The sequence below is a fragment of the Crocodylus siamensis genome, chromosome 5 (assembly GCF_052110815.1).
Source record: "Crocodylus siamensis isolate JL-2025a chromosome 5, ASM5211081v1, whole genome shotgun sequence".
NCBI classification, from domain to species: domain Eukaryota; kingdom Metazoa; phylum Chordata; order Crocodylia; family Crocodylidae; genus Crocodylus; species Crocodylus siamensis.
This window is the reverse complement of record NC_143399.1, coordinates 30512637-30656815: the sequence shown is the minus strand read 5'-3', so window position 1 is coordinate 30656815 and position 144179 is coordinate 30512637. Positions and strand designations below refer to the sequence as shown.

Here is a 144179-nt window from a genome sequence, read left to right as displayed (position 1 = left end):
AAAGAACTAGATAGAAAAAAGAAAAGCAGAGGGAGGAACAGAAATAAGATGAGACAAAACCAAACAACTGAATTGTAAACAGAGACACAAGCATGACTAATGGTCAGTATGTTTACAATGAAGTCACGGTGACTGTAGCTAAGATATATATATATATATATAAAAGGTGCACCAGTGCATTGGTCCATATCGTATCAGCACTGATAAAAGGAAAATTGATGTTATTGGCAATTGGCTTTTTTTGGCTGATGTGACTGATGATGTTGCTCATAAATGCTGTGTGCATACATGTAGCCATAGCATGCATGCAGCCAGCCCAGCAGCTTGGAGAGCAGCATCCAGCTGGTAAGTCTGTTGGGGGGAAAAGGCCGGGGGAAGGGAAGCAGCATGGCGGGTGCAGAGGCCGCTGTGGTGAGGTAGGGAGTGGGGCTAGGGCTGGGGTTGGGGCAGACACTGCCCAGCCTGGGTAGGATGTGGGAAGGAGCCGCAAGCAGCTTTTCAGGAGGGCGTGGGGAGGGGAGTGTAGAGCCTGCTGCTATGTGCATCCCTGGAGGAGCCATGGGGGGGTCATGTGCCCCCTGGATCTGTGCGTGGGGTGAGGGTGGGCTGCCACTATGGACTGGGGCTAGGGGTGGTGCCAGGCTCTTTCCAGCAGAGAGTTGGGCTGGGGTTGTGCTCGGAGTGGCGGCATTGTGAAGGGGGGATACGGTGAATTTTGGGATGGCTGTAGCCCCCTGTAGTTTCCCCCCACCCCAGTGCCATTGCCACCCACCCCGAGTGCAGCCCAGTACAGCATTGGGAAGAACTTGGCACCATCCCTGGGCCCAGCCTGCAATGGCAGCCCATTCTTGACCCTCACTCAGTTCTAGGAGGCACACGCACCCCCAAGACACCCCCAGGGGTGTCTGTAGCAGTGGGATCTTCCCTCTCTCCCTGTGCCTCCCTGGATGAGCCTCTTGCAACTCTGCCCCATGCCCTGCCTTGCCCCAGCTGGGCAGTGCTTGCTCCAGCTCTTGCCCTAGCCCCACTTCCTCCCTCACTGTAGGGGCCTCAATCTGCCCCTCCACCCCCGCATGCCCCTTCCTTTCCCCCACCCCTTCCACCCCGAACAGACCTACCAGCTGGATGCTACTTTCCAAGCTGCCGGGCTGTACATCAGCAATCAGATCAGTATTGGCCAATATGGCTCATTAATAACTGGCCATCGGTATTGGCCCAAAAATTTTTTATCAGTGCAACCTTAATACACACACACGCACACACGCTCATGTGTGTGTGTGATATGTATGTATATATATCTAGCTTTAAGTCAGTGATTCTCAACTAGTGTGCCACAACATCCTTCCAAAGGTGCCACAGGATGCTATTTGGTATTAGCACTGTTAGATGTGCAAATATTTTCACAAGATAAATCCAGCCCACAGCTGGCACCAGGAAAATTGGTGCTGCTGCAGCAGCCTCCTGTCATCCAGCAGACAGATTGGGGGCCTGCACCTCCAGGAGGAGTCTGGTGCCGCCCCACAGCCCTCTGGTGGTGCAAGCCTCTGGAGCTGCCTGCTGGATGAAACATGGAAACAGCATCAACAAAATTAAATGGAACAGTGCTTTCAAAATGAAACGAAACAAAAACTCAACATGAAACACTGGTCCATTGAAACGTCAAAATGGAAATCGCAGCAGAATCATACTGTTTCGCACAGACCTATTTCTTATCGAGCTGTGGGTTACTGCAACTACATTGTTATTAAGGAGTAAATGAATCAGAGATGTATTTACTTTCTGAAAGCATCTGATGAAGAAAACTCTTGACAGGGTGCACCTCTGTCCTAACTTCTGCCTAACTTAGATTAACATGGATAACTACTTTTCTCTACATTGTTATCAGTAGCCAAACTAAACAGTTTAGAGTGCCTGAAGAGTAGACATATCTGGTGAAATCACATCACCAGTAATGTCTAGTGCAATGGAAGAAAAGATCTGCTAAGGAAGGAGAACTTGCTGTTTACCCTTAGGGCAGGGAGAGATCTATATTAAGCTCTGCCTACCATCAAGTATTTAAGAGACAGGACCTGGAGATAACCCAAAAAAGAGCTTTGTGTTTGTAGTGATGTACATCATACAAAAGTACCAGCTGTCACCTGGTTCCATGTCATAATCTGGTAGATTTGGTCCACTTTGGGGCATGCAGATTCAGGAACACCAAACAGAATATTTCTTTAAAATATCTGTGACCACACACACACATGCATGCACACTTGATTAAGTTGGGTTCAAAAACTCTTCTGATATTTATAATGTTAACTATCAGAGTTGCCAAACAGACACAAATGTATGAACAGTACAGTGCATAAGAAACAAGGCTAAAAATGCCTGTCCATAAAGACCATAAAAATATTGAGCTGTCCATAGAAAATTAAGCAACTGGGAGCTTGATTGAAGATCCCTCTTCAGAAAAGCTGAAAGCAAGTACTGAAGGACAGTCAGAGTAGAACAGTGCCACCTGACATCTGAATGGGAGCACAGTACCCTGCACAGAGCACTCTCTCAGGGCTCTCTAGTCCCTTTTCCCCTCCCACCCATGTGCTGCTGCTGCTACTGTGTTCTGTCACCCACCTGTAACATTGTTGAGTCACAGGTAGGCAGACAGCAGTCCTTCTTTGGGGTTCTGTGCTGGGACAGGGGGGTAGGGCTGGTAGGGGGAAGGCTGGAAGGTGGGCTGGGGGACACCATGTGTGGGGTGCAGTTGGGGGTTTCAGGGTTTTAGGGAGAGTAGGGAACCTCTGGGATGGAAGAAGCATGGTATAAAACCATTGCTGCCATCAAGCAGGATTACCAACCCAAGAAAATGTTTTTTACTAATAATCTGCAAACTTTTTACAGACAACCAAGTTATTTTTTAATATGATAGATGTTCTTTAAATTTGAACCCAGCCCACATCCAGGGCCTGACAGAGAGTTACATTTACATTAAGTAAAACACGTTTTTATGGACATGTGTCAGTAGAAAAGTTTGGTTGTCAGTAAAAAAACTTGGGAGATTGTGAGTAGAAATTTGTTTTGGATTGGCAACCTTGGTAACTATCATAATGTATGTTTATAGTACATTTTACCTGAAGGTCTCAAAGTGCTTTATATCATGTTATCCTTATCTTTACAGTCTTCTTTAGAGGTAGATGTTTATCCCTCCTTCACATACCTGGAGGGTCGGAGCAATTAAGTGAGTTACCCTAGATGGGGCAACAACTGAGTTGCAGATCCAAGTACAAAGTTCAGAATTCCCATTTGCAGGCCTGTGATGTAGCCACTGGAAAAAGTAACAGCCATTATCAATCATTGTGGGCTAGATTCTACATTTACAGTAAGGAGCAGAGTGTAGCTGCACTGCATGCATGGGTCAGAGAATGAATTGTGAGAGTCATGAACTCACCCATGCTTTCTCCTGGGTCTGGGGGAGGAATGCATTACTTCACTTTCCATGGACCTCTGTGTGCCTTGCCACATACTCTGTCAAATGAGTTGGAAGGGTAGAGTCCAAATTCCTCCCACCCCTCAGTCACAGTGGGGAGTAAAATTAATGAATCCATCTTCTCTTTACCACAGAAAGAGACATAATCTGGGCATGTTCCCTTCACTTTTTCTTCCTTTACGCATCCAAGTAAGTGCTGTAACAATTTAGCCCGGCAAAATTTCAAGCATTCCAGCTTCTGTTATGTTGTTCCATGTGGTTCTTTGTGTTAGATACTGTACTTTTTCTTATGAAATGCTGCTTCGTGTACAACCGTCTGTGGCTTTCACCCTTGCCTGTGTCATCTTTGCTGCTTGCTCATTGACATTGTGAAATGGACCCGCACCCCTAGATCTCACCTCTCTTCCACAACCATAAAAGGAAACACAAAATGTTTCAATTTAAATAATTTGAAGTTTGGTAGAATAAACAAACTTCTCTATGTGGATTGCAATAGGGAAAAATTCACAGAGTACTATATAAGGCATAATGAATCTGGAATCTATTTTATTTTCCTATGCATCCATGGTAAATAATACTTTAAAGACCTGAAAACAAAGCACCCAGGGACATCATGTTATTAGAAAATATGGAATAAGACTAGCTATCTTGGAAGACAACTTAAGCATCTAATGCACAGATAAAGACAGAATCAAAAGCCAGCAAAACAGCTATAAAGCATGGCATTAAAACAGATTCAATTTAAAGTCTTCCATAAACTGTACCAAATTCCAATCTTACATGATGAAACTTGGTTTAAGAGACCATAACAAAATGTTGGAATTGTTTTCTTGGTCTGTAGCTACTATAAACACATGCTCATGAAGTGTTACAAAGGTTAATATGTTCTAGAGAAAAAACAGCATGAAATATGGGGAAAAAAGTTTGGGCCTTTAGCATCATTTGTTTGCATTGTCTAAATTCCTTCAGGAACTGTAGCTAAGTCATCATTAACTTTGATCCCTAACAGCTGAATGCTAAGATTAAAGTAGGCAATGTGTAAGAATAACATGCTCATAAATATGCTCTTACAGGCAAAATTTTTCTAAACAAGTAATATATGCAACTAAGGCCCAGATGGATGGAGCTTAAAACAATTTCAGCTACTTTTTAAACTTTGTTGGAAAATGGATATAGAGAAATTGAGACCAAGTTAGGGCTTCACTACACTGAACTTAAGGAAAATCATTTGCACACGGGTTATTAATGAAAGGATGGTGAAACGATTCTTGGTTTGGGCCCAGACCAAAATCCAGACCAAGACAGATCTTTATAAAGGGCTGATTCAAAAACTCTGAATCAATACCTGAATTTCTGAAACCTCAAAACCTAAATGTTAATTTTTTGGGTACGTCCACACCGCATCCTCAGTGTGTCCTGGGAGGGAGGCTGTAAAACATGCCCTGTCACTGGGCAGGGCATGCTTGGGATATCTTGTGTCTTGGATCTTCTTCTCAAGTTGGGCATCCTGACATGCTTGTCAGCCAGGGTAGTGGGGCAATGCCCTGCTCTGGGCTTATACTGAAAAGTGCCCCTCAGGTGATGCAGCTATAAATGGAGACTCTGAACAGTCAAACATAGCTGGGTACACTATTCCTTAATATGTTGGCCTGGCTTAAACCTGCTATTCCAGTGGATAATTCAGCTTAGGAAGACTTTAGATTCCATGTTTATGTACTGAACACCTACCTCATACCCCATGCATTTGAAACTGGTACTCATGTCCCAAACTTTGTTTGTCAAGACTCCCATTTCCACCTCTCTTGTGTCCTGACTTGTTTCTGGAGGACTCACACTGACTCCAGTGCTGCAGAATCAGACCTTCATGTCTAGCAGCTTCAACTAATAGTTATTCCTTCTCTCACTACCTGCTACTGAAATTATGTTTAATCCATGGCTCAAGACAGACAAGATTTATTCCTGAGTATGAAGAATTTCCTTGAGTATATCCCTCCTAATAGCCATGTAATAAATTCAATTGCCATAAGATGAATCTATAGTAGACCTCTACAGCTTTCTGCCCAGCAAGCCTTGGCAACCTGTATACTGAAAAGATTTTACAGAAACTTTCCCATTTTTGGCAGTGGGCTAGAACTAGTGCTATTGCACAGCCTTGCTTTGACAAGCTGCTCTTAGCCTCAACATTTCTATTACAATGTTAAACAAACCTGATTTTTCCCACACAAATCAACAGACATTTGGAAAACTAGGACCAAAGTATGACCGGGCTTGCAGTCTGCATATTGTTACAGTCCTCTCTTTTTCTGAATTCCTGATTTGTTAGGCAAAATTTTCCTCAGACCGCCTCTTTAAAGCTGATCTTCATGGGTCTCCTTGCCTGAACTGGACAAGACTATGAAAATCTTCCTAGTCTGTATGAGATCCTGCTAAATCTAGAGACAATTCAGGTGTTTGGTAAAGAAAAGAAAGCCCCGAAGCATCCCAATGATAGGAAGAATGGACATTGGGGTGACAGGAGCAAAGTATGGTAGTAGTCGGGGCTGTGAAAATTCTTGAGTTTCACTCTGTGAATAATTGATTCCAATATCTTTCATAGAATCCATGAGTGGGAAGGGACCGGGACAGATCATCAAGTCCGACCCCCCGCCATGGGCAGGAAGGAGCACTGGGGGTGGGAGGGGTCATAAGACCCCAGCCAGGTGCCTATCCAGTCTCCTCTTGAAGATTTCCAGGGAAGGTGAGAGCACCACCTCTCTGGGGAGCCTGTTCCAGGCTCTGGCCACCCTTACAGTGAAGTAGTTCTTCCTAACATTTAACCTAAACCTACCCTCCCTCAGCTTGTGGCCATTGTTCCTGGGGACTCCAAGGGGGGCCCTGGTGAACAGACTTTCCCAAGTCCCTCCTGGTGGCCCCTGATAAGGTTGTAGGCAGCCACAAGATCCCCCCTCAGTCTCCTCTTGTGGCGACTGAAGAGATTCAGGTCCCTCAGCCTCTCCTCACAGGGCTGGCCACAAAGGCCCTCAGCCATACGAGTGGCCTCCTCTGGACCCTCTCCAGGGTCTCCATGTCCTTCTTGAAGTGCGGCGCCCAGAACCGGACACAGTACTCCAGCTGCGGCCTGACCAGCGCCACATTGAGGGGGAGCAAGACCTCTCTGGACCTGTTAGTGATGCCCCTGTGGATGTATGATAGGGTGCGGTTGGCTCTGCCTATTGCTTCGTCACATTGGTGACTCATATTCATCCTGTAGTCAATCCTGACTCCATGATCCCTCTCTGCCTCTGTGCTGCTGAGAGGGTCAGCCCCTAACCTATAACCATAATTCTGGTTCCCTCTCCCCAGGTGCAGCACCCTGCACTTGTCCTTGTTGAACCGCATCCTGTTCAGATCTGCCCACAAGTCTGCCTGGATGCAGTCCCTGCCTGCCCGTGTATTCACTTTACCCCTCTCCACACCCTCGTCCAGGTCGCTAATGAAGATGTTGAACAGCACTGGCCCAAGGACCGAGCCCTGGGGGACTCCGCTGCCCGCACCCTCCCAGGTCGACATCGACCTGTCCACCACCACCCTCTGGGTGCGCCCCTGGAGCCAGTTTGCCACCCATGTGACCGTGCATTCGTCAATGCCGCAGCCCCTCAGCTTGCCCACCAGAATTGGGTGGGACACTGTGTCGAAGGCTTTCTGGAAGTCCAAGAAGACAACATCAACTTCCTCCTTCCCATCTAAGCTTTGTTACCTGGTCATAGAAAGAGACCAGGTTAGTTAAGCAGGATCGGCCTGGCATGAACCCATGCTGGTTACCCCTCAACATCACTTCCCCTGCAGGGCTCTCACAAATGTGGCCCTTGATAATTTTTTCAATGACCTTCCCCAGGATAGAAGTGAGGCTGACTGGCCTGTAGTTGCCAGGCTCTTCCTTCCTCCCCTTCTTGAAAATAGGGACCACATTGGCCCTTTTCCAGTCCTCAGGGACTTGGCCCGAGCACCAGGAGTCCTCGAACAGCCGTGCCAATGGCTCCACAATGACACCAGCCAATTCCCTCAGCACCCATGGAAGAAGGTCATCTTGTTTTTAGTCAGCCACATAGTAAGTGCCCACATACTACTGTATCACCCAAACACCTCCATAGATTAGACAGTCAAGAGAAACAAAAGTATAACAGAAATCTAAGTAAATGTGTATCTCTTTTTCCTTAAAAAAAAGAAAAGAAAAATCTTCCTCAGAGTAGTGGACTTAGATTTTAAGGAGCATTTTGCATTTGTTTTCTTTAAATGTGACTAAAAAGGAAACGAAAATCAGTCCTGTGTCCAGTTGCTTACCTCATTGTCATAGCAACACATCTGCTTCCTCGATTTCCCTTGCTTCCCAGCCAGATCAGAACTCCAACCCTTCCAGGGCTGAGTCCGAGAGAAATCAAAATCCTGAGAAAAGCAATCTGACCCAGTCTCCCCATTCCTGGGCCACAAACTTCTCTTCAGGGTCTGTGCAAACCTTTCTGCCATCTAAGAAGTGCCCATTTTTCTCACAGCACAAATCAGAAAACACCAGTAGCTCCTTACAGTGGTAAAATGAAGCACTTATTCTCTCTAACATCATCCTACCACACCTTCACCTTCTTCTGGAGCTGCTTCTTATATCCTGCCCCTCCTTAGGGTACTCTTGGGACTCTGCCTCCACCCATTCTCAGCCTGTTAGTGTTCCTGCTAGGTACTTTTTACAGACTTATTATAGCTTTTTCCATCTGGGAAATTCAAGTTAGCCTGAGTTTGGGATTGTGTTTGTGCCCATATGCATTGATCATTTCCAATAAAAACCCTATATTCTGTTCCTGTGCCAATTCCAGCAGTGCTACCAAAAGGAAAAGGGCATGAATCAGAGATCTGGTAACGCTCCAGCTTCAGTCTTTCCTACACTAGCTCAATTAGGTACTTGGCAATGCTCCAAGGAGCAAACCTATCATTTCCCATGACCCCATTCTCCTTACAGGAAATCTACTCTACAGGGAGGAAAAGAGAGAGGAGGCTGTCACAGAGATGTGACTTCTCCCTACAGCAGTGGTGTCAAACATATGGCTCACAGGCTGGATCTGGTCCCTGGAGCCATATGATCCTGTCTGTGGGTCCTGGACTGAACCTACATGTGGCATACGAAGCCAGCCTGACATGCAGGCTGGACCCAGCACTACACACAGCAGATGGAGTTGATATGGAGTGTGCACTCTGTGCTGCACCCTGCCTGACTCGCCCTACATGCTGGCTCCAGCATAGCCCAACCTGGCCTGCAGACTGGCCCAGAGACCCTCATGTGGTCCACAGGGCCGGATGAGTTAGACTCCCTTCACCTACAGTGAATCTGGAGCAGAACTGTAAAATGTGCAAGCCGAGCATAAAGATCTCATGACACTGTCCTAGCAATGCTACCATCACAGGTTCACAGGGCTCTCAGGAGTCATTACAACAGCTTATCAATATTCTCCCAAATCTTTCCTCACTCCTGGGAAATTATGCTTGGAAAATTTGTCATGAATCAGGAATTTCAGTCAGTCAGTTCCACCTCTGTAACAGTTCTCAGAATTATAAAAATCACTTTCCTGTACTTTCAGGGAACACCTATACTGGCCTAAAATCTCAGCTCTTTTCATTCAAGACCTCTAATTAATTTAGATCCTTGAGGTGAGGCCCAGCTGAAACAAAGGCATGGAGCCCTGACTGGTAAAAGAGGATCTTTATTAGCATCCCTAGCCACCATTACTCAAAGCAACACCCCTGATGTACCACTGATGGACAAATTGCTAACCACCAGAATTTAGTAAATATTAAATGAGCAACACCTTAGTACAGGTATGATCTAATATTGTCTTACTAATTTTTCACCCATTACCTCTGGGCAGCTGATCTCAGCAACGAGAAGGGATACCACAGGTGACAAACATGAATAACTGTGGCCTTATAATGAAGAAATAAAGTGGGAGAGCTCAGGTCTTACATTTGAAAAAAGAAAGAAAACTGAATGGACTTCCCTATTGCAGACATGTGGAGATGCAAGGGAACAGTCAAACTGCCCAGGAGCTTATCCACAGGGACATTACAGCTCAAGACCAGGATGATACTGTCACCAAAATGCTGCAGAACCCAGATTTCCTGGCACTGGAAGAGCAGGAGAAGAGAAACTCAAGAGGTTCTTGGAAAGACAAACCAGTGGAAGAAGGACAGGGAACTCTTGAAATAGTTATAGACCATGGCAGTGAACAGCTTAAAGTGCCTGCAAGCCCCTTGCAAGCCACAGTGTCTGCAGGCTTCTCAGCTGGTACTAACAATGGTCTCTATGCAAATGCAGCCTCTTGTGAAGCTTCAGTGGATATGCTTTTTGCCATCAGGTACTAGGAAGTCCTGCTCCTCTAGCTTCTCCTGCGCATTACCATAAACTGGCATATTTACTGCTGGCCACAACTGTGGACTACAAATTCCAGAAGCACTTGAAATTAGAAAGAGGAAGTGATAAGCAACCCTGCAGAGTCCTACTGCTGTGACTGTGGACTGCTAATCCCAGAGATCTTGAGGGCAGCAGGAAGAGGAAGCAAACACACAGCCCATGCCAGAGAGTCATGCTCTAGTGCCTCCGGCTTCTGGCTTGAGCCACTGCAGACCTGTGACTGCATTTCCTGAATCAAAAGTGAATGTCTGTTCACTTGCTTATTGGTTCAATCTTTGCAGCTTAGAATAACCTGCAAGGACTGAATCAATTCAGCCTTGGGTTTTTTGATTGTCTGTACTTAGTTCAAGAGAAAAAGGTTAAACAGATTCCACCTGAACTGTTTACACTGCATACTCAACATCAATGGCAAGATAAAATTACCAACACAGAGGTTCTTCAAAGGGCAAATTTACCAAGTGTGACAGCACTACTCAGACAGAGACGACTGTGCTGGCTGAGTAGATCGGAGGATGAATGTATACCCAAGGAAATGCTACATGGGGAATTATCGGAGGGAACAAGAACAACAGGATGCCCCAAGCTTCACTATAAAGACACATGTGAGCAAGATATGAAGGCATTTGGAATTGATTCTGCCCAATGGGAAACCTTAGCAAGGATCAGAACAAGTGATTGGAACAAGTAGCATCATCATCTCCACCAGGGCATTAAAGCCCATGACAGGAATTAGCCCCAGCAGCTTGAAGACAAAAGAGTCTGTAGGAAGCAAGCAACTCCCAAACCACCCAACCACGACACATACATTTGCAACCAGTGCTACAGGTCATGCAAATCTCAGCTTGGACTATTCAGTCACATCAGACATTGAAAACCATCTGTATTATAGGCTGCCATTTCTCCTCTCTCTGGCAGATGAACAGATGCTATAAAAAAAGTCTGCAACTTGGCTTAAAATGTTAAAAAATGTTTTATTTGTTGTAAATGGGTTACTTTCTCTGATTGCACTCTCTTAGCAGTTTTCCTTATAAAGAGTTGCACCTTTAATACAGTTTTTTTGTATAACCACTTATCACTGTCCACCCCACTTGTAAGCAAATGGGAACCCACAGCCATGCCAAAAGATTCTTTTGCACATATACATAACATAGTAAGCAATCTACACAAGCCATTAAAATAGCACCTAGTGCCTCCAAGCTAGCAGGAAGTGTGCACTACTTTTAAATAGATACTTAAAAAGAAAAACCCAATTCCCATGAGGCACCACATTCTATCAACATTCATCTGAGATAAAATATCCCACGCAGATTAGCTGTCTCCTCACTGCACATAAAAATAAGCACAACAAGCTATTCCAAGGCCCATAAAAATTATTACAACATGTCTCAGTATCTTATAATCCTCAGAACAGCACATGCACTAGCAAACGGATCAGTCACCAACACCAACATGTGCAACATGGATGTGAGTACATTTATTGTCCTTCATTTCTTACCTCTTTTGACTCAGAGCAATAATTTTGGAAGCACTTGCAGATGTATGAATCAGGTAAGGTGTCCATCAGATCCATGTGGAAATACCAAACAATTTTGGAGGTAGCACCATCTTGCCTTTCACATGTGCACTCCATCACCATTCTGCAATTTCTAAGAGAACAGAACTAAATGCTGTGTGTATCCCCACATTGTGGGGGCCCCAAAATAACAATAGAAACTTGGACCCAGTTGAAAGCAGCAACATTGGAAGTACTGGATTGTTCAAGCATATAAATGCTTCATTCCTTCAATATCTCTGACACCACCAATGTGGACAGAGGAAGGGCAGTTTGCACAACTTGAGCTCACAGGTCAAGTCACAAGTCATACCTATACCAACCCAAACAGGCATACTTTCAGATAACAGCCTTCCCCTTCAGTAAAGAAATCTACATCTTATATTTGCCCATGTACTCTACTGTACCAGGACTTGACTTAGAAAAGTGCTCTCATTTTTGACCTGTTCTCTATCACAGTGAAAAAAGTGACCTGCCTTCCTTTATTTTTTTCTTCCCAGCAAGCCAACCTACAATTCCCATTTTCCCTCATGGAAAAGAGGAATCCACCAGGATTCCTCTTTTCTGAACAATGATCAGGGACAGGGAAGAGCTGAATATCCTACTTTGGCCCTTCAGTTCAGGGGTCAGCAACCTATGGCATTTAGTACCATATTGTCTTGCTAATTTTTCACCTGCTATCTCTGGGCACCTGATCTCAACAATGAGAAGGGATACCAAAAGTGACAAACATTAATAATTGTGGTCTTATAATGAAGAAATAAAGTGGGAGAGCTCAGGTCTTACATTTGAAAAAAGAAAGAAAATGGAATGGACTTTCCTATCACATACATGTAGAGATGCAAAAGGAAAGTCCATAGGACCTTTGGCATGTGAGATTTTTGATTGGCACCATAGGTGCTGGGGGTACCAGAGCCAGGGCTGGGGGGCAGCTGGGGCTGGGGCCGTGCCCACCAGGGCTGGGGCCAGGGCAGGGAGGCAGCTGGTGCCAGTGCTGGCACTGCACCCACTGGGGGGGCCGGGAGGCAGCCAGTGCCAGCATTGCACCCGCTGGTGCCAGGGCTGTGCCTGCTAGGGGGCTGGGGCCAGGAGGCAGCTGGTTCCAGCGCTGCACCCACCGGGGCTGGGACAGAGGCGGTCAGTGCTGGCATTGTGCCTGCCAGGGCTGGGGCCAGGAGACAGCCAGTGCTAGTGCTGCACCTGGGAGGCCAGGAGGCAGCCGGTGCCGGCACTGTGCCCGCTGAGATCGGGGCCAAGGGTCATGCCTGCTGGGCCTTTGGCTGATGCGGTGCAGTGCTGAGCAAGGCTGCTACCCCCCATGGCCCTTTCCCCTCCCCCCGTCCCTTCCCACCACAGACTTTCCTGCCTGAGGGGTGCCTCCAGACCCTGCCCCGAGCGCCCAGTCCCCGCACTTGGCACCCTGGTGCTGCCCCTGCCCAGGTGGGATGAGGCGTCTGTCTGCCCAGGCCCCAGCTAGGCCCGCCCTCTCAGCTCTTGCCCCGGGTCTCCCCACTCCGGGACCATCAGGGAGGCCTGAGTGCCCTCGCCCTGGCAACTGCTGCTGCGGTGTCACTGCCTCCCTTCACCAGACACCGCCCGGGCCAGCGGGCCCGAGCCACAGCCGGTAGTGGTGAGAGACACTGGTGGTGAGGGTCACGCCCTTTTTCTTTTTCCTTGTCTCTCCTCGTCTTCTTTCTTTCTCTCTCTTCTTTTTCTTCTCTTCTCTTCTCTCTTTTTTTCTCTCTCCCCTTTTTGTTTCCTTTCGCATGTCTTTCTCTCTTTTTCTCACTCTCAGGGAAATATGCTTAACAAAACAAATACACAGGAGCAAAGGTAGTATAAGAAGTTTTATTTATTGTCCAGGTTTAGAATATTTAGAAAATCTGCTATTTACTGTAAAAAAAAAAAAAAGGGGGGGCAACATTTATGTCCTGCCATGTACCCCCTACCCTCATTTTGTTTTTTCTGGCACTCCAGCACCTTCCAGGGTAGACATTGTGGTTTTACTGCACTCTGGCCAATAAACGTTGCCTACCCCTGCTTCAGTTATTTCTAAAGTTAAAAAAATTCCGGAAGGAAAACAACACCTGCCTATATATTTACCTAAATCTTTCAGGTCTTTTTCATGCATCACAAAAAGCAAAAAGCTCATAAACCCCTTAGGCCACCTTTAAGGCAGAGAAAAGCCCAATCAAGAATTACTGGAGTTTTTAATTAGTTATTTAGTTTGAATTTGAGGTTATGTGCAAATTGGTTAGACTTTTTTTAACCTAACAAGTGATGACTCATTTACTTTGTTCAGACACACTGTTTGCATTCCCCAGAATGGTACGATATTGGGGTTTCTCTTTCCCCCTGTATCTTGGCGTGACTGAGAGCACTGAAGTGTCTGATGTAACTGTACTTCCCAAAAAATGAGTCCTCTGAGAAACAAAGCAAAGGAGAGTTTGTCAGATTCCAGCTAACTTTTGTTGCAAATGGTATGATTATGAAATAGGATGCCATCTCTTTAAGCGACTAGTATCCAACCTTCACTGACCCACAGGCAGTAATGTTGCACAAGTCATACACAAAGGCCAGCATCGCTCTCTCCTATCAACCTCGGTGTAATTCTTTAATTTCCTCTGGCTGCAAGCAGTATGGATGGTCTCACATGTAGCATGCTGCCTACAAACATGGGTTTCAAATGCAACTCACAGTATAAGCAGTGCAGTCCCATTGCCCTGGGTCACCCGTGAACACTTCACCTGTGCTTCTGTTCGCAGCCCCATGTTCAGCACGGTGTTCAAATAGCATTGACTCCAGGATCACTGTTGTGCACCGCTGGTGAAAAATGAGAGCGACCCCTGAGCTTTGGATAGTGCAGAGGCTGCTGCAAAGGGAAAGAAGCTGCTCAGACCTTTCCCCTCACATACCATGAAAGAGGAAAGGCCTAATCTGATTCCAAGTCAATCACTACAGCAGCTCCCCAAACTCTGGTACTGACTGCCTCACCATGGAGACAGAGGGGGGCTAAAGGCAGGATATGACATTTGCAGCTCTCCCAAATACCCATTGTTATCACCCATTTACACTCCTGAAACATGCCCAAGCAAGGAGAAGCTACAGATTCTTACCTAGTAGTTAAGAGATGTTATAGAAGGAAGCACAGAGATTTTCATCTGCTCAACTTCCAGGAATTAAGGGTTTATTCACCTCTTCCATTGAGAAAACTATGAAAGGGAAAGAAAGGCAGGGAAAGCACTGAGATTTTTCCACCACTAAGTTCCCTACAAATTTTCCATTTATGAGAGAGGATCCTGGAGGGCCAGGAAACAAAGAGAGAAATTTTCTCAAACCCATGCATCTTTCTGGGGAAGTGCACCCCAAACTCACTGCAGCAAGGGTTGTCTGCAAGCTCAGTCCTGCCCCCTTCCTATACAAGTCCTCCTCTTCCTCCAGTAGTGGCATGTTCCTTGCAGCACAGCCATCCTCCTGCCCAAGGCTTGTGCTCTCCCAGGACACAGATCCCCAATTCTCTTAGGGATCACCATGAAAGATGAATATACCTTGTTTCTTTGGGGAGAGTGGGAGTTCAACACCTGGAGAACACATGTTGGATGATGTCGTTCAAAGCACTGAAACTGACATCAACTTTAACCAATGGAACCCAAGGAAACAAACAAGCTGAAATTGCCTAGAACAGCAACTTTGCATGTATGTATCTTTGTTGCAGTACTAGGCACTTTCAGCTTGTCCATTTTCTTGTGTGTGTGTATATTATATATACATATACAAATATATACATATTGGGCATGTCTACATGCGACATGTTAATATACATTAGCCTAATTTAATGCAGCCCTTAATGCACATTAAAAATGGTGAAATTAGGCTAATCGCACCTAAATTTGATACCTACAAATTAAGCTAATTGTGCCTAAATTTGATACCTGCAAATGCATGTGCATTAAGGGCAAACGGAGGTATCAAATTTAGGCACGATTACTTAAAGTGCATTAATGTACATGTAGATGTGGCCCGGCACCAGCTTTAGTGCTGGGTCTGCCCAGCCACTAGGGGCACATGGTGGGGCTGCAGGGACTTGAAACTAACTGTAGTACCAAGTCCCTGAACGTGTAGACACCTGCCAAATATCACTTAATGCACATTTAGTCATGCTTATATGCCCATATAGACATGCCTATATACAGTCATGGAATCATAGCAAATTAGGGTCGGATGGGACCTCAGAAGGTCATCTAGTCCAACCCTCTGATCAAAGCAGGACCACCCCCAACTAGATCATCCCAGCCAGGGCTTTGTTGAGCTGGGCCTTAAAAACCTCCAAGGATGGAGATTCCACCACGTCTTTAGGTAACCTGTTCCAGTGCTTCACCACCCTCCTGGTGAGAAAGTTTTTCCTAATATCCAATCTAAACCTCCCTTGCTGCAACTTCAGACCATTTCTTCCTGTTCTGTCATCTATCACCACTGAGAACAGTTTAGCTCCAAACTCTTTGGAACCACCCTTCAGGTAGTTAAAGGCTGCTATCAAATCCCCTCTGTATTCTCTTCTGCACACTAAATAAACTCAGTTCCCTCAGCCTATCCTCATAAGTCATGTGCACCAGCCCCTGAACCATTTTCGTTGCTCTCTGCTGGACTTTCTCCAAGTTGTCCACATCACTGGTGACATGTAGAGGGTGTACACGGAGGCATGTGCACCCTGAGATTGGCAGTGCATCCCCTGAAAGAAGTGCTGCTGATGCTGCTGGCGGCACCTGCAGGTAGTCACCACTCGCCACGCCCCTCCCCCCCACCTCGCTGCCAACACCACCAGCGGCATCTGTGGGCTGTCGCCAATTGCCGCTGGCAACACAGCCAGCGGCATCTGCGGGTGGTCACCAACATCTGGTTGGCACATGCCACCCTCCCCACGCCCCCTGCTGGCACCACTGGTGGTGTCTTCAGCTGTTCACTGCTGGCCACTGCCAGTGCAGCCAGCAGCATCTGGGGGGTGGTCGCCAACCGCTGGTTGGTGCTCACCACCCTCCCTGCTGCACCCCACACCGCTGCGGCTGCCTGCAAGAGCTCCCTGTTTGCCACCACCACACCTTTGCCACCGCTGCAGCCTGTGGGCAGTCACTGTGCCCCCCAGCCTCCAGAGGCACACGTTGCTCATGGTCTGCATCCTTTCTATAGTGGGGGGAGGGGCAAAACTGGGCAAAGTATTCCAGATGTGCCCTCACCGGTGGAGAATAGAAAGGAATAATTACTTCTCTCGATCTGCTGGCAATGCTTCTATTAATGCAGGCCAGTATGCTGTTAGCCTTCTTGGCAACAAAGACACAGTGCTGACTCATATCCATCTTATTGTCCACTGCAACATACAGATCCTTTTTTGCACAGTGCTGCTTAGCCAGTCAGTCCCCAGGCTGTAGCAGTGTATGGGATTCTTCCATCCTAGGTGCAAGAATTTGCACTTGTCTTTACTGAACCTCATGAGGTTCCTTTTGGCCCAGTCCTCCAATTTGTCCAGGTCACTGTGAATCCTGATTCAATCCTGATTTCATCTCATATAAGAAAACGTACCAGAAATGTACAAGAAAATGTATACATTGGAAGTATGTTTTATCTACCTACACACACACACACACACACACACACACACACACACACTGAATCAGATATGAGAGCCAATATCCTTATTGAAATTAAGCTACAAAGGGTTGGAACGTTGCAACCCCAAAACAACCCACAGAAGCCTTTTATGAACAAACTCACAACACATGATGAATATGTAAACTGACTTAAACAGGGGCGGGGGATAAGAAAGGCAACTGTGTGCTGCCTAGAATTCAGTCAGAACACAAGACAACAGGATATGGAAATATGACTAATGAAAAAGGCCACTATATATACCCTGATACAAATTGCTGGGCTGGCTGCAGGAATTACTGGAAAAATTTCTATTGTCTGTTAGAGAGGTCAGACTGGGAATCCTTACAGTTTTGTTGACATATTTCAAAGCTTACTTGTTCCACTGTCCCCAAAATGCTTAAATCAAAGCAACGTTTATGATTAAAAACAAAAATATGTTTCCCAAACAAATGATCACTTTGTAGTCTTTCAGGGTTTCAATTTACAAAAGAATTTATTTTTTTCCTGTGTGTTCTGTACTGCAATAACACCAGGCAAGTATATTACCATATTAAATTTCTTGCTATTGGATTAATATGCTTGTCCATTTGACTTAATTTCAAAGCTTTTTTTTTTTTTTTTTTTACAGTCTTTCAGGTCTTGTCATCACATCGCCATGTGCATTAATGGAAATGCCAGAAATGTGTCATACGAGACAAAATACATACTCTCCCATATGAATGTGCATGAGTTAGCCAGACTGGCTAGATAAAACAGTTCAATACAAATATTAATATTTGTTGCCACAAAGGGGGACACAAACATATTAAGATTCTGATCATATAGCATACCTGTTTTTCCAGAGCAGTACAATTTTCAAGGCAGTTTTCTTATATTTGACCCACAATCAGTCATCTGTTTCCATTACAAAGAATGATTTTCTTTTTGTTTGTTTAATGATGTAAAAATGTTTTGCTTATATGCTGGGATTTTATTAGTTGTTAGGCACCTGTTTAATATAAATAATTACATATGCCCATGCCTATAATATTATCAAAAAAGTCAATTTGTTCTATTATACTTCACAGAAAGTTTTTCTAGTGTAGTTGCAGGTAAATATACATATAAGGAGTAAATGAATCACTGAGTAAATATGGCACTTTTACATATGCAATCTTTCCTGGATTTTGAATAGTACTAGGAAATAATCTGTTCTTAGATAGAGCATTACTAGAATACTGTAATACAGTTTTAAAAACACACTCCACAGACTAGATATTAAGTATAGAAAAAGTCAACAGTGCATTTACCTGAGTTTGTTTCATAACAATAATTTGATATTTTATCATTCACTGTGACCCTAAGGACTTATCTTACACAAAAATTGTGCCAGTTAACAATACCAGTATAGTTAAAACAGTACAACTCTTAGTGTGGATACAGTTATATCTGTATAAATTGCCCAATGCCAAAATACCTTATTCCTGTGCTGGAACAGGAACAAGCTACACCAGTATTAGGTGCATCTATACCCATACAACTGGGTCCATACAAGGTTTGCACTAACTATAATCGGTTAAAAAAATCATGCCCCTAATTGACATGTTAAATCAGCAAAAGAACAGTGCAGACCTCACCTTAGATTTAACTGAGAGGGTACACAATTTCAGTTCAGAAGACATCACAAATTCAAGCGAAACAACATAAGACACATAATAAGTTATGTTTTTGAAACACCGTGTCTAGAATCATAGACATTTTAAAGATTTTTTCCCCAAAGCCCTAAATATAATCCCCAATTTCAGATCTAAGTAAGATTTTACTATACAGATTTCACTGATTACTTGGACATTTTATACAGTTTACATTCATCAGGAACTACAGCACTTGGTTTACATAATTAAGTTAAAATGAGCAATGAAACATTTCTCTCCCCCACATTACATCAAACTGAAGCACATTTAGCGTACATATACTGCCAAGCAGTTCCTATAAGTGCATTCCATATATGAGTAAGAGCTTTTGCAATAGCCATATCAGTATTAGAATACTGAACAAAAAATAAACCCCTTTAAAGAAGCTTGTTTTGATTCCTTCATGCCTGACCCATCTCCAATGAATCATATGGATCATGGATCTTCTCCAGAATATTCCCAAGAAGCAGAAGTAAGTCTGACTTTAGCACTACAGTGAGTCTACTAACTGGATACACTCTGGATAAACATAGTACACTCTGGATTCATGAGAAAAATCATATTTTCCCCATCTCACCATCTCATTTTGTCAGACCCATAAAGCAACAACATGCTTTTGCACCAAGACCCCAAACTTAGATTAACGGCAGTTCAAGACAGAAAACCAGTGCTGGCAGTAATGAAAAATCTAAAAGCAATCACCCTGACAATCACCTAGCTACTGTTTCATGTACCTTTTAACAACTAGCAACCAAGACCCTGCAATTTTATAAATAGCACCACCACCTGCAGAAGGAAGGGCTTATTTCTAGCTATCCACCCTGGGCAATTAACTGGTGCCTGCATTATGATTTAAATACACTGTACAGTGGGTGAGGAGACCTCCAGAAAATAGTTTATTATAAAAATGATTATTTTTATTAATTAAGCATAAATTAGCTTTTGAGTAGCACACAGCATTAAAATGGGTAATACCTGCCAAGTTGCCTTAGGAAAAAGGAAATGACAGGAGTAGTCAATAAAATAATTTAACATAGATTAGCTGACAGAATTTCTAACCTGATGCACAGTCATGTAAATGTATTATGGTTAATTACATTATTTTAAACAAACAGACTTCCAATCGTATAATCTCCAATCTAATTATTAGGTAGAAGATTAAAACAAACTCACTGTCATCACTATGCCCTGCTATACTGAGACTTCTGAAATGGTAATATTTGATTACTTTTTTTAATTTGGTTTCTGGAGATATGTAAATGTTCCTCTACCAGGCCTGGTAACATGCAACCAAGCTCAAGTACTGTACATGTTAGCTGCCAAAATACAATTTTGTTCTCTTATCCAAAGTTTCATAGACTTGCAGTTCCCTAGAATCCCAGTCCTACAAAACTGAAAGTACCCTTCGGGAAAATGAACTTAGAAGGATTTGGGAGCACTTATCTTGTAGAACTGGACCTTGGTTGGGGAATGGATGCATGGGGTTTTATGACCATGGTAGAACAGCATGTATATATATATTCATCTTTGCAGAATATACACATCTGGATGGAGATTTCTAAAACAGACTTATTGAGCTTCCACTAAGGGTTGAGGGTGAACACCATATGCAATCAGCCCTCTAAAGAGAACCTCTTCAGAGATTGACAGTGATTAAGGAGACATTATGTTCATCTATTAAAACTTACACAACCCAAGGCATGCAGCTTGCAGTGCCCTCCCCACCCGCAATCAATTCTAGCCAAAATTAAAAAACAGCTGATAAAACCATTTGCTTTAGCCGATACAAAAAAAATTACGATATTGCCCTTGTCATCAGGGCAAAACAAACTTAAAAATATTTTAAAACAGTGAAAAAATACAAGAACATTTTATTAAAAAATATACATACTTCTTACTCCACATTTGTTTGTACAGATAGTTTTGTGTCAAAAGGACAAAAGGAAAAAATAAAATAAACACAAAAGTAAATCCATGATCAAACTAGGCCATCATTTAGTTAATGTATTTGGTAGAAGCACGTTTCTGTAACTTTGAGGAAAAGCAAGTAAATTATTCAGCTTTCATTTGCTCCCTGACATCAGAAGGCAAAGTTTCAAACAAGGTATCCTCTACAATCAAGCCAATTCGCTTCAAAGCCCTACATTCTCCGAGTTCAGGTGGGAGAATTTCAAAGTGATTGCCTTTAATATCCAAGTAGGAGAGGAATACTAAATTACCAATTTTAGGTGAAAGGACTGACAAGTTATTTTTCCCAATCTTCAGAGTCTTGAGTTTTTTGCAAAAGTACAGCTCATCTGGCACACTCTCCACTTTGTTACAAGTGATAGAAAAATACTGTAAACTTTGCAGCACTCCTATTTCAGGTGGAATAAATCGAATGTCATTGTAAGACAAATCTAAGTATCTAATTTTGTTGCATAGGAATAGGTGGGATGGAAGAACCTCTATTTTGTTATGACTAAAGGAAAGACGTTCCAGGCTAGTGAGTTTCTTTATATGCTCTGGGATATAGGTTATACTGTTATACCACAGCTTTAAGATTGTAAGTTTTCTCAGATGTTGAAAACTAACTATTTCTTCAATTGATTTGAGGTTGTTTTCCTTTAAATCTAACTCCTGCAAACTGAGAAGGCTAAAAACAGCATGAGGTATGCGCTCCAAATCACAATGAACCAACTCTAACTCAGTCAAGTTAACCATTTTCTTCAGGTTATTGAACATCACTAACTTGGTGCCATCATTATAGATGCACAGTTTTTGAAGGTGACTTGAAACATCAACTGCAGATTGTGGGATTTTGGACACATTGCTTTTAATGTAAAGAATTTTAAGGCTTTTAAGATCCCGAAAAGACTCAAGAGTAATGTTTTTGGAAATATCATGACTTAGAGAGCCAATTAAGTAGAGCTCTTCCAAATTTCGGAGTCCATACATCCAAGGCGGAAGCTCTCTGATGTCATCAAACTTGACGCTCAAGATCTTGAGATTCTCCTTCAGAAATGCCAGTGCAGCACTGTGGATCTTCACAGAACACTGGTGTAAGGACAGCTCTTGGAGATTGTCCAGCTGCGCAATAGTTGCTGGTATCATAACATTATTAATGATTTCAAGCTTTAGAGACTGAAGCTCTGTAATTTCAAAAACTGTGTCTGGAAGTCCTGAGAGCATAAAAAGCTGCAGTTCCAGATGGTTATGGGCATTTGTTTGTAGCCTCTGCCTCAATTTATCTGCTGTCCATTCGTTGTTTAAGTTCAGTTGTTTCAGTTTGTTTTCACTGACTTCAGACAGGAACACAGCAAATCTCTTTGAATAAAGAGGGTCATACTGATCTATCATGTGAAGCATAAAAGCAAAGTCATTCTTAACATCTGGGATATCATCAATCCCAGTCTCCTGGCGAACATATTCAAAGGAATATTCCTTCAATGACCGATAGAAGAGCCAATATAAAGTGTAAAGGCACGTTAATCCATAGATGCTTACGAAGCACAGGTAGCAGAAGGAAAGTTTGGAGAAAAGATGTGCCATAGTATGATTACAGGAAAAATTCTTATAGCCTGTCATGTCCTGTATGTCAACATTACAGTCTACTGTAAACTGAACTTCTGAAACCAATGCACTGTTGTAAGCAATAATGATAAGAAATTTAATAACTTTAAGTACAGTCTGGCGAACATACATAGCATACAGCAGATCACCTTCCTCAACATGCAGTCGAAATTTCTTCACCTTTTCAAACAATGCTTTTGCCTGTTCTCCTTCTTTTTTATCCAGAGCCCCTACTGTCCCCTTATCCACAACTAACTTTTCAGGTATTGATTTTAAGGACTGAGTTTTGACCAAAGTGCCTTCCGTGCTAGGTTGGATAGTATTTGACCTGCTTATATTGTTCTTCCGGTTATCTTTTTCTTCAGAGTCTTCTCCAGACACTTCAGATAAGGCCCTTGTTGTCCAGGGAGAGTCAAAACATTTCCCCAGGATTGAAATGAAGTGTTCAATTTTTGAGCTTGACCCAGGGAATTTGAACCAGAAGTTACTACACAGCATGAACACCAGAGTATGTATAAGGACAAGGTAAGGGAAATACTTTGCATACCAATGCAGGGCACGTTCATAGCACATTTGGTTTATAAAGCTATATTGCTGAAGGTCTAAGTCTGTCTTAAGTCCCTTCATTTCAACAGTAGCAGGAGGAGTGGATGGTTTAGGTGGAGGAAATAGGGTTGTATTGGGGACTGTAGTGGATACATTAGGACTGTAAGAGTTATTCTGCCAAGGCTGTACTCTCTTTGGAAGGCATATTATCTTGTCTTGCATGACCTGAAACAGACAAAAATTATTTTTTCAAACTATTTACTAATGATGTCTAGTGTGATCACTGTTACATCAGCAGCACCGTCAGATAATTGATGTATCGTTGGAAGAGCGTACACCTAGTTCTATTTCAGGGATTAGGTTCAAAGTCTATATGAGCATTATTTGTTATGCGCCAATGACATTCTCAATAATAGGCCAAGAACTAGATAGATTATTCCAAATACTTCTTTACATATATATAAATACACGTGCAACAAGCCTCCGAAAGAGTAGCCCTGTCTTTGGCTGTGTCTACACTGCAAAAAGGAAGTGTGCTCTTAATTTGGATTGCCCAATCCAAGTTAGTTAACTAACAGGGTAAACTACAAGATGGGGTAAAAGGGAATAGCTGCTGTGAAGGTAAAAGAGCTTCACTGCTTACACCAGTTGATAATCTGGCCCATGATCAAAACAATATTTTTACACATTTGCTAGAAATAGAAATAGAAACATTTGCCTGTTCTGTGTTGTTGGCACACTGCACTTCCCTATGCTTAATTAAGTCAAACAGTTAACAGGCAAGTGACAGAAATTATGCTTCCGGAGCTTCACCAAATACTTGGCTGCTGGCCCAAAAAGTGTCCTTGTGAAGAGAGATTTGTAACATGCACCTCAGTTTTTGACTCATACCCAAAAGACTTTTGGACTATAGCATACACGCAAGACTACCACATGCACAGTGCCCAATCTGAGATATTATCATTTAAATGTTTGGGAAAATATTCTATTGTGTAAATAAGTAGGATTCCACTGAAATCAAGGGAGCTCTGCCAATCTGAGCCAGCAAAGAACAACGTTCCTTTAACTCCACTTCTGAATAATCCTAGAGAATGCCAGATCCATATTAGAAACATTACTGGATCCAATACTATCAGTAAGAGTGAACCAGAGGTCATAACCTATCACCAAACATGGCCTGTCACAGACTGTGAAGGTGAGGGGTTGGGAGAGTTGTCTTCCTCTGTAGTGTGCAGCATGGTCTACTAACAGATTACTTCTGTTCTCCGTGGTGGCAAATGGCAGAACAAGGAGCAATGGTCTCAAGGTGCAGCAAGAAAAGTTTAGTTTGAATATTAGGAAAAACCACTAAGAGGGTGATGAAGCGCTGAAATGGGTTACCTAGAGAGGTGATGGAATCACTATCCTTGGAAGTTAGTACTGGCTGAAATGATCTAGTTGGGGATGGTCCTGCTTTGAGCAGGGGGTTGGACTAGATGACCTCCCTCAGGTGCCTGACAACCCTAATTTGCTATGATTCTAGGACACTTCCATGCCATTGCAGTGGCTGGGTATTGGCAGTGTCCTTATTGTCCCCTGTTTTTACATATGTCACGTTATAGGTGATCCTGGTGTTTCAAATATCATTCCTTCTAGTTATGGGTGAGGGTTTGGGAATTACCTGGGTTAGCAATTGCTGCAAATGCGTGGATTGGACTTGCTGGCCAACAAGAACCCCTCCAGAGTTACGTACCTATAAGCTCTGCTAAGAAACAGAACCATGTAGAAAAGGGTAGGAGTGAAACAGGAAAATATAGGACATGTTTCACATGCTCCATATTTCAGATTTCTGACTGTTCTATAGGCTTGGGAAAGAAGTTACCCCGCCACCAGCCTTTATTTCCCTTATTGCACAGTTGGGTGCAGAGTAGATCGGTGATGAATGGATGGGTGAATGAAACGCTGGGAACACATACTGCACCAAGCAGATGTTCTGAAATCAAGTACATCCAACCTGGACATTGTTTTCTGTTCCTCCTTAGGTTTTGGCTCTACAGCAACATTTAATTAACCCAGAATAACAGTAACATCAGTTGTTTATGTACAAGCATCCTCCATGATGTTATGGACTGGAGGAGGCCTAGCTATTAGTTGTGGGTGGTCCTGAGTAAAATAAGAATGCTCCTGCCAAATCTATTCAAAACATGGTGAGAAAAAAAATATCAAGGTCTGCTAAATGCGAACAAGACAAAAGGGAAGTTTTAAGAGTGGTTTAAATGATAACAACAAAGTGAACAAACAAGATTTGAAATCTAGTCAGCTTTGCTATGCAAAACTGTCTTGAAAACTGCCCAGAAGGCAAAAAGACCAGATCCCCAGTTGACCAACTCTGGTGATATCATAGAATCATAGAAATTAAGGGCTAGAAGGGACCTTAAAAGATCATCAAGTCCAACCCACGCTGTCAATGGAACAACACCTATTTCAGTGGTTCTCAACATTTTTAGACTCAAGGTGCTCCTAGTTTTCATTCATTTTTGACTGCAGAAAAATAACAGAGGGAGTCTTCTGTTGTAAAGAATTCAGAAAGACCACAGCAGGTCAGCATGTTTTTAATACTATATATTCCTATTTGAAATCTCTGGGTTTATCTTGTGAATCATGTTCATACACCTTACAGTGCTAACACTGCATGGCACTCTGCAGCACCCTTGAAAGGATTTTAAGGCATCCCAGGATGCCACATTGCCCTGGTTGGGAATCACTGACCTATTTAAAATAGTTAAGGTCTGCTCCATGGTGTTTTACTGATCTATTCAAACCACTGAGGCCTGCTGAAACCTGCAATGATTACAGGATAAAGCAAATATGGTACTGTAATATCCTTCTAATAAAGTCTGTAACTGATTCTGTCATCTGAACACCCCTAATAACAGCATTTTAGATGACACTACCTTTAACTTACCTGTAATGTACATCCAAACACACCAATCATCAGCATGGCTACTGAGAGATAGTCTGTAAACACATCCCACCATGGCTTCAGGACCCTGAATGCTGGCTGCTGCTCAGAAAACTGACGAAATTCAGTTACAGGAATCATTTTTTCTGAAAGAGAGTCAAGCATATCCTTTGTTTAGTCTTTTCATACCATTTTCTTCCATTGACAAATCTCAATAGCCACAAAAGGGTATTTTATACTATCGTCTTCCATTTTGTGCAACTCACTGGAAAAAATATCAGAGACATTTTGATTCTCTGTATAAGAGAGAAGCAGGGACTAGATTAGCTTTTATATAACTTGACATGAATCTCTGCATTGGCTGCCATTGCTTGCAATGGGTAAATGCCTCTCCTTTCAGTACTTCTGATAAATAAGCCACTGCTTTAGGTGTCTAATTTCATGTATGCAGCTTTGAAGATTTTGCCCTTACTATCAAAGATCTGATTAAAGCCCTTACCATTTATGCAGAGCTGACAGCTGTGTTTAGAGGCAGTGTTACATTCATGTGCAATGAACTAATAATTGTTTCAAGGATGATTTGGAATCTTTGTATTTACATCTAAAAGCACCTTGAAATCTATTATGATTTGAACATAAGCAGCTGAAGCAGTTCAGTTAAACAGAACTACAGGCACTATGGACAGATTGAGGGCTTTATCCCAACCTTAGACGTCTGCATTTGCATCCTCACATACAGCGTAAAATCAGATGACACATGCACAGATAGAGTAGTTGATTTTAAAGAGTAGTGTACAAATACAGCCAAGTGATCAAAATAGCCTACTTGATCATAGGGATGTCCTATGTCAGAAAAGTGATTAAAGTGGAAATCTTAACAGAAGCAGACCCAAAGTCTATTTTAAAAATGTTCTTTCAACTGAAAATGTAAAAGTTCTTCAGAACTGACACACTGACAACGGAACCATTATGATGGAAGCATTGCTTTACAAAGCCACATTACAAATCCAGGGTTATTATGCAATGTCCACACAAGCAGGCCAGCTCTACTGCAGTAGCAGTGACGGCATGCAGCTCTTTATCAAATTATGCTAAGTCAGGAGTGGCCTTCTGATACTTGTATGCTTATCTTGCAAAAATGCGGCAGAGACAGCAGGGAAAATCTGCCTCTCTGAAGAGGGAGAGCTGTAGTGCGCTACTGCACATGCAAATGAATAATGGGACAAGCCTCTGCTCTGACTTTGCTTTGGGGAAACATGGGGGGGGGAAATAAATCAATCCTATAAATTAACGCTGCCCCTTCCAGTTTTAAATTCCATGACCAGCACTTACTTACTCAGCAGAGCTCTGTCCACTTCATATCCCCTAAGTGGCAGCATTATGGTGCCTGTTATATTGCACAGAGCTGGGCTGTCCAACTTCTAAGCAGCTGAGGGACAAATGCCCTGCAAGCCACACCAGCAGCAGCTGCTCCCATAGGCTGCATCAGGTAAGCCACAGGGCTCCCAGGCCACAAGTTTGCGAGCACTGCACAGGAACCTCCCTGCTTCCAGCTCCACTATATACCCATGCCCGCCCCCCGCTCCCCCACACTATTTACGCTAGGTGCCACAAACACCCTTCCCCCCACTGCTGTGCCACATGCCCAATCCATCTCCTCCTCCTGCTGTACAGCATGCCCATATGCCCCAGACTCACCCTCAGCTCCCCAGACTGCAGTGAACTGCACTACCCCACTCCCTGGGGCTGAGGCAGGCAGCAAAAGCTGGAGGAGGGAGGGGGAGCCCAGTGATGCCAGCTGCTCTTGCAGCTGGACTGATGGGGGAGAGCAGTGGCTAGGCAAGAGCCTGGAGTTTGAAAGTTAACCTCTTGCAGGCTGCATACAGCCCATGTGTTGCCAGTTGGGCAGCCCTGAGAGGAAATATTGAGCAAGAATCAACAAATAATACAAACTCTCCCTGCCACCCCCCCAGTATTACACTATTTTGTCACCATTCATTCCCAGGAAGATACTTTCCTTTTTCTTTATTTCCAAATCTAAATGACTTTGGTTTACTATTCCTTTATCAAATGTTCTATAAAGATATATATTCCTTAAAAGTATATGAATACAATACAATAGTAATATATCAGTTATCACTTGGCAATAACTCTTGAATCTTTTCAGATTTTGTGACTGTTGGAAGCATCGTTGTTAAGAATAGTCCAAGCATTCAAAAATCTATTCAAGCTCTGAACCCCAAATGCCAAAATTAGCTTATAGATCATGAGGCATGTATATGTATATGTTTTTAATTGCAGCTTTGGGGTTCTTTTTATTTGTTATCTTTTAGGGTTTTCATTCTCAGGCTTGTCTCTGCAACAATAGAGAAATTGGAACTTATTTTTTTAATAAAAGTGAAGACTCAAAAATAATCCCATGACTCCTAAAGATGAAAAGCACTAGGAACCAGACCCACAAAGGTGTTTCACCGTTACATTTATGGGAGTGAGGCACCTAAATATCTTTGCAGATCTGGGCCCAAAGATTGTTAGATTCAAAAACCCTGTAACAGGCAAGAAGTGCACTGAGACTGGGAGTTGGTAGACAGGAGTTCATCCTGCAAATCAGTATGTGCAAGTAGATTTGAGTGCTAGTGTTGGTATGTAATCAGTCTGCATTTTAAGTAGCTTTCTTTTATCATAACTTTGCTTGATTACTTTGGAGGCAGATGATGGAGAAGGAATTTGATTAAGCTGAGTTTCTGCCACTACAAATAACTGTTCCTACTATTTCCTTCTTTTCCTTGATAACATTTTGGATAACTTGCTTCCACAGAATGACAATGCATTAGCTGGAACCTCAGAACTTCCTGAGAGGACATGAACCTATTACCTTCTACTCAGTGGCCACTAAAAAGTGTTTGATATTTTCTTCCCCTGGTCTGCCTGGGAGGGAGAGATGACCTGTAATTCTCTGACAGATAAAAATGAAGCCTGATCAAATTCTTATGGGATGACATAACCAAGTGCTCAGTTTTGTTGTAGCAACTAGAGGTGTGCTGATATATAGGTCATATAGCTGATCAACACCATTAACCAGAAAATTAACATGATCAGCAATCAGCCTTTTTTGGCTGATATCACTGATAAATGCCTGGCAGCTTGGAGAGCGGCATCCTGCTGGTACATCTGTGGGGGGAAGGAGCAAGGGGGAGGGAATGGGGTATGGGGCAGATCAAAGCCCCCACAGTGACGGAGGGAGTGGGGCAGGGGCAGGCACTGCCCGGCCAGGGCATGGGACAGAGCCACAGGCAGCTCATCCAGGAGCTGGAGAGGGAGGGGAATGGCTCCCTGCCACTGCGTGGCCCCCTGGGGGAGGTATGGGGGGCATGTGCCCCCCCCCGATTTGTGCACAGGGTGAGGGTGAGCTGCCTGCTGCAGGCTCAGGGCCAGGGGTTGTGCCAGCCTCTTCCTGGCAGGGGGGCTGGGCCGGGGCTGTGCTCAGAGCAGTTGGCAGCAGAGGCACTGGGAGGGGCAGCTATGGGGAATTTTGAGATAGCCATAGCCCCCAAAAGCTCCCCCTAGCACCACCCCCACTTAGGGCACTGTGCTCTGCTGCAGCTGAGCCCACCCCACCCCCACCTACCCTAAGTGCAACCCCGGCCCAGTCCCCCTGCTGGGAAGAGGCTGGCACAGCTCCTGGCCTTGAGTCCACAGTGGGCAGCCCATCCTCACCCCGTGCGCAAATCCAGAGGGGCACATGCCCTCCATGCCTCCCCTGGGGGGGCGACATGGCAGCAGGGAGCTGTCCCCCTTCCCTCCCCCATGCCGCCCAGACAAGCCACCTGCAGCTCCATCCCGCGCCTCACCCCACCCCACCCCACCCTAAGGTTGCATTCACCACCCCAGCTGGGCAGTGCTTGCCCCTGCCGCACTCCCTCTCTCATCGTGGGGCTTCAATCTGCACCCCGCCCCCTGCCAGTGCCCCTTCCCCCCACAGACTTACCGGCAGGAGGCTGCTCTCCATGCTGCCTGGCTGTATTCCTGTAAGTTGGCTATTGAATAGGTATCAGCCAATATGGCTGGTTAATAATGAGCCACTGGTATCAGCCAAGAGAATCTTTATCGGTGAACCCCTAATAGCAACTGTTACAGAACGAACTGTAAGGCCCAGTTCAACATTCCATACTTAAGACGTAGCCCCAGAAATTTCAAGTCTATCATCCAAAGATGTTTTCCATTTAATTTATTATTTATGTATTAATAAAATTGATTGATTGACTGACTGATTGCATAGCTGATGTGAATTAGCTAATATCTAACTATGCTCAGATGGATTGTAAATGGGAAAGGGATTGATTTGCATATCTTCTATGCACAGAGTGTGACTTTTCTGTTTGATCCTCATGTTACAACATTTTTAAGTTAATAAAACATGGGGCATTCACAAGAAGATTCAGGTGGACGCAGAGGGATGGGACCGTTTACCATTTGACGGCATTTCGTTAAGAAACCCCACTGTTTCTACTGTACAACAAGGCCTGTCTTTGTTACATGAACTGCCATGGCAGATGCTGCAAAGAAATGCAAAAAAGGGTACCTTCTGTATTTTACAATACTGTGGCATACAGTGCAGATGCATATAAAATGACATGATAATGTTCTCCCCCTGCTCTCCATCACTTCTATTACAACAGTAGCTTGCCCTGATAGCATGCACACTCCCTAGGACTCCTGAAAAACAGTCTGCATGTTTATCTGTTTCAAAGAGCTGTTAAAATAATTCCACTGCTCTGTGCAAGGAACCTGGCCCTTAAGAACTGTTAGATCTGGCAGAATCTTACTGGCAGATTCATTCCTAATGAGACACTACAAGTTCTGTGCCTGGTGAAATGATCCATGTTCAATATATAGCCTACTCTTATTTTAAACAAGTCAAAACAAAAGATATTTAAAAACCGATGCCACATATCAGCACGATGATCAACAGCGAAGGCATTACACCAACTATGGAAGTTTCTTACATGTTGTTAGTAGAAGGAATTGAGGAATTAAAGATGGAAGTAAAACCTGAGAGTCAGAATTTTAGCTGATATAAACTGATGTAGTGCCACTAGCTTTAATACAGCTGCATTTACTGATGCTATTTAAAGGCATAGAATCCAGTAATTTAACCCAGAAATCTGACCTACATTAAATACTGTTATAGTTGGACTGAAAGGCATCTTTAAGAAAAATATCTGATTCAACCAAAAATCATGATGCTCATTCTCTTTATCTCCTCCCCATTCCCTAGAAACTTAAAAAACACAGCAAAGCATAAGATAGATTATATGGTGTTCTGCTACTCAAAAGATTCTGGAGAGGGAGTCCAGGATAAACTCTATACTGAGACCCATCACCACTAATGCTGGAATGCAAGCCCAGAAGAATAAAAAATGAAATAAAACAAAATGGACTGTCTTGTAAACCATTCGAAAATTAATTTAGGATTTCCTCCATTAGAGAAGTGGGGACATGTCAAGACTGTGGGGAAATGTCAAAACCTACAAGTGTTGAAAAACATCTCGGGCACCCTGTAATTTTGCTGCATCATGCATAGGAAGCAAGGGACAAATGTGAAGGAATGCACCAAGATCCGACAATAATAAACAAACTGACGGGCTGGAAATAGAGATGTGGAGAAGAACCAAACAAAACATTCAGGGCACAATTCTCAGCTGATATAAACTGGCAGAGCTATCTTGACATCAATAAAATTTTGGATGTTTACCCCAGCAAAGAAATTGGCTCCAAGTATCAGTTAATATTCTGGGGGAAAGATCAGAGCAGCAAAAATCACAGGCAGTTAAAATGATGTAAAGGAGTTAAGGAAAATAAATAGACTGGGGTGGGAAAGAAGAAACTGGAGACAATATGGGCTTATTAATAAATGGGAGAGTAAATCAAATAGTGATGCTAAAATGGCTGCACTATTCACATGTCTTTTTTTCACACTTGGCCCTCATCAAAAGAAATAAAGGAAAGTGGTACAGACAGTTAGGAAGTAATGAAGGTTCCTGCCACTGCAGCTGAAGGGAGGATTACTGCACGTATGGTATGGATTAGAACAACCAGACAATGCAAGTTCCACTATATAAAGTAAATTAATTACTTCACTTCCAGAAACACTGATTACTCACAGAGATTCCTGTGGGGTGCCACAGAGGGGAGGTCTGAGGCTGCTGATGGCAAAGGTGCGGTTTTCTGTTATGAACTATCATCACCATGCAGGGCTAATAGCCTCAGGCCCATGCTGGGAGCTCGGGTGTTTGCTATTATAGCTATGCCAACACAGCTATGTCAGGAAGCCCTACCTGCATTACCAAGAGAGCGTATACTGAGGGGCACAGCATATACCAAGCCAGTTTTTTCTGAAAGCAAATCTATAGCATCTCCCCAAAAACAACATAAGCCAGGCTGAAAACATAACACTCTTCAGTGGGGACAGCTGTGCCTACTTCTGGGTTGAAGCGGCATAGTTATGCCAGCTAGGAGAGGAGGGTTTTTAAACACAATGCTGACATAGTTATGCAGCAAAACTTTGTACCATAGCACTGCTCTTCACTGACTGCTTTACAATATGAGATCTTGACCTTACACACAGACACACCAGTCTGATGCCTTTGCATTAATGAATTTGTAATGTAATATCATCAGAGACCCAGCTTTTCCGCTTGCCACAAAAAAATGCAGTAAAACCTGGATTTTCTTTTTACAGAGAAAAACCTAGATTTTCTCCTTTAACAGATAAAATCATGGAAAACTGGTGGGGAGGTAGGGCTTGCAGGCTGGCAGTGTTCCAGCCTGTAAGTGGCTTGAGGGAGTGAGAAGGGCAATCAGCAGGGGGCGCTATGTGCATCTGAGCGTGTACACATGCACGTGGCCGCCAGGCAGCCTGGAGAGCAGCTCCCGCAAGTAAACCTGGCAGCACTGGGAGGAAGGAAGGGGGACTGAGGTGCACATAGTGAGGGAGTTGGGCAGGGCAGGGGCTGCTGCCCAGCTTGAGTAGTATGTGGGGCTTGGGGCCTGGGACTGAAATGTGTGGAAACAGGGCCTGGGCAAGGATTGGGATGGGGATGCTGGCTCCCCACTACTGCATGCACTCCCAAGGATGTATGGGGGGCATATGCCCCCCAGATCTGTGCATGCGGCAGGGGCTCCCCGCCCTGCTGCCCTCCTTTGGGGCCAACGCAGCCCAGCCAGCAGGATCCAGCACAAGAGGGTAGAAGTAAGGCAGGGAAGTTTGGTGCCACTGCCAAGAGCCCCACACACCCATGATGAAGCACCCCCTGCCCACCTGGCAGCAGCAGGGGCAGCAGCACAGAGTTGTGCCCCTTGCTACTTCTCGGCAGGCAGGGGGCACCTCGCCCTGGCAGCATAGAGCTCCCAGAGGCAGCAAAGAGCTTTCCAACCCAGCCCCGCTCTGCCCTGCTGCACTGGGTTGCGGGGACCCTGGGGAGAGGACAGCAGGTGGTGAGCCTGAGCCCACAGCGGGCAGCCTGCATCTGCCCTCTCTTGCCCCATGATGGGCTCCACATTGCCCATGCCACATATGGGAGAGGGGGAGCCAGGCTCTGCGCTCCGCTCCATCACAGCAGCTGCTGCTTCCCTTGGGCAGTGGCCAGGGTTTGGGCACTGCTGTGGGGGCAGGGGGATGCAGACCAGGGTCTCTTTCTCCATAGCCCTGGCAGCTGGGGGCCCCCCTCTGGCAGGGCTAGGGAGGGCGGGGACTGAGGGGCACCAGCAGGGCCAGGAGGCTGTGGGTGTGGAGTGAGGAGCACCAGCAGGGATGGGGGGGTGGGGCTGTGAGTCAGGAGTGAGAGGCAATGGCATGGGCAGGGCACCAGCATATCAGGGCTGCTCAGCACCACAAAGCAGTGGGGGTGACAGCTGCAGCTGGACCCATGTCCTGGTGAGAGAAAGGGGCAAGGGCAGCTCTGATTTTCCATGATAAAAGACCCCAAATCAAACACCAAAATGTATAGGTATTTAGAATTTATTTTAACACCAGCCAATAATTGCCCTTCAAGAATGTTGGGGGGCGGGGGGGGACGGAGCCGGGATGTTGTGCCACCACCCATCGTCCCATGCTGCCGTTGTTCTGCTTCTTGCAGGGAGCGGGGCAGGGGGGCCAAGGCCACCGATGGCCTCCACCCACCCACCCTCGGTCTGGTCCTCGGTGCGGCTTCAGAATCACGGCAGCGCTCCCCCATACTTGAAGCACTCTGATTGGCTGTTATGCTAATTAGTTTTAGCATATAATGGATGGTTCTAGTGTAGGATTTGGGAACTATTAGCAGCCAGCTGTTATTATGCATAGAAGGGAATTCTTTTGAGCAACATGTTTCATTTTAGGGAGTATAACTGCTAATGGATACACACTGCATTTATCTGCATAAGAGGATACTGTGCTTAGTCAAATTAAAAAGGTAGGCATGTTTTTTGCCTTCCCTGTTCCTTCCTTCTATGTGGAATTTAAATATTTATTATAACTGGAAAAACAATCAGTAAATTATAAAGATACAACTGAACAATGCCCCTTTATTTGATCTATTGGAAGCTCTGTGTGGCAGGGACTGTCTCTGTAGATGGGAATATAATCCAAACAGAAAGCCCAAACTACAGAAGAGAATAGCAGTCTCAAGCATCTGAAGTGAAACCACTGTGAGGCAAGTTTTCTCATCTTTGAGCACTCAAAAACAGTAAGATGGCAATAAGCTGCTATAAGAATGCCTGTTTATACTGGGCGCATCTCCATGAGATGCTACGGTGCTGTAATGATGAGCTAGTGACACAGCACGTCGCTATGGCAATGGAGCATCGGCAGACACTAACCATGACACTGCCACTATGCTGTTGTAGTAATGAGCTATGTTGCTGTAGTTCATCACTACAGCCATATAGAGTCAGAAATGACCTGTGAGCCTCTGAGACTGCACAGTATCAACAGGTACTACGCAGTCAGGGGCATGTGTAGACGCACCATGTTGCATTGTCCCAGTAACCTGAAGTGACAAACATTCATTCCTGTGAGTGCAAATGCTGTGCATGATGATGGAATTTCCTTTCCCTGAACCAGGTTGTGGATCAGCCATTTTGAGACAGTAGCTGCAGTCTCCAAGGTGTAAAGGAGGCTGCTTACTGGCTATATCCCCTCAATAGGACTTTAACTAGTTATGCCCTGCATCCCAACATGTCTATGCCCTATCTACCTTCCCTACAACACTACTGAGCAGTGCCCCACACATTTTCACTATAGCCCGCACCCTACATACAAAATGTAATCACTGGCTCCTTTGAGTTGTGTGTCTTTTGTCACTAATTTGTCTGCCAAACTGCAGTTTTTCACTCAACACCAAGCCCTCACCTACTTTTCTTCTTCCTGCAACACAAAATAATAAATCATGTGGCAGCACAGTAAGGCAATTATCATTTTCATTGTGTGTGTTATAGTAGTGCCCTGAGTCCCACATCAGGATCAAAACTTCAAAGTGTTGGGTCCTGTACAAATATTTTATAAAACAGTCCTTGCCCCAGAAGGTTTCTGTCTAAATGGCGACAAGACGTAACGGGGAGCAAAGAACACATCAAAGAGGATGAACAAGGGCAAATGACAGCAGAAGGCTAGACATAGCTCCATCTACAATTTTCAAGCATCAGAGTTTTTTCTTTAATTCGTTAGACAGGAGGTGTTCATTATTCTTTAAATGACAGTGCCATTCCCTATCATGATCCTGCATCAAAGGAAGATAAAGGATCAGCCTCACTACCTCCTCCAGGCACATCCCAGTGTCTAAAACTCAGAATGCTTCAAGATGTTGTCCTGACACATTGAAGTCAACGGAAATGTTTCCTCTTCTTGAATGGGCCTAGGGTCAGGCTCTGGCTAAGAACAAACAGGTATAAGGGACAGGGATAAGAGTACATATCAAGAGTATTCCACAATTTCGGACCAGATAGTAACCAATTGAGGACTTCCAGTACTGCAAGCCTGGAAATATAGATAAAGCAAAAAGTGCTGGGCTAGACAAAAGCAACTCTCCTCGCTGGCTTAAGTATACTGTAATGTTAGGGTAAATTATGAAGTGCCTTTTGGGAGAACTGCTCTAAGCAGGTCTCTGGGCTGGTTCCCATATGCAATTTAGAGATCATTCATCTTCATTAAAGAAACAGAGCAATACATATTTAAAATACAGACCATAGCAACTACAAGCAGCAGTGAGCCTATGGACCTGCTAACTGGGGACTTCAGGAGACATTACACATTTAATTTCTGTGTGCCATGCACCATGCTTTCACGCAAACGTTCTGAGATAAAACAGTGCATTGCACACGCTAAACATTGCAGGACTTTGAAACAGTTTGTAAACATTTGCTACTCTGAGTAAATATTTTAGCGTAACTTTTCAGGGGATACTCTAATGTCTGGCCTCATTTGCTTAAGGCCAGGAACCAAGTTAAGGAAACAAGTTATGCTGTTTTCTGACATACAGCTCCAGGCTGCCTTAATGAGAAGACTTTTTTTTTCCCTGCAGGGGACTACAGCCAGCTTGCTTTGGCCATCGAGGGCAGACAAGGATAAACAATGGCTATGGCCTAAGAGTGCTAGGTCAGGCAAAACCACTGCACTTGCGTGCAGCCACAAAAATCAAGATCAAATACTCTCCTAGTGTTGGATGTAGGTAATGCTGGCAGCATCACCTATTACTTGTGTTGCCTGGTACTTCCTATTACAGAATTTTGTTTACATTTGCTTAGAATTGTGCCACACACATTTTGGGGGAGAAAAAGTGTCTGCCACATGTTGAAATTATTGATTTTTTAAGAACATTTCAGCCAAAATGGTTTGGCCATTTCTAAGAACATGGCTAGGGGCAAATACAATGTTTTGATCATGTTAAAAATTCTTGAAACCTTTTTATAAAATGCTCTAATACCTCTATGCTTTAGAGAAGGGCTTGAAGGCCTGTGTGTCAGGGATGTGCTTTTTGTTACCCCATGAATATCTGTTCATATTTGGCTACCTTATAAGCTTTTAAAACTGACTGTTTGCACATGCTTAATAGAGATTGCTTAGATTTTAGCAATTACAGTTATGAAGATTGTATCTTCAGTGAGTATCCCTGAACCCCTCCCAGATCCAAGAGTTGATACTGCTAAGACCAACACAGCTGGAACAGGAAGCTGTCTGATCTAAATGCAGAGGAGACAAAAATGGACTGGGATGAAGGAAGATACTAGATTGTAACATGGAAAATGGTAAGACTGGACCTGTAGTGGTGAGAAAAACTATGCCTGGAGGCAGAAGGGGGAAACTGGACCTGGCTGGATAAGGAAGAGTGTAATTTATAGACTGTCTCATAAAGCTCACACGCAAAGGTGCTGAATTCAAGTTGTAGGAGCAACCTTAATTCTTCCATTTCTTAACTTCTAAGTGCTTCACTTAACAATTCCAATAATGCTCGTTTAAAGAGGGGGTGCATGCACGCATGCATATGTGGGGGGGGGTGCATACACTTAATATAAAACATTTTAACTAACTTGTATTCATCAAACACTTACTATGTATTTATGTAGCAAGTAACAGAACCTGTACTGAAGATTGCTTGAACCTCTGGTAAAACATAAATACTACTAATAAATAAAGCTTTGTAGTGATTACTGTTTTCTCTGGACCAAGAAACTAGGATGGACACGAATTGCTGCAAAGCATTTACATTTTTGCCAGGTTTCAAATTCATTAAGTTACTTTTCATTCTGTTGATCATAACTAGGAATTTTCACAGTGAAAAAACATCAACATTTCAGGGCAAGGAATACAAACAAATGATGGTACTGTTCAATTATAAACACAGTTTAAAGAACTGGAAAGTTTACAAAAACACTTATTAACAGTAAAGTCTAAGGCTATGTGTTTACTGTATTCTAGATACATTTCAAAGCAAACTATTGTAAATTAAATTTTTTGGGGGGCCAAGTCTGCTTAGGGAGAGTAGCCTAATGGGACAGTGGCCTGTGCAACAGGAACACATGTCCCAGCTCTGTCACTACCATGGTAGCTATATACAGACAGTCAGGTTCTTTCTACTGGGAGAATTGCCATTCTTCTGGTACAAAAAAAGTGTGCAGATGTTCAAACTTTTTCTCTCAGAGCAAGATGGCCACTCCAGGGAAAAAATAACTCAGCAATAACCAGGGCTAAATTGCTCCCAGAAGAGTTTCTCCCAGGAGACTGAACGTCTACACACTTCCTCCATCTTAACTCCTCCCACGGATCAGAAGGAGTGGAGATGGGGGAAGGGCTCCCTGCTTTCCCAAAACCAGGGTGACTGGAGAAGGCATGGGGAATGGCTGGGCCCAACTGTCCCATAGACTGGGAGGTAAGGGAAGGAGCAGCTGCCAGCTGCTCTCCACCTGCTTCCCACCTCCAAGTTTCCAGTATGAGAAGCAAGAAGAAGCTTTGCTGCACCACTCCCTCTGCTTAGGTGCTGGGCACAGGGAGCCAAAGGCAGGAAGCACTGGCCCCCGCCTACTTCTCCTTCAGTGGGGGTTGCAATTGAAACACTGATGTGGCCGGCAGTTGGGATTGCAAGCCTGGCTCTCAGCCACACCAGCTTCTCTTTGCCTCCTCCCACCACTCAGCTGAGAGGCAAGGGTGGCAGTTTAAAAGCTGGAGGGCCCAGGAGTCCAGCTTGAGGGAAGCCTCCGCACACCCTGCTCTCAGCCACACCAGCTTTTCAGTTGCCATCCCCCCTGCTCAGCTGACCCAGTGCAGTGTGGGGCAATGCAGGCTGTCAAGCTGCTGCAGCAAGACTTTTAAAGCCTTGTTGCAGCAGCTGAGTTCTCCGCCCCTCTCTTGGGACTCTTCCAGATCAGCCCAGAAGAGTGCAAGGAATGGGGCTATCCTCTTCTAGGGAAGAACCAGGAGGGTTCCCACCAAGGGAGAATACCTCCACTCCCACCAGTCAGCTGATTGGCAGGACAGTGGCATTCTGTCAGGACAGGAACCCTCCCCAGCTGTCTGTGGCAACTACTGCTTTTCAGCAGCTGCCAAATGCCACCTAACAGCCTGCCCCTTCCCAGGTGGGGGAAGGGAGTCCAGCTCCCAGGTACTCTCAGAGGAATGTCTATACAGTTCAGCTCTAGCTTAGGACAACCACTGCAGTAATAACCCTTACCCAGTCACTGCTGCTCCACACATAATGACCCCAGCAACTATACAGAATGAACAATTATAATAGTCCTAAAACCACACCCCATCACCACTCCCAGATTTTCTGTGTCTGGAGAGTCTGAAAATGCTGCTGGGGCAGATACTCAGGACCCCACTATACCATCTACTCTGCCTAACTGCCAAAGTTAAGCACACAGAATGAAAGCAAATGGGTGGTGCTAATTACCTCACCAGTGGGTGCATCTACACATGCAAAAGCTACTGGATGGGTTTAAGCCAGAGTAATTTACTCTGGAGTAAAACCACTCTGGGCAGGCATCTACATGTGCACATTTGGAAGCAGATTTGTTCCCACCCTGCTCTGACCTCCTGCAACATCCAGGTGGAGCTCTAGGCTCCCCCTGGGTGCTAGCCCAGGGGCTGGCAGGGAGCCTGGGGCCAGGAGACAGCCGTCTCTTGGCAGGGGCTGGGAGATTGCTCCCTAGTGGTGGAGCCTGGGCAGGGAAAACAGCAGGGAGCTCCCAGCCCTGGCTCCCTAATCGGGGGGCAGAGAACACAGGAAGAGCTGCAGGGGAGGGGCAGGTCCCAGTCCCCTGCTTCAATCCACCAGCGGGGCAGCTACCAGTGATCCAGGCTGTACATACAGACTTCCCCCACCACAGTCCAGGGCTGGCCAGGAATTGTCCCCGTCTGAGGCAGATCCCAGCCAGCTCCAGGCTAGGCAGGGAACTGCCATGGCAGGGGGTCAGACTTGATGATCTGCTCAGGTCCCTTCCGACCCTAGAAACTATGAAACTATGAAACTCTGCCCAAGCAGGGAGCTCCTGGCCCCGGTTCCACGATTGCAGAGCAGGGGCTGAGAGATTGCTCCTTCCCTGCAGGAGCTACCAGCTGCTGGGGCAGGCTCCACCACCAAAGCCCAAGTGGGGACAATGTCCCCTTACCCCAGGATCAAGGAGCTCCTGGCCCCAGCTCCACTCTGCGGGTTAGGAGCAAATTGAGCCCAATAGGAACAGCCTAGTTTAGGGCTGCTCCTGCCCTGCTCTGCCCCCCTGTAGCAGCCAAGGGGACCTCCAGGGTCTGGTCAGGGCTGGCAGGAGGCATGGGGGCAGCCCCAGGCTGGCAGGGGGCACATGGAGTCAGCCTTGGGCTGGCAGGAGGCTCCAGGGGGTCAGGCCTGGGCTCTGAAGCAGGGCAGGGGGGCAAGCTGGCCTTGACTAGAGCCAGCTTTAAGTGACTAGAGCCAGCTTGGAGCTAGCCCCAGGCTCTGAGAGGCCAGCTGGCCCTGGCTCCAGGAGCAGCTCCATGTCTCTTGGAGCTGCCCCTAAAGCTGGGGACATCTCCTGCCCTGCCCCTAAGCGGAGCAGCAGTTGTAGTCCCCTGCCACCTGAGCTGATAGGGAGCAATTTGCTCCCAAGTCAGCATCTACATGTGCATTCATGAGCATTAATGTAAAGCACCACTGGCTGGTAGCTGTATTGGTCAGCAGTAGCAAATGACACTTTACATTACTCTACTGTGCAGTAATTGATCCACACGTGTAGAAAGTAACACTTTACTGTGCATTAGTTTAGTTTAATGCGCAGTAAAACGCACAAGTAGATACGCCGAGGCCCAATCCTACAGTCCTTGTGGAATTTAATAGGAGATTTGCCCAGAGAAGGGCCAGGGTGAGCCCAAAATCTGTTCCCTGTGCTATACCTGTCCAATGCAAAAACAAGGATTTTGTTTCCAAGGTTATAATCCAGCATATTTACACAAATATAGTATTCAAAGAGTTTCTCCATTACTCTGTGGTAAAACCTGAATTCTAAGTACTGTTTATGCAGCTTCTACTTTCTCAGGGCATGAAGTATGGCCTAGATTTTTATAAGTGACTATTGATTCTGGGTGTCCACCAGGAGGGACTTCAAAAGAGGGTGTCTTTTTTCTGAAAACAGAAAAAAAATCTGCCTTCTGAAAACTAGGTCCCTTTCAGGTGTGACGTCCTGGTCCTGATGAAGTCAGTGAAAGTTTGGCCGTTAATGTTTTTGGAGCTGGAATTTCCCCTCATCCATCTGTATCACTGATCATTTTTGAGAATCTTACCATTTTTGAGAATATATATTTGAGAATATCTGTACTGTGGGGGGCGGGGGGAGGGGAAGCTCACTGACCTGTAGTTAAAGCACCTCTGCCACCATTTTTCAGCACAGGGACACTTATGCACATGACGTTGCAGTAATTACAGCACTCCAACAGACTGGATTAATTGAGTCTGCTTAGAAGCATGGTCGTTACAGTGCACTGGAGCAGCTCAATGTATGTCTATAGGTGCCATAGGCTTGCACTTTTGAATACAGACAAAATTCACTCTATACAAATCCTGGATAACACAGTGACCATCACCAACACAAAGAAAGAAATGAAAAAAAATCCTTGTTCTTTTTAAATAATTGTGACATCAGTTTCTGCAGAAGAAACTCACATTACTGAAAACAAGAGTTGGCAGATAAATCAAAGAGGAACTAGATTTAATAAGCTGCATTTCTAAATATGTGCAGCATTTTCAGCTCTCACAAAGAATACCTGCTGTGTCTGAATTATGGTCCGAAACAATATTTTCGACTTTTTTTAATATGCAAAAGCTACAGTACTTTTTCAGATGAACAGCAGTTTCACTGTTAGCAGCTCTTTCAACTTCAGTTTTGTTGGTTTAAGAAATACAATTTTCTTGTATTCTGTAACCCACATTCTCACTGCAGTCAGTAGGAGCTCTGCATGCCCAAAGTAGGCAGGACTAAGGGCAAAACAAACTTCTTTTTTTTTTTTTGTCTATTTGTACATTTTTAAAGAAACAGTTAATTTTTCTGCCCCTTAAAAGACTACTTCAAAAGCCATAGGAAGTGTTCTACTACAGGTCAAGGAAGGGGTTTTCAACCTTTTTTAACAAAGGTACCCCTTCTGTCTCAAAGTTTCAGCTCATATACCCCTTTATATTTTTCTCTTGCTTTTAACGTTACCAATTATGTGATATAAGGCAGTCTACACCAATTAATATATGCAATGTCTAGCTGGTAAGTCTGTTGCATGGGAACAGGCAAGGGGGGAGGGAAGGGGCATGGAGGGGGCAGATTGAGGCCCCCTCAGTGAGGGAGGGAGCGGAGCTAGGGCAGGGGCTGCGCAGCCAGGGCGGACTGTGGGATGGAGCCATGAGCAGCTTGTCCAGGGGCGCGGGGGTGGGGAAGGGGGAAGGTGGCTCCCACTACTGCATGCACCCAGGAGGGCATGGGCGGCATGTGGCAAGGGCAGCTGCTGCTGTGGGCTGCAGCCAGGGGCAGTGCCAGGCTCTTCCTGGCAGGGAGCAGAGGGGATAGGCCGGGCTGTGCTTGAGGCAGGCAGTGGCAGTGCTGGGATGGGAGCAGTCACCCCAAAATTCACCATAGCTGCCTCAACCCCACCCTCTCAGCACTGTTGCTGCCCACCCTAAGCAGAGCCCGGCCCAACCTCTGCCAGGAAGAACCTGGCACAGCCCCAACCCACAGCAGCAGTCTGCCCTAGCCCTCTGTACAGATCTGGGGGCACACGCCCCGCCCCATGCCCTCCCAGGGTGCATGCAGCAGTGGGAACATCCCTCCCCTCCCCCCGACAAGCCGTGGCTCCATCCCATGCTCCGTCCGGCTGTACAACGCCTGCCCCTGCCCCAGCCCCACTCCCTCCCTTACCTCAATCTGCCTGCCACACACCCCTTCCCTTACAACAACCTTACCAGCCAGACCTGGCTGCTTTCCTCATTTCCAGGCTGCATGCCTGGTCACCTGTGTGCTGTGCTGTGGCTGAGCGCATGGCACGCACAGGGCATTTATCAGCCACACTATTGGCCACATCAGTCAAAAAAGCCAATTGCCGATACTGTCACTTTTCCTTATGCTGGTGCCAATCCAATGGGACCAATGTATTGGTGTATCTCTAATAATTTTTTCTCATTCATTCTGTGTACCCCCCTATGACCTTTTTAAGAACCCCTTAGGGTATGTGTACCCTCAGTTGACAACCACTGGCTTAAGAGACAATGCTACTCATTTATCAGGGTTAATATAGCTTTTGAACTAAGACCACCTCTCATAGTTTCATAGCTGGTAGGGTCAGAAGGGACCTGAGCAGATCATCAAGTCTGACCCCCTGCCATGGCAGGAAAGAGTACTGGAGTCAAACGACCCCAGCAAGGTGTTCATCCAGCCTCCTTTTAAAGACCCCCAGGGTAGGAGCCAGCGCCACTTCTCTCGGAAGTTGGTTCCAGATCCTAGCTGCCCTGACAGTGAAGTAGCATCTCCTGATATCTAGCCTGAATCTACCCTCTGCCAGCTTGTGACCATTATTTCTAGTCACTCCTGGAAGTGCTCAGGGGAACAGGGACTTCCCCAGTGCCTTCTGGTCCCCGCTGACTAGTTTGTAAACAGCCACTAGCTCCCCACTCAGCCTTCTCTTGTAGAGACTGTACAGGTTCAGGTCCCATCGCCTCCCCTTGTAGGGCCTGTCCTGCAGCCCCCTGATCGTATGAGTGGCCCTCCTCTGGACCCTCTCCATGCTGTCCACATCCCTCGTGAAGTGCAGCGCCCAGAACTGGACGCAGTACTCCAGCTGCGGCCTGACCAGTGTCACATAGAGGGGGAGGATCACCCCCTTGGACCTGCTTGAGATGCATCTGTGGATGCATGACAAGGTGTGGTTGGCCTTCCTGACTGCATCCCCACACTGTTAGCCCATGTTCATTTTGGCATCAATAATGACTCCAAGATCCTTTTCTGCCTCTGCACGGGTGAGAATGGAGTTTCCCCAGCCTGTAGGTTTGCAGTATAATAAGACGGCAAAACGTTCTTTATGAAGTAAAAACTTTTCAAATTGATCTAGAATATTAATTCAAAAAATTATTAAAAAGTGGTATTTTAAGAAGTCCCAAAACGTGATGGATTGAAAGAAGCAAAAATTTACCAAGATACTTTCTGAAATTCTTAATTAAAATAGTCAATTTTAAAAGATACTTAAAAATAGTTCTGTGTTTCAAAGAACACAGAACTTAATTTTTTTGAAGGCACTTCATTAATTAATATACAAGGGCTTTAATTTAATTCAGTGTTTAATAGGACACAAGTTAAACAGATATAGTTTTAATTCTATCAGTCATAACTGGAATGGGAAACAAAATATCTGAAGAGAGCTGTTCTGGCTCACACCTAACCTAGTTCCCTGCTCTGAAAAATTACTTAAAAACTAAGCTATGGTGTAGCCACAAAAAAAAAAAAAGTTAAAGAAGTGGTTGTTTCATGATTTGTAACTTCTTCGTATAAAGGATCTTTTCTGCTCTTGCTTCCCAGTTGCACAAGGGTTTTTTTTTAAGTTTGCAATAATCTTATAAAACAGTAATCCCATTACACCAGGAAAAATGTATGGATATTTTCAACTAGAAAGTAATACCAGACACTTTCCTCCTTACAGGCCACAGTTTGTAGAATAAAGAAATAATAAAAGTATAACCCAAAGTGCCATCATTGCTAACATTTTTAAGACTGATATAATCTATATACACATAAAAAATCAGCTCTTCTTATTTGTAGAGGCTAGATACAAAGGACGGTACTTGATTTATACTTTGCTTCATGTAACAGATATGTTCAGTACTTATGTAAGTGGTTGATCCAGACAAGACGCTAATATCTTTGTTTTAAATGGTGAGCACAGTGGGAGTTGTGATGTTTGGAACTTTTGAAAGAACCAAACGGTGGATTTTTTTAATAAAATTCCAGTAAATATGAAATTACTCCCTTCTAGTGCCACCCACCTGAAAGGCAAGTTACCATATCCATTATTTGTAGTGGATCATTACATGATACTGAGGGGGAACACACTTCATTGCAGCTCTAGAGATGCAAGATCAAACCTTGCTCCAGACTTCTGCCAAATGCCACCCTAAGCAACCCAGCTATGAATGAATAGCTGATCATTTGGGCAGAGGTATCAAAGGCAACTGGAGGTAATATATTAATCCTTTGCATGCCATTGGCTACAAAAACTTGTCTGCTTTAACCATGCTAGCTCAATGGACTGCTAAATTTGGGCAAATCTTTGCCTGTTTTGATCATCTGACCCCAACTGCTGCTCCTACTAAAGTCAGTAGCAAAATTCCAAATGACTAATAAAAGAAGAAAGAGGTCCTTAATGTCTTTATCACAGGTAGATCTAGGATTTTGACATGGGGGGTTCACATGGTGGAGTACATCATAACATACAAAGCAACACATTTTTCCTCAGGTAAAAAAGAACCTAGAAGTGTTTCTAGAAGAAACCTGGGGCTATAAGTTTAAGATTGATGCAAGAACAAATAACTTTATTGGAACGTGTTCAAAACAGTCTGTAAGGCTGTGAAATAAGAGCTACATTAGCAGGAGCAGCTAACAGACAGCAGAATTGCATGAGAAAGGCTAGCGTGATAAATGAAATATCAAGACCATTTAAAAAAAAAAAAAGAGAGAGAGTCATTAACACCTGTGGAATGATGAATTTAGAAGGAATCCGGTAGATTTTAATGACCCTCAAAGTCAACTGACTCTCTCACTGCTACCTGAATACAAATGCTGCTGTCACTGCCAGCCAGTTGATTTTAAACTTTTGTGTGGAGCAGGAATCAAAGCGGAGGGGGTGGTGAGGTCCAACTGTACCAGCGAATGCCCTGAATCTGCCCCTGGTCTTTATACATGAGCAAACTTTTTCCTATAATTTCAATAATAATCAGTACAACTGTGTAAGTCATTGTGACATTAATATTAGCAATTGTCTAAGCAGCATGGTGTTTTTTAGACACTCATGGAGATTTCTTTTTCTTTAGAAATAATTACACAATGAAATAAATTAAACTTCAACAAATTATGTTAATGCAACATTAAATACCTGACTAAGTTATCTTAGCAAAGCCAGAAGAGAAGACAAAAATTGGATTACTTAAAGCAGAATCTTCTCAAATCATTTCTCAAGCAGTTGGGGCTTGAAATCTGTAAGTTATTTCAGATGGGACTAAACCACTTCGTTTATTTTCAAACTTGACAAAAGGTTTCTTGATTCAAAGTTAGTCTCTTACCCAGGATCTTGAAGCAGGCTTGACAAGTTCTCCCTTAGATTATATTAAATTATTTTAATTCATAATTAAAGTTATATTAATGGAAGTTTATATCTTTCTCCTGATGATATTGTTTTAAGACATTCTCTAGCTGGTTACATCTTTCTATCAGGCACCTGACTACATGCAGTGAAGATAGTGAGGAAAATCTGATTTAGAACATCTGCCTGGAGCCTGCAGAGCCCTGGACAGTTTAAAGATGCTTCTTTTGGTAGGTAACAACAATGATACCAATGTTCCTACCAAATATTCAATGCTAGTTAAAAATTTTCAGTCAAATCACTTTAAATAGAAAGTTGCTTTTCAACTAAGAGATTTTCTTGGGTTTGCTGAAAACAACATTTTTTGTTTTTTAGCAGCTGTAATTGGTTTTCAGATTTGGGGTTAAGGAAAGTCCAAAAGTAATAAAACACTAAAATAAAAAATATTTTTATCAAAATGTTTTTGTAATGAAATAAGTTTTCCAAAAAGCACTAGAATCAAATACACAGCCCTGGGTTGGCTTGATGTATGTCATCAGCTCCCAGCCCCCCCCCCCACAATTATCCCTTTTATTCCCCCTTGCATTCAAAAGTCTTAGTTTGCACAGCACTCTTTTCCTCCAATTAAGAGGGACTACCTTTGACTGAGTCTGGAAGCAACCCGTGGTGTTACTAGGTCACTGGCACTGCTCAAAGATAGACATGACGTTCAGCTTCTCCAGCAGTCCCCACACCTTCTACTCCAGGGGTAGCTCCAGCTTAGGGCACACACATGGGCAGCCTCTGTGTGTCACATGGGAGATAGAGGCTGGGGGTTAAGGAAGGGACAGGCAACACAGCAGCAAATAGCGCAGGGAGCAGACAGCAAAGCAGCAAATTAGGCAGGGAACATAAGCCAGGGGGGCAGAAAGAACAGCAGCAGATCAGGTAGGGGTGCAGGGCAGGAAACAGAAAACGAATTGGGCAGAAAACCATGGGAGTGACACTCAGGGAAGGTGTGGGGCTAATTTGTGCCAAAAGGTTGGGCCCCGCATTGTTCCACTCCATCTCCTCACATGCCTGCATCGACCACCATAACATGGCTTAACTTTCTCACACCTACTGACTTGCTCCCTCACTACAGGCACTCATTCATATGAGACAACATTTTCAGCACTGACTAGTGATTTCAGATGCCTAGATTTTGGGGAATCCATCCCAAGCTAATAAAAGGCTCAGTTTCCAGAAAGTCCTGGGCAAGTAAATAAGCAGCATTATGAGAAAATTCAAAAGTATTTTGAATTCCCTCATTAGTGAAAAGCAGACTGGCCTGGTCTGCGGCACCATATTTATACAAGATGTTAAGTGTTAGGATTAAAACATTTCTATTTAAAACTGCTTAAGAGGACAAAGCAAATACCACTGTGAAATCTAAACCTGCACACGAGGTGTCCAATGGCTGCCTTTAAATGCTAAGACTTGCAGGAAGACCAAGGCAAGAGCTGCTGTACAATTTAGAAAGAACAGGGTAGGACCTAGAAAGGAAGTGATTCAGCAAACACAGGTGTTAAGAATCTGCCTCTATGCATCAATGGCAACATTTAGTCATGTTGACAAATAAACAAGATGTCACTAATGCACAGGCCAGGTCAATGTAGGGCCCAATCCTGTGAACTGTTCAACCCCCTCCACTCTTAATTGAGGGTCTGATCCTCACCACAGAAGTGAATGGGAGTTTTCAGTATGCAGAGGAGTGGTTTCTAAAGTGGAAGTGTAAGGTTCTGCCTTTTTTTGAAAAATTAAAACTCAGCTCTAAAAAAAAATCAGGAAAAGTTCTATTTCATTACATTTAAAGAGCTTATTTTTTGTTAGCCTCATTTACAAAATCATTTCTCTCTCTCTCTCTTTTCTTTACACTAAATATTATAAAAGGCATTTCTCTCATAGAATTCTCTACAGCTGCCATGGCCAACCTGTGGCATGGGTGCCACAAGTGGCACAGGCAGTCTGGGCAGTACATGGCACGGTGGGGAGGGGACAGGCAGCACGGTGGTAGTTAGGACAGACAGCAGAAAGCAGACCATCCAATCAGGCAGAGGAGGGGAATTGGAGTGACACTCAGGGAGGGTACAAGGCTGATTTGTGGCTTGTGCAAAAAGGTTGGCCCTCACTACTCTATATCATCATCAAAACCAAGGGCTCCCTACAAGTGAAAGTGTGAATGCTGCTCTTCCTAATGTTTATGGCATGCAATAACAAGAGTGCCCCCCAAAAACAAACTAGAACTCAAGAAAAATCTTCAGTTTTGAAAATGTTCTTCCTAATGGAATTATAACTATGTACATTTGGCAGACTTTCATACGCTCCTCATTTTGCTTGGTCAACTCTGTTCAGCTAACTGGATAAATTACATTTAAATTATAATGAACAAAACTGTCCATCAAATTGTGGCACAGCAAAGGTATTTTTAAACTGACCTGAAAATCAGGGTTGGTTTTATTTTTTGTCAAAAACCAGAACTTTTTGAGCTGTTAAATACCTTTCAGCCTTTTCATCACGTTGGCACCTGATGGCTAAATACCAAACCACATCTGTAACAGAACACACCCTTCACAAACAGATACACGCTTGGAAATATCCAAATGTATAGGGGTCTTCTTTTTGACCATCCTCTTCAGTTTAGGAAAGAGATGCTTGGGAGGGGACATGATAATGGTTTACAAAATACTAAATGGCAAAGAGAAAGTAAATAGTCCCTTTCACAATACAAGAACAAGAGGTCACAAAATAAAACTAGTAGGCAGTAAGTTTAAAACTAAAAAAAGGAAATTCTTTTTCATGCAGCCTGTAATTGCAGTGGGGAACTCATTGCCACCAGGTGTTGTGACAGCTGACAGTTTAGCTAGATCCAAAAAGGGACTGGACATGTTCTCAGAGGAAACCATCAGCAGATTTTGAGCATGGGAGTTAGGGAGACAGCTTCCAACTAGGATTCCCTGGACCTTAAATGCTGGAAGATGCAAGTGAGAGAGGAACAGTAGGGAAAAAACCCAGGTCATACCCGGTTCCCTCCCCCTTTCAGCATCCACTCACCACCCCTGTGGGACACAGGGCAAGATGGCCCTAGATGGCAATGCTTATGCTGTTATGACTGTTGACCAACCCCATTGCTAGAGTCCCTTTTCCATCACTTTTGGACCACCTTACCATATGTAAAAAAAGGAGGACAAGCTTGGCTTAAGCAGCTTCAGCTCAAGTCTCTGCCGCATTGGAAGCAATGTTGAACTTCGCCCGGCTTCTACATTCAAGGGTTCCCCTTTTGTTTATATTTGTCAGGAAACAAAATGAAGGAACTGGATAAATCTCCCCGGCAGTGAGGACGCCTGGTCTGCCTGTTGCCAACACTTGCACACGGCGATAGATGGGATCCTACAGGGGCCAGAAGAAGGGAGTAAGAAAATGGGCCACCAAAGCCTAGGAGCTGCCGCCCTTCTTTGCTTTCCCGTCTCCCCGGGGGCTTCTCCTGCCATGGTAACTCCAGCCCTTTGTTGTTAAACAAAAAGCCAGGGGCCCGGGAGCTGTGTCCGGGTGGCGGGCCGGGAGGGTCATCCCTCCATTGTGGTGTGGACGTGAGGAGAGGAAATCCGCAGCGACGCCAGATAAACTTCTGGCGTCCCCGGCGCGGGGGAGCTGCACAAAGGGGACGCGGCGGGGAGGCGCGCAGGGACGTGCCCGAGGGTCCAGGCTTAAAGGAGCCAGGCAGCGGTGGCCTGAAGCTGGAGGGACAGGGGCCACCCACCCCCCACGGCCACGGCGCCAGCGGAGCCAGGCGGGGGCGGCTGGGAGGCGCGCAAGCCCCCGGCCCCCCCATCATCCTCTCCCGTCCCCGGCCTCCGGGCGGAGGAGCAGCCGCCCCAGGGGCAGGACGTGGCCCTGGGGCCGGGCCGGGCCGGCCGGGCAGAGCCGAGCCGGGCCGGCGAAGCGGGGTGCCGGGCCCCGTCGGGGCAGGCGGCCGGGCCGCGGGATGCGGTGCGTGCGCGCCTCCCCCCGCGATGCTGCCGGCCGGCGCTGCCACGCGGGGCCCGGCTGCGGGCGATGCCCGCCCTCCGCATCGCGCCCCGCAGCAGCGAGCGGCTCCTACCTGGCGCCGGCGGCCGCGGCGGGGGGTCCCGGGCGGCGGCGGAGGCGGCGGCGCTCGCGGCTCCCGGCCGGGCGGCGGCTCGCGGCTCGGCGCTGGGACACTGCCCCCGCTCCTCCTCCGCCGCTGCCCTCCCGGCCGCCGCCGCTGCGCGGCCGAGCGCTGCTGAGCGCCGCCGCCCCCCCGCGGCGGGTGCCCCGGCCCGGCCCGGCCCGGCCCGCCCGGCGCCCGCGCGGCTCGCTGCCAGCGGGCTCCTGCTGCCGAGCAGGTGCAGACCCGCCGCGGGTGGCGCTGAGGGCCCGGGCAGCTGGAGCCTCTTATCAGTTCACCCCCCTTTCTGCCTCCTCCACAGCCTCGGGCCCCCTTCTCTCCTAGGCACTTCCCACCAAGGCCCCGGACCGCCTGGTCAACCCCTCCTGGCTCTACCAGATGAGGAAGGAGACTCTGGCGGGGGGGACCTGGGCTGGTGCGGGGCTGTCTCCTCCCCTGCTGGCTCTGGGCAGTTTCCCCTCCGCAGGCTCCCTCTGCTCGTTGTGGGGGCAGGGGACACTGGGCAGCATGCTCTGCTCACTGTGCCCATCCAGCTCTCTTGTTATTAACCCGTGACCTCACTTCCGTTCCTGTTTCTGCCCCCTGTATTTAGTCGGTGCCCCCCTCAGTGGCTTCCCTTGTTAAGAAGGACTTACACTTTTCCTCGATAGGCCTAAACCCACAATCCATTCAGCACATCAAATAGACCTGTGGGGTTGCCCTCCTGGGCCCTGAACGGTTAAATGCGGAACGAAAATAACTCTGGGGTGGAGATCCTTGCTGGAGTCCTGTCCCTCCTAAGCCCTGTTGAGAAAAACTACATTGACCTCAGAGGGGTTCATGTGACAGATTCATAACATAAATGAGATATTCGGAGATAATAAAAATGCTGCTTGTGACCCCACTAACAGACTGGTGGTGTCTACACGAGATGTTTACTGCGGAGTAGACTAATTAGCTCTGCAGTAAAAGCCTTCACATCTACACATGTAGGGCTATTCAGCTGCAGTAAACTAATAAACTCTGCAGCAGGATGGTACTTGTATTTACAGGTACTAACCTGCTACAGTTTTTTAAATCTATAGCAGCACGTGTAGACGCTGACCCAGCTGGCTGAGGCACAAGGGTGCTTCAGCGCAGCGGATGCCTGCCGGCTAGCCCCAACTGGAGCACCCTCGTGCCCCAGCCAGCCTCTCCACAGCACACTGAGCTGGGTGGGAGCAGGCTCAGGCTGACCCCCTGCCAGCCAAGGCTGCTCCAACTCAGCTCAACATGCTGCGGCCACAGGGGCCCACATAAACATGGCACCTGGGAGCAATGAACTAGTTTATTGTGTTGTATTAATATGCACGTGTAGATTTGCCCAGTGTCCTCTGCCATTTGGCAGGCACCCAGCAGAATGGAGTCCTAACCTGTTCCTACGGTAATGGGCCTGGATTTACATGTTCCTGTAATATTCTTGTTTAGTTAATAAAGTAAGTAATAATGATATGAAAACATAGTTTTGAAAGAGCCGGTGTTTTAATGAACGTAATGCTTATGTTATGAGAATTATTCTTGGCAGGTTTACATTTAAAGCAAAAGGGGACAACAAATATCCTTATATTTGGCAAAATGTTATGGAGAGTGTTCGACCCTAAAGGACAAGGCCACAGAAAAGGCCATTAAGGGATCTGGGACTTTGGGGATTCCATTAGTTAGAGCAGTGACTCTCACAGTGGGTGGTCTGCATGTGTGCTTTAATGCAAAGTAGCCTATTCTACTATGTATTAAAGCGTCAGGGCAAAATCGGTGCTAATACACTAATATACAGTAGAATTAGTGTCACTAAAACTGTATTTGCTTTTGCTACTGCACATTAGGGCAGCCTAATGCACCTTTATGTTGTACCTCATATTAGAGGGCACATCTACACATGCATTTTAATATGCATTAGCCTATTTTAATGCGTATTAAATCACCACTGAAAAAACATGCTATTTAGTTTATGCACATTAAAATAGGCTAATGTGCATTAAGCGTCACTTAAAAACTGCACTCTTTAGTTAATGCGCATTAAAAATGCTAAAGTGCATTTTGTTAGTATAGGCAACCCCCACTTAACACTCTAACTGGTTCTGGGAAAACTGAGTGTTAAGCAGAACTGTGTTAAACAAAACTCATTTCCCCATAGGCATTAATGTAAATAGAAATATTTGGTAACTGCTGCTTCTTACCGTAGTTTCTCACCATTGCCGTGACCTCTCCCCACCCAGCCTGCCTGCTGGCCGCTCCATGTGTCAGCCCATGCTCCTGCTGGCTCTGGCACCATAGGGCCCTGCACTCACTGCTTCTCCATGCCACCACTTCTCTGGTCCCATGTGCCAGCCACAGCCCACGCTCCTGCTGGCTCCGGCACAGTGGCAGAGACCCATGCCTGCCCCACCACTTGCTGCTTCTTACCACTGCCACTTCTCCCGTGCCCCACCCCCTCACCCTCTGTTCCTGCTGCCCCACCCTGGGCCCCTGCTGGAGCCCACCCACTCATTGCCACTCACTGTTTCTTGCCATCGCTGCTGCTTCACTGAGTGCTATAGCGAAACTGGCTCAGCGCTAAGTGAAATTAGGTATTCAATATAGCAAAATAGCGCTAAGTGAAATTGTGTTAAGCAGGGGTTGCCTGTTCCTCACAATGGAGGTACCAGATTTAATGCACATTAACTAAAGCACGTTAATGCACATGTAGACGTGCCCAGTGGTACTCAACTTAATGCACGTTAGCAACAATGTGTGACGGGCTGGCTGGCAGTGACCTGGCCATGAGGTTTTGAAAGGGCAAAAGATGATTGGAGGACTTGGGATTCTCTTTCCGCACCAAACAGGCCCCAGATACTCACCCCCCATGTCCCGATTGGCCCCTGGGGTCACCTGGAGGGGGATAAAAGGGGCAGTGTGGTCTGACTCAGGAGAGACCTGTGAGGGACAACAAGGAAGGAGCTTCACAGAGCTGAGCCAGTGGGGCAGGAGCAGTGCCCCGGAAGAGCCTGAAAGAGCAGGACCTGCGGGCAGCAGTGGGACCCTCAGCAGCACGGCGTGCGGCCAGCAGGAGAGGCTTCCCCCTGGGCTCCAGGATCCCCTACGAGAGGCTGCAGCCAGCAGGAGAGGCTCCCCAGCTCCAGGAAGGATCTGAGCAGCAACCTGAGAGGTTCCCTTTGTATATTTCACCAACCCATATTGTTTGTTCTGCTGTTCAAGTTTTATATTTTGTTAACCCTGTTTTTTATCAGTGATTGTAAGTGTCTAACCTTTGTTGAATCCTGCCCCCCTTGGGCGTTGTAGTGTCCACTATACCCTCTGATTTATGCCTGTTAGGTTCTCAGTATTAAAAGGTATATGGTTAAGTCCCCATTGGTCAACAGGGGGAGGAGAGTCTCTACACCTCCCACAGCACTTGTGCACCTGCTTTGATCCCTTCAGTTGGAGAGGGGGTACCTCTTGGAGTACCGCCCAGGTTACAAGTGCATTAATGAACATGTAGATGTGCCCACCAGTGTGACACAAATACCTAACCTAGCAGTTCAGGGGGTGTAGTTTGAAAAGATCTACTAAAAACAAGTGTTTGGGTTGATCATAAGGGAAATGTGTTCATCAGTAAGATACATCAGAAATGGAGACAAAATTCTCTGTTGGAAACAACTGCTGTCAAGTGCTTAAAGAGAGGAATAAAAATATATGACCGTACTATGGCAGATCTTGAAAATGTATAGGATCATCAAAGTTAACAGATTGGGTGGGAAAACGATCAACTGCAACAGGGTGTGGAACAAAAGTACGTTCCAAATTTGGTATTAATGACTCTGAACTTTTACAGACTTTCTGCACCATCTATTCCAGAAACAGCCACGTACTTTTCAGATAAAAATGGGGAGCCTGAGGAGCTAGACCTGTGATTTTGATTTGACTCATTTTATGAAAAGAAATGTACAGACTGCTGAGGATCAGGACAGAGGACAGTTACATGCAGGTACCATTTTATCTGATCTAGACCGGTTTTATTGGAGAGACACCCTCTTTCTTCTGCATTTAAATATTTGCCAAAATCTAAATCTTGCCAGATTTTTTTTTCTACTATTTAGAAGCCAAGGATTCATGTTTAGTGCTCTGTAACAGGGAACCCTAGCCCTGTTACCAGAAGACAGGTTGCCCCTTTAAGGCCAGAACTTTCTGGGCGCTGGTAAGGTGGGGGTTAAAAGCTGAGCCTGGTCAGCTAGTCAGGTGACCAGAAGTGGGCAGGCCAGGACTATAAAAACCCTGGGCTGGGCAGCAGCAGGGGCTAGTAGCCAAAGGGGGGAGGGAAGAGAGTGTGTGTATCCCAGAGTGCCACAAAGAGGCTTGGTGAGTGGTCTAAAGGCTGGAGGAGGGGAATTATGGAGGGCCCCAGAGAAGCGGCAGCAACCCCAGAAGAAGGACTGTAGCTGATGGTGGGGAACAGAAGCATGAACCTGTGTGTAAATGTAAGCTGGTGTGCTGCCTCCTTTCATCACATTTCTCTTGGTGGTGGTTATTGCCCATGGAGAGGATTGCTCATATTTTTTTTGTTATGGAATAATGCTGGTGGTTTGGGTGAGGCTACTGGGGAAGGAGGAGGCCTCATTGGATCCCCACTGTAGTGTGGGAACTCCAGTGCCTGTGTAGGTGCAGTGTTCAGGGTGCACAGGCCCAGTGACAGGGTGCAGTATTTGAGGTGGTGCCAGAGAGGGCAAGACAAAAAAGGCCAGGGTGGCCTAGTGCAACTGTGTTGTATATGTGTTTGTTTGTTTTTTTTCTCTTTTACTGGGATGTTGGAGGTTCAGGGCCACTGCTTGGCTTCAAACTTGCAACCCCCCTGGCTGTGGGGGGCCGGTGGATGGGCCTCTGGGCCAGGGAGGCTGTGCTCCAGATCGGAGCAAAAAGGAGGGCCATGAGCCCCAAGACTAAAGAACTAGAGCCTTGGAGTCAAACCCTATCTGGTGGGTTTAGACATGGAGGCCTAACTAGAGAGACCGGGGTCAAGGCCAGTGGTGGCAGAAGACCCCAACATACAAAAACAATAGGCAGTCTCCTGCTTGCAAAAACAGTATAAAATTTCCATCAAGATGTGGCAGGCGAGTGGAGAGTGGGACACAAGAAACCTTTAAAGGGGACTCCCAGGGCACCCCACTTAGGGCCAGATAACAGGGAAAATGGAACTGGGGAGGGCATCCTGTTACATGCTCCAACAAAGGCAAGGAGTTCCCCAAATACAAAAGGCTATGGTAACAGATTTACCTCCCAACTTAGGAAAGCACGTAGGCATATGCTTAACTCCAAATGTATTGACCTTAACAGGAATTAAGCACAACTTAGAATAATGGGATTTAAGCATATGCGTACAGTTAAGTATATGATTAGATGGTATAAGGAGGCTTTCTAGAACTGGAGCCCCTGGGGGGGTGGAAAAACAGCTTAAGGCTGAAATTTTCAAAGCAGCCCACAGAAAAAGGACCTGAATGCGTAGGAGTCTAAGGGAGTTGTATATCTGATTCTCTCAAGTTCCTTGGGAAATTCCAGCTTACGTGCCTTGGTTAAAATGTACATTCATAACAGTTATCATACAGGTTTTCAGGGTCTGTGGCTTCTCACACTCTGCATAATGCTGGGGCTAGAATGTAGAACAGCCCATTTGTACAATATGTTAGATATCTTTTTTTCTTTTAGAGCCATAGAAACTGGAGACAAAATAAAGCTATTTATATATTTTTTTTAACTTGCATTTTCTTCTTCTGGATTTTAATTCCATTACTCTTACTTTTGGCAGCACCTACCAGAATCCCCCTCTACCCTTCATGCTCACCATGCTTGTAGACTGTTATCATGGGGGGTCCTGGTTTTGTCGGATTTAAAAAATCCAAAACTGTCTTTTTTTAACCTCCAAATCTGCATTTTTTTTTTTATGCTTAAAATAAAATGCCACTATATATAAATTGAATGCAATGTTTTATTGATATTTACAGTTTTAAAGCAATTTGGCAGCCTACTGGTGCCTCAGTCATTATAATAAAATAAAGTTTAAATACCTATATATTTTGGCATATGATTTTCATTTATTGTGGCGTATCAGAGTTCCCCCTGTCTTCTTCACTTACCAGGATGCGGGTCCAGCTGCAGTTGTCCACCCTCTGCTGATTTGTGACATGGACCAGCCCTGACATGCCAGTCTCTGCCCCTGCCTGTGCCATTGCTCCTCACTCCCAAGCCACAGCCTGCCCAGCCCTGCAAATGCCCCTTATTCCTGACCTGTAGCTCCTGCCTGCCCCCTCCCCCACTCCCTCCCAGCAGCAGCTACCCCCCCCACACCTACCTGATGTAGGGGCAGAGAGTGAGTTTGTGAAGAATTGGGCATGTGCCTCCCCCACCAAGATCTCTGTGCTGAGAGCAAGGCAAGGGGCATGGAGCTGCAGGCCAGCTGGCAGGACCCAGTGTAGGAGAGTGGAGCCAGTCAGGGAGACTTGGTGCTGCCGCTGCTGCCAGAAACCCTGCACCAGCTGTGTCAAAGTGAGGTGCCTGCTGCCACACTAGGGCAGAACTATATACCATCACCCCTACTGCTGCCAGAAAGGCAGGGGAACCTCATCATGGTGGCCATGGCAGTATGGCTGGCATGGGGCTCCAGGTGGCAGTGGAAGCAGCAGCACTAAGTCTCCCTGCTCGGCTCCACCCTCCTATGCCAAATCCCTCCTGCTGGGTCATGGAGGTGGCCCCAGCCGGTTACTAGTCCAGGCTTCAGCCCTGTGCCCTGCTGTTGGCACATAAATTGGTGGGGAGGGGGATATGACCACCTCCATACCCCTCCCAAGACTTGGCTAATGGCCTCATGCCTGGATGGTTCCCAAGCCCTGGCCCTCCAACCTCTCCCTCATATCCCATAGACTTGCCTATATGCAGCTGCTGGGGCTGCTCCCAGCACCCTGCCTGGCTATACTGGAGGCCAGGTATGTGTATATGTGCACATGCATGTGGCACCCCTGCCTCTGCTCACCCTCCCCCCAGCCCCAAGCAGCTATTTGCAGGCTGGAACTCTGGCAGCCTGCAATTTGAAACCCACAGTTTCCCACTTCAAATAGGAAAGCCAGGTTTTGCTCTTTTAAAGGGGAAAATCCATGATTTTCCATAGGAAATGGAAAACCTGGATCCCTAGTTATCATGATCCCCATTTAGTAATCCATTAGCAGCTCACTTAGTCTTTTCTCATAGGGAGACTGGAGAGACTGACTTATTGCTATCTTTCTTTAAATTCTCTTGCAATTGCTCATTTATTTTACGTGATATGGTGGCCAGTAATCCTGCCATTGTTAGTGTTTCCTGTTGTGGCTTTGGGAGTTATTTTTGTTCGGTTTACTGCAGTGCTTTGAATCATGAGCTAATCTTTCTTAGTAAGTTGATCTGGCTAACTTCAAGTGTTGAAGCTGATGAAGTACAAGCCACTGGCAGATGCCCTGAGGAGCAGGGGATGCAAAGTGATAATGATGGTGCAGGTGCTGACTTGAAGCATGGGACCCCAGCAACAAAAGCAACCTGTGGTGCTTGCTGAGTATTCCAACACTACACCAAATGGATGAGATGCTTCATGATGCCCAGCACCATTGGATGGTCCAGGAACATCTATGTGGAGCACATCACAGGCGAGTACTAGTATGTGAACACCAGCAGACCAGTGGCCAGAAGCAACTCGGGGGGGAGGATGGCCTGAATGCCTGCTGCAGTGGATACCTGGACTCTCCCTCGCCCATGCAGTTGTGCTCCATATGCTGTCACTTGTTCCTGGGTGTACCCCTTAAAACCTGCAACAACGCGGCTTCCTTGCATGTGGCTCTTGTATCTTCTTCTCTCCAGTAAGCATCACACTTCCAGCTCTCCTATTCTCCACTCTAACCCACACCCAGGCTAAGTAGGCTACATTCTATGCCCAACTTAGTTGGCTCCTCCCTCCACCCACCATGTGCTATGTAGCCAGCCTTGCACAGGTTTTCCATATTCCCCCCCCCTTCAACTTTAACTTCCTTTTAACATATACTAATAAACTAAATCTGTTCTTATTGGTTTAATGTCAGATGTAAGAAGAAAAAAAAGAGGCTCTAGAAGTATAGCCTATGTCCCCAAGGCACATGGGGTTAGTGCCAGCTGGTATGTGAATTCCTAAGGGAACATTTAGTTCTTTTGAGAGATGGGACTGTTTCTCAACTGTTTATGGACTCCTTTCAAGATGTAGGTAATACCATGATTCTGAGGAAGAGGTAAATAAAAAACAGTTAGTCAAATTCCATAGGACTATTACCATACATTCAGTTGAGTTCTTATGAGACACTAATATTTTGATAATTCTTTTCAACTGTATACACAGCTGTGTGGGTGTAAGACAGAGAGGTATACAATTAATAACAAGATCATATCAACAGAAAAACAGCACTTAGAAGGCAGTGACACTTCACTATAAGCTTGAAGTGGAGGGTCAGGGACAGGACTGCTTTGTCAATCATTTAATCTATACAAGGAAAATGAGCCACTGTTGAAAATCTTTTCCATGAGCAATCTCTACTACTAAGACGCATCAACTCTTAACTGCTTTAAAATCTTACCTCTAAGACCTACCTGGCCTCATACCCTCTTCTGTTGGCCAGATCTACATGCTTTATTTCTTTTTTTTTCAAATTAAATATTTTGAAATATGATTTTAAATAAACAAGATATGCTACTGAGAATTTCCTGATTCTGAAAGTGATCTTTATGAATATTGGTATTAATTTTGAAGAAGAAATCTGGAAAGGAGAAGCAAAGCTCTTGGATGAGGCTGGAGTGTGAGCAACTATTACTATTTCTGAAGCATGGAACATTTTAGACACTGAAACTGCTTTAAATCAGAAGTTAAAAGTCAAAGGATGTTTAGTTTCCTGGTTTCTTCTGTTCCCAAAAATAATGAGCCACATTCATCCCTGGTGTCACTCTAGTTAAAGCCTTTAATTTCAAGATATAAGGCCAAAAGACTTATCTGTAGAGTGGCTGTTCACGCTGCTCTCCATGTACCTTGTATTGTTAAATAAATGAAGAACTTTGCACATGCTAGGAAAAAAAAAAGGGTTGACTCCGATTTTCTGAACTTTGACTGAACTGGGCTTCTGGGTTGGAATGATACTTTACTGCTTGCCAGGCTATTACTCATTTGGCTACTCAGTTTTCTGATTTGAACCTCCTACCTAATGGAAGAGCTGAACATATAGTTAATTGTTAGTGCCGTTGTGTAGTGCAGTGTTACTAGCTAAAGATAAAACTAGAGGATCTTGTAGTCTGATATTAAGTGTGATACAATGAGCAGTAACATGCAAGAGTGGGAAAGAAAAGGGTTCCAGAAGTAAAAGCAGATGGCTACTTGGAATAAGCAGAAGGACTTAGGATGGTACAACAGCATTATAATTATATTTATTGCTCCTGATGCACTTCTGTGGGCATCATGGAAGAAATGTGGGCTAATGACAGTGTTAATGAAGAGAAGCTGAACACAGGCTACAATTAGGAGGGGATTCCATGCTTCATGGAAATACTGACAGAAGTAAGAATTACTCGTATGAGCAAGGATTTGTAGGATGCATTCCTTATTTGCTTACCTGTTTAAATTTAATAATAAAAATGCCCATACAAAATACCTAGTGCCCTAGCAGCTAATTAAACTTAAACCAACAACAAATGAGGGCCATCTAGTCTTAAAGACTCAAATACTGATAAATCATTAAGTCAGCCAGATTTCAGAATTAAGTTGTTACACAGAGGTAATAAATGATCTCACCATGTCAGCAGCTTGATGTCATGATAAATCATCATAAGTCTCTGTCGTGGCTGTGGGATTAGCTGAACCTCTGTCCCCTTCCCAGGTTCCTGAGCACATCAACCCAGGTGTCGGGCCTTGTACTGCATCCTCCCTGGAGTGGATTCTACAATTGTCCTGTGTTAGACTAAGAGGGAGCAGATCCAGGGGAAGGGTGGGGGTGCACTGGTGCACTTCCTGCTCTACCCAAAGTTTAAAACCAATTGCCTGGCAGTGGCAGCAACACTTCTGCTCAGGCAGCAGTGAGAATGCCAGCTAAATTCATGGCCCATTAAGACTCTATTGAATACCTTCTGAACTCTTTATTCCATAGGTGTTAATGACCCCATCTCCTCTTTAATAGTCTTAATGTTCCACTAATCAAGCTAGCCTTTTTTTTTCTACAGTTCAGCTGTCTGTTAGCTGCTCCTGGTAGCTCCAATTTAACAATGCTGCAGACTGCTTTTAATATATTCCAATAGTTATATTTGTTTTTGCTTCAATCTTAAACTGAATAGTATAGCCCTAGGCTCCTTAACATATTAGTACATTTTCTAATTTCTTTTTTTTCCTGGAGAAAACTGCTGGTATGCTGTCTTATATAGCATGATGCCTCACACTGTCTGCATCCCCCTTTTCAAAATCCTAGATCTACCCATGAGACTAGGACTATGCCTACGAGAGCATATGTAACTAGTATGATTACACAGCGATTCCAAATGAATCTGTGTTCCTTTCATTTGACCCAGAACCTGTATTCCTTTCTTTTGACCTGCAGTAAATAGTTAGCAGAAGGCCTTCTTAAAACTAGAATATTTTAAAAGTAGGAACAAAGCTGTTGGAGTGAACAACAGTCTGCATGCGTGTCTATCTTGCCTAACATTTTACCAACAGGTGATAACAACCTATGCGGTTATACTCAAAGTGGTTCAGTTTCTCAGTCTGATCCCCTTGAATAATTTTTCTCTTCCTTGAAAGTCCGTTCTCAAACTAAGTTTGATCTCTGACATGCACAGACCTTTTCCTGTAGTAAGGCTGTCTCTTAACATTTCTCAAGTGTTTGCTTAAGTGGCTTATTGCAAACCACTGTTGTTCCTTTACACTTAGTTTTCCTTTTAGCACACCACCTTACACTATACCACTTTATTCACACAGTAAACTTCTCAATAACCAGGTCAACATACAGTATTCATAGATTCTGTCAGAGCAGCTCTATCACAGCTTCTACTTATCATAGCAATAGTGAATTCTGTTGATTTATTTTGCTGTAAGACGTATCAGAGTGTGGTCTATGGTTCAGAGATCCACTAGTGTTTTCAAAAGAGCCAAAGATAGGTACTCACCACCTTTTTTTTAATGCCATTAAATCTTAGCTTTGTATTCCCTCGTTTCTTTTCAACATTCTTTAAAACACCGTCTTCAGGGCATTTGCTGCCAGTAGATCTATGTCAATAAACTATAAATTAAAATAGATAAACAACATGTTCCTAAATTCCTATTGCACCTCCAACAACGATAAAGTAAATGTTTGAAAGAAAGATCTCTAACTTTTCATGGCATTTTAAAACAGTTGCATTTTTACATAAACAAGAAGGGATGCTTGTTAATCATCCAGAGTTTTTAATTTCATATTTTGCATGGGAACCTGGGTAGTCAGCGATATGGTATAATCATTATCTGGGGAATTAACACTGAAAAGAGCAAATATGGAGTAAAGGCTGGATCCAAATAAGGTCATGATAACCTTAAAAAGGACTGGAGAGAATTTTAAGTGCCCATGTTCAAAAAACTCCTGCACTGTAGCAGGAAGTACCTAAAATCACTGCATAACCTCCATATTTGACTTTCAGGCTTCATAAGTATTTCCAGTTCTGATGCTGGTCATACCCTGAACTGCTCAGTCTGAGCAGCTTTGTGCTTATGTTTTGCCTAAGCCCCACTGTAATACAGAAATTAGCCAGAGGAACACTTAAGTCACCTGATTGGGTTCAGTCTGGTAAACGTGCTTGGCAGGGATGTAACAAGCAGATTTGCCCCCTGGGACAAAACCTGCAGAAGTGCAGAGGGGTGGGAGGGCACACATAGGTGCTGAGTGCTGGGGGGGCACGCTTCTGGGGGGGAGAGGCAGCAGTCTTACTCATGCTGGGAACTTCTTGAACAGTGCCTGGCTGAGCAGCTGCTGCATACTGTGCCCACCCTGGCTACTACTCTTCAGCAGCAGACAGGAACTGTTTTGAAGTTCCTGGCATGGGAATGCTGCCAGAATACAAACTGTGAGGATGGGGGGACGATTCCTGTGTCCCACCTCCCTTTCCCACCCCTAGTTATGCTACTGATGCTTGGAGCATACCTAATACCCAGACTGAGTACCTTGCAAAAAGCAGTTGCAATCACTTCCATCCTACTTTTCAAGTGTCTTCTCTAATGCATCTCTTTTGGTGGAAGCCTTGGATTTCTGAGAGCTGTGGGTTTACCCTTCATTCATGCTTCTCTAACCACCTATGAGAAATACAGCTGAGCACACTAGGACAATTTCTCTTTTGCAATGGACATTGTTACTTGGGTCAGCAGCAGCAATCCCTTGCAGTTGAGGATGATTGTCTTCCATGACTGTTTTATGTGTTACCCTTGTCAGCCCTCTTCGGACTAATCGGGGATCAACAGGTTCTACTGCAACTCACGCACATATTTCTGTGAAGAGTGGATGGCTCTGGATTCCTGATTCAGTCTGTGACACGCTGTTTCTGTCACTCCCACTTTTCCATCTCTTGTTGTCATCATGAAGTTTCAGAGTACTGAGATCCACGTATCAACATGCCTGGGTATCAGCTTACATTATACACATCTGGTAGGGTGTTTCTTTTTTCTTGTCTTTAAACCAGGTTGATTTTGACCATTGGGCTTTACTTTTACTGAAAGCCTTTGGTGCTGTTTTGTGCCACTTTTCAGGAGAAAATAAACCAACTACATGAGGCAGTACATGAATCCCCACATGGTCCATAAAGCAGATGTCCCTGGAGGAACGGGGGCGCAGTTTGAACAGAACTGTTTGAGCAGAAGCTTGGCACTGGGAGCAGGCAAACGGCCTTCCAGCTAAACCTGTTTCCTGTTGGCCTCATGAAACAGGAGCTGCAGAGGTGGCATAAACCCATCTGAGTCCCTTTTCCTCTCCCCTGACCCAGGGACACAGCTCAGCCCTTGCCCTTCACTCTGTGCTGGGCACAGCGCAGCTAGGCCTCCAGATCTGGGACTCAGAGTCTCTGTTTTCATTTTGGAAAGTGCTCTTTTTACTCTGGTTCCTGGCCACTGGCCATTCCAGTCCCACCCAAGAGAAAGATAAACCCACCATTGTAGTCTAGCAGAACTGTGCTTTGCTTCTTTGAGCTGTTCTGTGTTTCTGGTTGTAGGCAGATTTGTGGAGCTGCTTGAAGAACCTAAACTGCATTGGTGGAGATTTATATGCATATGAACAACTGTGCTGAGTCACACCAAACAGCACAGATTTAATGGTGTTATTTGTTAATTCAAATAAAAGTCTGAATCATTTCTTGGGTTAGGTGCAATTATTTTTTTTTTTTGGTTAAGATGTTAATTCTAGTTCTCAGCAGCCAGAGACTGCAGCTAACTCGTACATATTTAATACTGACCAGCATGTGACTTTTGGTAAGATGCAATTGTTTAGTACATTGTTTAGACAAAGACAAAGGGGAAGAAATGTTTAAGAATTTGGATTTAGGCTGTCTGTAGGCTGTACTGGACATGGTCATGTGCATCAAAGAACAGCTCTTTTGTTCAACAGGGGCAAGGATTATACATGTATATACATATACAAAAGGCATTCTCATTTCAAACTTAGTTCTAGAAAGTTATTTGAATAGCTGGTCAGGTATACCGGATGCAGCATTTCACCTGATTTGTTGCATCTTCAGATGGTTGTATATGACAAAACCCTCTGGAAATCTAAAAATCCCCACAAGTTCAGCAAGTCTTTTTAAGTTAGAAAAATATCATGGCACCTGAATCAAACACTTGCATAAAATATGATGAATTCCAATTGGAAGCTCTGTTTCCTGGATATTATTGTATTAAAAAAACCCAGAAACAGCAAAACAGAAAATTTGTCTGTGATATAAAAACAGATTTTGTTGCACTTTGTGAAGCAAAGAATGAAGGAAGAGGATACATGAAAAGGTCTTTATTAAGCTAATAGGAATCGGATACCTCAAAGAGCAGGTCCCGATTCAAAACAACACAAACTTACCTTGACGTATCCAATGACATTATTTAACCTGGAAACCAAAGCCAGCGTTCTTTTAACCTGGCATGGTGTTGCTGGAGTTTCTAAGAGGTCTACGTCCATTTTTCCACTGAGGAATAATAAATGGATGATTGGGAAGGATTTCCCTGTAGGAACAGAGAGACAATAAAATTCTCTGCAGGAATGTGAATCTGCTTTTAGTTAAAAACTGACTCAGTTAACTTTGTTCACAAGCCCCAGAAACAAATCAACTCTTGCAGCTCCAGGTAGATTTTGTCACTGTGACTCATGCTGACTGGAACTGACTTTACACTTGCTCTGGGGTGATGGGGAGGGCACTTCAATTAGAGTGGCTCTCAGGAGCCACTTTAATTGAAGTGCCCACAGCGTGCAACACCCTGTGTTTCAAAATGGTGGCAGGGGCACTTTAACTAAAGCTCATTTAACAAGTTTTAGTTAAAGTGCTCCTGCTGCCTTTCTGAAGAGCAGGGATGTTGAATACACATGATGCCAAGGCTGCTGGACCATGCTAATTAGCACACTTCAGCAGACTCAATCAAGTCTGTTCTGAGACGTGCTAATTAGCACACATCAAGAGCAAGCATTGGGCATGTGTATAGATGCCCTAAGTCCAGAACAGGAGTACTCTCTGAGCAAGAGACCCCTTGTTCAGCATGAAGTAGAAGTGGAACAACCTGGATGCAGAGTTCAACTCATTCAAACTTCTAAGTGGAAGGAATCTTCTGTCTTAATACCCCGCCCTCCAAGGCACCTGTTCCTCCAACATTTCAAGTCAAGCCCTCTTTTTAGTTTTGATAGAGGGGTAAAGGGTCTGGAATGCCACTGTCCTGGGAGAGGACAGTTTCCTAACTGCATATTAAAGTCAGCTGAGTGCATTTCACTGGCATTTGGCAAGTACCGTGTGAGGCTCCTGGTGAGGACTGCACTTCTAGGGTTCTAAACATTGGAGGCGGGCAAAATGCTTACTTCAACAAAGACATTGAGATGGAGCTTTTAACTTCAAGACTCAAATTGACGGTTACTTCTGTACGTCTTTATGGTTTGATGTGAATATTTTTCCCACCTTTAATTCCATTGTGTTTTTTGAGTTTTACATAGAAGCATTTGTGTGAAGCTGGAAAGCAGGTTTGTACATACACACCTATCCATAGCACAAGGTTAATATCAGCAAAACTGCCTCCTCATCCTCCATAAAACTCTTCTTTGATGGGCTGCCAACAAAAATCTTGACAATGGTGAGGCAGCTGATATGCTGAGGCTAGAAACAAATGAAGTCTGTCAGTCTGTCATCTCCTATCTTGTATTTAGATTGTAAGCACTTTGGGGTTTATTGTTTATTTCTCTAGCCCACAAGGCTACCTATGAAATACTAGTCTGCTTTTTGTGCACATGCTAAAATAATGTTCTCTGAGGATTTTACACACAAGGCCAAACAGATGTACGTTACACAGCAGTCAACTTTTGCAAGCTTCAACTTCAGAGCTCTCTGACCTCATTGAAACACTGGTAATGACTAACTCACAGCAGATGGAGAGACATTAATTGTTCAGTGGAGAACAGATTCAGTTAGATAGCAAGACATCATTTGCTCCTTCTCTAAACCAAAAAGCAGATCCATTCCAATGCAACATTTTTTTAGATAAAGTTAGTTTTTATTTCAATTTAACACTGACTCAAGTGTTATAAATAAAGGTGCACCAATACAGAGGTCTGATATCAGATTGGCACCAATATAAAGAAAATTGTGTCAGAAATCTTTTTTTTTGCCCGATGTGGCTGATAATTTGGCAGATAAATGCCCTGCATGCTTGCAGCCACAGCACAGCTCATAGGAAGAGCAGAGCCCAGCAGCTTGGAGAGCTGCGTCCAGCTGGTAAGTCTGTTGTGGTGGGAGGGGAGAGGGGCGGGAAGGGGTAGGAGGGCAGATCAAGGCCCCTGTAATGAGGCGGGGGAGTGGGGATGAGGCAGGTGCTGCCCAGCCTGGGCATGCTGTGGCACAGGACAGAACATCCAGGGGGCACTGGGGGGGGAGGGGGGCAGTTCCTGCCGTTGCATGCACATCAGGAGGGCATGGCAGGTGTGTCCCCCCAGATTTGCATGGAGCAGGTTGGGGTGGGCTGCCACTGCGGGCTGGGGCTAGGGCTGCGCTGGACTCTTCCTGGCAGGGGCTGGGCTGGGCTGCACTCAGGACAGGTGGTGGCACTGGGAGTGGGGGTGGGTGGGGGAACTATGGCAAATTTTGGGGTGGCTGCAGCCTTCCTAACCCTCACTCTCAATGTTGCCAATACCTGCCCTGAGCGCAGCCCAGCCCAGCCCAGCCCAAACGCCCTGCCGGGAAGAGCCCAGCACAGCTCTGGCCCCAGCCCACAGCAGCAGCCCACCCCATCGTGCACAGATCCAGGGACATGCCCCCTATGCTCTCCCAGGGTGCACACAGCAGCAGGAGCCAGCTCCCCCTACCCACACCCTTCAGATGAGCTATGGCTCTATCCCATGCCCTGCCCTGCCCTGGCTGCACAGCCCCTGCCCCAGCCCCACTCACCACGGGGACCTCCATTTGCCCCTCCCCTTCCACCACAACAGACTTACCAGCCAGACACTTCTCTTCAAGCTGTTGAGCTATGTATCAGAAATTGGATTGGTATCAGCTCATATGTCTCCTTAAAAATTGGCTATCTGTATGAGCCCCCAAAGCCTCTATCGGTGCACCCCTAGCTATGAACTTTACAAGAGAGCTGTGATTTTAAAGATACAAAATTATAATTTAACAGGCACACACACAATACTGACATTCACAGTTAAGGGTTAAGGGCACGTAAAGAGAAGTTGATTTTTTTCTAAGATTTTGAAGAAATGTATTTGTTTAAGAGAAGGCTTTAATCTTTTACAGATGGATTTTAAATTGCGAGCCACGCTTGGGCTAAATTAAAATTTGCCTCCTTTCCTTCTTTTTCCATTAATTCAATTTAAAATGTAGGGTTGGTGATTCTAGGCCAGAAGCCTTTATTCTTAAATTCATCTTTCTTAACTATGTTGTTTTCATATACCATTTTAAAAATCTAGAGATTATCTGAGTCTGAAATTCTTCTAATGCCTCCTTTTGTGCTCTTTTAGTACAGCTCAGTTACAGAACAGCTTGTCAATATGAAGTTTTTCAAAAAAGTTTGGCAAAATGTTGTTCACAGGACCAAACATGAGACCATGAAAAGCACGTTTAAAAGTTATTTAAAACCAAATCAGAAATGTAAAGCTGGCACAGGGAGCTTATATGGGGGGCCAAGGGCTCTGATTATCATCCAAATCATCAGTCAGAATCCTTAGAACCTGCATGAAGTTTACCACCTGAACCCCTGGAGTCAATGGCTCTTAAAAGCATAATATATTTGCTTTTAAAACCATGACCAAGCCACATGACAGAAGCCAGAAAATAAAGTTTCAGTTTCAGCTATAGTTATAGTGTTGGCTCACTATAATCCCTGGAAAAAGAAGGTGTTTTTAGGAAGCTTGCAATGTCAGAGCTTCCCACTAGGGCTGCGTGAAGCTTTGGTCCCTGATTCAATTCTGTGGAGATTCGGCCCAATTCTGTGGCTGAATCTCCGAATCCAAAGCAAATCAGAGGACCCTTTAATTTCTCCAACTTGAATTGGCACCCTCCAAATCGATTCGGAAAGATTTGGTGATTCAGACATAGACACAGCTTTAAATGTTTTTTCTACATGCCTCTAGGTAGCAGGCGGCTCATGAACGCTGAGATACTAGGGAGGTTGGAGCCTCCCACAGGAGTGTGGGGGAATCCCTAGCACGCTCGGCAGCAGACCTGGAAGTGGACCAGAAGCACGTCCAGTCCACTTCCTGGTCCACCAGGAAGCACATGGGAGGGCCCACGCCCCCTCTGGCTCGGCAACTGGTGCCTCCTGCATCTGGCGGGGCACCCAGGGTCCTCCTGCAGCTGATCGCCAAGCCACAGGGAGTGTGGGAGGGGGCTTCTCTGTGCACTCCCCAGTGGACCCAGAAGTGGACTGGACGTACTTGTGGTCCACTTCTGGGTTCGCTGCCAAGCACGTGGAGGCCCCCCCACATTCCTGTGGGACACTCCATCTGCCCCAGCATCGCAGCATTCACAAGCCATGCTGGTACCTTGAGGTATGTAGAAAAAACATTTTAAGCTGTGTCTATGTACAAATCTCTGATTCTCTGAATTAGTATCAAATCTTCAGATTCGGCCAATCAAATCAGGGACAGTGATTCAAATCAATTAATTGAATCACTGGCCCCAATTTGAGCTGAATCTGAATTGAATAGGGCCCGCTTTGCACACATCTACTTCCCACCATGGCAGGCTTGGAAAGTCCATGCTATAACAATAAAATAAATACTGGTGCAGCCCATGTCCTCCCCCTAAGCTTTCACAGTGGTCTAAATACTGCTATCCTGTCACTAAGATTTAGAGCTCTTGGAAAAATCAGCTGCTAAAACAATTACTTGTTAGATTGTCAGTCTTAGTGCTAGTGCCACACAGTAATAGAGGAGCATGGTACCATGTAGCAAGCAGCTTGATAACCACCACAAGTGTGGATGTAATAAAGAGATGGTTGTATTATTCTGAAGAGCTGGAAGACTGATTTTATTGCCGCTGCATGCTGAACTCTGAAAATAAAGTCAGAGGAGAGCTTTTTAGGAAAAGTGATGGTTGGCAAGAGTTTTAGAACTGTAAGCAAAGAAGCTGTGTCATGCTGTTTGATTCCTGCTCTGTTCAGGAGAAACAGGACTTTGTATCCATTCTTTGTAAATGGACAGGACTGCATTGAAAAAATACCTGGCTCCATCATCTCTTTCTCCTCTCTGTGGGAACAACCTGCTATGCCCTGAACCTTGGTGAACCACTTGGTTCAGAGAACAGTATTTTCCATTATAAATCCTGACTGTCAGCAAGTTATGAATTCATAGATTCTAGGGTTGGAAGGGACCTCAGTGGGCCATCTAGTCTGACCCCTGCAGGCAAGAAAAGGTTCACCATACCTGGGATCATGTGAACCCAGCCAGGTGCCTGTGCAGTCTCCTCTTGAAGACCCCCAAGGATGGGGCAAGCACCACCTCCCGTGGAAGCCCATTCCGGATCCTGGCAACCCTGACCATTAAGAACTTTCTTCTAATGCCCAGTCTAAACCAGTAACTTATGGCCATTGTTCCTTGTTGTTCCAGAGGGTCCCCTGGTAAACAGATCGTAGCCTACTTCATGTTGCTCTCCCCTTATGAATTTGTACACTGCCACATGGTCCCCTCTCAGCCTTGTCTTAGAGAGGCTGAAGAGGTTAAGGTCCCTTAGCCTTTCCTCATATGGCCTTCCCTGGAGGCCTCTAATCAGATGAGTAGCTCTTCTTTGGACCCTCTCCAGGTTGTCCGCATCCCGCTTGAACTATGGCGTCCAGAACTGGACACAGTACTGCAGCTGCAGCCTGACCAGTGCCACATAGAGGGGGAGAATCACCTCCCTGGACCTGTTTGTAAAGCACCTACAGATGCACGACAAGGTGTGATTGGCTCTGCTGACTACTCCATCACATTGACGACTCATGTTCCTCCTGGAGTCAACAGACACGCCAAGATTTCTTTCTGCCTCAGTGATGCTAAGAAGGTCGCCCCCTGGCCTGTAGGTATGATAGCAGATCTTTCTCCCTAGATGCAGCACCTTGCACTTGTCCTTATTGAATTGCATCCTGTTGCTCTCTGCCCACTTCCCCAACCTGTCTCAGTCAGCCTAGATCTGGTTCCGCCTCTCCAGGGTGTTAGCTTCACCCCATATTTTTGTGTCATTGGTGAATTTGGACAGGGTGCTTCCCACCCCCTCATCCAAATCGCTGATGAAAATATTGAACAGTATTGGCCCCAGAACTGAGCCTTGGGGGACTCCACTGCACACATCTTTCCAGGTTGACACTGACCCATCCACCACCACTCTCTGAGTGCAACCCTTGAGCCAGTTTGCTACCCAGTCTACTGTATACGCATCCAAGGCAAATCTCCTCAGTTTATTTATATGGATGGTATGGGATACTGTGTCAAAGGCCTTCTTGAAGTCCAGATAGGTAACATCCATCTCAACTCCTGCATCTAAACATTTGGTGGCCTTGTCATAAAAAGAAACTAGGCTAGTCAGGCAGGACCTGCCTGCTATAAACCCATGTTGGTTACCCCTCTGCATCACATTAGCCAGTGGGCTCTCACAGATGTGCTCCTTGATCATTTTTTCTAGGATTTTCCCAGGGATAGAGGTAAGGCTGACTGGTCTATAATTCCCTGGATCCTCCTCCCTCCCCTTCTTAAACATTGGAGTGGCATCGGCCCTCTTCCAATCCTCTGGGACCTGACCCAAGCACCATCATTGCTCATATATCCTTGCCAGAGGTTCAGCTATGACACTTGCTAATTCCTTCATTACCTATGGGTGGAGTCCCTCTGGTCCCAGTGATTTGAACACGTCCAGTCCCTCCAAGTGTCTTTTTACCATATCAGGACTGACCGTTGGTCAGCTGATGTTCCCCTTTTTGGTGTCCGTGATGCATATAGAGGGTTCATCTAGATTCTCATTTAAGACAGAGGCAAAAAAACTCATTGAAAAGCTCTGCCTTGTCCCTGCTACCTGACACTAAGCCCCATTCTGTAGGGGTCCTATGCTACCCTGTACCCTTTTTTTTGCTCCCAATGTACCTAAAGAAGGACTTTTATTGTCCTTAATCCCTGCTGCTAGCCTGAGTTCTAGAGCTGCCTTGGCCTTTCTGACTGACTCCCTGCAGGTGAGGGCCAAAGAAGTATACTTCTCCTTGCTAGCTGCCCCCTGCTTCCACTCCCTGTATGCTTCTTTTTTTTGCTCTTAAGGTATCCTGGATGAACCTGGTAAGCCAAAGGAGCTTCCTGGCCCCTTTGCCCTCTTTCCTCTGCCATGAGATTGTCTCACTCTGAATCTAAAAGATGGTTTCCTTGAGGAATGACCACCTATCCTGGACCCCCAAAGCATCTAGGCTCTTGATTCCTAGTACCCTGCTAACCAGTCCCCTGAACCTACTAAAGTGAGCCTTTTTAAAGTTTAGCACCTGTGTCCTGCTGGGTACAATGCCTGCCCTTCTCTGGATAGTGAATTTTATCATTTGGTGATCGCTGTCCCCTAGGTTGCCTTCAATCTGCAGTTCCCCCACCAGATCATCCCCTGTGGCCAGTACCAAGTCAAGCAAGGCATTATCCCTGGTGGGACTCCTTACCTCCTGTGTTAGGTGGAGGTCCTGGATACAGGTTAAGAACCTGTGTGAGTGATTAGATCTAGCTGACTGTTCCTCCTAGAATATGTCCGGGTAGTTAAGGTCCCCCATGACTACCATATCTCTAGACCGCGCTGTCCCTGAAAGCTGCCTGGAAAATTCCCAATCTAGCTTGTCCTCCTGGTGCAGAGGCCTGTAGTAGACACACTGCCTCTTTTAAAATCAAATCTATTCTAGCGATGGACTAGATGAACGTGGGCCAGCAGTGTGGGGATGCAGTCAGGAAGGCCAACCGTACCTTGCCGTGCATCCACAGTTGCATCTCGAGCAGGTCCAAGGAGGTGATCCTCCCCCTCTATGTGGCACTGGTCAGGCATCCAGTTCTGCGCGCCGCACTTCAAGAGGGATGTGGACAACATGGAGAGGGTCCAGAGGAGGGCCACTTGCATGATCAGGGGACAGCAGGGCAGGCCCTATGAGGAGAGGCTATGGGACCTGAACCTATTCAGCCTCCACAAGAGAAGGCTGAGTGGGGATCTAGTGGCCTGTTACAAACTAGTCAGAGGGGACCAGCAGGCACTGGGGAAGTCTCTGTTCCCCTGAGCACTGCCAGGAGTTACCACGAATAACGGTCACAAGCTGGCAGAGGGGGATTTAGGCTAGATATCAGGAGGCGCTACTTCACTGTCAGGGCAGCTAGTATCTGGAACCTGCTTCAAAGAGAAGTGGCGCTGGCTCCTACCCTGGGGGTCTTTAAGAGGAGGTTAGATGAACACCTTGCTGGGGTCGTTTGACCCTAGTATTCTTTCCTGCCATGGCAGGGGGTTGGACTAGATGATCTCCTCAGGTCCCTTCTGACCCTAGAAACTATGAAACTATAAAACTATGGAAATTATCTGCCCAAATTACGTGACCTCCCTCCCAAAATCAAGAGATTGACCAGGAGTTCACCAGGGAATTGGCTGAGGCTGCACACTCCCAGTCCATGGTTGTCATGGGAGACTTCAACTACCTGGACATCTCGTGGGAAGAGCGCTTGGCCAAATCTGAACAGTCGCAAAGCTTTCTCATGTGTGTGGATGAGTTCTATCTGACTCAAGAAGTCTACGGGCCAATGAGAGGCAAAGCGCTGCTCAACCTGGTACTGGCAACCGGGGACAACCTAATTAGTGACCTAACAATTGAAGGGAAGCTGGGTGACAGCAACCATGAGCTGATCACCTTCACCATCCGCCATAAAGCTGTCAAGTCAGTCAGCAGGACGGAGGTCCTCAACTTCAGGAGGGATGACTTTGACAAGCTCAGGAGGCTTGTCAGTGAGGCCCTAAGGGACCATAATCCCAAGGGGAGGGGAGTCCAAGAAGAGTGGGAGCTCCTCCAGGGAGCGATCCTTGATATACAAGCTAAGGCTATTCCATCCCAGAGGAAAGGCAGCAAGAGGGCACAGCAACCCCTTTGGCTCAACAAGGAACTTGCAGACCTCCTGCATCTAAGAAGATGGAGGAGGGGATCCACCTCCAAGGAGGAATACTCTGGACTGGTCCAGACCTCCTGAGGGCGAACCAGGAAAGCCAAGGCTGCAATGGAACTCCAACTGGCTACAAGCATCAAGGACAATAGAAGGTCCTTTTTTAGATATGTGGGGAGCCAGAGGAAAAGCAAGGGCAACATTGGACACCTGCTAAATGAGAAGGGAGAACTGACAACCAATGTCCAAGAAAAGGCCAACTTACTAAATGGGTACTTTGTGTCGATCTTTCACAAGTCCCATGGGATGCCCCTGTCCATTACAGGACAGGGACACCTGAGTGAGGGTGGTTCTTTGCCCTCCATCAATGCTGACCTCATGAAGAAACACCTTGAGAGGCTGGACACCTTCAAGTCAGCCAGCACTGACAATTTACACCTCAGAGTACTCAAGGAGCTGGCAAACATCATAGCCCAGCCCCTGGCACAGATCTTCGACAGCTCCTGGCGCTCTGGTGTAGTGCCCGAAGACTGGAAGAAGGCCAATGTGGTGCCTGTCTTCAAGAAAGGGAGGAAAGTGGATCCACCAAACTACAGGCCCATCAGCCTGACCTCTATCCTGGGGAAGGTCTTAGAAAAGATTAGCAAAGAGGTGATTCTTAATGGACTGGCCAATGGCAACACCCTGAGGGATAGCCAGCACGGGTTTGTTGCAGGTAGGTCCCGCTTGACCAATCTCATTTCCTTTTACTACCAGGTGACCTATCACCTGGACAAAGGGGAAGAGATTGATGTCTTATATCTTGACTTTAAAAAAGCCTTCGATCTGATATCCCATGATCACCTTTTGGCAAAACTGGGCAGGTGCAGCCTCAGGTCCACCATGATCCACTGGCTGGGGAATTGGCTCCATGGCAGGATCCAGAGGGTGGTGGTTCATGGAAGTCAATCGTCGTGGTGCACTGTGACCAGTGGGGTTCCTCAAGGCTCTGTCCTTGGACCTATTTTGTTCAACATCTTCATCAATGATGTGGACATTGGAGTCAGAAGTGGACTGGCCAAGTTTGCCGATGATACCAACTCTGGGGTGAAGCATCTACACCTGAGGACAGGAGGGCAATCCAAGCTGACCTTGACAGACTCAGGAAATGGGCAGACGAGAACCTGATGGTATTTAACACCGAAAAATGCAAGGTCCTCCACCTTTGGAAGAAAATCCTGCAGCATGTCTATAGCCTCAGCAGTGCTACACTGACTAACACTATGGATGAGAGGGACTTGGGGGTCAGGATTCACCACAAGATGAACATGAGCCTTCAAGGTGATGCCACAGCTAGTAAAGCAAGCAAAACGCTGGCTTGCATCCATAGATGCTTCTCAAGCAAATCCCAAGACGTCATTCTCCCCTTGTACTCGGCCTTGGTGAGGCCGCAGCTGGAGTCCTCAGTCCAGTTTTGGGCTCCACAATTCAAAAAGGATGTGGAGAAGCTTGAGAGTGTCCAGAGAAGAGCCACATGCATGATCAGAGGCCAGGAAAACAGACCTTATGATGAGAGGCTGAGAGCCATGGGACTTTTCAGCTGGAAAAGTGCAGGCTCAGGGGCAATCTGGTGGCCACCTATAAGTTTACTGGGGTGCTCACCAGGACCTGGGAGAATGTTTGTTCACCAGAGCACCCCAAGGGATAACAAGGTCAAAGCGCCCCAAGGGATAACAAGGTTAAACCACCACCCTCTGGGTCCGATGAGTATAAACTCCTCCACGACCATTTCAGACTGGTCATAAGGAAAAATTTCTTTACTGGTCTGGAATGGACTGCCGCTGGAGGTGGTTCAAGCACCTACTTTGAACGGCTTCAAGAGAAACCTGGATGTTTTTCTTGCTGGGATCCTATGACCCCAGCTGACTTCCTGCACCTGGGGCAGGGGGCTGGACTCGTTGATCTTCCAAGGTCTCTTCCAGCCCTAGTGTCTATGAAATCTATGAAATACAACTGGAAAAAATATACATAGAAAATTAATTTGGCTAGCAGAAATTCATGGGATAAGAGACAAAAGGGATAAATAAGAGAGATTTGTTTTTTCAAATCTCATTCAATCTTAAAAATTTATGGTGAAACTGTACAGGTAGTACTTTCTGGAAGAAGATGCATGGTATCCACATAAGCTTCTTATTATGTCATGGGAAAACACCTTATTAAGAGAACCATTCAGAGTATAAAAAAGAAAAGAAAAGCTTTTACTGTAAAGTTCAGAGAAAGGAAGTGACTCAGTGGTTGAAGGAGGGGTGTGTACTAGGCAGATGAGGCAGCGCAAATGAAATGGTAAACTGTCCTCCTCCACAGATGAGGAGGAGGGAGAGATGGGCAAGAGGAGAGAAGAAGGAGGAAAAAGATAGGTAAATGAAGCAAGTTGCCAGAGAACAATTTTGATGTGTACTCAGAAACTGGTAGGAATCCAGGAAATAGTGGATGGGAGATTCTAGAGACATGTGCCTCCCAGCAACCCTCTGCCAGGAGGCATGTTTTCTGTGTGTAGCATTGTGCCTTGCAGGATTACTGGATCACTTATAAACTCTTCCAAAGGACACCAGAATGTGAAGAGACATGGATATTGAGCTCCTCTTGTATCCCAAGCACTGATATCTCTACACCAAGTCTGAGGTGCATTAATGAGACAGTTTGGGGAAGCTTGCTACACTATTGCCTTTTTTATGCCTGTTTTGGAGCTGGAAGGCTTCTCTCTTCTAGCTTTTTAAACCAAACCTCTGGCTACCTCTTTGCCCAAATTAAGGGCAGTACTGTAAAAGCTCTAGGCCAGGCTCTGGAACTGCTAACAAAGTTCTCCATGTTGTTCTAAATTCTTTACTGAAGCTTAAAGGTAAAGTTTTCCCCAACAGCTCTCACTTTTTTGTTTAAAAATAATCAGTATCTGCTTTTAGTAGAGTCCAAAATTAGTAGTGATTTTATTGTTTACTTCAGTTTGGCCTCCAGGCTCACGTGCAAGATCAGTACAACTCTGGGAATAGGGCTGGATTAAAAATACACCAGCAGGTATAAAAATAAGTGGAAAAGATTCATATGCTCATCCACATTACTGAAATGATTAAACCCAACTCATTAAATTAAATTTGCTCTGCTACTATTTAGGTGATCCAATTAATTTATTTTGTATATTTCTTCCAGTTTGGATAGTGCAAAAAAGTGTTGTTCTTGTTTGGCATCAAATTTCACATTTTGGTGTTCTTACGTTTCCTGATTCTGTATTTATTGGGTAGCTGGGGAATGCTGATTCATAGATGCTAGGGTCAGAAGGGACCCTTATATTCAAATGGAATATTGTTTTAATTGATGTTCTTGTTTTGGGAAAACAATTTCAAGCTAAACAAAAAACCCTAAAGTTTGTCCTACACCACTGGTTTTCAATCTTTTTCATTTGTGGACCCCTTTAGAAATTTCAAGTGAGGGTGCAGACCCCATTGAATTGTAAGTGTGGGTATTCACATACTTTTGATTGACATAGTCCTCTTTTGTGGACCCCTTAGACATAGTCTGCAGACCCCCAGTGGTCCATGAACCATAGGCTGAAAACCACTGTTCTCAACCATGTTTGGTGCCCTTTAAAATTCTACCATAGTGCCAGCAGAGGGAACTAAGGAGTGCAGTATGCCCTTCATAGAGAGTAATTCTGGATTTTTTAAATACATACTTAGAAACCACAAGTGGGTGAAGTCTCTGTTATTACTCAGTAGATGGTCATTAGGCTTTCTGAAACACAAGAACAAGTTACACATACACAGAAGAAAAATGGTGATTTTAAAATTAACACAAATGGGAAAGGTAGAATAAAATAATAAAGAGCAAAATGACCCTCAGTAAAGCCTTCTGCACAGCATGTAGTTAAGGTGCCATATTTTAAGTTCTTAGATGCTGCTTGCTTTCTCAGGCCTTTTATTTGCATACTGCTAGGTCTTTACCTTAGTTTGGCTCTTTTATGAGCCCCCTACTCACTCTGGTTACTAACTATTCATGTATAAGTACTTGATTTTGGTGGAACTACTGAAACTATTGGAATAAGTGTCCACCAGTGCAAGTAAGGTGCTTATACTCTATTTTGTGGAGATACCAAGAGTTATGTGAGATTTGGGAGATTATAGGCAAAGGAAAACAGATTGGCTGCTAGGTATATAATGTCAGCACTAACTAAATGCGATAGAGCTACATACCCATATTTCACTGACCATCCAGTCTGTTATTGATCTGTACAGAGACAAAAAGAAATTTATTTCTGCCTTACTGAAAAAAACAAGATTCTTTTCTCCTCTCTGTACTATTGACATATAACTCTCAAATAAACCAAAGATTTAAAAAGCCCTATGCAGACTGCAAACGTGTGTCAGCATCCTTGTTAGTGTCCATTTATCTAGAAAGTGCTCATATTGCAAGGTACTGCTATCACAGCAAAACCTTCCCAAAAGTTTCCCTATACCTACAGCCAAACCTTCCCAAAAACAAAAGCAGTTTGCCCCAAAGTGACATCTAATAATAGTGTCTACTGTAGGCTTATTCTATAAAACTAAGTTGTTCTCATAAACTATGCACTAGAACAGGGCCAGGAATTAGTATGCAAGGAAATTCTTGTAGCGTAGCAGCTGGACTCTTAAATAGCCTATGGCAACTAAGGGAGGGGAGTTGGGGGGTTGGAGGATTAGTCTTCCCATGCCGCCTATGTGGAAATTGGAGGAATCCCTAACTAGAGTCCTTGGGAGATGATTTTCATTGCCTCTCCCACTTCAGAAGTCATTCTTAATTCCTGTGTCCCGTGTAATGAAAACTAAAGGGAAGAGTTAAAAACGACCAACAAAGGGCACTGTTTAAAAAGTTCTGAAAATTCAAACATACAAGAAACTGGCTCTGTAAGTGAACAAAGCATTAGTTTTAAGCTCAGGGACTCATGAAATACAGTATATAATTGCAGCTTTCATTTAAAAAAAAATCAAATTCTAAATATTAGCAAGAAAATATGAACAGTCACTCACCATGTCTGCACTATAGGGGCTGCTGCCACTTCGAAGGCAACAGTGTTTTGGCAGCAGGGGGACACAGCTTTACTGTCAGATGTTTTTCTGCCACCAGTTCTCCCGGTTAGCAAAGGCCACAGCAGCAGATGGTTTCTTTTGCTGACTGATCAGCATCCACACTGGAGGTTTTGCTGGCAGAGCTGTTGGCCACAGGGTGTGTTCTCACAGTCACTGTTGGCATTGGTTATGCAGTCAAGGACTCAGTATTGTCTTCCCTAGGCCATAGTGTCCTGGAACAAGACCTCAGAAAGGGATGAAGACTACAGCCTTAACAGATCTAGTCTGAAATCTAAAGACAACAACATGTGTCAATGCTTATCTGCTTTTGATTGTCAGGAACATTCAGTTTATGCTTATTCTACTTCTCCATCTGCCTAAAGTATCTGGCTTCTCTACTGAGAAACTGTATAATGCAATTGTACACTACTAACACAGAAACATTGCTACATTGGAACAGAAAGTGCAGGACAATGCAACAGTCATAGAACTTTTTTTTATCAAAGTAAATAAAACAAGGGCTATTGGGTTGATTGAATCATATTTGCAAATGTAGCTCCTTAAATAAGAATGAATCATAGGTAGGCTTATCAGGATTTGATTTTTAACAGTAAAGACTGATAAATGTTGATTTCACCTCATGCTTACAAACCAACAGAAAACTATTTCCGCTGGTAATAATGGAAGTTTGTAGGAAAGTAATAAAAGAAAAATGATGGCTGGTAGTGTGTGTGACTACATGGGGAGCAGTCCTACAGAACTGTGCTGGAGGTGCTTTGGACTGCAACTCCCAGAAACCCCAGGTGACAACCCCAAGTGGGAACAAAAGAAGAGGTAGTGAGAAAGTAGGTGAGGGAGTTACAGTTAACTGGAGCTGGGACTGATGGCAGCTCTGCCACTCAGGTGGCGGCAGTCCTCGAGTACTTACATTTGTCACTGTGGGTGGTTAAAGTGTCTGCACCCCCCCCCACTGCAAATACCCTTGATTTTGCACAATCCTGAAAATTTAAATTGATAAAAATTGTAATAAATGCTTAAAAATAAACATTGATATGATCCATCAAAAGTATTAAAAAATAAAAATTGAATTCCAGGCCTAATCATAGACTATCTAGGCCACTATAATGGGAATGGTGATGCAATTAAAAGACCTATAGAACATAGAAAGCCTTCCCTGTACTTATAGCAATCTGTATGTATAGAAGGCTACTATAGTTAATATTCTCATTATAATCTGTTTTTTAAATTCAGAAAAGGGCAGTTTTGACTAAAAGAAAGGGTCAAGAATTTAGAAGTTCATGTTAAGAATTTCTTAACAAAGTCTGTTATGAAAATGCTGGAAGGAAAAGTGTATTATGTAATCAGGGCCATCCAATTTGTCTACTCCTAAATTAGCAAGAACCACACACCCTTGGCATTAAAATGGATTTAATTTAAATCAGATTTTTCTGTTCTTGACTTTGACATGGTTGTTTTCTAGCCAATTTTTTTAAATAGAAAAGTTTTGTTCTCATTTCCTCTTCATGCATATGTTGTAATTTATACCCACAGAACAGGAAAACAAACACCATCTTTACAAACTATCTTCATGAAAACATCTTGCAGAAATACAAAGATTTGTTTATTCCCACTGGTTTCAGTGGGATTTCTATAGAAGCAATTATTCAGCATCCTGCAGAGTTGCCATCTCTAGAAATCAGATCACTAAATGAGAACTCCTTACACCAAACAAGGTTTGCCTGGGAGAAAACAGTTGACAATTTCTCCGTGTATGTCTGCAGTGCCCGAGGAGTGCACCAGAGTGCCACAGTGAAAGACCCTACACTCACTCTGTGTACTAACCCTTGAAACAGACATAATGTATCTACCTTAGTGCTGTGCTAGGTTTGATTCAGTAAGCTTGCTCTCTTTGTGGTACTTCCTGGCGCACACCCAACACCCACCTACATCTGTTTCAGGAGATAGCATATAGAGTAGACACAGTGTATTTCACTGCAGCACCCCTTAATGTGGTCCCCAGGCAGTACAGGCATGCCTCAGTGTCAAGTGAGATTAGAGCAAGATGAATAAGGCTCAGTATACCAGCAGATAAAACTAAGGGGTATTATGTTAGGTTGGGAAAAAGCTGATTGACCATCTGGCAGACATGTCAGCCTCCTGAGGTTGTACATCCAGAATGTATTACACTAGCTCACAATTTGGACGTCTGGTTATATTCCCTGGTTATATTCCCAGTGGTGGCAGAAACTGCATTTCCATCTACACCAGACTATGTCCTTGTCATCAGACCAGGCTACTGCAATGCACAGCAGTTAGAAATGAAGGGTGTTAAAAAAAAAAGCAGTCTCTGAAGCATATGACCCCAAGTGTTCTCTGATCTGCATTAGCAGTCAACTTCCAGCTGGGGTTTAGGGTGCCTGTTGGCCTGACCTTTCTTACCTGAGAAACTCCTTAGCCCCTTCTCCACACTCTGCACCCACCCCAGCTCCAAGAGATTCTGTCACAGAGCAGATAGAAAAGCTGGATCTCACTTGGTATGAGAGAGGGAACTGCTGGCAGAGTCCTGTGCATGGAACTCACTGCCCCCATCTTTAGCCACAGCACAAAGTCACCTGAATGGTGCCAAAGTGTGTGTGTGCAAGTTTGTGTGTGGAGGGGGTGGTCATCTTTTCTTTGGGTCAGTAGCATTTCAGTTATTACCACATGCATTTGCCAACTGGCTGTTGTACAGTATTTTAAACAGGACAATAACAGGATGCCTCTACACTAATGCTCGTAGTATGGGGAACAAGCAGGAGGAACTCACCCTCCTGCTAGCTAACACCAACCCAGACATAGTGGGGCTCATAGAAACAAGGTGGGACCCAACGCACAATTGGGCAGTGAATATCAAGGGCTATAGGCTGTACAGGAGGGATAGGACAGGGAGGAGAGGCGTGTGCTCTACATCAAGGAGAAATACACATCCTCAACGAGTGACACTGGGTCAGAGGAGGGGCACACTGAAGTGCTCTGGGTTAGAATACAAGGCAGTCGAGGAGAAAGGGACTTAACGGTGGGGGTCTACTACAGACCACCCGACCACGGGGAAAGGCTAGACCGGGAATTCTTAAGTCAGCTCACAGCACCAGTTAGGTCAAAAGACGTGATCATCATGGGTGACCTGAACTTTCCAGACATCTGCTGGGAAGAGCAGTCAGCCAGGTCTGACCACTCACATAGGTTCCTAGCCGAGATACAGGACCTCCATCTAACCTAGGAGGTGCAGAGCCCCACCAGGGAAGACGCTTTGTTGAACCTGGTCCTGGCCACGGACAACGACCTGGTGAGGGGTCTGCAGGTGCTCGACCAACTGGTGATAGCGATCATCGCCTGCTGGAATTCACCATCCAGCGCACGGTGGCAAAGGCCTACAGCAAGGCAGCAGCCCTAGACTTCAGGAGGGCAGATTTCAATGAGCTAAGGAGAATAGTCAGGGAAGCACTGAGGTCCCAGAGGAGATGGGAGTTGGGTGTCCAAAAAGAGTGGTCGTTCCTTAAGGAGACGATCCTCTAAGCCCAAAGGGAGGTAATCCCAACACGGATCAAAGGGGGCAAGAGGGTGCAAAAGCCCCCATGGCTCACCAGAAACATATGGGAATGTCTCCTAGCTAAAAAGGAGGCATACGCCCAGTGGAAGGGAGGGGCCATCACCAGGGAGGACTATACTGTTGTTGCTCGGGGATGCAGCAGGGCAGTCAGAAAGACCAAGGCAGAGATGGAACTGGGGCTAGCTATCCAGATCAAGGACAACAAGAAGTCCTTTATTAAATACATTAGGGATAAAACAAAGGTAGTGGGTAACGTGGGGCCTCTGCAGGACACACTAGGTAATCTGGTCGTCCCACCAGACAGCAAAGCTAACCTATTTAACTATTTCTTTGCCTCCATTTTTCTGAGCAGTGACTGAGTCACACCCCCCACTGGGACCCCCACAGGTCCCAGGGGAGGCGCACCCAGGCCTAGGGTCAGTGAGGATCTAGTCAGGGAACTTCTGGAGGGACTGGACATATTTAAATTAGCAGGTCCTGACGATCTCTACCCCAGAGGGCTGAGGGAATTGGCAGAGGTCATTGTGGGACCCCTGGCATGGCTTTATGAGCACTCATGGTGCTCTGGTGTTTTGCCAGAGGACTGGAAAAGGGCCAATGTGGTTCCCATTTTCAAAAAAGGGAGGAAGGAGAACCAAGGAAACTGTAGGCCAGTTTGTCTTACCTCAGTCCTGGGGAAGCTTTTTGAGAAAGTTATTCTGGCGCATGTCTGCAAGGACCAGCAGGGGAAATTATGCTTAGGGGCGACCAACATGGGTTCATTAGAGGCAGGTCCTGTCAGACCAACCTGGTGGCTTTCTATGACCAGGTCACAAAATCCTTAGACACAGGGGTAGCAGTGGACGTAGTCTTTCTGTACTTTAGGAAGGCCTTTGACACCGTCTCTCACCCCATTTTCATTAAAAAACTAGGGGATTGTGGTGTTGACACTTACACAATCAAGTGGGTCACTAACTGGCTGGAGGGCTGCACCCAGAGGGTGGTAGTGGATGGGTCATTTTCAACCTGGAGGGATGTGGGCAGTGGGGTTCCACAGGGCTCGGTCCTCAGGCCCGCACTGTTCAACATCATCAGTGACTTGGACGAGGGGGTAAAAAGCACCCTGTTCAAATTTGCAGACAACACTAAGATGTGGGGGGATGGGGGCACGCTAGAAGGGAGGAATAGGCTACAATAGGACCTACACAGGTTACAGGGGTGGGCGGATGAGACTAGGATGGGATTCAACACCAACAAGTGCAAGGTGATGCACATGGTGGGGAAGAACCAGCAGCACACCTGCAGGCTGGGGAACTCCCTTCTTGTCAGTGCAGAGGCAGAAAAGGATCTTGGAGTCATCATTGATGCCAAGATGAACATGGGCCGGCAGTGTGGGGATGCAGTCAGGAAGGCCAACTGTCATGCATCCACAGATGCATCTCAAGCAGGTCCAAAGAGGTGATCCTCCCCTTCTGTGCAACACTGGTCAGGCCGCAGCTGGAGTATTGCGTCCAGTTCTGGACACCGCATTTCAGGAGGGATGTGGACAGCATGGAGAGGGTCCAGAGGAGGGCCACTTGCATGATCAGGGGGCAGCAGGGCAGGCCCTACAAGGAGAGGGTAAGGGACTGGAACCTGTTCAGCCTCCAAAAGAGAAGGCTGAGGGGGGATCTAGTGGCCGTTTACAAACTAGTCAGAGGGGACCAGCAAGCACTGGGGGAGTCCGGGTTCCCCTGAGCACTTCCAGGAGTGACCAGGAATAATGGTCACAAGCTGGCAGAAGGTAGATTTAGGCAGCTAGAATCTGGAACCAACTTCCAAGAGAAGTGGTGCAGGCTCCTACCCTGGGGGTGTTTAAGAGGAGGTTAGATGAACACCTTGCTGGGGTCATTTGACCCCAGTACTCTTTCCTGCCACGGCAGGGGGTCGGACTGGATGATCTGCTCAGGTCACTTCCGACCCCATCAACTATGAAACTATATGATAGGAACAAGCAGGAGGGTTTTCATTTTTAAATTAGCTAACTATAAAATCAATATCCACAGAAAACATTTTAAATGAAAAAGGTCACAGTATGAAGTTCTATATTCTCTCTTATTTGTTTAAAAGAACTGTGAATGTTGAGGTAATACTCTTGTCTGCAAGGAGGAACATATGCTGCTAAATGTTCTCCTTTGCAGCAGTCGGTTACATAGCGTACATTTTAACACTAAGATAAGAATACAAAACCTTCTTGCAACAGTACCATGTAAGTCTGATGCTCTCTCACAATATGAATTCCAGCAGTTGAAAGGCTGAGCTGCTCAGCTGTTGCTGTTTTAGCTTTTTACTTGCATGCTTTTCTTGCCCATGAGCACTCCCATTTCTGTCCAAAAAGGCCTGTATTCTCCTTTGTCTGCCTATAAGGTCAAATGAGTTAGCCAGTGGGTTGCACTCAATCATGTGCATACTTAGATCTCTTCAGTGCTTTCTTGGGTAACTATGCTGTGGTCCAGATCAAGGACAGTGGGGACCAAACTTTTTGGTTGGTGTGCCACCAACAAATTAGCCCTGCACCCTCCCTAAGTGCCCCTTCAATCCCTTTCCCCTGCCTGATCTGCTGCTCAGCGTTCTGTTCCCTGCCTATCTGCCACTTCATTGCCTGGCCCCACTCCAACTTGTCACATGCCACCTAGAGAGGCTGCCCATGTACTTGTGCACCCACACTGCGGGTTGGCTAGGAGCTGGTTGGGCACTTGTCTGTTCAGCTGTACAACTCACATCTGGCTCATCACAGCTGGGTCTCCATTATTACTACCTTGGTGGATATGCAGTCAGCTCACTACAGGTTTTTGTCACTGGTCAGTATACCACCGCAGTCAGGAAAGGGTGGCAAGTTGGCTCTGTTGAGACTTTGCCAGTTGATGAATCACCCCCACCCACCTGTAAGCACAATACCTTTTACACCTTTAATTAATTTGCAAAACTTGATTCTGTATAGTGCTTCTGTAAGGCTTACAAGTGTTACACCAGCTTTTTTGGATGTGAGATTACCAGATCCATCAATGCTGACTGATCATTCATACTGTTCTGCATTTTTGGTTTTTATTTAAAAAAAAAAAAGTGTCTGGGAATTTGTCAGGGACAAACAAACAAACAAGGTTGAAAAGAAAAAACATTTTAAAATTGGGGAAAATGATAATAATAAATGTATACATACATACATACTTTTTAGTATGCTGACAATTCATACATGTGTTTAAAGTTTCTACATTTGTATTACAGCAAGAAATAGTTGTCTTCAGCAGAAGTACCATCATCCTACTGTTGTAACTCCTAATGGTATCCATGAACAAGGATTTAAAAAATAAAAATAAAGTCCTACTTTTCTCCAACAATATTTTTCTTACTTTTTTGTGTAAAAACTCAGGTTTTCATAAACAGATTTTGAATTATTAGAAAAAGAATGAAAATGGTAAGAAAGGTAAGGCTAGGTTAAACTTTTTTTTATGCAAACATAATTTTTGTGTCCCATCAAAACTAGTGATTTTTCCAGAAATCCTGGTTTACATTGGCTCGCATGGCTTTCTTAAGTGTATCCTCACTCATGCTGAGCCTCTTACTCTCTTGGACGTAGTCTATTTTTGAAAATAAGCATTCCGCATCCACTGATCCAGGGGGTACACTCAAAGCTCATTGTGCAACTTTACGAAAATTGGGAAGTGCGTCTTAGTGGATATTCCAAAAAGCCAGCACATCCAGGTCCACATTGTCAGGGATAGGCATGTTCATGTAGGTAGTGTATTCACTTTTAAAATGCAAAATTTCATCTTTCGTGGCAAATGGTTGAAACACTCTGGCATAATGGTTGTAGTGTGCTGCAAAATTCACTTTGAGGAAGTGGTTCAACACCTGGATGATGTTCCAAAAAGAATGTCAAAAGAATTTTCAGTGCCGAACACTTCGGGTTCAAATTACATCTTACAGTCGCCTGCCATTCTTCACAGAGAACAGTGCTGAAGTTTTTTTGGCACTGAAAGCTTTTTTGGTTCTTTCTTGTTCCAAGGTCAGAAGGATTTCAAGAAACAGTTGTGTTTTCTCACGGTATGTTTTTGTTGCAGCTTGCGTGTTCAGTTCAGGTGATACTTTGGTTGTCAGTATGTGGCAAGCATCTGAATTAGAAAATGTTGTGTTGGTGGCAGCAGGGGAGAACTCCAATGCTTTTTGCCTTTCAGACAGCAAATCCAAGTTCTCACCAATGAACATGACCTTGGTGCACAGAATCTGGTGGTCGTGGGGATTATTTGCCTGTTTCTTTAGTGTTTCTGCTTTAGCACTGACAAACTCAGGGTGATCTAAAATATGCATTAGCACAGTCCATGCCTTATTTACATGACATGAAGCCAGGCAGAAACTCATTCACCAATGCGGCACAACAGGAGTTGGTAATCAGCAGTCAAATTTGCAGTCATCTCACACTTCATACAACAAAGCCTTCAGCTTGTTTGTTTGTATGCTTGAAAACAGCCCCAAATCCAACGACAAGATTTCACATCTCTCATTTCTTCAATAGCTGTGGCTGATGATGGTGCAACATGAATTAAATGAGGACAAGTAACTTGTAATAGCTCTAGTTTTGGATTGAGTTTCATCTCCCGGGAAAACTTAGCCACATAGGAGGCAGAATCTGTGTTAGTGGTGGCCACATTTTCCCCAAGTCAGCCGGTACATCTCTAACACTGCATTTACTGCTGCATGGATGCTTGGGGTGTCAGTAAATGGGATGAATGTCACACTTGCACAAAACAATACTGGCTTTTTGGCTTTGAAATCAAAAAACAAAAACAAAAAGGCCAAGAATTGAACAGTCCAATACCTCAGGGGACTCACCAAAAACCAAACTAGATACCACATTTCCATTAATTCTTTCAATCACTTTAAATACTAGAGCTTTGTCATTTTCCCTCAGGTACTTACAAGTGAGGTTGTCTGTATTAGGAAGAGTTTTTGCTGCTGGACAGTATGGTTGCACAAAGTCACTGATCGGTTCCACGGTGAGACACAGTGGTTGCCCAGCAAAACAAACAGCATGCACAAATTTGTTAACAGTCATGTCGAGTTCATTCATTAATGCCCTGTTAAAGGCTCCACGTTTATTCCTAATCTCATATTCTTCTTTAATTTTAATGTGTTGCTTGCTTTCTACATGTTCTTTTATCCTGTCCACGAGAACTGACTTCAATGACACAGTACTTGCAGTGCAATGCAACCTCTTCACCTTCGTTTACTCTTTCTGAAAACTTCTAAACACTGATCTTCACAGATATATTCACATAGAGATCTGCACTTTCTACCCATCTTTTTTTTTTTCTGTGTATGCTTTTATTCAGCCTCACGTATAAACAGGCACTTAGTGCTTCTGTTTAATCACACGAGCCAATCATGGAGTGATATTGTCATGGTTTAATCTGACTGGCCCATTGTGTGTCTGGCATGACTTTTACATTTAAGAATTGCTTCAGCTTTAGTGCTGCAATACAAAATCATTTATCAGGATGGCATTTCATAAAAATAAACACCCGGTATAACATTATTGAGCAAACTGAAAAACGGGTTTAAATTAGTGAAAACCAAATAACTTCAATTAAAAACAAATCAGGTATTTTATCACCAAAATTCAGTAAAAATGAAAATGCGGAACACTAATCATTCAATATCTTTCAAGATAAGCCAACTCACGAATCATCAGAATCTCAGCTGTGCTGACGAACGTGGAAGTAGCACTATGCTCTCTTACAAAGGCTGAGTGACAATCTCAAACTGATGGTTAGTTCAAAGCTGGTTGAACAGAGCAAAACAAGCTACCAATGTCTGAAGATCTTTGCTGGAACAGGCAGCTAGAATACATTCCATCACCGATGTAACAGCTCCTTCAGAGCTTCTGTATAGTCTGTTTGGGAACTCTAGACCTAGCAGTCGGCTGAGGCTAAACTGCAGTTCAGAAGCAAATTTCAATGCCTGCATTCAGAGACAACCCAAGCAGGGTGGTGAGGGGGCGATGCTGAGCAGCCAGACTTGAAGCTGACAGCAGCGCAGAGTCACCGTGGCCGCTCTGTTCAGCTCTGTTGCCCCCCCCCCCCCCGAAGTGCAGGGCCCAGGGTGGTCACCCTGATTCACCCCTCCTAAGGATGGCCCTGCCTGAATTAAGGTTACAGACATCTTGTATAGCACCACTCTGTATAAAAGCACAAACAGGTTTTGCCCTATGACACATCCTTGTTTGACTCTGCTCGTCAGAGAGGGGTCAGATAGAGTGACATTGACTTCTGCTCTGCCGCACATGCCATCGTGAAGCTATTTCAGGACTGACCGACCTATTTGAATAGTCAAAGGCTTCCCACAGCTTCTGAAGTCCAAATTGGTTCATTGTGTCGGTTTTTCTCAAATAGATAAAATCTATGTAAAGATCAAGATTTTGCTGTTAGCTCTTCTGGATTTGCTGAGCAACAGAAATCAGGTCTACTGTTCTGTTGTTTGCCTGAAACATACCATGCAATTCTGGAAGCTTCCTTTCTACAAGGTGCAGCAGCAGCCAAATTGAAGAGAATTTGAGAAATTATTTTCCAGAAGGATAGCATCACTGCTGAAATATATAAAAATCAGTCACATGCTCCTAAGTAAGCATCTATACAAAATTTAATTTTGGTTCTGGAGTACAGGGATTATTCTGCAGGATTTAAAAAGATGTAATGATCAGCAAAGACTACAAGAACAATGGCCCTAGTGCCATTCTAGACGAACACCTCACAAAAATTATTTCATATATACTGTCAAAGATCAAAGTCTTTGATTTCAGATGCCAATGGCAAAAGGTCAGATGGCAAAAGGTTAGAAGCTAACACAACAAACTCTGTAATTGTAATTTATCACTCTGTATTAACAGTGCTGCATATACACACCCCTGTCTGTGCCTCATTTCAAATCACTTGAGTTCCCACACGAGAGAAAGACCTAACCTTGAACAAATTGCAGCTTGGTACCGTGACATCAAAAAAAAGATATCGGTACCCATGATGACCAGATAAAAATGAAACTACTTTAGTGAAGTTGTAAAATTAAATAATATACTATGCGCACCATCCTGTGACCAAACAGGACCAGTACCACCCAAGTAAAAATAACCCCCCTTTTTCTGAAACCTGAGCAAACAAAGAAAGCACAAGTGCCAACTCATTAATTGTTCATGCCTGGCGTAACTGGTCACCTTTGGCAAATATAACTTTGAAAGAACTTCCGCCCAAAGCAGAGAACTGTGTATACACTCAAGAAGAACAGATCGTGCACAAATATTATCTCTCCGCCTATGTATCTTTCTGGTGCATCTCTGTCTTGCCGGCCCGTCTATCTCTCCATCTCTGTTGTAATCTTTCTTATCAAGAGCTCTCGGTAATCTGCAGACTGCAACTGTTTATGTGAATCGCTCGGAATCTGTAACAAGCAACTCTCTTACCCACCCTGTAAATGCTAGGTAACATGATATCTGCATGCTGTAACTGAATAAACCAACTCCTCTGCCTACGCTGCAGCACATCAGTAGCGTAAGTAAAATAAACCTTTTGTGTAACCATATGCTGTGTTTAAATCCTCTGACTCCTGCTCACTGTTATCACCCACCTGTCCGGTTATAAATCCCCCTCCTCGCGCCAAGCCGGTCATGCCAACCCAGGCTCGCAGGTCAAGGGTGCACCGGCATTAGGGGCGCGACATATATTACCTGTATCTACTACCGAGAGGTGGACAATAGAAATTTCTTCAGAAAGTACAACAGCATTCTTGATTTGCCAACACCAACTGATTAGTCACTGACATGTTACAGGCTAGGATAACAAGTTTTCAGACAGAAACAGAGTTCCTGACCTACCGTTATCTGCACAGTCCAGCAATGAAGGGTTGAACATGCTGCTCTTGCATCGACATGAAGGAAGTACCCTTACGTGAAAGCTCTGGTGTCACTGCTGTTTATCCAAAACCCCATGACCACTACACACAGTCAGTGGTCCTGCACTATTTCTAGCTATACTCTGTTGCAACAATGGTGCAAGAACAGTTTGTAGTTTTCTAGAACAAAAGTCTTGGCACTGGTTACAAAGGACAGGAAAAGGGGCCGTGCACAGCCAGAAGTGCTTCAAGTCCCTTGTGCTGGTGGGAGAAGAGCATTTCCAGCCGGAGACAAGTTTTCTCCACAATATGCTACAAAGTAAATTCCTAGAGCACCTTAAGTTAGTGTAGTACTAAGGACTAAGGGGAATCATTAGAAATCCTAGAAGCTAAGGCAAGGTCTTCAGTGCTATAGACACAGCTACTGGGGCAGGACAGAAGTCTGGCTCAGTGGTATGAGTATCACAAGCAAGATTAGCTATCCAGAATTATACATACCAAATTCACTTCTGCAATGAATATAGGCTAGTCCTTAGAGAGTCCAAGTAACTTCCATCAACACGAGAGGTGATTTTTTTATTTTTGTAATACAGCCAAATGCCTGAGAAGTGCTTAAACCCCACACATGTAAAGCTCCCAGCACTGGTATGGTGCTTTCTTTCACAGATTCCCTGAAAAGTTAATATTTCAAGACCATTTGCCTGGCAGACTATTGTTAGGCCTAAGAACTGGAATTTGGGCTTATATGTGGCATTTTGCAAGGGCCATGTTCCACTAAAAAAAAAAAAAGACAAAAGAGTGTTACTGGAAATACTAGAGATGTCAAGAATAAGTTACAGATGTACACTTGTTGCCTATGGAGGCCATAATTAAATAAACTAAGCAGCACTGGGCAGATTATCCAACTTTAGAAAGTCTGTACCACTATTACATAGCAGGTGGATTATTTTGCAATTTTTCTTCTTTTGACAAATAAAATTCAAGAAAGTAAAGCCAACTAGAAGTCACAATGCTACCTCAGTACCTCTATAATGCTACAGTCTTAGAAGTGTTCACAACCATTGACACTTAAATTTTAAATTCATTAAAAAGAAAAAAACAAAACAAAACTGATCAAGTGGTATATTTTCTTAATTGAACGGAGAGAATACAAGTACTTAACCAAGTTCCTTGCCTTTAAGAAGAAAAAAAATCTGTTGACTAAACTCCATGCAACAAGGATGGGGAAACTTGCTGTCAGGGATGTGTATGTTGATAGGGAAATAAAGAAAAAGTTCATAAGACTGTAATGCAAAATATTTAATTATTTCTCAACCAAAGAAAGTTCACAATTAATACAAAAATTGTTAACACCACAACAGTACCGAAACAAACTGAAAAGACATTCTGCTGTTATCAGCTTTATACAAATAAGGTAGATGTCGCTACAGCTTGTTGTACAGTAGATAGCAGAATGGATTAATACTGATTCCTTGAAGATATCTTAATTCTGAACAAATATTCAATATTAAGAAGATGGCTAAATTAAATCTCAAGTTCACAGCTATGACCGACTCCATACTCAAATGCTCAGCAGTAGGGGAAAAGCAGAGGTGGATCCGGAAGGGGTACAGTTGCACCTTCCCCTGGCTGTGCACCATGTGCCCAGTAAGCTCAGAGCTCACTGGCAGGTCAGCACAGCTCCTGCTGGGAGCTCTGCATGTGCTGGGAGCTCTGGAAGCTCACCAGCTGGTTGGCATGGAGTTCTTGCTTTCAAGCAGCTATGAAGCCTGCTGCTGTTTGCTCTTCCCCTTCCCCTCCTCCCATCTTAAATTCAGCAACTGGGGAAAGGAGGCAGATGCCTGAAGCAGAGCCCCTGTCTTTCACAAAGCCCAGGAGCTCTGCGCTGTTCATCCCTTCCTTTCTCCTACTGCTGAATTCAGGGGACAAGGGGTAGGGGGCACAAAGCAAAAAACAAAAGGCTTTGGAGCTGAAAGCAGACCCCCTTGCTGGTGAGCTTAGTGTTCACAGAATATGCAGACCTCTGGCAGGATCTGCACTGATATGTCTGTCCATTTGCTCTGACTTCACTGGCATGCAGGATCATAGCGAGGGGCTGTGCCCACACTCCATTCAGGTGTGTGGCACATGCACAATGAGCGGTTTTCACTGCACATGTGCTATGCAGCTTTAAGGGGTATGGTCACCCCCCCGCTGCAATCCCGGATTTGCCCATGGGGAAAAAGCACAAAGCTAGAAAACAGGAAAACAAAAAGGCACACCATGGTTTGAGTTAAGGCCAGGGATATTAGCCTTTAGGCTTCTTGGCTTTTGTCAGGATGTCATAACATTCATATTATTTTGAAAGGTGAGGTGTTCATGACCTCTTTAAAAGAGGAGGTAGAGGGTATGCCAAAAACTTATGCAATGCAGGTGCTGATTTTATTGTTTTATTTTTTTAAACACGCTCCACCCAGAAGCAGTAGCATTTAGGGGTCTAATTTTGCAGCTCTTCTACAGACGGTTTTCCCAACTACTTTTTGTTAGCTTACATTTCTAAAAATGTATGCAAGTTTCTAAGGCCAGGTACAAATATTCATTTCTAGTGTTGGAACGTTTCCACTGCTAGGAACAATTCCAGAAGGGGCAGTACAAACATTCAGTCTGCAGCCACCTCCTTTCCCCTACACCTTCCTGAAACCAGGGTGATCTCAGGCTGTCAAAAGTGTGGCTCGCTCTAGTCCTCCTGTTCCCAGACTGGAGCAGCAGGGCCAAGTCTGCTGTTCACTTCTCACACTGGGGGTGCTCTGGGAGTGAAAAGCAGGTACAGAGCAGCTGGCAGCTGCTCGTTTCCTCCCCTCCTGGTCTATAGGAGAGGCAGGAGCAGCTGCCTCTCCCCTACCCCCCCCCCCCACCTGCTCCAGCGGTGATCTGATCTTAGGAAGGCATGGGAGCCTTTCCCCGTAGCTCTATTTCTCCTGGTTCCTGGGAGGAGTAAAGCCACAGGAAAGGGTGCAGACATTCATTCGCCCAGGATTTCTAACCAACTGTAGTCAGATTATTTTTCACTCAAATAGGCTTTTTTGCTCCGGAAGAAAAAGCCGGAATGTCTGTACACTTCTAGTTTCTGCCAGGAGAGAGTGGCAATTAGAAACAGGAGGATAGAAAATGAACATCTGTATATGGCCTAAATTATTTCCCTGTTAATCTATTTCCCATTTAAATAGGACAAACTCTGGGTAAATGGATACTGAATAGGGCACAGCCACTGTAAGGCTGTCAGTGCACCAGTCATGAAAAATAAGGAGTTACAGAGCTTTAAAAAAACCCTTTAAAATATTAAACATATAGTGTGTATATATGTGTATGACCTTTTAAGTATCAGTACTGCTTTTCAGCATAGCAATGAAATGAAGCTTTGGACCCAAACAAATATTTCTAAAAAACAGTCTACTTGGGTAATTTTTTGTTTTTTTAAATGTACTAGGTCCAAAGTCAAGTTCTTGCACAATTTGATTCCAAAACCTAGAGCCTTGACACATCTAGTTTATATTGTAACTATTAACAAAACTTTAATTAGAATGGCACAAGCTATTCTATTCTGATGCAATATGCCAAGACCCAGCTCACTATTCATGAACTACGTAAGTACCCAGGAAATATTATGAGCCATAAAAATTATACCTTGAACTAATATTGGAAAAACTGAATACAGAAGCTACAAGATACTATACTGCTTAGCATTCAGATCTGACTGATCAGTTTATACAAAACATTTCATAATACAAATGTTTAGTAAAATCAAAGACTTAAAAATACATAAAATCCATTAGGTTGCAACACATTTTTGGTTCCCTGAGAAGAAAATTCTGTTTAGAAAGGTATATGCAATAGAATTAGTATGAGGAATAAACACGAACTTCTTGGAAAGTTACTAAAGAGACACCTTTTATTTCAGTTTAGGAGACCCGACTCTCACTACATGAATTTTAAAAAGGTAATTCTTAGGCCCCAGAACAATTATATTGGTAATGGGAGCAGTTTTTAAAAAATATACCGTATATGTTAATCCTCCCCTGATGATTTAAAGACAAATATCAAAGTATGTTTACTCAACATCAAGAATATTAATCAAAATTTTCGGCATTTTATTTGCTTAAAAATAAACACTAGTCCATATTTTATATTTGAATTTTAAGGATGTAAAATTAAAAGTATTACTGATGTATGCTCCTGAAAAACATGCTAACAATTTTAAATGCATCCATCAGAGGCAAAAATATGTATATTGGTTGTTATGAGAAATGTCAGTAGAATAAAACCTTAGAAATAGATAATGAAACAAAGTATACAGAAAAAAATGTATAAAATCTACATCCATTTTATTTCCATCCATTTTAACAAACATTAAAGGATGGGATTATAAAAGATCATATATCCCTCTTCACACAATTTGTGAAATTATATCACCGGGTGGGGGAAAGTTTACAGTGGCATTGTGATTCATTTGGTTCAGTTTTGTTTTTAAGTATTTATGAATTGTGTGGCTTGGTTTTAACTATGCCTGTCCTTCCCCATCCATTTATCTTTGATGCAAGATTTCCCTACCCACCAGCACACTAAACAGACCAACTGGAGGGACAGAGATAAGCACTGATAAATGGATGTGTAAGTGGCAAATGGGAAAACACCATAGTGATATTTGGGATTGCCAAAACAGATTGTAACTGTTCTTATTTGCCATAATTTTCTATGAAGATAAATACTAAGAAATATGATCTGCTTGTTGCCACAGTTAAGAACATGTATATAAAGCAAGGTAATTTTGCTATATTAGTAGCCACCACTTGAATACACAAGGTTCTTTTGAGAGAGAGAGAGAAATAAAATCAGAACAAACTAAATTTTAATCCATTTACTAGGTACACTGTTAGTTATCACATTTCTTCCTAGTCTAAAAAGACATAAAATACTGAAGTAGTTTACAAGAGGATATGAAGAGTAATCATCCTATCATTTTTATATGAAAATCAAGTGGCATCTCCCAAAGCTATAAGACTGGGGCAAGTGCTGACCATATACTTTAAATATGAATTTTTGTAAGTTGCAAAATGATTTCCAAGAAGCTCCATGAAACTGAAAAAATAACAATTTTATTTAAATAAGTTAGACCTAAATGAACATGTGCTACTCTTAAAGTCAGTAAAGGATTCATATTTGGAAAGAAAAAAAAAAAAAAAGTAATATGGGTAATTCTTGATCCCAGAATGGTGAGACACAAAGGCTGTTCTCAAGAGAAACAAAATTCTCTGCCTCCCCCAAAATAAAGAGACATTCACTACATCCAGGTAACCAGTTCTTCAACAGCAACACTCATGCCCACAAACATTTACTACCCTAAGCATATCAGCCAGGAGAGCCCCAATAATTTACATTTAAGGTTATTCACAAAGCTGCAATTACCTGCTAATCTATACATTACTTAAGACTAAATGTGTAAATGTTTCTTTTTAATAAAATTTACTCAGATCAATACATATGTTTTAGGCATGAATTGTAAACTAGGCTACTTCTCTCTCTCATCTTTCACCTGAACCTATCTTTTACTTAATATTTCTGTAAAGGCCTGAAGTATTTGATGACATACAGAGTCTCATCTTATTTATCCACACACATTTGCAGACGCTCTCTTACACAAAGCGGAAGTGTTTTCAACAGACTCTCTTCTACAATTAGACAGCTCCGTTTCAGAAACTGACATTCTTCCAGTTCAGCAGGAAGTGATTCAAGGTAGTTTCCAACAAGCTCTAGCTGAATGAGGTTCAACAGCTGACCAACAAGAGGGGACAAACTCATCAGGCTGTTATTTCCCAGAAGTAAATACTGCAGTTTTTTGCACTGAAATAATCCATCTGGCAGTTTCTCAATCTAAGAGAGAGATAAATAGAGAATGTGGAAATTAAAACTTGTTGGCCTATGCAGAAATTTGCATCTTCCAAAACCTAATACATTTTTCTACTCTAAAAATGTTTTTTGAATTAAAAAAAGAAAGACTGAAGAAATGACAAATTATTATATAACAGTATTTATTATACAATCTAAATGTGTTGATATCTGCATAAAACCAGTTCTGGGTTCATCTGTTTGTTTTGATAAGGATATGACTAACTGAGGCTCTAAACAGAGGTCCCATTCGAAGCAGCCCTGATTTGGGCTGCATGCACACAGTCAAATGATCTGGAATAATTATCATGGATTTGCTTTCCTAACAGAAGATACCTGGACATCCCTGAACAGACATTCAAATACTAAGCCCCTGAAGAGCACAGAGCTTGCAGTGCAGATGTTATTCACTCAGGGGGTCCCTGTGCACGTTAGTGTGCTCTGATGCTGAAAAACTCTCCCAAGAGTGATTTAGGTTTGGTTGTTCCCAGGTTATTTTTCTCCTAGACATTTTTGCTCTTGAAGAAAAATCCTGAACATCTATCTGTACACTCTTGGTCTCTACTAGGAGAGCAGTGATTGTTTCAGGAGATACTGAACATCTGTATAAGGCCATGATCCAAGTGAAAACCTGGGACAAAGGAAAAAAGAGAAGCAGTGCTGCCCTTTTACCTCCATAGCCCTCCCAAGCTGTATTGCTACTCCTCTACCAGTAGGTAGCCAGGGAGAGCATACAATGCAACAGCCTGGTCCCTGGAATGATTGGCAATTAACTTGAATAAGATGAAAATAATTTAAGATTACATAGCACTGTTGGGAGTGTGGGGAGAGGATGTGCTAGAACATTTTATCTTGTATATTTCACAGGTACTTAAAGCAGAACAATATACACTGGTACCTCTGAAGGATCCCAGGACAAAAGGCTCTCTCCCCAGAGAACTGACATGTGCTGTACCTGTTTACACCCTGAAAGTTAAATTCTTCAGAAGATATTTCATAGTTTCATAGTTTCTAGGGTCGGAAGGGACCTGAGCAGATCATTGATTCTGACCCCCTGCCATGGCAGGAAAGAGTACTGGGGTCAAATGACCCCAGCAAGGTGTACATCTCGCCTCCTCTTAAAGACCCCCAGGGTAGGAGCCAGCACCACTTCTCCTTGGAAGTTGGTTCCAGATCCTAGCCTCCCCTGACCGTGAAGTAGCGCCTCCTGATATCTAGCCTAAATCTAGTCTCTGCCAGCTTGTGACCATTATTTCTAGTCACTCCTGGCAGGGCTCGTGGGAACAGGGTCTTCCCCAGTGCCTGCTGGTTCCCTCTGACTAGTTTGCAACAGGCCACTAGATCCCGCCTCAGCCTTCTCTTGTCAAGGCTGAACAGGTTCAGGTCCCGTAGCCTCTCCTCATAAGGCCTGCCCTGCTGCCCCCTGATCACGCGAGTGGCCCTCCTCTGGACCCTCTCCATGCTGTCCACATCCCTCCTGAAATGCGGCGCCCAGAACTGGACGCAGTACTTCAGCTGTGGCCTGACCATTGCCGCATAGAGGGGGAGGATCACCTCCTTGGACCTGCTTGAGATGCATCTATGGATGCATGACAAGGTACGGTTGGCCTTCCTGACTGCCTCCCCACACTGCTAGCCCATGTTCATCTTGGAGTCAATTATGACTCCAAGATCCTTTTCTGCCTCTGCACTGACAAGAAGGGAGTTCCCCAACCTGTAGGTATGGTGCCGGTTGTTCCTCCCCAGGTGCATCACTTTGCACTTGTCTGTGTTGAATCCCATCCTATTCTCATCTGCCCACCCCTGTAACCTGTCTAGGTCTGATTGCAGCCTATTCCTCCCTTCTAGCATGCCCACATCCCCCCACATCTTAGTGTCAGCAAATTTGAACAGGGTGCTTTTTACCCCCTCATCCAAGTCACTGATAAAGATGTTGAACAATGCAGGCCCAAGGACTGAGTCCTGTGGAACCCCACTGCCCACATCCCTCCAAGTCGAAAATGACCCATCCACCACCACTCTCTGGGTGCGGCCCTCCAACACAGTCAAATTGCTGGCATAGTTAGCTTGTTTTTCTGCCTTACCTTTTATTGCCTTTTCAGGAGTCCTGTTTAGCAAAATTCATACATCTAAAGAGATCCTGTGTAAAGTCTTTAGCATGTTTTAAGCCCTATTACACTGTCCGTCTGCTAGGAAAAGCAAAGTGGCATCCCAATAGTATAGTGGATACACTGCTCTGTACTATAAACATTTTAGCACTGTTAAAATGCAGTGGTGCGGTATCAGGTTAGATTAAACAATTCAATTTTGCAGTCATGTTGGCTAGAAACAGACTTTAAAAAAGCCTTAGCGTGAATTAATTCAATCTCTTTGCACGTTCGTCTGATCTGGCTAGGTTAAATCACTTTGCAACTGCACAGACATCCCAGACATTCAGGTACATGCCTGCAGTGGCTCAGGCTAGAAGACAGGGGGCTCTAGAGCAGCCCTCCCTTCCATTCCACAGGGCTGAGCTGAGGGGAACGTGGCCAGGCCCCTGCAGGATTAGGGAGGGGTTCTCCCCCTCCTTGATAACAGAGCTTTGATCAACTCTGTTATCAGCAATTATCACCCCATCATAAAACAAACAGCCTCTCTCATTAGTTCAAGCTCTTCTTAAACCAAGAAGGAAGTGAGGGACATTAATCAGCTGAGCTGTTGATTAGCTCCAAAAAGCCCTGCTGTCTGCCACAGCATGGAAATGTAGTCAGCATGTGGTCTGCTAGCTAATGCTGAGGTGTCTGTGTAAGGCAGAGGGGATGAAGGGTCCCTGCTTAGTAGGGCTGTGCGAAGCTTCGGTCCCCGATTTGATTTGGTGGAGATTCGGCCAGATTCCATGGCTGAATTCAGATTCAGAGATTCAGTCATGAGACCCTTTAATCTGTCCGAATTGAATCAGAACCCTCCTAATTTATTTGGAGAGATTCGGCAATTCAACCACAGACACAGCTTTAAACATTTTTTCTACATACCTCAAGGTACCAGGCGGCTTGTGAACGCTGCGATGTTGGGGCAGATATACCATCCCACAGGAGTGCGGGGAAAGTGGACCCAGCTCAGTGACTGGTGCCTCCTGGGTCTGGGGAGGCACCCAGGGTCCCCCCACATCTAAATCACTGAGCCAGGGGTGTGCAGGTGGGCCCCCAGCACACTCCCCAGCAGTCCTGGAAGTGGACTGGAAGTACTTCTGGTCCACTTCTGGGTTTGCCACTGAGCATGTGGGCCCCGCCCCCACTCCTGTGGGATGCTCCATCCACCCCAGCATCGCAGCATTCATGAGCCATGCCTGGTACCTCAAGGTACGTAGAAAAATCATTTAAAGCTGTGTCTATAGCTGAATCGCTGATTCTCTGAATCAGTATTGAATCTTTAGATTGGGATTCAGCCAAATTGAATCAGAGACATTGATCCAAATCAGTTAAATCGAATCACTGTCCCTGATTCAGGCCAAATCCGAATTGAATACGGTCTGTTTTGCACACATCTACTGCTTAGGAGGGAGTGGTGAGGGGAGGGGGAGAGCAGGAAGAAGCCAGGCAGATGCTGCTGTGTCTGCAGGTCTCTGCAAGAGCTGCAGCCAAGGAACAGAAGGGAAGAACCAGCCCTACTGTGGAATAGAAAGCCCCATCCAGCTCAGAGAGCTTGCCAGGATGCTGGAAGAGTCTGGTTTACCTTAAGCCAGAAAGAGGTCTGGGACAGACACTGCATAAACTAGTTTGAGCCAAATCAGTTAAGTCGGATACTACATTCGACCACGTTTATCTCAAACTGGTTTCAGCCATTTTCAAACTGGTTTATGTGCATTGAACATCTGTTCTGTTACAGGTTTAAACCAATTTCTGATCACTTAGACCAATTTGTGTGTAATGTCTGTCCCTAGCCTTTAAATCAGATTAAGACACTTTCAGCCTAACATCAGCTAAATATGATCACATTCTTCCTAGACCAAAAAGCTTTTAACCGCAATTTGATAAAGCTGGAAAACCTCAGGAAGCCAAAATGTCACCCAGGAAAACAGGGTAGGTTAAATGGAAATATCTAATGTTTAAGAAAGTAATTTTAAAAAGTTCTACTTACATGGTTTTTTGTCAGAGCAAAGTACTGCAGATTTGTCAAATATTTGATTTCTTCAGGAATGGAGGTGAGTTTGTTATAGCTAAGATCCAAATAGTATAACTTTCTACAGAGAAATAGCTGCAGTGGGACAGTTTTAATGTTGTTGTAGTTTAAATACAATTGCTCCAGGTTTGATAATGCTCCAATCTGCACTGGGACATATGAAATAGTGTTGTGCCACAATTTTAAGCAAGAAAGGTTCTTGAGATGTTGAAAACTAATTATTTCTTCCACTGTTCTGAGATTGTTTTCTCTTAAATCTAATTCACGCAGATTATTTAAGGTGAAAATAGAATGTGGAATGCGCTCTAAGTCACAACAAATCAATTCCAAGGTTCTCAGATTTACCAACTTTTTTAAGTTATTTAGTACTATAAGTTTATTTCCCTCATTGTCGATAGATAAGTTTTGCAGAGAAGGCAAGAGGTCTGTAACCACCTGAGGTATACGGGAAAGGTTGTTTCTTAAATGAATAGATCTCAGATTCTTTAGCTCTTGAAAACCTTCATTGTATATAGTGTTTTGATGATCCAACATAAAACATCCTGTTAAACACAATTCCTTCAGTTTTTTTAGATGAAAGACCCAAAGTGGAATCCTTCCTATTTCACTGGATTTTAGACGTAATGTTTTCAGATTTTCTTCTAGAAAACTTAGTGCCGGGTAATCCAGAGTTAATGTAGAATGATAAAGGTTAAGTTCTTTGAGATTGAGTAGCTGACTCACTGCTGAAGGAAGCTTGGCCTCCGGAATAAATTCCAAACTTAAAACTTCTATTTCAGTCAGTTCAAAGACACTGTCAGGAAGCCCATTTAACATGAAAAGCTGAAGTTCAATTTTGTCCTGGGAATTTCTTATTAGTTTGTTTTTCAGTTTTTCTGCTGACCATTCATTGTTAAGATTAATTTGCTTCAGTTTGTTTTCACTCAAATCAGATAGGAATATTGAGAACCGTTGTGAATAAAGAGGATCATACTGATCTGCCAGGTGAAGAATAAATGCAAAGTCATTCTTTACATCTGGAATATCACTGTAATTACTCTTCTCTCTTAACTTCTCGAAAGAATATTGCTTAAGTGAACTTCTCAACATCCACCACAAACTGTATGTACAAGTTAGGCCATAACAGATTACTAAAACAACATAAAAAGAAGCCAGTACTTGAAAAATTTCTGCTAGTGAGTAAACACACTGGTACCTTTTATAACCTGTAAAGGCTTGAATATTGATGACACAATCAATTTCAAGTGTAATAAAGGTAAAATAATAGGGGACATAAATCATTATCATTACAAATACAATTACTTTTACTATAATCTGCTTCATGTACACTGTATATATGACATCCTTTTCTTCAACATGAACTCTGAATTTCTTCACTTTTTCAAATATAGCTTTAGCCTGTTCCCCTTCTTTTTTGTCTAGAACGCTTGAGGAACTCTCTCTTCCAGCTGGTTCTAAGCCAGGCTGCGTATAGGGTAGAGACTGCCTGCTTGCCCGTGCTTCTGAACTCCCAGGTGATGAAAGCAGTATTTTGGATTTGGATAGTGGCAGATTCCTCGCAGACTGCTCAGCAACAGTTTCTGAGAGGGCACGGGTTGTCCATGGAGAATCAAAACACTTGTGAAGGATGGCCACAAAATGCTCAAGCCTTGAACTTGTGCTAGGGTAGTAAAGCCAGAAGTTACTGCAAGCTGCAAATATGAAAGTATGCAGAAGCACTACATATGGGAAGAATTTGGCAAACCAGTGAAGCTGTCTCTCATAACACACTGCATCAATGTAGGAATACTGCTGCCGGTGAAGATCAGTCTGGATTTTAGGAGGGGCAATTATTTGCGCTGCAGAGCTAGAGGACATGTTAAGGTTGGTTTTAACCAAATCCCAAGGCACTGCGCAATGATTGTCAAATTCTAGCTTGCAAGGAAGACAACACAACAATCTGGTTTGAGTGAGCTGGAGGGCCCCAGCTAGTACAGCAACTAGCAGCATTATCATAGTGAGGTAATACCAGAAGACATCCCACCATGGTTTTAATATGTGGTAGGATGACTGGGCATCTGCTAAATATTTGAGTTCTGTTAATGTAATCATGTCTTTCACCTGTAGAACAGCAGCAACTGGAGGGGAAAAAAAAAAACAAAACAAAAAAGAGAGAGAGAAAGAGAACCTTAGAAAATGTTGAAAATATTATTAAAGCAAAGCAACTCCTTAAATATATAGAGCACTGGTCTCATGGAATTCCTGAGACCTAGTCCTATCCAACAATTTGTCATGTAACTTTAGGAAAGTTATTTAGGGCCTGACCTAGCATCCACTGAAATCATGTGAAGCTTCAAAATGATTTTAGTGGTAAAGGCTTATGATTCTGGCTCCCCAAAAGCACATTACTTATCAACCAAACTTTACCACTGAGGGTAGCCACACAAATAGATAATTGATTTCAGACATTAAACTCTAAATGCTTCATTCAATCATGATTTCTTTTGATTTCACCATTACTATTTCTTCCCCTGTGGGATAGCAGATTAAGATGTGTGTAACTCAAGAATACTAAGAATACCCAGATTAATGCACACAGGAATTTATAAATGTCAAGAGTCAGATTCTACTCCACTTGTCAGGCATCAGAGGGCATTTTTACATGCGTTTCTGGATGCAGCACTAAGCGCTTTAATTAGTTAGCCATGATCATTAAAAAGTGCCCCCATGTCATGTGTATCAGCATTACCGTGTGTCCCTACGCTGAAAAAATGGCAGCAGAGGGCTTTGAAATAAAACGTGTCCGATGAGCTTTAGTTCAGAAAGTGCCCTGCTGCCATTCTGTCAGCCCAGAGATGAGCGGCGAAGCTGATGCATGTGATGAGCAAGGCTGCCAAAGCGTGTCAACTTCCATGCTCCAGCAGACTCAATTTAATTGAGTCCGCTCCAGCGTGCTGGATTTCCAGTGTTTTGGAGGAGGCACCCTGCGTGTATGTAGGAGCCCTATTTCACCCTGTTCAAATTCCTGATAAACTGTTAATACAAAAGAAGAGTAGGTTGTCTTCCTCCTGGCTGCTGTTGTGTGATTTACTCTGAAAGATAAGAGAGCAGCTTATTACAAAATACAGCTGCCTTATTGAACTTTAAGGGACTCAGAGGGTAGAACAGAATCCATTTAGATAGCTAATAGGTGGAGCAGGATCTGACCTTAAATATAATTAAGAAAGGCTTCACTACTGACGATCCAACATCCAGTCTGAGAACTTTTCTATTTTAATGAAGAAAGAGGACCTCACTGCAGAGACAAGTTACAATAGGAACATTATAAACAAGAGGATGCTGTATTACTCAAGTATACCAGAGATTAAAAGAAACCCATTCAATCAGTATATTTTCTATTGCTTTGAGAAAAGAACAAGCTTAAAAACATAGAAGATAAGGAAACTCTTACTGGAAATAACAAAAGCTGCTCATTTATAGTGTAATTTAAATACAAAACAATAGTATGAGTAACATTTCTTCTTCTGGAAAGAAGAACACAAGAATCAAAGAATAAATTGTTAACTGCTCTTGTAGTTCAGTTTTCTAATGCCTTAAATTATTACTGCTGCCAAATTCTTCTATCCAATTAGTAAAGGAGAGAATTTATGTCTTTAAAAATAGCAGAATTGTCTGACTTCCTTATCAATACTGTTGCATGAAATTTTGGTCGTCTGAGAAAAAGAGAATGCATCACTTGGAATGGAAACACAGCACAACCTTAACTGTTTGTACTCTGTGGATACCATTTCTCACAAAGTAATCTTTTGCCTTTATTCAGCAATAAAGCAAGGAGCAGAGTTGTGTGACAAATGTAGGCTTACTGACACTTATCATAGTTTACAAAACTATGGAACATTTAGCTAGTATGGTGAATATCACCATAAATAAACATTGTACACAAAGGGAACTAAGTTTGGAGCAAATTATACTTGAATGTGCTTGCTTACTTTTCCATTCACAAAATGTAATAGTCATCATAAATTAGCTGGTTAGATAATCTACTATATATCATCTACCGGTTATAACAGAAATAGTTAAGAGTTTAGAGTACATTTTGTAAACCAAGTACAAATAAATATTTAATATTTGTAGTTAGAGGTGTTCATACTCACTTTAACTAGTGAAATGGAATAAAATAAAACAAAAAATCTTCAGTCAGGAGGTCTACACCTTTTAAAATTCCTTGGACAAGCCATTTTTGCATTTGCCTTCATTCTAGATGGAAAAAGCACAGGAAGTAAGTTGATACTATTTTAAATGAAGACCACAAGTTCATCTCCGTTTGAATTCTTACCACACTACAGATACCATGCATTTTTAAGAATGTATGCATTACAAATATGTTCCTTTATTGAGCTTACTTTACATTTTGCAGGTGTAACAACAATATACTCCAACAAAATGATCTCAATCTAAAAGGTCAGTTTTCTGCATTTTGGCAAAAAACATATGAAAATAAACAGAAAAACAGCGTAAAACAACCTGTTCCTAATTACTACTGCCAGGAGGCAAAGCTACATTGTCTAGCTAAAAGACTACGTGGGAGGCATTTATGTGATTTCAAGCAACATACAGCATAATTTTAATATTACTAATATTTTAACTCTGTAACATGCCATGTCAAGTGGTGTTCATTTCTGGCATAAGAGTAACTTCTATTTTTTAGAAACAAGCCAACAATATATTGCCAAACACCAGTCTCTGTAGTATGGATGTTAGAAACCCATGGGCAAACTTCACAAAGAATGTTCTCTTGAACAGATGAAAGGATGTTTGCTAAACAGTCTCATTAGGACTACAGCAGAAGAGCCCTCTGTTCATTCTAACATTTGAAGGAAATAAAATTAGGGGGAAAGGAGTTATTCTCACTTGGATGATGCAATTTTTAATGGACTGGGGTAACACTGGACTAATTTACCAGGCCCTCTAAATGAAAAAAAATTTGAAGGATTAGCTAGTTATTCCAGCCTCTAGACGGAGATAAAATATTGGAAGTTTTGATGATTGTCTGAACTTCACTAGATAAGAGCATCTGAACAAGAGCCTACTTTGTCATTCCTTAACAAGTGCTTGCAAAAAATAGTTTTTTAACGAGATGAAAGAATTAAACATTGCTAAAATCAAAAATCAAAATGATGAACCTCCTTCTCCTTTCCTTTGGTATAACTTGTTTTCAATCTCAAAACATGTGGGTGTAAGAATAAGAAAAATATACTGCACATATTCAAACTAAAGAATTGAAGCCTGCTTATGATTCCATGTGGACGCAGTCCTACACAACCCAATGAGTTTCTTCCCAAGCACAGGAATTCATCTACAGTACTGACTGCAGAAAAAGGGCTCAAATATAGTAGAGCAATTTCTACTTTCAATTCCAACCTGGTTTTAAAGTTTACAAGTTTAAAATAAAGCAGAATCTTAGCAGAGCACTCAAGAACATACTCAGGAGCATAACAGGCAACAAAAACTAGATCATGGAAAACTAACTTAAGACCAAATAGTCTATGGAGAAACAACACGTGCATGTGAACAAATTTATATGAAGGATGAGGGAAAAGAAGAGACCTAGTGGAAGGAAAAAAAGAACATTATAAAACTAAACATAATGCATGTAGTTCATCAGATTGCTTCAAATGGGTGCTCAATGACTTAAAACTTCAGAACATGCCAATCCTCTATAAGAAATACTAGATATCTTGTATATCATCATTGATATCTATGATGCTAAAATAGGTCTGTTCAATCACAACACGATTGCTGCCATGAGAAATTCACAGTAGTGGCCAAATATGAATAATTTCTCTAAGCAAATATAGAATCATAGAAAATTAGAGTTGGAAGGCACCTTGGCAGGTCATCTAGTCCAACCCTCTAATCAAAGCAGGACATGGGGTGCACCGATACAGATTTTTTGGGCCGATACTGATAGCTGATTATTAATGAGCCATATTGGCCGATACTGGTCGGATTGCCAATACGCAGCCTGGCAGTTTGGAGAATAGTGTCCAACTGGTAAATCTGTTGGGGGTTGGAGAAGGGAGGGAAGAACAGATCAGGGGGTGGGGGTAAAAAGGAGTAGAGCTGTGGCAAGGGTTGCCCAGCTGGGGCTGTGCAGGACCAAGCCGCAAGCAGCCTGTCCGAGAGGCGTGGGGATCAGCTCTTGCCATTGCGTGCACCACTGGGGCAGGCACAAGGGTGTGTGTGCGCGTGTGTGCGCGTGTGCGTGCGTGCGCCTCCTACATCTGTGCGTGGGGTGAGGGCAGGCTGCTGCTATGGGCTGGGGTTGGCACCAGGCTCATCCCGGTGTGGGGGGCTGGCCCCAGGCTGTGCTCTGGGCAGGTGGCAGCAGTGCTGGGAGGTGGGTTCGGGGGGGAGCTACGATGAATTCTGGGGTGGAAGTAGCCCACGCCATAGCCTCTGCTTCCAGCACCACCACTACCCATCCTAAGTACATCATCTACCCAACTCCCCCCTCCACCACGAAGAGCCTGACACTGCCACAGCCCCAGCCTGCAGCAGCCCGTCCTCACCCGGCGCACAGATCTAGGGGGCATGTGCCCCCCATGGCTCTCCCAGGGTGCACAGTGGCAGGAACCGCCCCCTGCACCCTTTGGATGAGCCGCTCATGGCTTGGTCCCATGCCATCCCTAGCCCCAGCTCCAACCCCACTCTCACTCCCTCACTTCAGGGGCCTTGATCTACCCTCCCTATGCCCCTCCCCCCCAACAGACTTACCAGGCGGATGCTGCTCTCCAGACTCCCAGGCTGTGGACCGATGTATCGGTATACCTCTAAGTATGACCATCCCCAGCTAGATCATTCCAGCCAGGGCTCTGTTGAGCTGAGCCTTATAAACCTTCAGGGATGGAGATTCCACTATCTGACTAGGTAACCTATTCAACCCACCTAGTGAGAAAGTTTTTCCTAATATTTAAAATCTCCCTTGCTGCAACTTGAGACCATTGCTCCTTGTTCTGCAACCTGCCACCACTGAGAACAGTCTAGCTCCATCCTCTTTGGAACCACCCTTCAGGTAGCTGAAGGCCATCATCAAACCCCTTCAGTCTTCTCTTCTCCAAACTAAATAAGCCAGGTTCCGTCAGCCTCTCTTCATAAATCATGTGCCCCAGCCCCCTCACCATTTTCACTGCTCTCCACTGTACTCTCTTCAACTTGTCCACATCCTTCCTATAGTGCCCCCCAACTGGACACAGTACTCCAAACATGCACAAAAGGAGAATACCTATGGGAGTTCAAAGATACAATGACAACGCTGTTACTTCATAGGTGAGCAACTTGCAATGCCAGAAAAGAAAGGATTTTAAATAATCAGAAATTACAAAAAAATCCTTCCCAAGAATCCTGTAATACATCAGTCTACCCTATACTCTTTGTTGTATTTTCATAGGCCAAAATGTGAGAGTTCAAAAAAACATTAAAAACTCTCAGTTCTTCTCCGAATCAAGTCCTACCAAGACCCTCATAAAAAGACTAACATAAGAAGTAAAGCTTCGTAAGCTTTTCTTCTTTCCTAGATGTTACAAAAGAAACTGAAATTCTTCTCTGAGGCATGAGTACCAAAAGCATAATAGCAGCCAATTAGCAGTATACATTTCTTGTTTTCAACCACCACTGGTTGTCTATCTACAATTTAGTAATATTGAATATCAAACCTAGGTAGTTTAAGCTTTACAGAGTAACCCAGCTGACTGCACATCTTTCAACAAGATCGGGTATGGCCAGTCATTAAGATAATTCAGTTAGCTAAACACTTAATTAGCTTTTTTCTAATTCTTAATTTTCAAATGATTTTGACCAACTATCAGTGTCTTAATTTATTTGACTTTAAAATTTAATATTGAAGGAGAACTGGTTTACTTACTTTTCCCTCATCTGGAACTAGAATTTTCCTCTCTCCTAAATAGAAAAGCTCATTCACTAACAGATAATGTACATCTTTTAGATGCATTTCACATATACTTAAGCTTACGGACTGTTTTGAATACAACATTTGCTTTTCTGGTTGCTTCCTTTTCCATATTTACCATCAAAGTAAGAATATCTACTCTTACCAAGAGGTCACTATGGCCTTGGTTAAGCAAAACACCCTAAATTTGAGAACATTAGTATTTTCCTGAATTGGAGCCTACAAGAGGACTTCTGGAATTGAGAGAGAGAAACAGTTCTCCACCTCTGCTTAAAACCATTTGCTATGCATCTTGCCAACTGTTTGATTTATTTTCTTAAGCCCAATTCAGAGCAACCCTGAGCACCTACTGTCTGTGGCATAAATTCAGTATGGGTGCCTATACACGTGCTGCGGGGTGGGAGGGAGGGATTTAATTAGAGAGCCTCACAGGAGCTGCTCTAATTAAAACACCTCAGCATCTCATGTATTCAGTGTCGCATGTTTCAAAATGGCCATAGGGGCTGTTTAACGAGTTTAAAAGTGCCCCCCCTGCCATTTTGAAATGCAGGACACTGAATACATGAGATGCTGTGGCACGCTGAAGTGTTCTAATTAGAATGCTCAAGCAGACTAGAATGCTCAAGCTCTGGCATGTTCTAATCAGAATGCGTTAGAGCACATTAGGGGTATGTGAAACGCGCCGTATTTGATTCGGATTCAGTCCAAAATCGGGGACAGTGATTTGATCCAGATCACTGCCCCAATTCAATTTGGCATAATCTGAATCTGAAGATTCAATGATGATTCAGAGAATCAGTTATTCGGTCATAGGCACAGCTTTAAATGTTTTTTCTACATACCTCGAGGTACCAGGCACGGCTTAGGAACTCTGCGATGGTGTGGGGGATGGAACGTCCCACAGGAGTGTGGGGTGCCCCCCCCCGCATGCTCAGCGGCAAACCCAGAAGTGGACCAAAAGTACATCCAGTCCACTTTTGGGTCCACCAGGGAGTGCGCAGGGAGGCCCCCCACCTCCCCTGGCTTGGCGATCAGCTGCAGGGGTACACCGGATGCCCCCCCACACCCAGGAGGCACCAGTTGCCAAGCTGGGGTACCTCACATGCTCCCCAGCTGTCCCAGAAGTGGATCAGAAGTGATTCTGGTCCACTTCTGGGTCTGCTGCTGAGCATACTGGGGACCGCCCCCCATGCTCCCATGGCACGCTCCATGCACCCCAGCATCTCAGCATTCACGAGCTGCCTGGTACCTTGAGGTATGTAGAAAAAAAATGTTTAAAGCTGTGTCTATGTCTGAATCATCTAATTTCTCCAAATCAATTTGGAGGGTTCCGATTTGATTTGGAGATTCGGCCACCTAATCACGCCAAATTGAATCAAAAACCTGAAGCTTTGCACAGCCCTAGAGCACAGGTATGCCCTATGATGCTACTGCCTCTAACATGTAACAAACCTTGGACTGATGCGAGTCAGAAGCAAAAAATGTACTTCCATATGGCTCATCCTTTAGTTGTTTAACTCATTTATGGTATAGGTCAGAAACCAAATTCTTAATTTAACATATTAAAATGTACTTCCCATTATATTTCAGCACTCCATGAACATCTGTACTATGGAAACAGGTGACCATACTACACAGACACCTACTTTATTACTAAGCTTAAAGTTGCTGTGCCACAATACTTGTAGACTCTCTCACACTTCTAGATAAATGGGAAGCAGAATCTGACAAAAATAATAAGCACATTTTTTCTCTCACAGATTTCTTTTCAGTAGTGATAACCAAGGTTAAAAACCATCTTAGTCAGTGAAATACTGTGAGTTTGCCTAAATATTTTTCAGTATTTCATTTGCAGGTCTCCTTACACTGTAAAACAGAACTACTGCTGACTAGACTTTAGCAAAAACCACAGCTGAAATGAACAAATCTTTATCTGGTTTTACTGCAAAAGGCACAGCTCTGAATCAGGTATACGTCATTAGCAACAGTTGCATTTTTTACTGTATCCAGTGATGGCCTGTTTTACAATACAGAATTCAATGTAAGCTAAAGCAACTGGGCTATTATCCTTTATTGTTTTGATAAAGGATATGTCTCTTAAAAATCATAGAAAGGACAGATATTGGGCTGAACTTAAGCAATGTAAGGCAGTATGATGAAAATATGTACTGAGATAATTTTAATAAATAATTATTGAGGAGGTACGATTGGCTGCAGTTATTTAGAATGCCCTCAGAGATACTATGTACTCTATGTGTACTATGAGAAGCCTGTTTATACATACATGGCCATCATCACACTGAATTGAAACTAAGCTGTGCAATTCTGTATTATAAAAACATACTCTCTTTGCCATTTTGTGGCTTCTTTTTAGGAACTGCAAGGTTGCCATTTCCTATTTCATAATTCAAACAGTATTAATCGTGTAATTTCTCTCTCCTTCCTTAAGTTCAAGGCCTTTTTGCTACCAAAAAAGGTAAGTGTCATGCTATTAAGATCTTAAAATATTAAAATCCTATGTCATCTGGACTTGTTAATGACTATGTTCTAAGACCTCTGACAAACTATGCTTGTTCATTGAAATGAACTTGTATGAAGTAAGCCGATTTATAACTTCCATGTTTAATTTTGTAACACTGAAGCAATAAATCTCACTGTTTGGTACTACATTTAGAGATAAAATTGGTTTAAGCAAAATTATGAAAACTAAAAATCCTTAATCCAAATAAATTTGTTATTCAAGTAAGTGTAAGAGTGACTAATTAAATGAAATATTAAAGTGTAATGCACTTGATAGTTTCTGTTCCATCCCAGCAGCTTTTAGCCCATATCAAAGCCGTAAAAGCTTTTCAAAGTGTCTTAATTCAATTGGCAATCTTTCTTGAAAGATGAGGCAAAATTCATCCTTGCATAACTGCTGATTTCAGCAGCGTTACATGACAGACAAAAATTGGCCGATAGGGCACAAGACAAAGCAATGGAGTTAGCCAGTTTTCAGGTAAATTTTTTAAATTACTTCACCTCTGAAAGTCTCTCAGAATTGATCAATGGACACAAAAATCAAAACAGAAGCAATCAGTTTCCATTTGTACAGGGGGATGGATTAGATCAGTCTCTCTCAATCTGTGGGTTGTGACTCAAGACTGGTTTGCAACATATGAAAGGATCGTGAACAAACTTTAAAAACGGCTTCTCCTTTAAAGAAGAAAAACATGGGAAACCATGGCTTTTCCCTTGCAGGCTAGCAGAGTTCCAGCCTGCAAGGGGCTGCTTGGGGACCCCCATGCCCCACACCCCCGCCACTCCTGCCCCACACACTCTGGGACTGAGGCCTGGATACGGGGGACAGCAGGTTGGGAGCGAGGAGCACTAGGCTGGGACTGGCCATCCGTGTTTACAAGCAAGTCCTGGTACAAAACAGGTTGAGAACCACTGGACTAGATAACCTCTTAACATCCCTTCCATCCCCATTTTCTATGATTTACAAAGCACAACATTTCTATGTACTATATTCTTGTTAAACTTTTGATGTTATATGATATCCAAATTGTCACAACCCTTCAAAGTTACATAATTTTAGCCACATATACATACATTAATCCACTTATCTGGATATTATTCTTCTCTCATTCCAAAAGACCCTGAACAGGAGGAAAGGGTCTCCAAATCAACAGGTATATTTTCAGTTTTAGATTGTTTTTCATTACAGTTTCCAGCCGCCTTTAAACAGACCTATTTTATGTTATTTGATCCAAAACAATACAATTACCGTTATCAATTAAAACATATTTATGCAGTCCTAACCTTGTCAAGCATTTTAGATACCCCTCTAATTCTGTACGTTCTCTTTTCCAAAGGAGCATACACATCAAGGCTTTTCAACCAGTCTCTTTCAGAAGGCCCCGTTCTGTTATTCCAGTAAGACAGGATGCACTTTGTGGCCCTAACAAAGAGACACCAACAAATTTTACTTAACATTTATCCAAATGTTTGTCCATTTGTACGGCTAGGTCACTGATTGGAGGTCAGGAATCTGACTGCCCAACACTAATTGGGCTTTGAAAGGAATGCAACTTTTGAAGGACTCCAAACAAGAAACTACATTTGAACTCAAGGTCAGGTAAAGGATTATTTTTGAGAAATCCCTTGTAGCAGAATCTTTAGATACTGACAATATTCCCACACTAAGGACACAAACGTGAACCTGCAAAAAAAACATCATGAACAAAGATTTTTTTATTCTTTTAGTCATCTTTTTGCAACCTTTCATATTATTTATGTATGCAACTCTACCCTTTCCTTAAAATTTTGAGGAGACAGAAATGTACAAGTCCAGACCCTGCCATTACAACCTAGGGCAGACCTGAATTCATAGCAGATTTCATCAAAATTAGAGGCTCATTAATTCTTTCAACATTATGCCTACCATTATGTTTATAAAAACAAATTCTAAACCACTTAATGCTTTGCCTTTCAGTCTGTACTTTGCTTATTAAAATTTCATGTAATTTAAATTGTACGCTTCCTACATTGGAAACATTTTGTTTGTACAGCACCAAGCACAGTCAGTATGCAAACAAAATTAAAGGAAGCTCTTTTCTAGTTCTTTCTAAAGAATACTATTTCAATGTGAAATTGAACATGTATTAGCATTTATCATTTTGTACTTAATATAGCCAAATAAAATGTAATTTTGCATAGATCACTGAAAGATTAACTTGAAAAATATATTAGACCAAAGCCTTTAATAGACTTACTGAACACAGAAGGCTGATCAAGAGCATACTGGTGTTTACCTACACCTGGCAAACATTTTCTAACAGTGTTGCTACTGCAACTATAGCAGAATAAGATAGGTCTGCCACACTATTGGCATATGATTTTGACTACCATAAGTTTGAGCATTTCTAGATCTAAGATGAAAGATCTATCTTCAAATAAGTGAACAAGGTCTTAAAAATCAGACATGCCCTTAAGCGAATTAGGAGATATAAAATGTCACTCCTGGTCCTATACTGTTTTTTTTTCCCCCTACAGAGAAGAAATACCTTACATAAAAGAGACAAAGCAGACTAAAATAAATCCCTATTTTGATACCTACCAATATACAGGTATAAAACTACAAGACTTTAGTCCTGAAATCTGAACTAGGAAAAACATAGGGTTGGTTTGTTTGGTTTTTTAACCGTAAAAAAAATCACCTCATCTGCTTATGAAGTGCCCTAACTTTCTGAAAAAAGAGCCTAATTGACTTATTGGACCAAGAGTCAATTGATCACCAAGTAGGATTGCTACTAGTTTGAATAGACAGTTCCAGGCTTTGGTCTTGATATAGTCTCACAGCAACTGTATTTGTGTAGTCATAATTTAACACAGAGACTATATTTCAACAATTTAACAAGTTAGGGTTGAAAAGGAGATAAATCATACAGAGCTTTGAACAAACTTTAGAAATCATCCAAAGTCATGAAAATTTTTATTTATTTTCAAAAAATAAATCCTGCTTACAAACCATGTGAAAAAGGCAATCTGGTATTCAAAGACTCTTTAGGCAATTACTGAGCATTCAAGAACCATAAGGCTGTGTCAGGGGCTAAAATACCGTATGCTGGTGCAGAAGTATTGTGCTGCACTACCCTAGCAGAGCACTGTTCCATATCAGAACCTTTGGCAGTCACTAAGGTCTCTGCTACACACTTCATATATTATGCAATTCACTGGTTAATCACGCAGTAAATTTAGACCAGCAACATATACAAAATAATCACACAATTAACTAGGAATAAGTACAAGCTAAACCAAAAGCCACTCAAATTAAAGTATACCTATATAGAAGTTCAAACCAGTTTAAAATCTGGTTAAGTTAAACTGCCCAAACTTCCTCCCATAGATAAAGCCTGACACACATCAAGGGATAGAGGGAGAAACAGGAGACTATGCAATTGGATTATAGTTTCATAGTTTCTAGGGTCGGAAGGGACCCGAGTAGATCATCTAGTCCGACCCCCTGCCATGGCAGGAAATAATACTGGGGTCAAATGACCCCAGCAAGATGTTCATCCAACCTCCTCTTAAAAACCCCCAGGGTAGGAGCCAGCACCACTTCTCTTGGAAGTTGGTTCCAGATCCTAGCCACCCTGACTGTGAAGTAGTGCTTCCTGATATTTAGCCTAAACCTGCCCTCTGCCAGCTTGTGACCGTTATTCCTGGTCACTCCTGGCAGTGCACGGGGGAATAGAGACTCCCCCAGTGCCTGCTGATCCCCCCTGACTAGTTTATAACAGGACACAAGATCCCCCCTCAGCCTTCTCTTGTCAAGGCTGAACAGATTCAGGTCCCGTAGCCTCTCCTCATAGGGCCTGCCCTGCTGTCCCCTGATCATGCGAGTGGCCCTCCTCTGGACCCTCTCCATGCTGTCCACATCCCTCTTGAAGTGCAGCACCCAGAACTGGATGCACTACTCCAACTGCGGCCTGACTAGTGCCGCATAGAGGGGGAGGATCACCTCTTTGGACCTGCTCGAGCTGCATGACAAGGTACGGTTGGCCTTCCTGACTGCCTCCCCACACTGCTGGCCCATGTTCATCTTGGAGTCAATTATGACTCTAAGATCCTTTTCTGCCTCTGTGCTGACAAGAGGGGAGTTCCCCAACCTGGAGGTATGGTGCATCACCTTGCACTTGTGAATAGGATGGGATTCAACAAAGACATCCGCCCACCCTTGTAACCTGTCTAGGTCTGACTGTAGCCTGATGCTTCCTTCTAGTGTGCCCACATCCCCCCACATCTTAGTGTCATCAGCAAATTTGAACAGGGTGCTTTTTACCCCCTCATCCGAATCACTGATGAAGATGTTGAACAGCATGGGCCCGAGGACCGAGCCCTGCAGAACCCCACTGCCCACATCCCTCCAGGTTGAGAAGGACCCATCCACTACCACCCTCTGGGTGCGGCCCTCCAGCCAGTTGGCGACCCAATTGACTGTGTGGGCGTCGACACCCCAGTTTCTTAATGAGAACGGGGTGAGAGACAGTGTCGAAGGCCTTCCGGAAGTCCAGGAAGACTATGTCCACTGCTACCCCTGCATCTAATGATCTGGTAATCTGATCATAGAAGGCCACCAGGTTGGTCTGACAGGACCTGCCACTGATTAAATGTATTCTGCAAATATTCTTGTGTCCAAGCTCCTGCACTGGTGAAAGTAGATGTGGTTTTATCAAGTCCAGACCGCTAGCTACTGGTGATAATATTTCCTTTTCTGTTCTATCATTCAATGAATTCTCACACTGCTCAGTTCTTTGCTTTCACTATGTGACTTCAATGTTTTCTAGTCTGTCTTCTTTTTTAAAATCTTTTAATTCATTTTACCTAACCAAATATGACTGATGGCAAAAAGGTTTATCAAATTAATTCTGAAACTGAGAACTCCATGAATGAAATTGAATAACAAATAAAAGCAGGATCTTAACATTCAAAAGAATTAAAAGTTTATTCTAAAATCTGCAAGGCAGTTATAACTGGATTACTATTTAACTCAATTTTATGGCTGCTTACCCTTTCCTTCCCTCTAATTTAAAGGTTTTTCTACCAATAAAGGTACCAAGAGTGCATCCTACTATGTGCAAAACCACTGTAGAGCCAGGTTTCTCTCTAATTCTGTGATTTTGCTAGAAATGGATACCAGGTCCAATTATTAGAACAAATTATTCTAACCTCTTAAAACCCTTAAGTAGTACAGTAATTAATACTACTGGGAAATCTTTCTGGAGAGCTTAGTTAAGCCTTTGGTTACTACACCTCTACATTTCAAACACAGAAGATACCAGCTCCCCCTACTGGGTGCCTTTGAATTTTCTCTATAATGGAGCGTTGTACTTTTTTCTTACAGATATCATTCATTTTCACAAGATTTAGGCGTTCACCTTTCTTTTTTATGCCAATTTAAGATAAACTTTTGAAAGTCTTTGCATCTACCTCACCTGAGCTTCTCAAATATGAGCCTTCTGCATTCTGGGGAGATACAAACGTTCTACTGCTAGGCTCAGTGCCTTCTGGGATGTCTCACTACTTTGGCTGGATTCTTACCAGAGTTCTGAGACTTAGGAGTTAAACTTCCCATAAGTAATTTGGTTTTACTAGGCCAAAACTGGTTACAAATCACTTTTAGGCTACAAGCAAGCAGCATTGCTGATACCGCAATACTAATGCTCAGTATGAAAAAGGAGCTCAAGTTGGATTGGGAAGAATGCAGGTAGATGGATTTGAATGAACTGGGTAGGGGTGCACCAATATATCAGTTATTAGTGGCAATCTGGTAGCCAAAAGGAAAAATGATGTTACTGGCTGGTATTTGTACCTGAAAGCTTGCGAAGAATTTTTCCCAACTACTTGAATTGGTCTAATAAAAGATATTGGATTTACCCAAAGAACCTTGTCTGTCTGTTATTGTCTATCAGCCTTTTTTTGGTTACTGTAGCCAATTATGATGGCTGCATACCCAGAGCACCCTGGCGAGTCCTTGTGCCTTTGCTGCCAGCCTGACCCCACTGTAGACTACAGGTCCCAGCAAACAGCAGAAGAGGGCACTGGGGAACGGTCATAGGTGCCACGCTTAGCAACAAAGGGATTGTTACCAGCTCCTGCTGCCACTGCCATGGAAATGCCATGCATAGGGCAGATCCCTGAGCACTGGGGCTGTGCAGAGACACTGGGCTACATGTATTTGGGGTAAGGCACCGCACAAGGGACATTCTGGTCTGATGGGCACTGGGTGCCTTTGAAACAGTGGCTTCTCCCTGGTGGTCACCGGACCTTGGCTGCGTGGGGCCTGCCAGCACTGAAGCAGCAGTGTGCTCTGGGGCTCCAAGTGTGCCGGGCGCCACTGTCTGCACAAGGGTTTGCCCTGCCCCCCACCCACATGGCAGCATGAACCATGTGGGGAGCAAATAAAAAAAAGAAGTTGCTGGGTGTAGCAGTGTTGGTCTATGGACATGGGCAGATGAGGCTCTTTGGGTAGATGATCTTTTATTAGACCAACTGAATAGCTGGAAAAATTGTTCTCTGCAAGTTTTTAGGCACAAATGCCCTTTTTCAGGCTAATAAATTTATGTCAGTAGTTCAAAATGCCTTGAACTATTACTAAATATCAGTTTTCAGCTCAGCATTGGCCGATACGGTTGGTTAATCATCAGCTATCAGTATTGGCCAAGAAAATCTGATCAGTGCACCCCTAGAACTGGGCGACAACCAACTACATTACTTCTGTGATACTATACAGACACTGTTAGGGGAGCACGAGCATGACTACATGTGATACAGTTCAATCAAAACAATATTTAAGTACAAAAAATTATAGACTGAAAATCCACAGAATCCATTTTCTGGACACGTGCATACACACACACACACACACACACTTTTTCAGCACAGCTAGTCTTGGTCTCTCAAAGATTACAGATTTGTTTTAAATGTAAATTGCTATTGGTTTAATGCCAATCGTTTGTCCAAACCAAATATGCACGTTCACCTTGCTGTTTAAAAAATAGCCCCCCTCTCCTCTGAAACACAACTCTTAGGCTCATTCTGAAGAGCAGCACTTCAGGTAATCTTTAAAATTATTTTGTCTGAAGAGATTTTTTTTTTTTAAATAAAACCAATCACACTCAAATTTACCTGAGAAAGATCTGTTCAAATCCTAAAACAACTCCCATACTACATAATGTAAAATATTGATTATACTATAATAGTAAAGGAAAATATAAAGTTGTTTTGGAGAGAATGCTCCCAACCAATTGTATTAAAAGGAAAAATCAAATGGTGGATTTGTTACCATAAAGATAACATTTTAAGGTGAAATGAAAGATATGGTACATGTCACACATTTCTCCCTTCATTTTTTTAGTACAGAGTAAGAAAGTTTTTTTCCCCTCAAAACTCAGGACTGGTCTTACCTGCTATATACTAATCACTCAGAAGCTCTGGCACTGGTGTGACTTCTTGACAATTCCTATAAAAATATTGTAGATTCATTAACCTACTTCCTAAATACAGATATATGGGCAACTATGGAATGTTCTCAATATCTGTAATGCGTTAAAAACCTCAACAAGTATATTATACAAAATGCAACATAAGCTTCAAAAATATATTCTTTACTGAAAAAAGGCTTTGGAGTTTCCTACATAATGAGGATAGGACCAATTCAATAAAGACACCACCTGCTGGCATGATTTCATCACAATTCATTTATTTCCAGCATGAGGATTGAGAAGGGGGAAAATACAGGTTCGTAGGGCATAACAAACAAACCTGTGTTTTCCCCCCTCTCAATCCTCAGTATGTTCAGAAAAACTAGCAAGCACTAGAACTGAGGAAGGTGGGGAAAGAGAGTGGAGTGGAGGGGAGGGAATTTACCAATGGTGACATATCATGGAACAGAAATACGTGGCTTCCACTAAAAAAAATTAAAACATCATTAAGTATGTAAGCCCTGAGCATAAAAGTATCATTCACAAGATATTAAAATCTGTCATAACTAGGGAGCCTCAAAAACACACAGTAAACATTCCCCAAAGACAGGCCAGTTCACGGTATCCCTCAGTAAGGTACACATGATCAAGAGGCATCAATTCCCAAACTGTACAAAGGGAGCAATTGGGGGAAATTAATATCTAACTAATAATGCTGGAAGCACACACAAAAAGACTCCTGCAAATAAAAGCTAATTTGTGTCCTAAACTGTGTCTTAGTGAACTTATTAATTCTGTTGCAATCCATTTGTGACAAGACAAGAATCCTCCCCCCATGCTGAAATCTAGCAAGTCAATTTTCTTCTGCATTATTAACTTCAAGATGTTTTTCAGTTGCATCTATGTAGTAATGCAATGACAAGATTATGTAGCTGTACTAATTTAATTTTTAAAAAGCTATTTTCTCCGACTGCCGTTCAATGCCACCTCATTCTATGTGATTACCTCTTGATTAGAACTGTATGTTGATCAAATAACACACAGTAACAGTCTATGACCCTTAGAGAGAAAGAACAGAGAATCTGAAGGTATTTGAATAACAGGTTAGAAAAAGAGGACTAAGGTTTGGACCTCTGTTTGATTTCACAGCTATGAAGAGCTGTAACACTAGGTTAGACTTTGAGGAGGAGGTGGTTGTTAGTGTGAATGCAGGACTGACTTTTTTCCCCACCTGACTAGGGTAAAAACTATTACTCGTTAGTGTTTGGTCGTAGCAGATGGCACACCCCGAAATTAAACGTATTGACAACAGGTAGTATGAGTGGAGTGGGCAAACTAAGTTATGCTCAGGCTCTTATTATAACTTTAGGCCTTCCCGGAACTAAGTAATTAAATTGTATAGAGTGCCTAAGGCACTAGGAAAAAAAAAGAAAAAAAGAGTGCTGTGATTGGTGCAGTGGGCTACCAGGTACAATAGTTTCCCTAGAAGAAAAGAAAACAAAAAATGGAATAGGATTGGAGTACTTTATCTAAAAAGATACGGTAAGAAACTTGAGGACTGGAAAGTTTGAGATGATAAAGTTACAAAAGTAGTGGACAAAGAGACAGTGTGTGTTTGCATTGCCACCCTGGGGAGACAGAAGCAGCCTTGGAATTCTAGCTGTGAGTAACAAGGAATCCAGAAACTAACATCCCACACACAGCAGAGGATCTGAGGCTGGTACCACCCAAGGTCGCTGTTGTAACGTCTAAGGAACTGCTTGCCAGGTCATATTACAAGGCTAATTATCTTGTAATAAGTCTAGGAGTTACTAATAAAGTTCACTTGATACCAAATCGGATGAGGGGCCATGTCAATCCTTGGGGGTCTCTGGTAAAAGGAATCCTGGGGCAACAGAGGGGTATAACTATAAATAAGATCAAACATTGCACATCTAGCCATCTGCTGGAGTTATCTATCAAGTGACTTGAGAGACTGTCCCAATAGCTTTTCATACAACTCAGCAGTCTACATTTATAATGCAACATTAAAAACTTTTAGGGATGACCTACCCAATTTGATGCCTTATTACTCTGACAACCATAAACTACTGAGGACTGTTGAAGGGATTCCTTGCCAACAGAAACATTCTATGGACCTCCTTATTAGCTCTCCCTTTCTAGATCTAGATCTTCCAAATGTCACACACACAAGCATTAGCTTAAATTTCGGGGAAGGAGCTAAATTATGTTTGTCTTTTGGGATGTTCTTTCTGCAAAAGTATAGTCTAAGGAAAAACAAGACCTTTCAAGGAAAACAAACCAAACCTCCAAAGATGTTTCCTATATATATGTTTTACTCTTTCAGACAGAATATTTTATCCTGTTTCTAGAAGCAGTCCATAACAAATCATTTCCAACACCCCAGCTCATATTTTAGTTTCCTGGCTATATCGGACAGATTTCTTCAAACTGCTTTTGAATCAACAAAGGGTGATACTATTACAGGTATTGTTTTTCATACAGATGAAACCACCACAGAAGAAACCTGCCACTCCCCTGTGAATGTAAGCATGCTGTGCATCTGGCACAGCCACAGCATTTCCACACAGCACATCTCCATGTGCAGTAGCCATTACTGCATAATTGTTTAGGGTGCGGGGGCATGCCTGTCCAACGGATGGAGGGCATTTGTTCCTTCTCCTGTCTCAAGGTACTCCTGTGGGATGCTGAAACTCAGTAGCAGCATGTGTCCCCAGGGACAACTGGACGATCCCACTTGTGTGTTAAATTGCAGAGCAACACAGAGAGCGTAAAGTTTCCCTTCTGTCTGCAGGTTCGTCTGATGTGAGGTGATCCATAGACTCCTGCTCAACTCTCATGGACTCCCCAAGTATCTCATTTGTATGCTCAGCAATGGCCATGTGTCACTCTTTGACCTCTGCACAGCACCTGACAAATTGCATAGTAGTGCACTGCAACTCCTTGATCCTGTGCCTGATGGAGGCCATTAACTGGCGGTGATAGATCTGCTGTTCCTCCCTCCGTTGCCTGGCCTCCATTATCCAGGAGCAGCTAGCCTGAAGCAAAGAGGCCAGCATGTCCATCTTTGTGCAGATGCAAGTCTTTCTCTACCTGGAAATTTTCTGAAAGTCTCTGACTGTATCCTCAGGCTGTTGTTCCCAAGGTACTACCACTGCCATTTACAGGTGCCAGCCTGACAGTAAAAGATGAACAGGAGTTCACTGTTGCTCTGAGAGCATGAAAAACTCCTCAAAGGTTGCAACTTGCAAGGCCACCCATCCAGTGGACAGGCTCATTCACCCTGCCTACTCTCAGGATGTTAACCTCATTCTCTCTTTTCCTAAGGACCGAGGAAAGTGGGGACCACGCTTGGCAAGCCACAAGCAGACAGCAATTGGGTACAAGAGGCCAGGTCTCCTAACTCTCATGGGAGCTATAAAACAGTGGGCCACTTGAGGTGGGTGGGGGTGGGGCTGTGGCTGTGCTTGGTGGGGTCTGTACTGCTCCTTTGGCCTGGGGTTGAGTATGATCTATTACTTTGGGTCCCTCTAATGCCCCTGGTTTATAACTGCAGGATGTTAGTACCTTGGACAATGTCACCCTGATGCATCTAACTCCACAGCAGAGACAGCACCTGCTTATTGCTGTGCAAGACAGTGCAGCAGCCTTTGCTTGCCTCTTACTGTAAATAAATGTTGGTCTCTGAAGACTGTCTCATGGACAGGGTGGGCACACTATGACAACTCACCAGTGCAGTTGGGTCTTTCCTGGAATGTCAAGGAATACCCAATGGTATACTTCACTATTTGCTACAGCCACCTTGCGTGATCCAACTGGGAGGCTTGAAAGGTCATAATCGATCTGCCTCTAGTTTAACTGTCAGCCAATAACTCAAAAAGTCTGAAGACAGGTGACTGCTGCACCACTCAAAATGCACAGCTTGCGAATGGAGCAAGCTTCCTCACCCCCATCCAGTTTATTTGAGGGGAATGTTCAACCACTGCTCTGAAGAGCCCACAACCATAGGAGCTATATGCAGTATACTGAAATATTTGGGTGGGAGAGCCTGAAAGCCTTTTAGGGTTGGTGGGAGGAGGTAGTGGCAGACCTCCTTCCTGCTCCACATGGACTCAGGGCCCCTAGCCCACCCCATGGTTCATCCTCTCTCATTATGAAATAGCCCTGGACTGCACTGCACAAACTGAGTTCACTAGGATGGGGGATCAGAGAGACTTCAGGCTGACTTCTGGGGTTGGCATCAGCATTTAGAAGAATCCAAAACAGTACAACCAATGCTGTGGCCATTGTACCAGCTCAGGTTTCTCTATAAGAAGTCTTCAAAATTGACCAAGCGACAGACCTGATGATCTAAAAACCACTTGTTTTCTCCTTTCCTTGCTTGCTGGCTTAAAATGCATGGCTTGTAATAAAATGCCTTTATCCATGCTAGTGAGTTGTTTGCAAGTGATTCTCCCACTTTACTCAACATTGGTGTGGCCACAGCTGGAGTACTGTGTCCAGTTCAGGGCTCTGCACTTCAACAAGGAGTGCTAAAGCTTGAGAGGATCCAGAGAAGGGCCACCCACATGATCAGGGCAAGCTACACGAGAAGAGGCTGAGGGAGGGGACCCGATTGCAGCTTACCTCTATATCAGAGGCATACATCAGGAGCTCGGTGAACAACTATTCACCAGGGCACCCTGGGGGAAAACTAGAAACAATAGCCACAAACTCCTGGAAGACAGTTTCAGGATGAACATTAGGAAAAACTTCTTTACAGCTAGGGTGTCCAGACTATGGAACAAGCTCCCCCCAGAGATGGTGCAATCATCTACCCTAGAGGTCTTCAAGAGTCACCTGGCTGGGGTGGTCTGACCCCAGATGTTTTTCCTGATCATGCAGGGGGCTGGACCCAATGATCCTTTGGGATTCCTTCCAGCCTTATGATTCTATGGGAACAGAGACAACTGCTGCTACTTTTTCAGAATGGGAACCAAGGCAAAAAGCTAAAGGTACTAGCGATGGGATGGGAGTACCGTAGCAGCAGCAGCAGCATTATCTTAGTGTCTGGTGATAAAGCCAGGATTAATGGCTTATCTCAAGCTCTGGGTGTGAGGCCAGGTGTAGCAGGGAGAGTCCTCACAGCTGCGCACTACCTACTAATAACACAGGAGTGGAGGAGGGATGAAGCATTAATTGGAAAATAACCTTAAATGGCAACAATTACTACCTAACCGAAGTGGGATCCACAACACAGTGATGGCTCATTGACTGTTATAAAGTGCCTCCAAAACAGAATGTTGGTCCCATTAATAACCCATTTTGCCTATTAGCACTTGCACAGGGAATTGCGTGCCCACCCCGCTTCCCCCCCCAGTGGTGGCACAGGGTGCTGGCTGAGGGGGACAGAGGGGCAAGCTCCCCCCGACCTCTTTTCCTGGAAAGTGGCGGTGACACAGGGTGGTGGGTGGCAGTGCCCCCACCCACCATCATTCCTGACAGCCAATTGGCTAGTGTTCTTAAATAACATTGCAGACATTCAGATTAACCTGTGATATATTACCCTTCAAAGAAGTTCCATCTTTAGCAAGTAGCATCTTCGAGGTAGGTTCGCTATTTTTGTGGCTGTTTGGTTTTTTTAATTGCCTGATAAAATATTTGAAAGTTTGGTATGCTACCATTTATCATGGTAGGAAATGTAATGTCTGCTAGGAGCCTTAGCCAAATTTCAAGAAAGAAAAAAAGAGGCTATGCAGGGATATCAAGTTGAAATTAAGGACAATCTAACACTAAATTACTAGTTTCCTTATTTTTAATAAAATTTATTTAGAGCATGGGGCAATAACAGGAAAGCAAATGGAAATAAGAAGCGTCTAAATAAAAAAAAAAAAAAAAAAGGAATTTATCACATTCAAGGTGGAAGCAAAACTCCAAGAGCTTAGTGAACAAATCAGTAGGACAAGGTAATTTTCATTTTATTTCAGAACGAAGAAAGAATTGGCACAAGTCCAGAATCAAATAATATATGTTATATGAATATAGAACAGCCAACGTACTGGAAAGGGTTTCAAGCAACTGCAGAAGAAATTTAAATTTTTAATTTTTGTGTTTAAGGTAAAGAACAAGCATGTAGGAGGACTTCAGAACAAATTTATGACAAAGATATAAATTAGATTTTAAAAAATGATGTAGGTTTATCAAAGATCAGACTAACCAGAGGTTTGGTTTATCTAGCCAGGCAAAACTGGATTCTAGAAAATTAGTTATGATCACCAAAGAAAGACGATGGGAATTTAGTAGATCTAAACTAACGTAAAATAATTATTACGCTAATTTATCAAATGTTAATAGTTATAATTGGTAACAACATAATGGGCTACAAGGAACTTTAGAAGACTCTCTCAAGGACTCGCAGTAGGATGACTGTATTTAATATTTCCCTTAATGATTTTGTCACAAAATAAGGGTAAGCAAATGTTGTTGGCATACAGCGTTCAGATGCACTAAGTGACTTGATTAAGATAGGAAATCTCATTTTATAGCAGAGTATTTCATCATAAGTTTGGAAATGATAGGAGAAAGACCCTTTTACAGGATGACTGACTACAAGCCACAGCTGAGATGCAGCCATGGAGAAAAAACAAAACCAAACCAGCAGCTAGTATGACCTGAGGATGTACCACTCGAAACTAGGAAGCAATGCTGTCATACAAGACACTGGCACAAACTCATTTGGATTATTAGATAAAATTCTAGTCACCCATCTTCAAGAAAAATTAATTCAAACTGGAATAGGTAGCTTGGAGAAAGACCATAAAGATGATCAGAGAAATTGAGAACTTATGAAAGCAGAATAAGAGCTTGCTTGCCCTAGCACACTGAAGGCTGAACAGGGATAACTGCTCTTTGTAAATACTTTTAAGGGCAGAATGGTGAGCACCAGACAGGATATTTTAGCTAACGGACAATGCTGGCACAAGAACAACTGGGATTAAATGAACCATGAATAATTTAGGTTGGAAATTAGAAGACAATTTCTAGCTATCAGAGCAGCAAGGTTCAGAAACCACTTTCCAATTGGTGTAATGGGGAAAAAATGGAGCATGGCAAGTTTATGAAAAGGATTTCATTACGTAGTCGCCTGTGACAGCAGACAACTGGACTTCAAAGAAGAAGCCTTTTCCAGTTCTGGGTTATATTAAACACAGACAGGGAACAGATGTATTCCTCTTGAACAAATACATTGCAAGGAACCATTTCATAATAGAATTTAAGGCTACAAAAATAATTCCAAGTTAATCTGTATTTAAAAAAAAACAACAAAAAAAACACACCACACACACACACACACACACAAAATAACATGCTATTGTTACTTGGCAGACCAAGCTGAAAGGATGCTAAGAAATTAACAACAAAGCAGTTAAGCCTAAAACCTATATTGGTCTACCTTCTTGGTACAGAACTACACAAGGTCCATCTGTTTTCTGCAAATAATTAATAAACTCACAAGTATTACCATGAAACTCCTGTACATGTTATGCACCTACCTAGTGGCTGATACCAAGTTTCAACCCAGCTGAGTTCTGGATGATGTCAGGAAAACACTGGGCATTCTCAAAGTGATGAGGAGTGGATGACAGACCCTAGACATACCATGCTGGCTTAATTCAGTACTCCTACCAACTAATGCCAGCTATGGTAATGAATGCACCATCAATGCTCACTGCCCATTCACCCCACTGAGACTCCCAAAGAAATCTCTCTTTTGTGGTCATTATGAATACCATTATGGAGTGGGACAGTGTAAAGCCACCAATTATACCCACCCACTGAGAGATGAATTAGGAATTGGCCTTCAAGGATTATTAACATGAGGCTTTGTCTGTTTCTGAATCCTTATCCTTGGGTCTGTTTCATTCACCAAAGTCAATCTCCAGCACACTGAAGTACATTTTGAAGCTTAAATGAATCCTGAATAGAAAAACTTTTCAAGAGCTTCTAAATTTCGCTGACATTGGATGGATACATATGACAAAAACTCAGAGAAGTAGTTTTCCAAAAGGAAAGACAAGAAAGCCATAGTTAATTATTTTCAAGTCATACAGAATAGGATATTTAAATTGTGGGAGTGTAAATATGTGTGCAACTCTACAAAAGGAAGTATATAATATGACTGTAGCACTCCTGTCATTGGAAAACTAATTAAATTGTTCATGGTGGTTAGTATCTTACTTAACAAGATTAAATATTTCCAGTTTCAAAAGAAGTCAGTCATGTTTCAAAGCCAACCTAATAAAGTGAAATATACTTCATAAATGTGAAATCAGAGAAGTGGCTAATGTCTAGTGGGTATAAACTAAAGTGGTGCCACAGAGTTGATACAACCTTAGTGTACGGTTGCCTCTTTCAATCTCCAATATCGTGCATGTAAGTACATGTATGCAAGTCTCTGAAGCCCAGTTCACAATAGTTTAGAAAAATAGTTACATTTTTCAGGTTAAGATATTACAAAAAGAATTACTGGAGGGTTTAGGGTAGAAGAGGTACCTAAGAAACAACTTAGTCCTATTCTTCAAGCAGCAAGAGTGCTGTTGTCTCCCAGGTCTTTCAGGCTCAATAATACACTTCAGGATCATGTTTTTAAGTTGCATCCTGCATACTATGCTGTCACTGGACTGTAGAAGAAGCTACAAAACCTTTAACACCTAAACATGATTCATTATTAATCTGGTCTCTTATAAAACACACAAACACAAGGATTATTAATGAAACTGCTATGGGAAGCCTTCAAAACAACAAATAAGAGCCTGTCCTAACAACTCTGGTTAATCCCACTTCTACCTCCAAAGCTTTTTATACTGTTTTCAAGCCCAAGTTGGCAAAGTACGTTCCAATTACATAACGCACATTTGAAAGATCTCTTTACGAGAGTGCTATACAGGGAGGCTTAAAAACTAGTTTATCAACAGCAGGCTTTGTTAAAGTTGACCAAATTGAAACTCATTATCAACTTTTTATAGGAACAATGATTTCTGAATAGCTAATAAATGAAGCACAGCTGAATTTTTTAAATCAAAATATAGCAATTAAAGTTTAATATCCTTAAGACCATCAAACTCAATTAGTAATTTCACAAATACAATAGTGAAGAGTCCTTACCTTTGGATTAGAATGTCAGGCTGAGACAAACTACACACTGGTCTTGAAAAGACCTCAATTTAGCAGAGTACTAGAGCATATTAATGATCCCATCCCATTTCAGTTAATCATGCATTTTAAGTGCCCTGCTGAATTGAAATCACTGTCACTACAATGTTCATATTTAAACAACACGTTTACTTAGCAAACAGTTTTCTTATGTCACCAATCTGCTAACAAAGCACTACAGGAATTGGTTTCAGTCTCTTTCTCTTCAAAGGTTCAAAATAATAAATTATCACCTTGTATCAATATAAAATCACCATTGGCTTGACAATTTCTTAATCAACTGCCCCAAACCCTCCCTCCCCAAAGATTCCACAGTTAAACTATTTGCAAATTTAAAGTTTTACTGGTTTGTTCAAAAAAGACTGATTCTATACTTCTAATACTATTCATTCAGATCTTATAGTAATTATATTAAAACTTTTGCACTTACATTTTATGTAGTAATATTTCCGTAGTTGGTTTTGCCTCAGATTCACAGCAGCTGAGGCAAGCAGTTGTGGAGGAGTGGGGGAATTTCCCTCGGCTCCCTGAAGCTGCCCCGGGCTGCCTTGAGACTGGCAGCAGCTAAGATAAGCAGCTGTGGGGTTTGGGAGGGGAAGAATTCCCCTCAGCTCTGTGGGGCTGCCCTGGGCTGGGGGGTTCCCTCCTCCTCAGCCAAGGCAAGGGCTCTCTATTGTCCCCACACCTGGCTCAGATGACAACTCCTTCCTCCCTCCCTCCTGTGGCAGCGGCTGAAGCAATCAGCAACTGAGAAGAGGAAGGGCAGAATTCCCCTCTGCCCCTGGGTCTCATAGCCAGGCACAGCCCTTAGGTCAGGGTGGAGGAAACCCCCTGAGATGTCTGCACCCTCAGGGCCTTAGGAACTCCTTCCCCTTCCCTCCTTTGGCAGAGCTAAGGCAAGCAGCTGTGCAGGGGAATACCTCCCATAGAAGGAGGGTTTCGTAGATCCAAGCTATGAGAGTCTGGGGGTCTGTTCCCCTCTCCCACATGGGCTGATGAACACAGGCAGGAAGGAAGCAGAGGAGCAAAGCAGTCCCTGCTCTTTTAGAGCAGACAGCACAGCCCAGGACTGAAAAGCATTTTGGGATGCTGGGGGACTGTGAGTTAACTTGAACCAGGAAGAGATCTGTGACTGAAGTTCTGTAAACCAACGTGACCTAAATCAATGAAGTCTGATACTACATCTATCCAGGTTTATCTTAAACCAGTTCTGGCTATTTTGAACTGTGGTTTATGCACACTGAACTTCTTTTCTGTTACAGGTTTCAATCAGTTTCTGATGATCACTTAAATTGGTTTCTGTGCAACTTCTGTCCCTAGTCTGTAAGTAAACATGCTGCATGCAAATGTAAGAGACTGGACATGATGATGCCCAGAGGCCCCTTCCACTCCTAATTTAACCTATAGAAACCTTACAATGCAGCCTAATAATTAACAGAGCTTTTTGTTTTGTTTTTTTTGAAGAGGAAAAAAGCAATACAGATCAAAAGTTGTTTTTTTTTTTTCTTTCTTCCCCCCTCCCCATGGTTAATGATACTGCACAGACCATGGTGTAAGACTCTGAAAAGTGTTGTTTTTTGGTTAATAAAATGCATGCTTATGACATCAAATTTAGTAGACCATATTTATAAAAACAGATTACTTTAAAAAAATCCATTGACATTACAGGAAAAAAAAAATAAATCAGCAATGAAAACCAAATACCTCACTGACAGGTTCTGAAGTCAAGGCAACAGATTGCTTTTTGACCATGTTGTTTCCTCATTTAACCTGCCCAGTGTCTGAAGAGTTGATTACTTCCTTAGAAATTCTCATGCTAGTATGAATCTTGGTGAGAAAAACTACATCTATGTATATGATGTGAAATAACAACATGAAATGGATTATGGAAGTGCATTCACGTTTACACTGAAAGTTCCAGGCAGGTTGTGTAAGTAAGTAATTTTGCAATTCAGTTTTTAAAATGGTAAAAATCTAGATTTGTGTTTTTTACTGTTTCAGGATGGAAAAAATACCATTTGAGTCTCACAATTTGATTCTACTTAAATTAAAATGGTATTGAATTGGCTAGCAGAAATTTTCTGAAGAGAAATCAGACCTGGTACTAGCTTGCATACAAACTATCATGCTGGCAACATGGTTGTCAAATCCAGCAATCTTAAATTTAAGTGTTGAGGAAACTGGATATGAAATTTTATTATTCACTTTTGACTCGTTTAAAGTTTTAATTCAGAACTAAATAATAAAGATATTCATGTCAATCACTTGCAGAAGAAACCTCTTTTTGTTTCTGACTGCATTTCTGCCAAGTCTGATGACATAGTGACAGAAATGATCTTATGTTTTTTTTCCTCAGGCCCGAGAAAGACAAGCTTTTGGATACCAAAGAACCAAATACTCCATCTCCCCATCACTTATATAATTGGTCCAAAAAAAAAAAAAAAAAAAAAAAAAAGTAATCTACGAAAAATCATTTCCTCTTGCATTTTTCCTGGACTACCATGGCTACAACATCACTTCAATACTACTGTCTTATGTAAGATATTTAATGATAAATTAGTTTACATTTAGCCTGCATTTTTTTAAAAGAGAATGGGATTTAAAATTTATTAAAACTATTCCATATGAATGAAAAGACATCTGCTTATCTATAGGATAGCAGTAGGGCAAACTATCCACATTAACTTTCCTACTAAAATATTTCAAACTTGACTGGGGAAAAGAGGCCTCCTTATGAAGTACCAGGGACAGTTCATTCTCTGCAACCTACATAGGTCTTTGCTTCCATGCTAAGTTTGAGAACTAGTGCAAAACACAGTGGCTATTTTCTGATGTGCAAACTCCTCCTATGTGGGTAACACACTTATTAAATGCAATAGACAACACAATTCTTACTGAGCTGAATCAAACTGATGTAAAGATCTGAACCTTATTAGCAAGTTAAGTATCTCAGATAAATGCACTGCATGCAAAACTACTATATTAAAAGAAAACTCATCCTAGTGTTTAAAAGTAAAGACAAGCAACAATGAGTTATCCATTAACCTTGATTTTACTCCTTGCATGTACATCTTTTCTTCATAGGAACTGTCCATTATATCTAAACCCAACATCATCAGATCCCCAGCAGAAACTTCTATCAGTTGGTAGGATAAGAATCTATTCCTACTATACAAGCACAAGTCTACAGAGACAAAGGTCTTAAAAATGCCGTCAAAGAACAGGAGAGAGCCATTTGTTTAAAGCAGTGATTTTTCAACTTTTTTTCATTTGTGAACCCTAAAAAAATTTGGAATGGAGGTACAGAGCCCTTTGAATTGTAAATTAGAGAATTAAATTCTAAATCTCAGGTAGGGGCATAAGGCCTTGCTTAATCTTAAAAGTCAAAAATATTATTCATATTCTGCAAAAGAGGCAAGCCTAGAACTCATGATCTCCAGATTCCCAACCCAATGTATTTTTCCATAGACCACAAGGTATTTTCTGGGGGAAGGTTTTTCTGTCTGTATGTATTTGCAAACACGTGACATTTGGCAGGTCTGATTATGTACTGGAGTAATAAAAGTAGTTGACTTTGGCAGCTGGTATATTAAGGTACCCACCAAAATGCTACTTTGGTGATCTCACTCCAGCAACACTACAATAAAGAACTTATTTTTCACTGTTCACATATTGATGAAAATAATTATATTACAGAAGTTTCCATCCTTACAGGCATCATGACTTCCTGGAGAGATGGAAAGTGACAGAAAGTCAAGAATACCTTTGCTTTTCCCTCTAAGGCCCAAGGAAAGGATGTGTTGGTGTCTTCTTCCCAAGTTCTCCAAATCCTCCCTTCATTGAAGAAGACAGATTTTGAGAAGGAAAAGATTTGTAGGCTGGACGGAGTAGATTAGGTAAGAATGAAAGAAAAATAAAAGACAGGAAAAAGAAGTTATAAAATAATAGAACTCATCTCCTCCCATTTCCACAGCTACTAGCTGAAACAGTTATGAAAAAAATCTCTTCCCCTCTTAATAGAGCTCACAGCTGTATATAGGCCTGATGATTTAACAGAACATATATTATACAAAGAGGCTGTGAACAGACTTAAATTCAAATGGCACCAGAGGAATGAGAATGTTATTTTATAACAGAAAAACACCAGCACAGCAGGACAAAGTAGGTTTCTGTTAATCTATTCATTTCCAACAGGTTTTAGAGGGTGTTTGTTCATTACGGTGCGTTTTCGGCCTATATTTCCTTTTTATAAATGAGCAAAGGACATATTACTTTGCAGACACCTTTTGAACAAGATTGTTTCTGCAGCTATTTCACAGAGATCAGTGGGAATTAGGTACCCAAATACCCCTAAAAATCTGGCCCGTCTTCTTGAAGGAGCATTCTCAGCGGCAGGTTCAGTCAAATTAAGTTATTGTAAACACAAATGTAAACTTCAGTATTATAAAAGGCATTGAACCCAGAGGAATAACAGGGGACCCCGTAAAGACCTTTACAAGTCCCACACTGGGTTTGTAACGCATTGCAAACATTGACCATTTCTCAAAACTACACAACTGTCCAGCATAGCCGTGTGTCTCTAGCAGCGGACGCTACCCAAGGCTGCCGGTATGTGTGCTCCATGGCATCCCAATTAAAACGTGTCAGAACAGACTCAATTAAGCCAAATGATTCGAGTATTTAAAACTTTCCAACCAGTGTTCGGAAAGGGCCCAGAATCAAGACAATTTAGAAAAATAAGCTTCCGCCCACCTGAATCCAGCTGCAGGACAGTCAGCAGCGACAGCCTGTCCTTTTGCACTCCTTCCTTGTATTGCAGAGCAGGCTCGAGGCACCTGCTCGGGAGCCCGCCTGGGCCCCGCTTCCAGGGCTGCCGAGACACTGCAGTGCCAGAGTCGCAGCCGCAGCCAGGCAGGGCGCGGACCGGCTCATTGGGGCCCGCCCGAGGTCACCTGCGGGCTCCGGGGTCACTCGAGGTCACGGCCTCGCGGGCGGGAGCGCAGTGCGACGTGTGGGCCCGAGGCCAGGCGCGGGGGGAGGGGGCGGCGCCTTCGAGCTCCCCTCAGCCGTTTCGCTCCCGTCGCAGGTAAGGGCGGGGCACGTGCCGATCGCCCCCCGCCCCGCTCCGCGCTCACCTGTGTCCAGGCCGCCCCGCGCCCCCTGCGGGTCCCGCCTTGTCCGGCGCGCAGGGGCAGGGGCAGGGCAGGGCAGGGCAGGGACGCACCGGCTCCAACCGGCACCTCTCGGCCTGGGACTCCGCCCTCCGACGTCACAGGCGCGGCCACCAATAGGGGCGCGGCTGGCGGAACCGCTGAGGGCTGCCGGGGGCTGCGGGACACAAAGGCGGCGCGCGCCGCCCACGTGGGTGCGGAGCTGCGGCCGAGCGGCGCCGCGCGCGTGGGGGCACCCGCACCGGTACCACGTGCTGCTGGAGTGGGGGTGGACAGCGGCCCGTTGCGCCCTGCGGAGTGGGGCGTCGCGCCTCGCGCCTTACACTGAGCCCGGGGGAGGCGGGGAGCCGGGCTAGCAGGGAGCATGAAGGGATTAGGCCGCGGCCAGGCGGGTCTGAGCCGGACCCGCGTTACCAACCTGGCAATCACCGGCTTTTCGGGAGCACGGAAGAAACCAGCCTGGGCTGTAGCAGGGATGGTGAAGGGCGGATGTGCGAGGCAACCTCCAGAGGGGCAGGGCCTGCCAGGGGTGCACTTCCCCAGAGGCTTTTATGAACTGGCTTCTGGGGATGATCTGAAATGTGCTTGATTGTTGTCTCGGTGCAGGATGGGCTCTTGAGGCCCCCTCAGATTCGTGCGGGAGCTGATCCCGCATGGGATGCGGTTCTACCCTCTGTAGGGCTTTCTCTTTCCAGCTTCTAAGTGATGGGGCTGAACACCCTGTGAGCTGCACCAGCGGGGCCGAATGCCGACCGGCCACTCTAGGGCGAGGTACGGGCCCGCGTTGCGCAGGCGCTCCGGTCTCTGACCCAAACTGGGGTGCGGCAGCAGACAGGAGCCTCGTGGCCACAACTTAATCCCGCACAGGCTGTGTGCAGCCCACAGCTGCCACAGGACAGTCCAGCTCCCAATTCATTTAGTCCAGACTGTTTCAGGTCCATGGATCACAAGTGGAGTCCTCAATGCCAGTTGCTGGGCAGTACTAAAGGGGAGTTAAATCTATGACCTGGCCAGTATTGCTCTTCCAAATAAGGGGTTGCATTTTCTAAATATATGTGTGTTTACAAATAAGGAAGTGATCTGAACAATAATCTTGCTATTAAATGTGGTGCAGACCAAAGGAGAGTTCTAGAACACTGGATATAGTCCACCTTCCTTCTGCCAGGACCAATTTAGTGTTGTCCTCTACACACGATGTTTCTTGCAGTGAAAATATAGTTTTTCTCAAGTAAATCTAACCTCTATGTTTCTTGCCTCTTCTGACACACCAGTATGCTTCCATCCTAAATGTGTGATATTGTAACAAGATACATTGATCTGGTCTTTTTGTATTTACTATGGACCAGCCAGCACACTCATTATATTAGAAATAATGATGTTAACATTCTGGACTGTCGCCCACTGGACCTGTATTCCAGGTACATTTGTCGCCTTAATGTTTCCTGTAAACATGACGGGCCCACTGAAATCCAGGCAAGCAAAAGCAACTTGGTGAGTTCTGCAGCAAAGGCTTTTTTGTTCTTGTGTCTATGCAGAGCCAGATTTTGCTTCTTTAGTAATACGATCTCTGTGTCCCTGGAAGAATGGTCTTTCATAGCACTTCACATTTCTTTGGGAACCCAAATAAAAAAGTTAATGCACACAATCCATTAAAAAAAACCCCAAAAAACCACAGGTTGGTTAATTTGAATTACACTCTTCATTTCCTTTTACTCAAATTGCCGGTACAAACTTCCTCTTCCAAACATGTCTGCATAAACTAACTGCTGCTTCTCTCTGGCCATTAAAGACTGAAGGGAAATTCTGATTCTGAACTGAGTTTCTGCAAATCATTATTTTGATCTGGGACAGATGGGCTGTGCTTGCCTCTTATTTGCACAAACAGCCCACTTTACTGAGATTTTTTTTTTGCCATGCTTTCCTTCTTAATAGCTCTTTAACAGGGATTTATTCAAAACTGTATTTAAGAGATAGCCTTTTATAGTGAAAGTGACATAAAGAGGATGGTTATTTATCAGCCACTAGGTGGGCTTTCAGGAGAGTGCATCTATTTCCAGAAATCCTTTGTCCCCCTGAGAAAAGTACAAAAATTGGTTTCTGATCAGTTTTAATGAAGGCCATAAATCAAATGGCATGCTAGATTTTTTTGAAAAATAAGTGTTTGCAAATTCTGTAATCAACAGAATTTTTTCTATATTTGTTTCTTTTTAGTTCTGACTTACACAGTTATTAAAATTATACCCATTCCTGTGCAACTAACTTTTTTTGCCACCCAGACTTGAAAGTGAAACTAACTCTAAACAAAAGTGAAACTGATTGAATTGTCCAAGCTGAAATACAAAATGTAAACATAATAAAAAGTAAATATTTTTAAAAATATTTTAATAGTTAAAAGTGATATTAATAAGATGGGAAAGGAAATGTGATTGTTTACACAGTATTGTTTTAAGCTGATGTTTTAAGTCTTTAATCTGCAGGTAATGGGCTTTGATTAGCAGTACACAACCGCAGACTATCCTATGTCAACAAAAGTGGTGGTGAAATGGACGTGACTCCTGTTAACTAACCTCATCACTCTTCTTAATGATAAACACTAAATAACATGCTGCAAATGTCTTCTTCAGAAACCAGTTGCTATGCAGTTCATAATGTGGCCACCTAGGAGTTCATCAGCAGTAAATCCTCTGCTAGTTTAGTGTCTTCCTGATGTACAATTACCTCCACTAGGCCATAACAGAACTATTGTCCCTTCCTATAAAAATAAATAAATAAAATAATATATTATTTTAAATTACACTAAGATAAAATTTGAAAGCTTGAACTACATCCAGGGTCTGCCATATCATCTCACTGGCAGCAACAGGCTTGCAGCCAAAAATAATAAAGTATCAATTTATCAAATTATAAAACAGGAACACTGTTGTGCTAAAAAGTGAAGGAAACATAATTAATAAAACTGAACATAATAGCTTCAAAAGACTGAATAGTTTATAGCTTCAAAAGATTATAACAGTCACATTAAACACAGATTGGAAACAATCTCTTAAATTCGACAGATCTAAATCCATTAATCAAACCCTGCAAAATCCATGTAAGGAAGACTAAGATTGTCCAAGGGGGATAGTGGGCATATAGGTGTCTTCCCAATCACTTAAAAGCACTTGTATGTCTTTGTGCGTTTAGTAGCATTATACTCAACAGGCCAAATTCACCTTGGATGTTATTTTAATGGAGTAGAATTAGTGATGATTTTGTCCTGGTCTGCTTAGAGCACCAATATATGGAAAAGGCTCTTCGCACTGTCAAATGCTCTAGAGAGAACAGTGCTATGGTAGCCATTAATTACTTACTGGGGAAAAAAAAAACCTCATGACGATCCAGTTTTTCAAAATTTGAATTCTCATAAGTGAGGCCATCAGAGCAAATTTTTTCTAGATTGCTGTTTGGACACTGATAGTTATTCATCTGCCAGAATTTTGATAACACCAGTTTCAAATATGTTCTGGGTGGCCAAACTAAAATAATGAACATCTATATCCCTTCACTGTCACAGTTCTGAGAACATCAGGGGTACACAGCAGGGTCCCTTTTTTCTGTTTAGAGAAAAGCTAGTGATTGGCATCATAAAATGTGTCTAACAAGCATTTTTTTGTTGTGCCACAGAGGTCAACACTTGAATAACCAGTCTTCCATTACTGCATTGAGTTGTTGGAACATCTTGATTGACCGTTTTGCTGGCAGCAGTTGTCTACAATTGAGTCATTTATCTTGAATGAAGAGCTTGCATGAAGAGCTTGCCTGACATAATTTTCCTGGATGCTCACAAGTGTATCTGACTAGATTATAATTGGTTTTGGTTTTTTTCCTGGCTTGATTTTTCATTTTCCCTGTCTCATTTTTGAATACAGAAATAGTGTGATCAGTCTGAAGCAATATAGAACCAAATGATCATCCTGCATGCAAGGCCCTTATAACAATTTTGGTGATTTTATACTTTAAATACTACGTTGATTTTTTTTCTAGGGATATCATCTGAGACTAAAAACTTTGTTTAGAGTGGTACCTCACCCTTGTAGACTCTCAAATGTTTTATTATATCCCTTGTGGCTTTATTATTGGCACATTTAGGAATATGAAACAATTCTAATGTTTCTTATGCTTACTACAGCACTAAAACTTCAGCACTCCCTTTTTTTGTAACTTCTGAAATCAAACATTACATAGGCTGACGATAGTTAATTTCATGGTGCAGTAATGTGACTTCTGGTTAATAACTCAGACCTTTCCTTGAAGGGGTCGTTTAGAGAAATACTGACCTCTACTGGATATCTGAGTGGTCACAGTTGCAGCCATATGTGGATGGACCTGCCCAAATTTTGTGGCACTACTTCAGAGAAGAAGAAATTGTTTCAGTGTTTTTTTGGACAGCATCAAGCTTGTACAGAATTCCTTCATTTACCCAGGGAATGTGTTAGTCAGAAACACTGATTTAGATTCTGGTCACAAGAAACAATTCAAAAGCTTTGGATACTAATTAAAAATCAAACAAACTGTCTGTCTTATGCACATTTTCAAATTCAAAGATTCCAAGGTCCAGACACATTAATATTTAGCCTGAGTTCCAGTGATTTAAAATAGCCCTGAAAATATAAAACCACCTAGGAATGGGAGGAGGAGGGCAGAAGTTTCAGCAGCTGCTTTGTTGGATACAGCTAATTGTGGGGCTTAGTACCAGTACTATGAGTCATGGATAGAAGCACACCACAAAATGTGGGACCTTACAAAAAGAGATGCAAGAGGTGTCTTTACCTTCTGAGATGTGCATGCTTTTACCTTCTTTCATTCTGTGCTTTTTTTCCATGGTCTGTGAAAGCATGCAATAAGGTGAATTGCATGTCACAGAACAGTGACAACAGAATAACTTTTTTGTCCCATTAAAGGGATGAGTTTCTGAAAATATAAATTGAGCCTACAATACAAATAGTACTCGGTATGGACAGATCTATGCATCAGTTGTCTGCCAGTACTTTCTGTGGCTGGATTCTAGCTGATCTTTAATTCCTCTTTAGTGATAACTGGAATCACTTGACAGATTAAATTAAAGCCACATTTAAAACTGTCACTGATCCTGACTAGCATGGGATTTCCTTTGTAAGATGCATGCACTGCGAACCAGAAAAAGGATAAATTCCTGGCAAAGACATAAAATGCTGGTTATGCATTTTGTGACTCGCAAAGTAACCAAAATCTGGTACAATGCATTTGGAATTCATTCCTACATTTCCTATCTGACCATCTGTTCCATCCTGCTGGTAATAACCATTATCATTTTAATGACTTTTTGACTGAAGCTGTCACATCTAGATACAGCTTCCTAAATTCAGATCACATTCTTGACAGAACAGTTTGCACAGTGACCATCACCTATTAGAGGGCCTTGTTGCACAGTAATTTTAGGTGCATTCTGGAGCAATTAACCCTTGGATTTGCTGCATTGTAACACCTTTTAAGTGGCTTAAACCACTCATAATTCAGCTTAAAGTTACGCCACTCTGGGGCAGAATTATCCTAATCTACCTAATTTTGCTCCTGTTCTATTAAAGTGTGACCACTTCCCATAACTATTCTACCTAAGTTGAAGTCTTCCAGTATCCCAGGATGTAGTGGGTAAGCAGGAATGCCAGGGCACAGCAGAGCCAGGCACGGTGCCTCACCCCTCCAGGGTTGTTGGGCAGAGTGCATCCCTGCAGCACTCAGTGGCTGCAATGCAATGCCATCATGCTGGTCCTACTGGTGGTGGCGCAGGGGGTGAGCTCCAGACAAAAAAGGATTGGGCCCCTCAAGAGCTCACTCCCCACCCCAGCCCATGCTATCACCTGAGCTCCAGGGGTTCAGATTATTTTTTTCTTTGGAACTGGTTCTCCCCCGCCCCCACCAGCCAGACACTGCCTGAGCTCCCACCTTGTCCCTGTTATTTGTATTGCATCTTTGATACAAACTGCATCCCAAAACTATATTTTATTGAGGTAAGTGACAACGGTAAAGTTAAAGAGAAAGAAAATAATTACACATCTACAAGCAAGAGAGAAGATAAAGCAGGCCGGGGCTGTCTGGAAGGGTCCCAGCAAGTATTAGGGATAAATAATTATGAAGTAGAGAGGAACAGAAACTGCAAGAAACTTGCCAAGTGTGAGAAAGAGAACAAGGATAGGAAGAAAGGAGAAATAGAGAAAATAACACATGAACAAGGCACAAAATTAATGAGTAGTGTATAAAGTAGGTGCAACTTCAATAACGTCAAAAGAACTGCAATATTTCATAACAGAGGGGTATGTGGTTAGATCAAGGCTATGAATGTTTTTAAAGAATGAGAGTATTTTTAGCTGATTTGAACTGCACAGGAAGCTTGTGGGTCTGTGTGGAGAAGAAAGGTAATGTGATCAGGGTATCTTTTTGTATGGTTCCCAGTGTTCAGCTTGATGAGAGTGTAGAGGGCTTGGACTTGTGGAGGATGTACACTGGGTTAGGTAAAGCAGCAGGAGAGGAAGGGGGTGCATGAGAGCTTGAACAGAAGTAGTGGTATGCAAAAGCGATATTTTGAACAGGGTGGTAGTTGGATTTATGACACAGGAGAGGTGGGAGTACAAGAAAAACTCAACAATGCTGACACCAAGGTTACGGTATGAAACAAGGAGAGAGATGAATAAGATGACACTTGTTCCACATGAGAATTAACATGTTTGAGGCAGTTAGCTCAGGATCACGCAGCTGAGTTAGTCAAGACATGCAAGCTAAGTATGAACAGTCAAAAAGCCTGAGGCTGAATTGGTCAGCAGGTCAGTATACCTTGCATAGATTGAACCAATAAGCAAGGGAACAGATGTTCACTTTTATTCCACAAATGCAATCACATGCCTGCAGTGACCCAGGCCAGAAGCTGGGGGGCTTTACATCATGCCTTCCTGCTCAGCTGGAGCAGACAGATTGGGCCAAGGCTAGCTCACTTGCCCTGTAAAAGGGGGGGGGGGGACTTTGCAGGGGAGGTACAATGCATCTTGGGATGCTAGGGTACTAGGAGTTAACTTGAATCTGGAGAGGATCTGGAACAGAAGTTCAATAAAGTGATTTAACCTAAATCAGTTAAGTCTGATACTGCATCCATCCAGGCTTATCTTAAATGAGTTTCAGTCATTTTGAAAGCAGTTTATGTGCACTAAACTTCTGTTGTGTTACACATTTGAACCAATTTCCAATCACATATACCATTTTATGTGTAATTTCTGTCCCTAAACAAAACAGAGATATTGAAGTTGTCAGAATGGTCCCTGATGTTCAAAAGTAGAATAGTTGACAATGCTGAAACCTGTATCAGGGTCAAGCAGAATAATGCTTTCATCAAAAGAAGTTAGCTTTGTGGAGGAGAGCAGTTTTTGTGTTTTGGTCATAGCCAAATTTACCCTAAAAGCAATTAAAGATTTAGTTAGGTAAGATGACAAGAGATAAAAGATGTTTTCAAAGAGTTTGCTGAGAAGATCTGAAATAGCACATCACTTGGAGCATCAGGATCAAAGAAACATGTAGAGTAACAAAGAAAAAGAAATACAAAAATATGGCGTACAGTTTCATAAACTGTGATGTGTCTAAAGAGAATATAGTCTACAGTCATCAGCTGCTCTTGAAGTGATGATAAAGAATGAGGATTCCATGAGTAGTCCCAAATGTTTTTACATCCTTTTCTTTTGGTGATCTTAACACATTTTTTCTTATGAACTAACACTGAAGTATTTGTCTAAGATTTACCAAGACAATTGGCAGCCTCTTACCAAATAGCCTTTACTTAGTAATTTCTATGCTCAGTAAGTATTTATTTACTAGAGCAGCCCTATAGGCACAGAAGGCTGCACATATCAATTATTAGTAATGGTATATTAAGTGTCATCTGCCTGCTAGAGCTCTACTAACACGATTAAAATATTTACAATGCTTGTGGGTTCCAGCACCACTCAGGTCCTGTATTGTTTGCAAGAACTTTGACCCCCTTATGTAGCTTGATCATTTGAACTACAGGCCTGAAAAACTGCAGTTAAAATCCTGACATTTTATCTGCAGATATTTGGAATAATATTCTGCATACAAGAAAGGAAAATATGCTTTAATGCATTCTTTCCATGTTTTATTAGGGACTAGCTCTTTCTTTGCCTTAAGTTATTTTGCTTTTTCCATGTAACTCAACTCAGATGTGGAAAATAACCTAGTTGTCTGCAGTTTTATATAGTTAGTTTGAATTTCTGGCTCTTAAGTACTAGCAAGAGGCAGTAATATTTAGCTTGCACACACCAGAGTTGAATTTACATCTATGCTAAAAATTCTATTTTTAAAGAATAATTCAAAATATTTAGGTTTAGAAAAATCTTTTAGTTAGTGGGGGAGATTGGTGGTAAAGCAAAAGATGTCTCTCAGTGTATCCAGAGGGGAATTTGAGCCTTCCTCTGGATATGCACTGAAGGCTGCCTACAATCAACTCAGCTCTAAATGGTAACTGGTTATTCAGGTTGGGGAGACCCCAGATGTTGTTGCAGCTAGGGCAATAGAGGGGTGGTGGCCAGGTGGGAGCCTGGTGGGGCACAATTTAACCCCTCATGAGCTGCCAGTTAGACAGCCCCAGGCTACAGAAACTAGCACATCTTAATTTATATTTAGCCAGCTAGACTTGGGGCAAAGCATTAACTGAAAATTAAATCTAGCACAAAAATAAAATACATGGGTCCAAGTTAGAGGAGGATCCTTTAGTCAAAGTTCTAGAGAAAATGTATAACAGTTCAGCCAAAAAAGCAAGTACAAACTTACAGGCTGTATTTATTAAAGATTCCAAATGCTGATGAATATCTCAGTTGTCCAAAGTCTTCACTGGCCTATGGGCAACAGTGCTGAGCAAGTAACTTGCTGTGGGCAATATCCTACTTCACTCTTCCCTTCAGCCTCAGTTTTAACTTTTTGATTATCTGTGGCTTCAAGCAATCAGAATACTTATGGGAAGTATCTTGCCTGGGAGCCATAGGTTTAGGACCACTACCATATCTAGTTAAAGGTTGAACTCAGCCTTAACAAGTGTAATGTGTGATACTTAGCAATAAAATAACTTGACTCAGCTGTCTCCTCTAATTTAACTTAGAATATAGTATCATGTTCTAGAGTCTTTGTTTCTTATATCCTGTATTTTTATTAATTTTACGAGAATGTTATTTTAAAAAGCCCCTTAAAATGGCCTTTTCACAGCACTCAGTGAATTATTATGACAAAAATATCTTTAATACAACTCTTTTAATAAACACATCTACAGTAATAAGCATCAGCAGCTCTCACACTTTGAGTGCTGTCAAAATGAAGTGCCTTCCAGCAATAGGCAATAGTGGAAGGCTTTATTCTTTAAAAGTAAGGGTAAACGACTACCTTGCTTGTTACCACTCAGGCTTAATTTGAACAGGCTGTGTCAAATAAACAGTGTTCTAGAATATTTTCGCCTGCCTAAGTGAAGATGGACTCTCATTGCTTTTTCAGTAAGAAAGAAACCTATCAGCAGGGGGTGAAGGGTGGGGTGCGGTGTTTATCATTGTTGCTATAGCTACTTATTTTAAAAGTTCATGCTTTTCTCTTTTAGTGACTTTAAATTTTTTTTTTTTGTGGAACCCACATATAATGATCTACAGGCTGTGCTTTCATACAGGGTTCAAATTACAGTGGGGCTGAGCCCCCCCCAGAAAAGATGAAAGCCCGCCTATAAGAGACAAGAACCCTCCCACGGGCCAGTCAGTACCTCCCAGCCTTTCCAGGTGGTGGTGGCAATGTTTCCCTCTGGCTGCCACCGCTGCAAACCCCACTCCTCCTCCTCAAGTCAAAATGTAATTCGAACCTTGTTTTTCTATAGTCTTCCACTACCTGAATTTAATCTCCACTTATCGCCATGGGAGATATTATTTAGCCATATTAGTCACTTCGTCTAGCAATCATTCTTCTCATTATTCATGCCTGTAGGCACGTTATTGTGATCATGTGTCTCACAAACAAAATCATACCCTATAAACCATTTCATTTTCATTTATCTATATCCAGAGCTGTTTTAGGGGCAGTAAAAGCAGTGGAAACTGGCATGACTAGTTTACAAATATTTGAAAATAGTCATTTCATAGTTGTAATTAAGAACAAGAATTGACTCCTAGTCATTAGCTTAATAGATTCAATTCAAATTGGACATGGTATATTATAGAAGAAGTCAGCATGACAGGCTAATTATCACAACCTTTATGAACTTGTGAAAATACAAGCAAGGCTATATGAATACCTTATCTTCCGGATAACATTGTGCATGAAATAAAGAACTCATTATCTTTTCTTTTGTCATCTAATCATTTTCATTTTGTTTGGTTGATCCAGACATTAGAGTATAGGTTTTTACCAGCCAATTGGTACCTGGGGACACTACCTGTGTGCCAGCTGGACTGCTAAAGCAGCTCTGAGAGCTCCCTGCACCCTTTCCCCACTGCAGCAGTTTGGCAGTGTGGGCTGCTGCCTGGCTGTGACCTGCTGCACATCTGCCAGACCCAGATGGGGACTGCACAGCCAGTAGAGGCATCTACCCCTTTGGGCCAGCTGCCAGTGGGCTGTGGCTGCAGAGTTGGCCTTTGTGTGGCACTACTGCCATGTGTACCCCCTGCCTGGTCATCTGGCCAGCTATCACCTGGAAGATGTTCCGGGTGTGGTGGCCTGCTTTGAACTATCAAAGCACATCTTCCTGGCTGCAATTGGCCAGGAGGTCAGTCACTCTGTAAATACACCCAAATCCATGTTCCTCCACAATTAAAACAAAAGACCACTAATATATATATATATATATATATATATAGAAAGAGAGAGAGAGAGAGAGAGAGAGAGAGAAAGAGATGCAGAGACAGTGATCAGTTGGGCAATGTTATATTGATATATCTATAGTGTTAAAGCAATGTGAAGACTACCAGTGCCTCTATCATCATCATAAAGTGAATTCTAAATACCTATATGTTTTGCTGCCCCCCACAGCAGCAACAGCCCCCACAGGGGTTACAGCACCCCAAAAGGGGTCACAGCCCTCTCACAGGGGTTAAACCCCCTCCCAGCAGGGGCCAAATGGCACAGGCAGGCAGTGTGCTTCAGCACTGGGCTGAGAGCCAGCCATACAGATGCTCTGGCTGGTTACCAGAGTGTCTCTGTAGAAGACCCAGCCTCTGCTTGCCTCATGGCATGGTCCAGGACTGTGCCCTACCCCACTTTTTTTCACTGCAGTTTTTTTTGACCCCTGGATATCCAAGGGTCTAATTTTGCCCCTGCATTGCAAATCTGCAGGGAACCTTTTCTCATTCCCACATGTGCCTCTTGCAGCATCTCAAAGGGCTTTGAGACGCTGCAAGACATGTGTGCGCTCATCTGGACACAACCAATGATGGTAACGTTCCAAGGTTTTCAGGTGTTTTTGAAGAATCACAGTTGAAGAGCTCTTGATAGTGCTCCTTCCCTTATGCATTGATAGTGGAGCTGTCTTTAAAGAGTGTTGTTCCACTCTTTAAAGACAGCTTAGACCCCAGAGGAATGGTTCCTTGTGTGCTTGGCCATAGATACCTTTGATTGAGTGGGGCTTAATGGGCTGGGACGCAGGTGGTGTTTTCCTTGATCCTTCCAGTTTTAGGCTATGGGCTGAGGAAGGAGAGGAGGATCCAGGTAGCGAACCAAAGACTGCAGCACTGGTGTCATCGGGAAGGCATCAGTCCACCCTGGAGAGAGAGGCAGCAACCTGCTGGGAAGGGATGGCCTCCACCTCCCTCCATTGGGGAGGAGGCTCTTCTCAGCCAGACTGGCTGACCTGCTCCACTGGGCTTTAAACTAAGCCCGCTGGTGGATAGGGGGACTACCGCCACTGCTGGCCCGCTAAGCAACCCTTGCAAAGCCAGCAGGCTAAGGCACTTAAGGGAGCCCACCCCTGCCCCAGCCCCAGTGTGAGCTGCGGGCAAGGGAAGGGCCCCCAAGGGGACACTTGCATGTCTGTACTCCAGTGCCAGGAGCTTGGGGAATAAACG

General features: G+C 43.6%; 2 protein-coding genes across 8 annotated transcripts; both read right to left on the bottom strand.

Moving 5' to 3' along the window:
* Nucleotides 1-17551: 17551 nt before the first annotated feature.
* Nucleotides 17552-50408, bottom strand: LRRC8C (leucine rich repeat containing 8 VRAC subunit C). The gene is made up of 4 exons (XM_090048754.1): nucleotides 50256-50408; nucleotides 49322-49543; nucleotides 25810-25952; nucleotides 17552-23090 (listed from the first exon to the last, which is right to left on the bottom strand). Exons 3-4 carry the CDS (start codon nucleotides 25945-25947, stop codon nucleotides 20820-20822), a joined length of 2409 nt encoding a protein of 802 aa, XP_089904880.1. The 5' UTR covers nucleotides 25948-25952; nucleotides 49322-49543; nucleotides 50256-50408; the 3' UTR covers nucleotides 17552-20819.
* A 43581-nt stretch (nucleotides 50409-93989) lies between these two features.
* On the bottom strand, nucleotides 93990-132169 carry LRRC8B (leucine rich repeat containing 8 VRAC subunit B). 7 transcript variants are annotated; one of them, XM_090048375.1, is made up of 6 exons: nucleotides 131657-132169; nucleotides 130668-130782; nucleotides 111528-111666; nucleotides 103909-104011; nucleotides 99734-101892; nucleotides 93990-95602 (listed from the first exon to the last, which is right to left on the bottom strand). In XM_090048375.1, the coding sequence occupies exons 5-6, from the start codon at nucleotides 101864-101866 to the stop codon at nucleotides 95333-95335; spliced, it is 2403 nt and encodes an 800-aa protein (XP_089904501.1). In that variant the 5' UTR covers nucleotides 101867-101892; nucleotides 103909-104011; nucleotides 111528-111666; nucleotides 130668-130782; nucleotides 131657-132169; the 3' UTR covers nucleotides 93990-95332. The 7 variants fall into 7 exon arrangements, with proteins under 7 accessions (XP_089904501.1, XP_089904502.1, XP_089904499.1 ...); XM_090048376.1 differs by lacking the exon at nucleotides 111528-111666; XM_090048373.1 differs by lacking the exon at nucleotides 130668-130782.
* Between the last annotated feature and the right edge of the window lie 12010 nt (nucleotides 132170-144179).

Coding starts and splice junctions, on each gene's coding strand:
- LRRC8B (XM_090048375.1), bottom strand. CDS start 101,866: ATGATTACATTAACAGAACTCAAATATTTAGCAGATGCCCAGTCATCC. Junction 95,603..99,733: donor TTGCTCTGACAAAAAACCAT/GTAAGTAGAACT, acceptor TCTCTCTCTTAG/ATTGAGAAACTGCCAGATGG.
- LRRC8C (XM_090048754.1), bottom strand. CDS start 25,947: ATGATTCCTGTAACTGAATTTCGTCAGTTTTCTGAGCAGCAGCCAGCA. Junction 23,091..25,809: donor TGTTTGGATGTACATTACAG/GTAAGTTAAAGG, acceptor TGTCTGTTTCAG/GTCATGCAAGACAAGATAAT.